Below are 144,179 nucleotides of genomic sequence, written 5' to 3'. Positions count from 1 at the left end.
AGCTAGGTTTGGATTAGGGTTAAGGGTAGAGGTAGGGTTAGTGTTCGTTAGGTCTGGGTGGGGTAGTAGTAGGGGTAGGTGTTCTGTTAGTGTTTGGCCTTTGGGTGGGGAAGCGGGAGGGGTACGGTTAGGGTTGGGGTTAGAGTTTGAGTTAAGGTTAGGGTTAGAGTTATGCCTAGGGCTAAGTTTAGGCTTAGGTCTTGTGTTGGGTTATGGTGAGAGTTAGGTGTAGGTTCAGTGTTAGAGTTAGCGTTAGAGCTAGAGTTCAGGTTAGGGCAAGGGTTAGGGTTAGGGCTAATAATAGGCCTAGATTTATGAATAGGTTTAGGACTCTGGTTAGTGTGGGTTAGTATAAGGATTTGGCTTAGGCGTAGTTTTGGATCTACGGTTAAGGTTATTGCTACGTTAGAGTTATAGTTAAGCTTAGTGTTTGTTATAGGGCTAGGGTTAGGGTTAGGTCTAGGCTTATGTCTAGGCTTAGGGTTAGGGTTAGGACTAGGGTTAGGGTTGGGTTTAGGGCTATGGTTAATGTTAGCCTTAGTGTTAGTACTAAGTTTAGTGATAGTGTTAGTGTTAGAGTTAGCGTTATTGCCAGGGCTATGGAAAGGGCAAGGGTTATCATTAGGGCTAGGCCTAGGTCTATAGTTATGCTTAGGGCTAGTGTTAGGGTTAGAGCTAGGGTTAGTCTTAGGGATATGGTCATGTCTGGGGCTAAGTTTAGGGTCAGGACTGGGGCTTGGATTTGTGTTAGCGTTAGGGCTTGTGTGGCGTGTTATGGTAAGTTGTAAGGTTAGGTCTAGTGCTAGGGTTTAAGTTATGGTTAGTGCTAGCTTTAGAGTTAATGTTATGTGTAGGGCTACCATTTGGTTAAGGCTAGTGTTAGGCTTAGCAATTGGGTTAGGGTTAGGTCTGATATTAAGATGAGGGTTATGTTTAAGATTAAGTTTAGTGTTAAGGTTATCATTATGTTTAGGGTTTGGGTTTGGCTTAGGTTTAGGAAAAGGGTTAGGGTTAGTGCAAGTGTTTGTGTTAGGACTCTGTCTAGGATTAGGGTTAGGCTTAGGGTTAGAGTTACGGTTGGGTTAGAGTAACGGTTAGTGTTAGGGTTAGGTTTAGGTCTATGACTAGGGTCTAGGGTAGTAGTAAGTGTTGGCTTAGGGCTAGGTTTAGGGTTTGGGCTCGGGTAGGGCTAGGGTTAGTGTTAGGTTTAGGGTTAGGGTTAGGGTTAGTGTTAGGTCTATGGCAAGAGCCAGGATTAGGGTTAGGGCTAGCATTAGGTCTAGGGTAAGCATTAATTTAAGGCCATGGGTAAGATTAGGGTTAGGATTAGGGTTAAGGGTAGGCTAAGTGTTTGGGTTAAGGGTAGTGGTAGGGATAAGGCACAGTTAAAGTTAGGTTTAGGGTTAAAGTTAGAGGTAAATTTAGGGGTGGGGGATGTCTAGATTTAGTGTTATGTTTAATATTAGTTTTTGTGCTAGCGTTAGGGTTCTGCATATGATTAGTGTTAGGGGTAGGGGTAGGCTTAGGCTTCAGATTGGATTATGGTTATGGTTAGGGTTTGGGTAGGTGTAGAGGTGTAGAGGTAGGGCTAGGATTAGTGTTAGGGTTAAGGATAGGCTTAGAGTTAGGTTTTGGTTTGGGTTAGAGTTAGTTTATGGAGAGAAGGTGGGTAGGGTTGGGATTAAGTTTGCTTTCGGTTTATGGTTATATTTAGGGTTCGGGTTCGGGTTCGGGTTATTGTTTAGGTTAAGGTTAGGCTTGAGGTTCGGATTAGGGTTTGTGTACTGGTTTGGTTTAAGATTCCAAACAGCAATTTGTGCCAAATATTGTTTAAGTATTATGTGATCCTTACTAGCTGGAAGGAAGGGAGATGGGGTATGATGTCATTTCCAGGCATGGGTGCTAGACGTGATTTGGCTCAGCTCTACTCTGGATTCCCTGTGCTATACAAACCTGTACCCAGGGTTAAGGATAGGGTTAGAGTTAGTTTTTGCTTATGGTTAGAGTTAGTTTTATGGAGAGAAGGAGGGGTAGGGTTGGAGTTAAGGTTGCGTTAGACTTGGATTTAAGATTAGGGATAGAGATAGCGTTAGGGTTAGGTTTAGGGCTAGGGTTGTATTTGTGTTAGGGTTATAGTTAAGGTTAGAGTTCAGGTGTGTGTTAGTCTTAGTGTTTAGAGTTAGTGTATTAGATTTAGCATAGTGTTAGTGTTACGGTTAAGGTGTGGGCAAGGGTTAGGTTTAGACATAGAGTTAAGGTTATGGCTTGTAAGGTCTGGGTTTTAGGGCTAGGGCTAGGATTAGTTTCAGGGGTAGGTTGGGTTAGGGCAAGTGGTAGGGGTAGGTTTACAGTAGGGTTAAGGTTAGAGCTAGAGTTAGTGTTCGGGTTAGGGTTAAATCAAGTACTAGGGTTAGTGTTAGGGATAGGGATAGGCTTAGGCTTAGTGCTAATTCTTAGATTGTTGTTAGGGTTAATGTTAGTGTTTGGGTTGGAGTTGTGTTGTGGTAAGGGTCAGGTATAGGGTTAGTGGTAGGCATAAGTTTAGTGTCTGGGTAAGTGTGGGTTAGCTTTAGGGTTAGGGTAAAGCATAAGGTTATGTCTAGAGCTATGGTTATGGTTATGGTTAGTTTTAGGGCTAAGGTGAGAATTAGGCTTCACGTTCGGATTAATGTTAGCGTTAGTTTTAGGAATAGGGTTGGGGTTTCTATCATGAACCCTAACACAACTTTAGTTGTAACCCTAAACCCACCCCAAATCCTAAAAAGAACCCTAGAACTAACCCTAATCATATGCCTACCCCTAACACTCACTGTAACTGTAACCCTATGCTAACTCTAACCCTAACTTTAAACCTAGTCCTAGCCCTAGCCCTAACAGTAACCCTAACACTAGCATAACCCTAACGCTAACCCTAGTCTTAACCCAAACCAAAACCCTACACCTATTCCTACACTTTCCACTGTCCCAACCCTAAGGCACACCCCACACTAACGTCAGACCTAAACCTAATCACACCCCTAGCCCTAACCTCAAAACCAGCACTGTCCCTAACCATAAAAATAAATCTAGTTATATACCTAAAAGGAAACCTAACCCTAAATATTATAACTAAACTTAGCCCTAACCCCAGCCCTAACCATAACTCTTGCCATAACACTATGCCTAACACTACCCCCACCCCTAACCCTCACCCTAACCCTACACATACTGTAACCCTAACCCTAACACTAGCTCTTGCTGTAGCCTTAAACCAGTCCTAACACAAACCCTAACCCTATTCCTAATCCTACCCCTACCGCTAAACCTAACATTAACCGAAACTCAAACCCCCTCCTCTAACTCTAAGAATAACCATAACACTAATCCGAGCACTACCCCAAACATAACCCAGCCCTAGCCCTAACACTAACTCTAACCATAACCCTAAGCAACACTAACCTTAACCCCAATGGTAACCTTCACCCTAACCCCAACCTTAAGCCTGACCCTAACCCTCACCTAGTCCTAGACCTGATGCTAACACTAGCCCTAGCCCAAACCTTAACACTTAACCAAGCTTTAGACATAACGCTAACCCTAGCATTAACCCTAGCAATGGCCCTAACCCTTACACTAACCCCAACCGTAACCAACAATAACCCTAATCCTAACACCAAGCATTCTCCTTGACCTGGACCTAACGCTAAACCAGTCCTAGATCTGACCCTAACCCTGGCTCTAGAATGAATTGTAAACGTTCACCAAGCCCTAGACCTAATGCGAACCTTAGCATTAACACTAGCAATGGCGCTAAACCTACACATAACACTAAAACTATCACTAACCCTAAACCAAACCCCAACCCTGACACTAATTGCACCCTAATCCTAACCCAAACCCTAACCAGAACTGTATCTCTGACCCGAAGAGGAACCATAACTCTAAACTGAACCTGAACACTTACCCTAACCCGAACCTGAACCACAACACTAACCCACACCATAACCTTAACACTAACCCTAACCTGAACTCCAACCTTAAACTGAACCCGAACCCAAATACTAACCCGAACCCCAACCCTAACCTTAAACTTACCCTAACTCGAACTCTTACCCTAACCCTAAAATTAACCCTAAACCTAAACCAAACTGTAACCCTAACACAACCAACGACTAACCCGAACACTAGCCCTAACCCTAACACGAACTCTAACTCTAAGCCTAACCCTAACCCAAACCCTAACCCGAGTCAAATCGTAACCGTAACCTAAAGCATAACCCCACCCTATCGCTAAACCTCACCTGAACCCGAAACCAAACCGTAAAGCTAAGCCTAACTCTAACCCTAATCCTAAAACGAACCCTAACCCTAAAAGTAACCCAAAGCCTAACCCTACCTTAAACTTAACCTAACTCCCGAAACCGAACTGGAACCATAAACCCAATCTTAACACTAACTCTAATCCTACACTTAACCATAACCCTAATCCGAAATCGAACCCTCACACTTGCCCTAACTCTAACAGTCACCTTAACTCTAACCCTAACCCAAAACCTAACACTAACCATAAAATGAACCCTAACCTGAGCCCTAATATAAAGCCTAATTTGAATCCTAATCAGAACCCTAACAATAACCGCTACTCTAACAATAACCCTAACCCTAACCCGAACCCAAACCCTAAGTCTAATGTGAACCTTAACTCTAATCTGAAACCTAACCCTAACCCTAGCCCTGACATTAAGCCTAAACTGAACCCTAACTCTAACAGTTACCCTAACCCGACCCTTTCCCGAAAACTAGCACTAAGCATAACCTGAACCTTAAATTTAACCCTCACCTTAACCCTAAACATAAGCAGAACACGAACCCAAAACCAAATGTTAATTCTAACCCTAACCCAAACCTTAACCTTAACACTACCCTTAATCCTAACCTGAACCATAAGACTAACCTTAACCCTAACCCAAAACCTAACTTAAATTCGAACCCTAAACCTAGCCCTGACACAAACACTAACCTAAACCTAAAACTTACCTACCCCACAAAACGTAACACTAACGCAAACCATAACACAAACCATAACCCGAAGCTAACCCCAACCCGAACACAAACCCTAACAAAAACCCAATTACGAACCCTATCAGGAATCCTAAACCAAACCCTAAACCTAACAGAACCCTAACTCTAATCCTAACCATAAACCCTAACACTAACCCTAAACCTAAATAAAACCAGTGCCCGTACCCTAACCCTAACATTAACCAGACCCATAACCTTAGCCCTAACACCAATCCGAAGCCTAACACTAACCTGAAAACTAACACTAATCCTAACCATAACCTTAACAGTATCCCTAACCCTAACACTAGCCTTGAACCTCACACTAATCCTAATAATAACCCTAACCAGAAGTCTAACCCTAACCATACCCAACCGAACCATAACCCTAAACTGAGACCTAACCCTAAGCCTAACCATAACCCAAACCCTAGCAGTAACCATTACCCTAAGCCGAACCCGAACCCGAACCCTAACCCTAACCCTAATGTTAACCCTAACCCAACACAATCATAACCCTAACCCTAGACCTAACCCTAATTCTAACCCTAAACTTTACCCTAACATGAAACCTAACGTTAACCATAACACATACCTGAACCCTAACATTAACCCTAACATTAATCCTAACCAGAACACTAACACTAAAACTAAGCTGCACCCTAACCTTAACCCTAAACTGAACCCTAACCCTAAACCTAAACCTAAGCCGAATCCTAAACCTAATCCTAAACATAATTCTTATCCTAAACCTAACCCTAACAATAACCCTAATGCTCAACCGATCCCTAACCCTAATCCTAACCCAAAACCAACCCTAACTTGAAACCTAGCCATAAACCTAACATGAACCCTACCACTAATCCTAACCCTAACCTGAACCTGAAACCTAATCCTAACCCTAATCTCAACACTAATTCTAACCCTAAACCTAACCCAAACCCGAACACTAACCCTAATCTTAACTAGACCCTAACCCTAACTTTAATCTGATCTTGAGCCCGAAACCGTACCCTAACCCTAATCCAAAGCATAATCCCAACCCTAACCCTAACCCTAACCCTAACACTAACCCTAATCTTCACCCGAACCCTAACCCTAACCCTAACTCGAACCCAACCGTAATACGAACCCTAGTCCTAACACTAACCGGAACCCTATCGCTAAACCTAACCCTAGCCCGAACCTGAAACCTAACCCTAACCCTAATCTGAAAACTAACTCTAAGACTAAACATAACCCTAACCCTAACATGAACCCTAACAGTAACGCTAACCCAACCCAACCCTAACCTTAAACCTGGTCCTAAGCATAAGCCGAAACTTAACCCAAATCCTAAGCCGGGCTCCAAACTTAACCCTAACTCAAAGCCTAATCTGACGCTAAACCTAAACCTAATCTTATCCCTACCCGAAACCTGTACCTACCCTAATCCGAAGGCAAACCTGAAAATAAACCTAGCCTAAACCACACAGTAACCCTAATCCTAACCCTAACATGAACACGAATCAGAACCCTAACCCTAAACCGACACTTAGCCCTAAACTGAACCAGAACCCAACCCGATGTCCATCAATGGAGGTGCCGACAGGTCCATGTTGCAGCTATTATAAAAGGGACGTTGCAATCACACGTGGTACAAGCTCTTTGATGGTATATAACTATTCTGTACACCCCACTACTTTGGAGTACTCCATTTCTTCATAAAAGGACTCTCCCAGGTTATATGGTCCTCAAAGCTTGGCTCATAATAAACTCACCTCAGTCTTGATTCATAGATTGGTTATGGATTATTAGTGTCGACCTTTCTTGGCATAGTCGTGGGCCTGATTTCAGAGAAACCCACTGGAGACCACCTGGAATCTACACTGAACCAGCGCTTGATACGACAGGGGCCCTTTGAGCCCCACCCAGATCACTGAATTCTTCAGGTGACCCTGGTGAGTTCTCCTGAAACCCCGACCTACTTATTTTAAATTGACTGTCCAAGAGTTTATTTGAGCTGTTTTAAGGTCTTAAGACTAGAGGCTTTCAAAGGTACTGGTACATTTCCTAGGTAGAGAAACTCCTAGGGGGAATTTCCTAGGCCAGGGGAGCTTGGGGGAAGCTTGGAGTAAAGTGGGTTGGTAGTTTTTTTTTAATTTGGAATTAAATTGGAAAGAATAATGTTTATAAGGTGGAACATAACTGCTTGATAGAGAAATGAGAGTCTGAACTTGTTCAGCTCTGAAGAAAAGGGACATTGTTCTTCCTGACTGAAAAGGCGTTTTTCGGGTGACTGAAAAACCTCAGTGGGAGTGTGAGAGGTGAACCTCATGATGTGTAGTGGTCCTATAGGGCGTTCCACTATCAGTCACGTTAATTATAGCTTCGTGCGGGGACGTGCACCTGAGGTTTGGTCACCCGCACTCCCAACCCCCACGGTGGTCTTAAGACTGCCGGCGGGAGAAACTGAGACACATAAGGGAGTGATTCTGACCTTCTTTTAGGGAATAACACTCAAAGAAGCACACTTGTGACCCACTACACAGTTCCTAGAAGTTGTTCAGACTTTATAAAAAACAAATGAACAAACAGAACTAAAAGAAAATGGGAAACTGTGCTTCAAAAGCCGGCCGGCTCCCAGAAGCATAACCCCCTACTGGGACTGCAGCAGGTTTCATGTATAACGCATACGGAAACAATGTTTACAAGTATTTAACTAAATGGGAAAAAATGACCAAGGATGACTTGGGTCATAAATGGCCAAAATGGGGAACATTTGACTTCTCAAAACTACTGTATTTGCGTGCACAGGTTGAAAAAGCAGGCAATAAAACCAAAACAAAAGAAGGGGAAGCTCATTAAGATGACATTTAGAGGCTTCAAAGTGTAATAATGATAAAATGAATTCTTTACAGGAGGCTAACAGTAAATTGACAGAGACTGTTTCCGAATTAAAGAGAGATGAGAATTCAGAAGTTGTCCACCCCCCTCACCTCCTCTACCGCCTTCACCGCCACTGCTTTCAGCACCTCAGAGCTCATCTTCTCCTCCCTCAGCTCCTCCTCCTTCACCTCCTTGTCCACCCCTAGAGAAAACAAGAGGTAATTCTCAGGGGGCAGATATTGAAAGACCTCAAGTTATACTGGCCCATTTTAAGGAGAAACCTGTGACTGGGAGAGATGAGCCTGCTCTTGTGTATACTCCCTGGACTAGAACTGAACTTAAGAATTTGATGAAGGACTTCCCATACCCTTTGCAAGATCCTTTATTGTTTGCTGGAGAATTTGACTTAATTGTTAGAACATATGCACCAGGATATTCAGATTTATATCAGCTTGTGCATTTGCTGGTGTCTGAGAAAAAAACAAATGAATGCATAAAAGAGGCAGATTGGAGAGATCCCCTTGAGGATTTCCATAGGCATGAGCCTCATGACCTTCAGGAGTGTAGTGATATAGCTCAAAACTTAAACAAAGCCATTCCAGTAGTATTTTCCAGGAAGATGGATGGGGCTAAAGTCCATCAATGTAAGCATAGACCCGAGGAATCTATCTTTGATTATCTTGAAATGCTTGAGAAACCTTCAAACAGCACTCTGGGCTGGCTCCTGAAAGTTTTGAGGATCATCAAAATGATTCAATTTTCAATTCAATTTTCTTAGAAGGATTAGATGAGGAATTAGCAAAGTTAGTTAAGAGAAATGAACTGGATTGGACTTTAATGCACACTAGTGCTCTTGTCACTATTACAGATAAACTATCTAAAACCTTCCAGAAATAAAAAGGTCACTAATGTTATGAGTATACAGCTACAACAGCTTCGTGGCCCAACAAAAGCCATCTTTCTAAAATCTGACCAGAAACGAAATAAGCTTGTATGTTACTATTGCAAAAAGCCTGGTGATTTCAAATGAGACTGCCGTAAACTCAAATGGGACTTAGGGCGTGAACAACAATAAACAGGAATAAGGCTACTCTGAGGATTATGAGAGGACATTTCCCCTCCTCCTCAGGAACGCCTTAGGGGAAATGGAGATAACTATTGGAGGGGAAAATTTAAAGGCCCTAGTAGATACCAGGGCTACCTTATCTGTCCTCAACCCTACCCTTATTCATTGCCCTCTCCCTCGGAGTAAACAGACAGTTCAAATGGTAGGGGTTTCGAATTTTCCAATGCAGGTTTTTAAATCAGAACCAATAATTTTTAAATTAAAAACCATCACAGGAAAAAAATGAGTTTCTCCTTGTTAAATGTGCTCCAATTCATTTGATTGGATGAGATCTTCTAGAAGCATACAACGCCCATATTGCCTTTTCACAAAATGGCAAAATGGTTCTAGATTCAGAAAATCAGGATGCTGACCAGAATGTAATTGCTGAAAGGTTGATGACTGTGAAATCAATCACTCAAATAGAAGAAGAAAAAACTGATGACCTGTTATTACAAATGCCTAGAGAATTATGGTCATCATCCTCTTCAGATATTGGGAAAATTAAATCAGCCACTCCTATTAAGGTGACTGTTGACAACTCTAAGCCTCTACATAATATTCAGCAATATCCACTTAAGCCAGAAGCATTAAATGGGACAAGGCCTATCATTCAGGAATTTCTTGAAAAGAGACTTATAATTCCTTGTACGAGTCCCTGTAATACACCTATCTTGCCTGTAGAAAGCCGAATGGGAAAGTCTGGAGATTTGTTCAAGATCTGAGAGCTATAAATAACATCGTGATGCCCTGACATCCTATGGTTCCTAACCCACACACTTTGCTCTCAGCCATTCCAACTAACAGCTGCTATTGCTCAGTCATTGATTTATGCAGTGCCTTCTTCAGCATTCCAGTGGAAAAGGATAGTCAATATCTTTTTGCCTTCATGTGGGAAGATCGCCTGTATACCTGGACAGTGATGCCACAGGGTAGACTGAAAGCCCCACTTATTTTTCCCGGATACTCAAGGCCGACTTAGTGAATACAGAATTCCCTAATGACTCCACTTTAATATGTGGATTATTTGCTCTCGTGTTCAAACACTAAGTTGGGTTCTCAGAAGGACACAATTTATCTGTTGCAACAGCTAGAATCTAAGGGGCATAAATTGTCCAAGGACAATATATTTTTGTCTGCCTGTTGTAAACTGTCTAAGAAACTTAATATCTAAAGATGGACTGTTGATTGATTCTGAAAGGATTAAAGGAATGCTGGCTTTTAGTCTCCCTACGACAAAGATACAATTAAGATGATTCTTAGGACTAACTGGATATTGCAGGACCTGGGTACCTAGCTTTTCACTTATTGCCCAGTCCTTACATATGTTACTAAACTCTGACCAGCCTGATGTAATTGAATGGACACCAGAAGTAGAGAAGGCAGTGATGGTGCTCAGGGCAAGCTACCCCAGGAGGCACCACTCTGGTATGCAGATTATTTCGAGCTGAAGACAATAAGGATTCAGAGAACTCAGGAAGAATATTTGAGTTTCCCCTCCCAAACTGCCTAAAGAATTTAAAACAAAAGATCTGTTTCAGGAAGGAGTTATTATCATGATGGCTGTAAAGATAATGTAGGATAGAGGTTACAATAGGAAAGGCACCAAGCCCCTTTTATCAAAAACTCTATCTCTCCCTGACCACATTATCTATAGATGACCCTGAGAAGAATTATCAGGCAAAAATTTGCATTTCTATCTCCAAGTGATTTGTCTTCTTGCCCTCTGAGGTCTCAGACCACTACCCACCCCCAACACCTTCCTCACTTTTAGCTAAAATACTTAAGGAGGCAGATTAGACAGAGGGACGAGTTGCTCATTTCTGAGTTTCTCCCATGTATACATGTTATTAAACTTGGTATTATTTTCTCCTGCTAACCTGTCTTGTTTATTATTTGGTCAGCCATAAGAACCTTAAGGAAAAGGTCAGAAGGAGATTCTCCTTCTTCCCCCCAAAAGTTTTGACGTAGTCGGCAGGATCCCCACTGGCTGGCAAGTTGCCTTCTCTGGCTGGAAGAAATGCATTCTCCTTGGGCTACTACAGATGATGAGATATGGGAACGCCTGATGAGAGCCAGCAAATGATAAGACTTCTTACCATATCAGCCTCCGGGAATCTTTATCTGCGGAGTCCAGTGGAAGGAAGTGGTGTGAATATTTTTCTCTTTCTAAATTTAGATTGGCAGGAGAAAATATTTGGCAAACTAGTTTCTTGTGCTTTTAGTGACTCTAGTGAATTTGGTAGAGTACTTTTGGTTTTGATCTTGATCCCTTTTCGTCCCAGAGTAGTGTCTGTCTTGTTCTGTGTCCTGAGAACTTGGCTTTTTAACTACTGAGAATATTCTCCTTGGTCTCCAACATACAGAAGGTGCATTTACTGGAGTGCACCTTGGTGGCCAGTTGAGTAAACTGGGGTTTCGAATTGTCACTTTGTCCGGCTGTGCCAAGCTCTCAGGGGAGTTTGTCATAAAGGGACCAGTCCATAAGGGCTTTTGTCATCTTAACCTTCGTTGCTTGTTTGTTGCTGGAAAAATTCCATTCCAGTAACGCTTCCCTGGTGTCACAGATTAGTGGGTCTGTGACTGGAGGCATCCCACACTATTTTGGGAGACCGGAGACACTGTTTTCACTCCACCATCCTTACTGCCTGTGCAACAAAGGATTTTACTTTCTCTGAATATCTTTGGGAGTGAATTCTGTGGATCATGGGGGCTACATCATCTGCACCCTCACCAGGGACGTCTCTTGCATCCATGGTAAAGATTTATTCTAAGCGTGGAAAGTTACTTCCAGGTCTTTCCTTAAAAAGGCTTATTGGATTGAGTCACTATTGGAATAAATATACAAATTAAGATCCTACTCGTCAATGGCCAGATCACAGATCCTTTGAATTGGGAAAACTTCTAAATTGGGGGAAAAAATGTTTTGAGAGCTCTCAGACAATTGTTTAATTGGTACCTAAAAAGGGGCCAGAAAAAGGAAGGAAAAAGTTGACTAGCCTTAAGACTTTGACTCAGGTTACATTTGAATTGAGAACATGTAAAAGTGTAAGTGTTGATAAAATTATAAAGGTTGGAATGTTTGAGTTAATTTTATATAAAGAAGTTACATCAACTTTGCCTGAGTATGTTTTAAAATGTCTGACTGGAAATGCTTCCCTTGTCCAAAATTAGAAGACCAAGACCTATTGATAAAAATCTTAATGATAACTATGTTTAGAGGTATAAGAGGTGATGAAATTTACATGAAATTTTGTAGGAAAAAAACGATGTTATTTCTATTACAGAACTGGTTAACAAAAATAGTAATTTAAATGATGGCTAATTTTATCTGAAGTCTTATGAAGTCTTGTAGGCAATCTAAATAATTACTGGGAATAAGTAACTAAATAGTTGTGAAAATGATGAGTGTTGGGTGAACTTTAAACAATAATTATGTATTATGGTGGTTACAGCTTCCAAACTCTTTTTGGTGACATAAAACTTTAGAGTTTTGATAAATTTTATGATAAAAATTCATTGAGTATTTAGAAGATTTCCAAATAAGATAAGATATTACAAATTGATTGCTAAATGTACGTTTGTCTACTTTTGGCTTTTAATTTCACAAAAACTAAAAGGTGTTTTGGGTCTATTGGTAAACATATGTTTTATTCAAAGATTGTACTATAAAGTAACATATTTCTAGAAGTTATGATGTGTTTATAAATTTTCCAAGCCACAAGATACTAATGTAAAAGAGTTTATAATTGTTTACTCAGTTTTAACTTACAAATTAAGGTTTATAATGGTTAAAATTTCTAATTAATATATGTGATTGAAGCTACTAAAAATTAAGAAAATATATCTGTGTACAGGGAAAATAAGATATATAAAAAAGATACAAATAATGAAAATATTTTCTTTGGTTTATTAAGAAAGATAAATTTGTCCTCAAGTACTAGGAGGGAAAAGAAAGACATGGGACAAATTCTTAATGTGAAAAGAAAGTTATAGAATGTTTGTAGAAGGAATTCTGGAAAAGGAGTTTTATGCATGGTTAAGTTGGCTAACATTGAAATGAATTTAATTAAGTAAATGTGTTTTAATATCAGAAATGAGCTGGTACAAAATTAAAATTTGGTCTTCTTTCTCTTAAAGGATTATTTTTCTTGAACTTTTCATCTGAGAGGTTATAAACAGTTTCTTTACCTTTGAGATGTCTTTGTTTTGTTAAAATAATTTCCTACGTTCAAAAGACTGATTTCTCTCTATTAAGGCTTTTTGGACTGTTGATGCTCTGTTTGCTTTAACTTTTTATATTTTAGACAAGCTCCCCAAAATTCATATCTTAAATAAAGTCTTTTTTTTTAGTTTTTTTTCTTTAGAATTTTCAAAGGGCCCTGGAACTTCTCAAAGCAATTTGCTTTCTTCCTATAAGGAGAAAGATACTAAACTTATTAGGCCTATTCAGTATGTTAAATTACATGGAAAGCATTGTCAGACAAGTGATGATAAGCCTGCTTAGGTTGTATTATGGGGGTAAATGATATTGACATAGGTGTTTTAAAATTCTATAACATTACTGAAATTCTGATCTGACCTGATTATCAGTCATAATTCTGGTTATTATTATTTTAATGTGTTGTATGTCATAAAAGTAACCAAATTTCTCTGTCAATTGTCATTTTGAGGTCTTGTTGTTTACAGACTTATTTCTTTTCTCTAATGCTGGTGCAAAATAGGTTTCAACTTCAAAAAAATTCATGCAAAGGACTCTGACATTTACACTGGAGTACAGGTTTCTGACAAACTTTCTGATCATAAAACTGAACTTGGTAAGAAATTACAGAAATCTGATGGAGAAACTGATGACTTCATGAAGCTGCTAACAAAAATATTGGGATCAACAATGGATTACACAGGACTAAATGAACTGATAAGGATGATTATAATTTTTATGATTTTTCATTTGAAGTTTTGCTGAATTGTTAATGTTTTTTTTTTTCAGATTTAAGGAAAACTTTTTCTCTTTTCTCCTGAGCTAGCCATGACTTATAGCAATTTGGTAAATGATACTTTTGTAAGTAAAATTGAAAGACTTCTTTTTCTCTCTACCTGATCCCTCCAGAATTTAAAAACTCTTAGTAAGTGAGTATTGTTCTTTTCATGGCAATATAATTATTTGCATAAGTTCAATAAGAGTCTGTTCTCCTTAGAACAGGACACAATTAGAAACACTGGTTATATTACCAAGGTTGTGACTGGAAAATCATATTTGTGATATAACCATACAGCTTTTGAGGAATGAAGATTGGACTGTATGGAATAAAGCCGTGTGGACATATTGGCCTGGTACCTTATGTTCCAAGCAGCACTTACCAGGATAAGTAAAGAATGTCACTTATCTGACAGGTACAAGGAACCTGGAAATATTTGGGGAGAACCTCGCAAGAGAGGAATTCACCCAAATCTGTAGGTATTTCAGGCAAAAGCTGATGACAAAATCTTTGGCTTGACATTCCTGGTCTTGAGAAGCCTGTAAAGTTCAATCTGAGATTACTTATAAAAACTTCCAGCAAAGCAGATTTAAAAGAGCTTATGTGATTAATTGCTATTCTTGTTGTACTTATGTAAATAATTGGGCCAACTCTATTGGAACTAGACTTATTTTGCAAATGAGTTAGTTTTAATTTGGTTATCTTAGATAAAAGTGAGGATGATTTTAGAAAGAAAAATTATATTTCAGTAAAAACTATAGTATACATTTGCAGATATTAGATCCTACCTTTGTTAATTGTCTTTCGAGGATTTTTGTTTTATATCTGTGGACTGGACTGGATCCTGATTTCTTCTAGTCTCCTGAAATATCTCGCTACAGATCTCCAAACTAATATTTTTCATTTATTTCCATCATTTTCATTTGGAATCACTGAAAACTGAACCTGTCCTTTTTCCTGAAGCCTTACAAACTGAAGCTGATGGACTTGATATAAACTTAAGAGATTACCCGATGACATCATCAGAGACATTTTAATGCAAAAGATGTATTGATGCTGATATTTAAAAATTTTCTTAATAGGCTGTCTTCTAAACTTAGAAACTGCTTTACAACTTGCTCCAAGCATCAACCTTGTTTTACTTTTGTTTAATAGAAATGTTTTTATTAAATACTTGATTGCTTGCTTCCACAATATAGGCGTAACCTTGAGAGCCCAGCTGAATCACCACATTCTAAAATGAACTTAACTGAACTGATCTATTAGCAGGCTAATAAATGTGTTCAGTGAGATGAAACAATCTACCAACTCAGCTTCTGGACTATTGAAACTTCTTTAAGTTTGAAAAGGACTGTGAAAGTTCTAGGGAAGTTTCAGAGGACGGAACAGATGGTGCTCAGGGCAAGCTACCCCAGGAGGCACCACTCTGGTATGCAGATTATTTCGAGCTGAAGACAATAAGGATTCAGAGAACTCAGGAAGAATATTTGAGTTTCCCTGCCCAAACTGCCTAAAGAATTTAAAACAAAAGATCTGTTTCAGGAAGGAGTTATTATCATGATGGCTGTAAAGATAATGTAGGATAGAGGTTACAATAGGAAAGGCACCAAGTCCTTTTTATCAAAAACTCTATCTCTCCCTGACCACATTATCTATAGATGACTCTGAGAAGAGTTGTCAGGCAAACATTTGCATTTCCATCTCCAAGTGAGTTGTCTTCTTGCCCTCTGAGGTCCCAGACCACTACCCATCCCCAACACTTTCCTCGTCTTTAGCTACAATACTTAAACGGGCAGCTTAGACAGAGGGACGAGTTACTAATTTCTGAGTTTCTCCCATGTATGTATGTTATTAAAATTGGTATTACATTCTTAGGCTAACCGTGTTGTTAATTATTTGGCCAGCCATAAGAACCTTAAGGAAAAGGGCAGAGGGAGATTCTCCCTATTCCCCCAATAGCAGTAACTACCTTGAAGTCTGTTTTTGCCCAAGCACCAGCCTTAGGACATCCTAATTACAGCTTGCCATTATTCTTCTTCCTACATGAAGATAAAGGAAATGCCTTAGGTATCCTAACTCAAAAACCTGGAGGTAGACATCGACCTATAGGGTATTATAGTCAGCAGTTGGATTCAGTGGCAAAAGGGCTTCCACCTTGTATGAGAGCCATTTCATCAGCAGCGCTCTTATGCAAGACAACTGAAGAAATAGTTATGGGGTTTCCTTTGACTATCTATGTTCTCACTCAGTCAAATCTCTCCTAAAATCTCATCACACTCAGCATTACTCTGTCAGCCGAATAGCCTCCTTTGAAGTTCTGTTGCTCTCTGCTCCTTATATTAATAATCTTAACCCTGCAACTTTACTTCAAGCATCACAAGAAGTTGCCCACGACTGCATTTTATTAACTAATTATCTACTTACTCCTAGGAATGATTTGCAAGAAACTCCCGTGGATAATGCTGATCTAATTTGGTTTACAGATGGATCTCACTCAAAGGATAAACAAGGACATTATCAGGCTGGATATATAGTAACGTCCTCAGTAGACGTAATCGAGAGTTCTTATTTACCAGAGTTAAAGTCAGCACAGCAAGCTGAGTTAATTGCTTTAACTCGAGCTTGTCAATTGGCCAAAGACCAGGTAGCAAGTATCTACACTGACAGCCGTTATGCTTTGAGAGTAACACGTGATTTTGGAATGCTGTGGAAACAATGAGGACTTTTAACCTCTTCAGGTAAGCCTATAAAGAATGGGAAACAGGTTGCAGAATTATTAAATTCCATACAGCTACCAAGAAAAATAACGACTATTAAAATGCCAGGGCATCCAAATCTGATACTTTGGAAGCTACAAGAAACTAGCTTGCTGATGCAGCTGCTAAACAATCAGCCTTGAAGGCTTGCCCTACCCAGCCTCGAGAATGCCTGCTGCTTCCTATTAACTCTGCTAACCCAGTAAAAGACTTCCTTCTACATGCCCAAGAAGTGGCCAGGGAAGAAGAAAAACTGATATGGTAGTCAAAAGTGGGAATTTTTCACACCAGCTCATAGATATGGTTTGGGCCCAATAGGAAACCCACAGTATCTGTTGGAGCACAATTTCCACTGCTCCAGCATATACACCAACTAACCCACTGGGCACTTGAAAAGATGATTTTATGGTGAAAAAAATACTTTAAGAAACGTTTTCCCACAGTGACCGATAAAGCTTATACTCCTTGTGCTATATGCCCAAAGTATAATCCAGGGAAACCACTTCATGGGTCACAAGTCCACTTTCCCCCTCCTAAGGGACCCTTTGAGGTATGGCAATTGGACTTTGTCCAAATGCCATCATCTCAATGATATAAATACATCTTGGTAATGATCTGTATGTTCTCACATTGGGTTGAGGCCTTTCTTTGCAGAAGAGCAATGGCTCTAACAGTAGGAAAATTACTATTAGAATAATTCCTGTTTGAGGAATTCCTACCGAGTTACATAGTGACCGGGGAACTCATTTCACTGGACAAATAATTAAATCTATTTGTAATAGTTGACCAATAATGCAGCATTTCCACTGTGCTTACCATCCCCAATCCTTAGGATTGATGGAAAGAACTAATGGCACCATCAAAATTCAATTGACAAAGCTTTCAGAAGCATTTAATCTCTCATGGCCAAATGCTCTTCTGCTTCTCAATCTTAGATCTACACCCTTTGGTAAACATCGACTGTCTCCTTTGGAAATAATAACTGGACGACCCATGCAATTAGACGAAGAAATGTATGAACCAACTTTACTTAAAGGAGATATTTTACATTATTGTCAAGGTCTCATTGTGGGTCCTAAAAGAAATGAGACATTGGTAGCTACTTCATTTCACACTAAGCTCCCGGGTGAAGAAGACCTTAAGGATCATGGAGTACAACCTGGAGATTTTGTTTATTGGAAAAGACATCTGAGAAATGACTCTTTGCAGCCCCGTTGGAAAGGACCATATCAGGTGCTTTTAACCAAGCCATGTGCTACAAAATTTAAAGGCGTAGACTCATGGACTCACATTTCTCATTTATAAAAGGCTTCTCCACCTGAATGGACTTCAACTGTAGTCTCTGACACCTGACTTCGACTGACCAAGATGAATATTTCCAAACCAGGATGAGAAGAAGACAACATCTGTTGTAGACAGCTGTCCCAAGACTCCAGAGCAGGCCTGTATTCCTAACTATATCTCCTCATGTAAACCCTCGTAATGATTAAGCTTTATGTAATTGCTAAAATAATCAATATCTATATTGACTTATCATTTTCCTACACCAATACTTTATCCTTCAACTTTATAAGATAGATTACAACCTAATTACACAACCTTTTGTTAATCTCCAAAAAGAAAATGCCATGTAAGGTTTTCCTAAAGCTATGTTTGTTTTTCCAATCTACATCTGAATGGACCTCTGATGTCAATGTTTTTCTGCAATGGGCACATTCCTTTGCTATATACAAAAATCAGTCCAATTGTTGGATATGTGGCCAACTTCCACTTTCTAACACCTCTGGGTTGCCTTCGTGGGTCTCTCCTTTTGAAGGTACGGTTTGGAAAGCTCTAAAGGAAATTATTGTGATAGAAAGATCTAGTTCTAATGTGTGCAGTTTATCTGATATTACTAATTATGATCCTGAAACATGGCCAATAGTGCATACCATTAATAATACAGGTTATGGTTATTCTTTTTCTGTTACTCAAAACATCCGGTTATCCCAACAAATTGCAGATAAACAAAAGAAACCAGACATTACAATAAAAACTATGGAAGGTTTCACACAAATTTGGGATGGATATGTTTGGCTTACTCCTAGCCATGGACCTTTAAACATACCAGCACCTTTATGTTGGGAACAGAGAAATAATTCCAAACAAAAATATACCAAATTACACTTGAAAGATATGCTGTATACCCTCCTGAAGTCATGTCAGAATACTATTCTACTTAAAAAAAAGGGATAGGTTTGGAATAGACTGGTCTCGAAGACCAAGCCTGTATTGGATGGCTCCTAATGGATCTCAGTGATTCTGTGGAACAAACCTCTGCCCATGGCTGTCACCAGGATGGCTAGGGTGCTGCACTCTGGGCTTCTTTCGGATACAGGGAAAGTTTGTCCAGAGATAATATCTGTTGCAATCTGCCTCTCCTTAAGGCCAGATGGGCTCGTTCAGTATTTCACTAGTATGACCACCTAGCAGCTATACTTGCTGCTTCTTTGGGGCTAGAAGATGTCATATCACATAGACAGGTTCTGACAAAATTTACTCAACAGCCCTTAACGATAGTCAGGCAACAATAGTTTTATTAAATACTGAAATGTCTTTAATGAGAATAGCTGTCCTTCAAAAGAGAATGGCCTTAGATATTCTTACAGCATCCCAAGGTGGTACGTGTGCGATCATTCAAACAGAAAGCTGTGTTTTTAGACCTGACCAGTCTTCCAATGTGTCATCACTACTAAAGCACGTGAAAAAACAGGTGAATGCCCTAAGCGATCCTCCACCCAGCCTTGATTTGTTTGGTTGTCTCTGTCGAGAGAGAGGGAGAATCTCCCTCTGCCCTTTTCCTTAAGGTTCTTATGGCTGGCCAAATAATTAACAAGACAGGTTAGCCTGAGAAAGTAATACCAAGTTTAATAACACACATACATGGGAGAAACTCAGAAATGAGCAACTCGTCCCTCTGTCTAAGCTGCCCGCATAAGAATTACAGCTAAAGGCGAGGAAGGTGTTGGGGGTGGGTAGTGGTCTGGGACCTCAGAGGGCAAGAAAACAACTCACATGGAGATAGAAATGCAAATGTTTGCCTGACAACTCTTCTCAGAGTCATCTATAGATAATGTGGTCAGGGAGAGATAGAGTTTTTGATAAAAGAGGCTTGGTGCCTTTCCTATTGTAACCTCTATCCTACATTATCTTTACAGCCATCATGATAATAACTCCTTCCTGAAACAGATCTTTTGTTTTAAATTCTTTAGGCAGTTTGGGCAGGGAAACTCAAATATTCTTCCTGAGTTCTCTGAGTCCTTATTGTCTTCAGCTTGAAATAATCTGCATACCAGAGTGGTGCCTACTGGGGTAGCTTGCCCTGAGCACCACCAACTCCCTTCTGGTATTCGTTCCTTTTTTGGATTTGGATTACATGTCCTATTTCTATTATTTCTTGAAATTCTTGTACTAATCATAATATTCAAACTGATTGCTGTTTTCTTTACTCAGTGCTGTAAGACTGTCATGCAAAATAGAGTAATGATCGCTTGGTGACTTGAGATGGCCGATCAATCTTATATCCTTGGACAAATTTCCTTTTCTGTTAAGGACTATGCCTAAAATCTCATTTTAAACTAGTCTTTCAAAAAATGTTAAATTCTTATCATTGTTACCGTACTTGTTCTATAATTGTGCACAATGTACATAAGGGGCTATATATATTAAAAAAAAAGGTGCATATACAATCTTTGTGCAACAACCTAAAATTATCCAAAACCCATGAAATGCTTCCTCTGTTTATATATATATATATATACCTTTTTGCTTATCCACAATATCCCACTAATTCCCCACAATGTGGACAACTGGGCAAATAGACGAGATAAAAAAGCCTGGCACCAAGGGACATGATAATCCCAGGGCAGACGGCAAGCACCCTGGTGCCAAGGGACAATATTTTGAACATCAATGCTTTCTATGGAACGATTATAGATCAAAAGTGGGAAAACAATAAATAAATGGCAAGCAATAGGATATATTGGAGCATATGAGGAAGCCATTTGGTGTAAAACTAATTGGGCTTGATCTTGTTTTTTTTTCCAAAAGGGGCCTGTAGCTTCTGTTCATCCATTGTATATCCACTTTAAACAATTAACGTGTCCCAAAGACAAAAGCAATTCCCTTAAAATGTAAATACAACATCCCCACATTGACATTTCCTTAAGGATAAGCATTTCTCCCTAGGCTAGGATTTGAATGCTGAGCTCATCCTGTGACAACCCAACTTAACACAACAGCCACACCCATGCAGACAGCAGACCTGATACCCACAATGTCCATCAATCCACGTGCCAACAGGTCAATGTCGAGGCTATTGTAAAAGGGACATTGCAATCACATGTGGTACATGCTCTTTGATGTTATATAACCACTCTGTACACCCCACTTCTTTGGAGTGCTCCATTTCTTCATGAAAGGATTCTTCCAGGCTATATGGTCCTCAAAGGTTGGCTCATAATAAACTCACCCCAATTTGGTTTTATAGATTTTTTATGCAATATTTGCGTCGGCATTCTATTTGTCCCTGCAGTATCTAAACACAGTACCTGACACCTTGGGGGCACTCAGAAAAAGTTTGATGAGTGAATAAGTATGTGGGAGACCACACTAGCTGGAGCAGAAGGGGCTTTTTGGGGAGAAGTAGAAAATTCGTTCACGTTCCTACCATAGTGGTTGAGGCTGTGGGCTTTGGACCAATTTATCTGGACACCAACCCCAGTTATTCCACTTTTAACTGGGGAACCTGTGCAAAGTATTTAGTCTCTGAGCCTTAGTTTCCTCATCTATAAAATGGGGCTACTGAGAACTCCTGTCTCACAGGGTTTTAGGGAGATGTAAATGCATTAACTTATGTAAAGTGTTTAGAAGAGCTCCTGGCGCATAGTAGGCATTAACATGTTAGCTGTTGTGTTATCATTATTGCTCTTATATCTTAACGATACTCTGGTTTTGAAAAGATGTTTTCATAATATAGTTGATCCTCATTATTTGTGGATTCCGTGTCTGCACATTTGCCTACTAGCTAAAATGTACTGGCAGCCCCCAAATCAACACTCTCAGGGCTTTCATGTCCATTTGCAGATAAGCGCATAGTGGTGAAAATTTTGATTCACTCGAAGTGCATGTTCCCAGCTGAGGGGAACAAGGTGACGCTCTGCCCTGTTGTTTCAGCCCATGCTGTAAACGTGTCCTTCCTGCAGTCTATTTAGTGCCTCATTTATTATCTTTTTGTGGCTTGTGTTGGTGACTCGTCTGTTTAATATGTCCCCCATGTGTAGTGCTGCAATGCTGCCCCATGTTCCTCAGGGCAAGAGGCTGTGACGTGCCTTCACAGAGAAAGAATTTGTGTTTGACAAGCTTCTTTCAGACACGAGGTACGGTGCTGTTAGTCTTAGTTCAATGTTAATATATCAACAATATATATTAAATAAGGTGACTTTAAAGAGAAACACACAGAGAAAAAGGTTACGTATTGATCAGTTGAAGAAAATTTGGCTAAGGTTTGCAGGAACCTAACCCTGCATTTCCAGTAGGAGCAGTAGGTCATATTCACTGATTCAGTGTCCACAGTGACTTTGTAGAATGTCACACTGTGTATAACGAGAACTGACTGTATCTTATATAATCTTCACATACTCCTTTATAACAGGCAGGGTAGGGAACAGGGTGTCCACATTCTACGGGCTATTACAGACCTTATGAACCAAGTAGAGAATTTAAAACGTCTTGTGTTCAGCATAAGAGCCATGAGATGTGGACAAAGAAGATCTATGATGAACTGATGTTTAAGGAAAAATTACCTGGCAAGAGACTGTAGTTTTGAGAGGAAGAGGGAGAACTGAGCCAGAAAGAAGGACCAGTTGTTAAACTCTCCAAGTATTCCCATTGCTTGGTGAGGAGATTCGGAGCTAAGGTGCTGATGTGATAAAGGAAAAGTAGCAACCAAAGGATGAAATAATGGATTTGGTAACCATATATAGGGTGTAAGTTAAGCTGTGGTTCTCAAAGTGGGGTCCCTGGACCAGCAGCATGAGCATCACCTGGGAACTGGGAAGAAATGCAAATTGTCAGGTGCTGCTGCAGACCTGCTGAACTGCAAATTCTGGGATGGGTCCTGGCAATCTGTGTTTCAACAAGGCTTCCAGGTGCTTCTGGTGCCCATCAAGTTTATGAGCCAATGTAATAGAAAAATGATTACAACACGTCACCATGCCCAGGTAAGCCACAGGGCAGGGAGGTGGTATTTTTTGGAGGATAAGACACATTTTAAATTTTAGGAAAAAGTAATTCAGTGTCTGTTTCATCGTGAGAATTCCAAAGATGCCATTTTACCTCTCTGTATGTGAAGCTCTTTTTTCCACAATATATTTCCCTTTAGAGAGACCTTGGTAAGTTATTTACCACTTACCACATGTTCTGAGAGTCCCTCATTTCTTGAAATCCCCTTTCAGACGTCAAAATGTATTTTATTTTTGTGCACAATCTCCTCTATTTAAAATGTGGAATTCTCTTCCTATAGGATCATGTATAGCACATACAGCCTTACTGTCAATTTGGAATGCCATTGGTTTCCTCCAAAAGCTTAGAATGTTTTAGAATTTAGAACCTGATGAATAGAGAATTTACATGCTTCTGTGTAGGATTCATATTTTTCAGATGTCCAGAGGTATCCCAACTTGCCAGTAATGTGGCCTTAAGATTTAGCAGAACTTGAAAATCTGAATATAGTAGAAAATGAATTCCATCTGTAATATTAACATTTACAAAATAAATGATCGTATTGTTAACGTACCAATAAGCATTTTCTATATTCTAGGCTCTGAAAGTATCTTGCTTACATAGTAAACCTGATAAATTTTCAAAGATGAGCCAATTAACTTTTCAGCAAATGCTTTACTTGAGTGTATCTTGGCTTCCTTTTTGACAGTTGTAGCCTTAATGTCACAGTAATGCTTTCTTTTTCTGGGAATCAGATAATCTTGTATTTGGTGAACACTTTAATTTTTAATGGTCACTTGTATTTTGTGATATGCACGTGTTCAAATAATCTATAAAAGCTAACCATTACCACCCATATATAAGATTATACAGGAATGGAAGAATTTTGGCTGACTTACTGTATATAATTGTTCGACCAAAGCAGATGGTAAACTCTACTACATACAATGATTTAGGGCTTTGAAGCAGTATCTTTAAATACAAATAATCTCAAAAATGTTAATATATAAAGTATATTACTTAGAGTGTTAACTAACCAAAATAGTTAAATTTTTTATCTTTCCTCCCTTTATAAGGATGCATCCATTATATAGATTCTGTACAAAGCTACAAACATCACTTTTTTCCTTTTCAAAATTTATTTATTTTAATTTTTTTAAATTTTATTTATTTTATTTTTTGCCCCCAAAGCCCCAGTAGATAGTTGTATGTCATAGCTGCACACCCTTCTAGTTGCTGTATGTGGGACTCGGCCTCAGGATGGATGGAGAAGTGGTGCCTCGATGCGCACCCGGGATCCGAACCCGGGCCACCAGCATCGCAGCTCGCACACTTAACCACCAAGCCACAGGGCCGGCCTATTTATTTTAATTTTTAATAATGAGAACCTTAGTGTTGGGTAAATTGCTGCACAATTACTGGAAATGCTGAGAGTCTTTTGATAAAGTGTAGAAGTCAAAAGATAATGAAATGTACATTTCTCCAATGTCAAGTCCTTTGAGATTCTGTCTAGTTGTACTCTGAAGAGATGGAAGATTAAGTACCAGCACAAGACACAAGGGAACAGGCTGCCAACTTGAGGGCTTGCCATGGACAACAGAGTGCCTGGCAGACACTTGGAGATTGAATCTGGGCTTTGTCCATGGCTGGGCCCTGAGAGGAGGATTTTGCTTAAATGATCAGAGAATAGACCACCTTTTTTCTCGTTAATAAGTAATATTTACCATGTAAATTTCTTTATATATCTCTGAATAAAATAAAATTATAACCCGTATAGAAATCAACTCTTACTGACAAGCCCCACAGCCTTCTTTAGAGAGCTCAACAGAAAATGTCTGAGCTGACTGTGAATTGGTCTTCTCTGAAAGCCAACCAGCCCTTCATTGATAGCCCTGGATAAGGAAGGACAGATACAATTCTTTGAAGATGTTGAGCTGAATTGAGAACCAAAAATCCAACCTCTAGTTGGCTCCTCTGTGAGAATGGATTGCCGGCCTTATTTCACAGGCTGGGCAGTTGAGGTTTCAGATGAGCTTAATTGCTCTGTTACACAGGGATGGAAAAGGAGGAATGTGACATTGATTCAGTGCTCAGATTCTGCAGGTAAAGATAGGGTCATAGAAGGGAATAAAGATTTTAACAAATTGGTTTTTTGTTCTCTACAGTAGAAGTAATTTAAGAAACAGATTGTCTCTCACTCCAACTTCTCTTCCCTGTTATCTTCTGTAATATGGCTGTAAAAATTCTCTCTTTAAAGATTTCAGTCTTGGGCCAGCACCGTGGCTTAGTGGTTAAGTGCGTGCGGTCCATTACTGACTGCCCGGGTTCGGATCCCAGGTGCACACGGATGCACCGCTTCTCTGGCCATGCTGAGGCTGCGTCCCACATACAGCAATTAGAAGGGTGTGCAGATATGACATAGAACTATCAACTGGGGCTTTGGGGTGAAAAATAAATATAAAAATAAAATTAAAAATAAAAAGGAACAGTAGAAGAAACATGAAGATAGAGCAATAGAAATTATCCAATCTGAACAAAAGAATGTAAAAATTTTGAAGAAAAATGAACAAAACCTTACCTGTGAGATGATTGAGTCCCCAGCAGAGAGGGGAGAGACAGAAAAATTAAATGATGCAGAAAGGCAAATCAATAAGTAATAACATAAAATTTCCAAAATTTGGTGGAAAATCTAAAATTTTAGATCCAAGGAAGTCAGCAAACCCAGAAAATAAAATACAAAATAAAACCATACTTGGGCATATGATAGTCAAGCTGCTAAAATCCAAAGAAAAAAACAAAATCTTAAAAGCAGTCAGGGAAATACATATATACAGAGGAAGACATTACATACAGGGACAAATAATGTCAATGATGGATGATATATTATCAAAAACAAAAGAGACAAATCAACAAAAAAATGACATCTTTCAAGTGCAGAAAGAAAACCCAAAAGTCAACACAGGATTCTATATTTAGCAGATCTCACTTTCAAAAAGGAGGCAGAAGCCACAATAATATTCCGCACACCTATTAGGTGGCGGAAATAAAAAATAAACTTGCAAATATAAAGTCCTGGTGAGGACAAGGAGCAACTAGAACTGGAAATGCAACATGATAGTTGCATTCGGATAACGGTTTAGCAAGTTCTTATAAAGTTAAACATACACTTATTATATGACTCATATATCCCACTCCTAGGGATTTACCTAAGCAAATTGAAAACTAATGTTTAAAAAAAGTCTTTGGGTGAATGTTCATAACCATGTTATTCGTAATTGCCACAAGCTGGAAATAAACTAAATGTCCTTCATCAGGTGAATGGAGAAAGAAACTGTGGTGAATTGGGACATTAGAATACTACTTGGCAATAAAAACGATAAACTCTTGATTCACACAACAACATGGATGAATCTTGGCTGCATTTCTCTAAGTGAAGGAAGCCCGATTCGAAAGGCTGTACAGTATGTGATTTCATTTGTATGACTTTCTAGAAAAGTCAGCATTACAGAGAGGAAAATTGATCAGTGGTTGCCAAGGGATGGAATGGGGGAAGGGGTTGACTACACAGGGACAGTATGAGAGAATTTTGGGGAGTGAAAAAAACTGCTCTGTAAGTTACTGTGGAGGTGGATACATGACCATAAAGTTGTCAAAACCCACAGAACTGTAAACTACAAAGAGTGAATTTTACTCTGCACATTTTAAAAATCAATCAGGGTGCTGGGGAACTCAGATGAAATGCAGTGAAAAATGAATCTCACTGTATGACAAGCATGTGACATAGCCACACATAATGGGTGGGGATGAAAGGTCCTGACCTAAGTTACAGAGGAAGACAGTGTTTTGTTGGGATACTGTAAAACTAAAGTACTGTACACAAACACTGTACTTCAGGTTGTAAGTTTGTTTTTCATAAGGGTTAGGATTATCAATTCTGAAACTAGTTGACACATTAGTAAATATATTGTAGCTAACTGGAGTTAAGTTTCTCACTGTTGGTGAAAGAAGTTAAAAATAAACAAAAGGAGAATGCTAGAATAAACTCTGTGAGGCTGGATAGAAGTTGGAATAATCAGTATGAAACCATGTCACTTCTAATATATCTATCCAGATAGATGGATAGATTGATAGATCAATAGATAGATGTGTACACCCGAGTTTATATTCATACATACATTTCCAGGCTCTGCTGAGAGGGTCCAGAAGCAGTGACACCCTAGTATCAATGAGCACACTTAGCTCTCGTATCTTGGTTTCTAAATATCATTCTCCAATAAAAAGAACCAGGTTTTCTTGGAGAAATGGCTAATTCTAGGGCTGGAAATGGAAAATACAATATGAGCCTGGACCATCTTGTAGGGCCAGAAAGTAGGAAAGTGCTTTAAATAAAACACAGCAGGACCGGTCCCGTGGCTTAGCGGTTAAGTGCGCACACGCCGCTGCTGGCAGCCTTGGTTCCGATCCCGGGCACGCACTGACGCACCGCTTCTCCGGCCATGCTGAGGTCGTGTCCCACATATAGCATCTAGAAGGATGTGCAACGATGACATACAACTATCTACTGGGGCTTTGAGGGGGGAAAAATAAATAAATAAAATCTTAAAAAAAAAAACACAGCAAATGATGAGATGTGTCAAAAGGAAGCAATCTGAAAGACTTTCCAATGGCTCAAGTTGGAAAACTGTGAGCAACAAAATAATGTTAACATTGGATTATTACACAGAGAATAAAACAAATATCCATGAGTCTATACTGACATAAAATAGATTAAACAAGAAAGGAAGAAAGAAAGAGGAATAAAAAAGAATAAGAGAAAGAACGGAAGAAGGAAGGGAGAGGGAGGGAGGGAATCTTCCTCACAGAATTCCAAATAATAAATGTGGCTGGATAGCATGAAATAGAAAATCGCCACTAGAACACCACAGTAATAATTATTGTGGGTAAAGCTGACTGATGAATGCAAAAACTGTGGGTGAAACTTAAAAAAAAATAACATTTGCACAGCCTCAAATCATCTGCCTCAAAATACATAACTTTTTTACGTTACTTATTTTAAAAGACCTATGACTATTGAAAGCAAAAGTTATAACACTGTATTGTGGGATTTATAACATGGGAAGATGTAAAATTTATGACAACAATAGCATAAAGGACAGACAGTGGTAAATGGAACTGTTCTGTGGCAAATCTTCCATATTTTACATTGATTAAACTGGTGCACTATTAAGTCTAGGTAGGCTGTGATATGTTAAAGATGCATATTGTAATATGGACCAACCACTAAAAAATGCAAAGGTGTGTCACTTAAATGCTAATAAAAGAATTAAATAGCATACAAAAAGGGTTTGTACAAGAATGGTCACAGGAGATGACCTACACGTCCCAAGGAGGAAGATGAGCCCACTGCGGGGCAGCCACAGAGCAGAACGCCCTCGGCCGTGCCGATGAGCAAACGCTGACACACACATGTTGGGAGAGACTCATAAACCTCGTGCCGAGGGAAGCAAGCTGGACAGAAAACAATACACGTGGGATGATTTCAGGCAAGATGAACCTATGCTGAAAAAACCAGAACAGTGGTTGCCTCGGGGGAAGGATAAAATTGCCTAGGAAGGAACAGGAAGGGGTTTTCTGGGGGTGATGGAAATATCCTATTCTTAAAGGGGTGAAGGTTATATAGGTATGTTTATTTGCCAAAACTGTACGGTTGAGATTTGTGCCTTTCAGTGTGCGTACTTCTTACCCCCCACACACACAAAGGACTAAAAGAATAATAAAGTGAGGTGGGAATGGGATGGAGTGTGGAAGAAACAAAAATGGCAGATGATTAGTAGTTGTTGAAGCTGGGTGACGAGCCTACTATGCTGTTTTGTTTATTTTGTATATTGTTTAAATTGTTCTGTAATAAAACACTTGTATAAGAAGACAAACTCGATATATAGTGTTCGCTGGTAAGATGTCAGTTACCTTTGGGGAGGAAGGAGAGAGAAAGGGATTGTCGGGGCCTGAGTGAAGCTGGTGCTAGTTCTTGGTCACACAAGTGTGTTCACTTTGTAATAATTCTTTGAGGTTTACATGGATGACTTCTGCGTATATTTCTATATGCATGTTATACATCAATAAACATTTTAAATCCGGCATATTTGCAAAAAGATCCTAACTCAATATCTCAGAATAACAGCAGTGATTTGTTTTAAAGTGGAACACGTTCACTCATGGTATCATCAGATGGATTTTAATACTCCCAAGTATCTAGTAATGCCCTCACCCTTGAGTGGCCCCCCTGGGTCGTTCCATTTTTGCCTCAATTTGGCAAATGGCATGGCTTTGACTTTTTATGATGGGTATGGGCCCTTAAGGTGGGTGGGTTCCAAGGGGAGGATCTCTGCAACAACCCTGATCACGGGGTCCAGAGGGAGGATCACGGCAGGCTGGATGGATGGAGGGGATGGTAGGACAGATGGCCTTGAAAAGGCAAATTCCAGGATCCCATGCACCCGGTATTTCCATTTGAGATATTGAATTTACATTTCAAATACTGGCCAAGGACCTTCCACCAGGCCTGCAAGTATCCTCACCAATAGCCAGGCTTGTGAGCCCCACCCCTACCCGAGTACTGGTCTCAAAGGATGCAGCCCAACCACACTGCACAACTCTGGGGGATGGGCAAGACATGGAGAGATGGCATCTTATAGAGAAGAGGCGGGGTAGAAGGTGGGGTGTAGAAGCAGAGGGGCGTGGGCCAGAGGTGGAGAGCCAGGTGGGAATTGGGTCTCCTAGCTATGCATGCTGGGTGCATTTGTCTGTTAACCATTCCCGGCTGGGAACTTGCAGGACTGTAGGTCTACAACTCCCAAGATGCTCTGGGTACGGGGCGGTGCCTAGCCCTGGGGGGAGGAGCATGGCAGTGAAGGCTTGCCTGAGGGCCAAACCGCCATTGACTCAGGACTCTGGTCCTGCACACGCTGCAACTGGACTGAGTCCTGGAGGGATGTGACGGGACGAGAGGAACCAGGGAGTTAGGAGGGTGTGGCAGCTTCATGGGCAGCCCCGGGCCTGCAGCGTGCAACTGCTTTTGTCCAAAATTGAAGCTGGACTCGCCCATCTTCCCCACCGCCTCCCTCCGTTGCTTGATTCCTCCTTCCCCCTGTGTGCCTCTTGGTCTTTCCACAGCCTCCTACCTAGTCCAGGGCCAGGTGCTTCTCTAAACTCCTTATCGGAACTGGTTTGACATCCCAGAAACTTTCCAGTTTGCCTGATGCCCTCTGCCTTCTCCAGCCAAAGTGCCATCATTTCATCAGCTTTTGGGAGACATTCGCCCTTGTGGCCCCTCTTGCAAGCACAACTTAAGAGTTTGCAGGGTGGTAACATTGGTTGTTGCTTGCCTTTTTCGCAGATGTGGAAGTTGAGGCATCTGTGAGGTTAATCACTGGTTTCCCCAGGATCCACTAAGAGCAGAGGCGAACAAATCAATTCCCAGGCAAGTATCTAGTAGGCCGTTTTCACTAACCCATTCCAGTGCAGAGGCCTCTGAAACAGCATCTTTAAGATGTGAATAGCTTAAGTATTTTGCCCTTTAGCGTGATCACCTAATCTCAGCTCAGGCCTGAGTGGCCAGTCTCTCAGGGACATGGGTGGTGATTCTGATCCCTCAGGAAGAGACCGGTGGTCCAGCTTTGGGAGAGGCATGGTCATGGTAGACAGCACTTGGGGAGCATTTGAAACCCGTCAGCTTTAATATCTCTGCTTTGGATTCTGGCAAGGTTCCCGGATAAACACGCCTTGGGATAGTCAGATGTACCGTAATCTTTAAAAATTGGTTACATCAGTGAAAAGAACAGAACATAAAATATCCTGCTCATTTGCAAAAGATAAAATGCAAGCAAGACTTTCTTGTTAATTTTTTTCTGCTCATTCTCTTGGCTGTACTGTACGCTTGAATGCAGAAACAAAACACTTGAATTGCCATATTCTCTTTTCCTGAGATTGGTAAATTAACTTAAAAGTCATATTGAAACCTGTGGAGGAATGATGAGCAGTTTTTCTGACTTATGTCATCCTTAAAAGTCTGGGCGTTGATCTAAATGAAAACAAGTCCTTGTTTATATTACACACCCCAATAGGTTACATGTCCGATTACTGAATGTGGAATATAATCAAATAAACAGGAAAACCTGGTCATGGAAACTAGACCCTGTCACTATGTCAAGAATTTGCCTCTTCATGAATTAATGACACATGAATTCTTCAACGTTTTTGTAAAGAAAGGATGAGAATCTCTGCAGTGTCTCTGAATGTGGCAAGACGGGGACTTCTCATTAGACCACATCCTCAAGTTCTTTTCTCGTGCTCAATAGGCCCAGGTGATAGGCTGTGTGGTCAGGTGCAGCGCCGCTCCCCAGCCACCAGTGTTCCATCCTACTCTGGCCTGTGACCTCTTCAGGGGATTCTGATGACACTCGTCCACAAGTGTTGGAAGGAGACATTGTAACGTGAGGATAGTGCTCATCTTGAAACAAGGATTAATTGAGACGAAAGTCTCTGGGTCTGTGTGCTCCGAAGCACTGCTGTTGGGGTGTGGCTGCAGTGACCACTGTACTCCCAGCAGTCCCCACAATGGCTGCCTCAGACATTTGATCTCCTGGTGCAACCACAGCAGCTGTTGACAGAGCTGGGCGCTCGTCGTGGTTAAGTGTCTTCCGTCAGATTTTGCGGATCTGACCCTCCTCTGCTCAACCCCTTCCCATTCCTAACTGCTGCATTGATTACTTTGTAGTTGTTTCCTAGGAGCCACTGTGTGTAACTGGATTTCACAGTGTCTTTAGGGACCCACCTTCACTACACGAGTCACTGTACAACAGCCACTTATCCTGGTGTAGCCCATGTTCGTCCTCTAAAGTGGAGCTGTGAAGAACCCTGTTTACTCAGAGCTCCTCTCATTCTCGTGCTGCTGGGGCTGCTTATGAAGCTGGGCATCTCGTCTTTGGTCTCATCATATTATTCTTTTCATCGATTATTCTGAAGTCAGATACGACTTTGTTAATAATGTGGACACTGGCTGTCACAGGCACTTTTATGTATCTTCCCCAACAGCTCTGTGAAGTAGGCCTGTGATCCTCATTTTACAGGGGGGACACTGAGGCTCAGAGAGGTCGACTAGTTTCCTTCACACAGTTTCTTGGTGCATTTTGAGTCTCCACCTGGAACTCCGCCTCTCAGGTGTGTGCACTTAGCTGATTTTCCACTTTGTCCCTCTCTGCTAGCCTCACCAAAGGCACACGGCCCATCCTGAGTCTTGTCTGCTAGTTGACAGTCACCCTGCACAAACAGGCCCTGGGTGGGGAGTGGACTAGCACGGCGTGGTCGTCTGGCATACCCTGGGCAGATTCTAGGTTTATTGCAAGAGCTGGAGTAGTGGAAGATACTCACCGTCACTCACCTGCAAGGTTTCTTATGTAGAAATACTCCACAGACTTTTTGCAGGTGTCATGTCTTTTTGTCTTCATTGCTCCTCTGGGCTTTCTCTTACAGTCCATGCTGTGCAGTAACATACAGTACAGAGACTGGTGAACATAATACTGTTGCCCTACACCAAATGGTCACATCACTCATTTTTCTAATTATGAAAGAATTACATACTTTGTAAAAAAAAGTCAAATTACACAGATCTATGTAGAGTAAAGTGAAACCTTCCACTTCCATCCCCTTCCCTGCAAACTCACTCCCCTACTCAGAAGGAACTATTGTTAACAGGTGGCAGCTTCTTCTTCTGGACATTTCCTATGAATTTATAAATACACATAAAGAATTTTTTAACATAAATAAATTACATAACTACATCGTTTTGCAACTTGCTGTTTCCCAAAACATATATCATAGACGTCTCTCCTTATCAGTGCACGTCACTCTAACTTAGCATTTTAGAAGTTTTAGAGCTACTCCAAAGAACAGAATACCACGATCTGTTTATTTCTTCTTTGATAGAGATGGGGTTATTTCCAGTTTCACTATTATACATAATGCTGCAGTAAGATCCTTGTATGGAATTTATTACACTGTTACTCAACTGCTCAATTTGCTTTGTTCCCTTTTAGTCAGAGACTATGATATATTTTTAACAATTTTATGGGAATTATTTTATAGGGAAATTAATTTTATCTCTGAATCAAGACATTTATGGGGAAACTGGACTTCAAGGTCATCCATCTCAGTATTCTGGAGAAAAATCCTGAAACTCAGAACAAATTATGCTTGCTGCATCACATTCAAATAAGTCATGTTAACAATTTAAAGTTGAACGTTTGGGCTGGCCCAGTGGCGCAAGCAGTTAAGTGCGCGTGCTCCGCTGTGGCGGCCCGTGCTTCACGGCGGCCCAAGGTTCGCGGGTTCGGATCACAGGCACTCACTGACGCACTGCTTGTCAAGCCATGCCGTGGCGGCATCCCATATAAAGTGGAGTAAGATGGGCATGGATGTTAGCCCACGGCTAGTCTTCCTCAGCAAAATAGGAGGATTGGCAGATGTTAGCTCAGGGCCGATCTTCCTCACAAAGCAACAGTAAAAAACAAAATAAATAAAGTTGAATGTTTGTATAGCCTCTACAGTCTTTGTTCAGAAGAAGGATGACTTTTTCTTGTCTTGAAAACTTCTGACTCCAGGGGCTCTCAGTTGGGCTTCAGAGAGGATAAGATGTTGGTGTTGTATCTGTTTCTCTTCAGCTGTAGGCTGCATCTTCTAAAGATCATAGAATTGAACATGGTCCAATCTATATATATGATTTGAGTCAAAAATTCAAAGTAATGAACCCAAGATAGGAATCTATAACTTTGGTTCATTTTAAAAATTATTTATTTATTTATTTATTGTTTCCCCAAAAGCCCCAGTAGATAGTTGTATCTTATAGCTGCACATCCTTCTAGTTGCTTATGTGGGATGCGGCCTCAGCATGGCCAGAGAAGTGGTGCGTTGGTGCGCACCCGGGATCCGAACCTGGGCCACCAGCAGCAGAGCTCGCGCACTTAACCGCTAAGCCATGGGGCCGGCCCTATAACTTTGGTTCTTGATGAAGAGTTTCCTTTGATATCCTCATGTCTCTGTGATTACTAGTAAAAACTCACTTATGGATGAAGAGATGTGGTTCTGCTGGCAATGTCTGGCTTGAACATCCATAGTTAAGGCTGCCACATCCATAGGTAGATTAGACTTGACCTCTCTATGACCGCTGCCCTTGTTCTTTGACCCGGGGGAATATAAGAATTTAAAAAAACTGTTGTTACTAGCACTGAATGTTAGAAATGCTCATTAAAGAGTGAGTTTGATTTGATAAACTAAAGGGAGTATAAGCAGAATAAAATCTTTAATATCTATGAAATTTCAAAAAAGTTCTAATTTTTTTAACTGTAACTCTATTTTTACAACAATGCCAAATGTATATATATGAATGAAATATCCCTCTGTCCATTTCTTAAGTTGTTTCCATTGGTTTGATGGATTTATCCTCTAATCAGGATCCCAAGTGTGAAAGAACATCTTGGTATTTCAAAGAAAAGAAGCCGTTGATATTTGATTTTCTTTTAGCTCGGCATCCTACAGCTTTGAGGAATAAATTATCATGTAATGATACAATGATTCTGAAATCATTGTATGTAAGGGATGATTGAATGGTGGCTCATCCCCATGGTCAGGGGTATTGTACACATGGACATGTAAACACGATTCAGGAAGCTGCTTCAGCCCCGTGACATCCCTGAGAACCACAGTGCAGGAGGATCTAGGGGCACAGCCCTTTGCCTCGATCTCCTGGGTTACATGTAGATCCAGAGGTCTTGACAGTGGCTTCAGAGCAGCTAACTTTTGTCTATTTCTCCCCTTCCTTCTCTCCAGCTTATCTCAAACAGTCCTGACTATCATGTTTTAAAGTAAGACCAATTATAGTTATTTACATGAGCTTCTTGTTCATTATTGAAGAGAAATAATCAGGCATAACATTAAATATCATTTAATGTACCTAAATATATTGGTTGTACCTTTTAATTGATTAGAACACTAAAGTTGGTTCAGAGTTTGATATTCACCATGTGTTAATCTGCTTACAACTGCCATGTTCCTCACTCCTCTTATTAGTGTGTCTTTGGCCCATCACAAGATTTTAATGACTCAAATCATCATAACTTAAGCTAATGCACTGTCTTTTTGATGACCGGGAAGCACATGGGTCCATTTTGGAAATATGCCCATCTGTCTTTGTTCCCCATGGGAAGTCTCTTGTCACTAGGTCTCTAGGCGGCTTGCACAAGCCCTAGGTCTGTAATAGCTTGGTGTCTCTCCTTCTATTTGGGGTAGAAATAAAAGAGGTCAGAGAGACTTATTAAATATTTGGTTGCATGAAGTCTTCTATGAAGACCATCCATGCATATTTATCTGGATAGCTCTCTGTTCCTAAGACTACTCGTTATTTTAAGGGCTTGTCAGAAACTGTGAAAGGTCTGATGTTTTACCTTACCTGCATACCAATAAGTTAGCCTACAATGGTTTTACAGATGCTGGCAAAAGTCACGAGACCCATGCATCAGTGACAAAGGACTTAATGACACAAAAATAGCAGTGGTCAGAGTATCAGCATTTGCACCGGTTCACTAAATCTCACTTCCTACAGGGTGATACACAGTGAGCCAGGGGACATGCAGAGCGATGCAAGATCTCAAAGCCTAAGGAACTCAAATCTTTGATCACGGGCAGGATGTCTGCTTACCTTTGCTCTGGGCGGTGTTACTTTTATTATACTGGGCAGTAAGCAAGGCTGCCCTTTGCTCCAGAGGAGGCCACTATTTCTATCTTCCAAGGCTGACAGCTCTACACACATCCTTGAAAAGACAGCTTGGTTTTACTGATTTCAAAGATAAGCTTGAATGAGAATTGATCATCATTTATTTCTTCTGTTTCCATTATTGAGATTGTGCAAACATGCTCTTTCTTCTGTAAAGTTCACTAAATTTATTCATACATAAGAGATGCTTTTGATTTTATTTATTAAGTTGAAATTTTCTTATCAGAGAAAATGACGAAATTATTATGGGTTGGATGTGAAATTATGTTTTTTCAGGAAAAATGTGAAAGTAGATCGGTGCTCGTAGATCTTTTCCAAAAGGAGCTGATAGCAACTTAAATGATTTTAATTTGAATACTGTTTGTACAATTTTCTTCCATCTTACATCATCCTCTCTGCTTCCTGTCATTCCCATATTGGAATGGGGCAGTTTCAGGGATTCACTGAACTCATATACAGTATTCAAATGGTTTTGTCTGTTGTGTTTTTTTAATTGAGGTAAAGTTGACATACAACATTAAATTAGTTTCAGCGGTACAACATAATGATTCAATGTTTGTATATATGTTGAAAGGATCACCATAATAAGTCCAGTTAACATCCATCCCCATAGAGAGCTACAAAGTTTTTCTCTTGTGATGAGGACATGGCATATTTCAAGGTATGGAAGAATCAACGATGATGCCATACTTTTCCATATACAGCTTGATGAATTTGGACATAAGCATACACCCTTGAGAACTTCACCACCATCAAGGCCACAAATATATCCATCATCTCCCAAAGTTTTCTCTCACCTCCTTTATTACTATTATTCTGTGGTAATAACTCTTAATATCTACTCTATTAGCAAATGTAACGTATGCAATACAGTCTTGTTAGCTCTAAGCACTATGCCGTATTCTAGATTTCCAGAAGTTATTTATCTTGATAACTGAAACTTTGTATCTTTGAACATCAGCTCCCCATTTCTCCATCTCCCCAGCCTATGGCAATCACCATTCTAAACTCTGCTTGTATGAGTTTGACTATTTTAGATTCCACAAATAAGGGAATATTTATCTTTCTCTGTCTGCCTTATTTCACTTAGCACAATGTCTTTTAGGTGCATTCATGTTGTCAAAAATAGCAGCAATTCCTTCTTTTATCAATATTGACGAATATGCCATTTCTTTATCCATTCATCCATCAGTGACGTTTAGGTTACTTCCATATCTTGGCTATTGTGAATTTCCTGCAATGAACATTAGAGGGCAGATATCTCTTTGAGACACTGATTTCAAATCCTGTGGGTGTATACCAGAAGTGGGATTGCTGGATCATAGGCTAGTTTTCATTTTTGGAGGAAATTCCATACTGTTTTCCATAATTGCTTTACTAGTTTACATACCCACGAGGGTTCCTTTTCCCCACATCCTCACCAACATTTGTCATCTTTAGTTTTTTTGATAAGCGACATCATAACAGGTGTGAAATGATAGCTCATTGTGATTTTGATTTGCATTCCCTGATTTGTGATGCTGAACAACTTTTCATACTCCTGCTGACCACCTGTATGTCTTCACTGGAAAAATTTTACTCTGGTCCCTTGCCCATTTTTTAAATTGATTTTTCTTTTTGTTTTTGAGCCAAACAAAAAAAGAGAACAAAATTTCCAGGCATTATGGGTGCTTCCCAGTTGATACAGATGGCTCTGTATTTACAGTGGTACAAAAAGATCATGTTTCATGCTTTTTCTTCAGCTCGTCATAAGACAAGCAGTAGCTGAGACAAGGCAGGTAATCGGGATCTTCTGGGTTTGGAGGTTTACAAAATAAATGAGTGGTAAGGAATTATTTATTTTTCCAAGGAAATTATTGTGATCATAGTCCATGGAATCAAGGATAGATAGGTGTAGGAGGAAATTAAGGTTAGAATCGTTGATCTGGCATTACTACTGATCTTGAAGGACAGGTATCTACTGTATGAGTGTTTGAATAAAAATATTAGAGATCAGGAATTTGTGGTGGGTGAATATGTTTTCTGAATTATTTACTTTTGAACATAACTATTTGGGTTATGTGAAAATCTGGGATATGGGAGTAAGTTGCTAACAGGGGGTGGTTGATAATGTCACTATTGATTTAACCTCTATGAACACCAAGTGGTCAACGGATTAAGCAAATGAGTAGACAGAAAATACAGAAATGGTAAGATTTGGGATTTAGTAAAGGACTCGGTGTCGACTGTCCTGAGAGGGAGTGCCAGGACTTGTGCGGTTGAGAGTGACATGGAAAAGAAGAGAATAGACTAACACTCAAACAAGGAGGGTGTTTTAACAGGATGGAGGGGGGAAATGATCTGGAGGGGCCTTGAGTTTTGACCTTGAGCTTTCTGTTCTTGATGCACAACTGCCTGATGACATCCCAGGACACAGGTCAGATATGTCCCCAGAGGATATGGGGAGGTGGAAGTACAAAACAGCCAGGATAATTGTCCTAAAAAGGCAGGCCTCCTTTATCATTTGACCTAGTTTCATGATTTGTTTTTATAGGGTAATAGGAAAAGAAGGATGATAAGTCACGTCTTCACAGAAGAAGCAGCGTAACTGTGGGAACCAGTCCAAACCAAAGCCTGGTTTAAGCATTTCCATTCTTTTGAGGATGTCCAGTGACATATTCAAGAGGCCAGTTACTAGAATCCCATCCTATCCTGGCAATGACGGGTCTCTGAGAGGACAATTTGGACCAGCCCCACCAGATCTGTTGACCCGAGAGACCGCAAGGACTCCAGGCCTGCAGCAGTGCAGGACAACTCGTAAGTCCTTTCAATCTTGCCAAAACGTTGTAAAAACTTGCACCTAGTCACACAGGTGAATCCCTGCCAGGTGTCCTCGCAGGTGGTCTGCATTCCAGGTCCCATTTCCACTCCTGCTGGTCTTCAGATTTGGCAGAGATGATTCCAGGAACTGATCTGTGCATTCCACAGCTCCACTGTGGAGGCATCAGGAAGGAGTAAAGGGCAGTGAAGAGCACAGTAGCGAGACTCGTGATAGCACTGATGGCGGACACACTTGCTAGCGAGACAGAGAAAGTGAGGGTCTAAGAAGGCCGTCCTGACAGCAGATGAAATGGAGCAGTCACCTCAGTGAGGTCTCTTGGCAGCGTCCCTAATGTTTCCTTGCTTTCAGCTCTTGAAACTTTAAAATATATTGATACTTTTCTTTTATTAAACTCTGCTTCGAGACATATAAAATATAGACAACAGTTTCTTTCTGAGGTGAGAGGTTGAGTTTCAGGTGAGGAGAGAAAGATCTTAATTTTTCATGCTGTTCTCTCATTTTCCTTTACTATGTATATTATTTATTTGTACTTTAAAGTCAACAGCGAGTTATCAATGTCACGAGATGATTCAGTTTTTCCCCTCATAGTCGCAGTAAAACGTACTAAAAATGGATTATTCTTTTTGTATAATATTCCAATAGAGTCCAAAATATTATTTCAAACGCACTTTTGTGTCTATGTTCTCAAATTAGATATTTACTTCTAGGTCTCCATTTTTCTGTTCTCTGTTGCATGCTACTTCAGAGTTGCATGTAAGGAAATACCAGATTTCCCTCAGTTTTTTAGATCCATATGTGTTGGAAATTTGATTCATGGAGATGAACATGGCAGTTGGGGGATCGTGCTATTATCAAAGGAGATCTTTTCAGGATCAATAATGCTGACAGAACCCACTGCTTGTTGGGATTTAATTGTCTATTTGAGGGATCAAACTTTCACTGTTGGCACTTCTCTTTCTCTTTGGAGGGAAAGTACAGCCTTCCCAGTCTTTCCGTTACCAAATCACTTTCCTGGGTGGCTGGGCCGTGTCAGGAAGGGTTTGGGATGCCGGGGACCAAGATTCATTTTCAGCTTCTGGTTGTCCTGAGAAGACTTCCCTGGCAGAGTGCAGCCTGTGTGTCTGGGTGACACTTGCAGCCATCAGAAATGAGGGCATATCTCACAAGTGCCAAGCAATTCATCTGGTCCTTGCCTTAAAGGGTGTTCCCAAGGGATAAGGTTCAAAATGCCACTTGGTATCCCTTTGAAAGCTGCTAGTCATTGGGTGGGTTCTCGGTGCGAGCTCAGAGCAGTGTCTGTTCACCACCAGATAGGAAACATTTCAGTATTTTAATTGGTAAGGCTGTGTTCATGCACATCCATGGACCATCAGTTCAGTGGCATTCCCTGCTGTAGCCCCCCACACCGCTGTCATGCCTCATCTTTGAAGGCCCCAAACACTGTTCACACCCCAGCAGGTAGTGGTAATGTAACTAGAGCATAGGACTGGGGACAAAAACACAAAAACCCAGGGGCGACACAGTTTATGGGCTCGGGCCCAATTGCCCCATTTGGATGACTTGGTAACACCAACACTTAGTGTGTAAACTGGAGGACTGTCCAAGACCATGGACCTCAGAATGACCCGGGCTCAGAAGTCACCTTGGACAGCAAGGGACAGTGTGAGGTCACTCACTGGCCAGGATTATGATCCTTTATATTGGCAAAGTAGAGCTCACCGGGGATCCATCAGGACAAGCGAGGGAGGAGGCTTGGGGCCTTCTGGGGAATTTCTGCCCTAAAGGGAATTGCATAAGGAATACAGGGGTGCTGAAAATCCTAGTTCACAGGAAGCAGTCATGTTTATGGAACAAAGCCCAGCAGTAGCCTTAACAGCTGCGTCACAAATCTTTCCTCCTGGATACAGAACAAGCAGGAAAAAGAATTCAGAGTCCTGGACAAGGATCCCAGCAGGATTCAAATCCAGGTCAGGGGTGAACACGGAGCCCCTAGAGGGGCCTCAGGTGCTAGGTCCTGCCTGCCTTTAGTCCATTTGCAAATGAGCTTCCTTGGGCCTTGTCCTCTCAACGTGCACGTTTTGATCTTTTTACATTATTTTCCCCTCATAGAGCTGTTGCAATTCTAGGGATTGAACTAGAAAACTACAAGTTCCTAAAATTTAGTCAAAAGAAATCTCAAAAAGAGAAGCAGAAAACTTTCCCTGTTCCTCAAGAATGGAGAAAGGCAGCCCCTGCCTGTGGCACGACTTTTTCCTGGGTAGTTCTGTTTTAAAGACACCCACATTTCAGTGGTTGTTGCTCTGCCTGTGAAAGTACCTTCAACCTTAAAATCCCAAGAGAATGGGCGGGGGCCATGTCTGCTCCTGGAGGAGCTGAATGATATTGAAATGAACTGGTCTTCGGAATTAGGGGGACTTGGGAGTGTCCCCACTAACCAGGGAAGGGGCTGGCCCTTCTCCCAGTGCCAGCTGTCCGACTCCTCAAGGGCATGTTTAGCCCGAAGCTTTAGTGAACCTCTAGGATTCGGTCACCACGACCCAGACACTCACTCACCCCTAACCTTGATGATGGCGGGTTCTTCTTATCCTTGAGTATTCTGCTGGCCAACTAGGTCCGGGGGTCCAGCTGGCAGGACAGGCTGTAACTCCAGGACAGACAGATACCTGTGAGCCTACCAGGAGCCACACCTCAGGTGTCCCCCCACTGACTGCTCAGCAGCTGGAGTCTAGGTGTCCCAGAGGTCGCCATGCAATAAGACCTGGGTGTGAGTGGGGGGCCACGGAGACAGGCTCTGTGGACTGGCCAACAGGGAGATTCCACCCCTGCTCTCACCCAACTCCTGCCCCACCTCATTTATCATTCTCGTTGAGCAGCTGCATGTCCTGGAACCAGGCCCCAAATTGCTCCTCGGGCTCTAGGTTATAATTCTTTGTGGCCACCTGGAGCAGCAGGATCTCCCTCATGACTGGGTATTCCTGGGACCAGAGGGAAGGAGAGGATGCAGATAGGGCCTGAGTGGGGGATGCCTCATGGACCTTGTGGGTGGTGAGGAGTGGGGCAGGGGACCAGTCCTGGGAACTGTCCTTCCCTCCAGTTCCATCCAGGCTGTACCTGTTCGCAGAATGGGAATAATCAGCCCCTTCTCCAGGAAGTTTTCCTTGATGCCATCCTCCCCTCAACCCACCCGCCAATTGGTTGAATCTCCCACTTCTCTGTTATCAAACTCTTCCACTCAATGTAAGATACAGGGGGTGGAGCCAGGGACTGTTCTGCCCAGAGGGTCTCTGATTTCCTCCTTCTTCCCCTCTCCTGCAGGGAGTGTGGAAGCTCTTCACTTCAGTCCTCTTCTCAGGTTGATCTCATTCCCCTGGAAGGCAGAGAGCCAGAGTCCATCAGACAGAGCCCCCTAGTCTGACTAGCCCCCTATGCCCACACCTTCTCAAGTTGCACTACTGTCAGGTCACCAGAGGGAGCCGGACATGCACAGAAAGCAGGACTTGGACCTAGGCCAGGCTCTGGTCTCCAGAGAAGCAGGACATGGGGGAGAGGTTGAGGGACCTGACAACACAACCCTCTCTGATGACAGACTTGGAGGCTGAGGCCTCAGGCAGACGAGACTGCTCAGCCACTTATGTGCTGCCTGACTTGGAGGGGTCTGAATTCTCTCTCCCTCCATGGGAACCATGGGAGGGAGAGGCTGAGTCCAGCTCAGATAAACCCTCATACAGCTGTGCTGTCAGGCAGCTCTGAGCTTCCCCAGCCTGAGGAACCGGAATGGATGTCTCAGGTGGAGCCTCTGTTCACTCATCCCTAAGATGGGCCTGATGCCTCAGCTCCCAGGGGTGGCTGAGAGGCTCTTATGACAGGAGACGTGCCAAGTGCTGAGAGCTCAGAGCTCAGTTCAGGGGCTCCCCATGCTAAGGCTCAGGATCCTGGTCCTCCCTCCTGGTCCTCAGGTGCACCCACCACAAGATTATCACCCATCAGCAGGTGCAGCATCAACAGGTGACAAAGGAAAGTGCGAAGATATGAGATGACACTCTGTGACATTGTGGTGTGAGTGGAATGAGTCCTTGCTCTCAAGTCGACCCTGTGCAGACACTCCCCTGAAAAGTCCTCACCCTCAGCCTCCTGGCCGACCACAGGTTTCCCACGGGGAGCAGCCTAGGACCCTTAGTAGCCCAAAAACACCACACTCCTCCACACCTCCCAGGGCCGGCTTCTGGCAAATCACAGGGTGTGCGTTCCCTGGCCCTCCCCACAACAAACTCATCCTGCACCAACTCTTCCAGGTCCTCCTCCTGGGGCATTCAGGCACACTCACCTGCTGCTGCTGATTCTCCTGCACTCTCTGGAGGCTGATCTGCCGAGGGGGGGCATACGTGAATGGCCCCTGCTACCAGGGTTGAGGAGAGTGTCAGTAAGGCCATAGTCCCCTCACTCCATTTCTCTCCAGCACCACTGGCCTCTGACCCAGAGGAGCAATGAAGACAAAGAAGACATGACACCTGCAAAAAGTCAGTGGAGCGTTTCTACATAACAAACCTTCCAGGTGAGTGAAAGTCAGTATCTTCCACTGCTCCAGCTCTCGCCATGAACCTAGTACCTGCCCAGAGTAAGCCGGAGGACCACGCACTGCTAGTTCTAGCCCAGCCCGGAGCCTGTTTGTGCAGGGTGACTGCCATCAAGCAGACAATGGACTCAGGATGGGGCGTGTGCCTTTGGGGAGACTGGAAGAGAGGCCTAAGGTGGAACACCAGCTAAGTGTGCACACCTGAGAGGCGGAGCTCCAGTTGGAGACACAAAATGTACCAAGAAACTGTGTGACGTGAAGGAAGCTACTCCATCTCTCTGAGCTTCAGTGTCCCCCCCTGTAAAATGGGGATCACAGGACTACTTCACAGAGCTGTTGGGGAAGATACATAAAAGTTCCTGTGACAGCCAGTGTCCATATTATTAACAAAGTCATATCCGAATTCAAAATAATCGATGAAAAGAATAATGGCAATGAGATCAAAGACGGGATGCTCATCTTCATAAGCAGCCCCAGCAGCATGAGAATGAGAGAGGCTCCTAGTAAGCAGGGTTCTTCACAGCTCCACTGGAGACGATGAACACGGGCTACACCAGGATAAGTCGCTGTTGTACAGTGACTCGTGTAGCGAGGGTGGGTCCCTAAAGACACTGTGAAATCGAGTTACACACAGTGGCTCCAAGGAAACAACTACAAAGCAATGAACTCAGCAGATAGGAATGGGAAGGGGGCGAGCATAGGAGGGTCAGAGCCACAAAATCTGATGGAAGACACTGAACCACTAGCGCTCAGCTCTGTCAACAGCTGCTGTCGTTGCGCCAGGAGATCAAATGTCTGAGACAGCCATTGTGGGGACTGCTGAGAGTACAGTGGTCACTGAAGCCACACCCCAACAGCAGTTGCATCAGAGCACACAGAACCCGAAACTTTCCTCTTCATTAATCGTTGTTTTAAGATGATTAATATCCTCATGTTACAATATCTCTTTCCAACCCTTGTGGATGAGTGTCATCAGAAACCCCTGAAGATGTCACAGGCCAGAGCAGGATGGAACAATAGGGGCTGGGGGAGTGGCGCTGCACCTGACCACCCCGACTATCACCTGGGCCTATTGAACACGAGAGAATTACCTGAGGATGTGGTCTAAGGAGAATTCCCCGTCTTGCCACATTCAGAGACAGTGTAGAGTTTCTCGTCAGTTCTTTACAAAAATGTTAAAGAATTTGAGTCATTAATTCATAAAGAGGCAAATTCTTCACATAGTGACAGGGTCCAGTTTCCAGGACCAGCTTTTTCAGTTGTTTTGATAATATCCCACATTCAGGAATCGGAAATGTAACCTATTGGGACGTGTAATATAAACAAGGACTTTTTTTCATGTAGATCAACACCCAGGTTTTTAGGGAGGACATGAATCATGAAAGCTGCTAACCATTCCTCCACAGGTTTCAATAAGACTTTTAAGTTAATTTACCAATCTCAGGAAAAGATAACTTGGCAATTCAAATTTTTTGTTTCTGCATTCAAGTGTACAATACAGCCAAGAGAATGAGGAGAAAAAAATTAACAAGAAGGTCTTGCTTGCATTTTATTTTTACAAATAATCAGGAAATTTTATGCTCTGTTCCTTTCACTACTCTAATCAATTTTTAAAGAATACGGTACATTTGACTATCCCTGGACATGTTTATCCTGTAACCTTGCCAGAATCCAAAGCAGAGATGTTAAAGCTGACGGGTTTCAAATGCTGCCAGGGTGCTGTCTACCATGAACATGCCTCTCCCAAAGCTGGACCACCGGTCTCTTCCTAAAGGATCAGAGTCATCACTCATGTCCCTGAGAGACCGGCCATTCAGGCCTGAGCTGAGATTAGGTGATCAATCTAAAGGGCAAAATACTTAAGCTATTCTCATCTTAAGGATGTTGTTTCAGAGGCCTCTGCAGTGGAATGGGTTAGTGAAAACGGCCTACTAGATACTTGCCTGGGAATTGATTTGTTCTCCTCTGCTCTTAGCAGATCCTGGGGAAACTAATGATTAACCCCAAGGATGCCTCAACTTCCACATCTGTGAAAAAGGCAAGCAACAACCAATGTTGCCACCCTGCAAACTCTTAATTTGTGCTTGAAATAGGGGCCAAAAGGGCAAATGTCTCCCAAAAGCTGATGAAATGATGGCACTTTGGCTGGAGAAGGCAGAGGGCATCAGGCAAACTGGAAAGTTTCTGGGATGTCAAACCAGTTCCCATAAGCACTTTAGAGAAGCACCTGGCACTGGACTAGGTAGGAGGCTGTGGAAAGACCCACAGGCATGCAGGTGGGAGGAGGAATCAAGCAACGGAGGGAGGTGGTGGGGAAAAGGCGCGATTCCAGCTTCAGTTTTGGACAAAAGCAGTTGCACGCTGCAGGCCCACAGCTGCCCATGCAGCCGCCACACCCTCATAACTCCCTGGTCCCTCTCATCCCGTCACATCCCTCCGGGACTCAGTCCAGTTGGAGCGGGGGCAGGGCCAGAGTCCTGATTCAATGGGGGTTTGGTCCTCGGCCAAGCTCACATTGCCCTGTTCCTCCCCCCAGGACTAGGCACAGCCCCGTGTGCAGAGCATCCTCGGAGTTCTAGTCCTACTGCCCCACGGGCTGCCTGCTGGGAGCAGTTAAGAGAGAAAAGCTCCCAGCATGCACAGCTCGTGGCCCCAACTCGTGCCTTGTCCCTCAGGCCCTGGGCTCCACGCCTCTCAGTCTCCATCCCACCCTCTTCTCTATACCACGTCTATTCTCCATGCCCTGCCCTCCTCCCAGAGTATGTGCAGTGTGGTTGGGCTGCATCCCTTGAGGCCAGTACTCAGGTAGGGGTGGGGTTCACCAGCATGGCTATTGCTGAGGTTGCTTGCAGCCCTGGTGGAAGCTCCCTGGCCAGTATTTGAAATGTAAATTCAATATCTCAAATGGAACTACCAGGTACCTGGGATCCTGGAATTTTCCTTTTCAAGGCCACCTGTTCTACCATACCGCCTCTCTCTCTCCAGGCTGCCATGATCCTCCCTCTGGACCCATGGTCAGGGTCGCTGCAGAAATCCTCCCTTTGGACCCAATCTGCCTGAAGGGCCCATAGCTTGGTCAAGAGTCTTTGAAGGACTTCCCTGAGCCATGTCATAAAAAGGAGAAAACATCATATTGGACAGCCTCAATTCCTGCATTATACAGACAGGAAACTCAGATGCACTGGTAAGTGTCCGCTAACCCACTTCAGGGGACCACACACATGTCCCTTCTCCCACGCTGCACACAGGCTGGTTCACTGGACTTCCTTATCCCAGTGTGGACCTCTTGGCCTTGTTAACATAGGCAACAACACCCTAACTTCCCTTTGGTCCTTCCCACAATGTTAGGCAAGTTTGTGCAGGAAGCTAATATGCAATTTCTGCTCTACTATAGGGCTGGCTCCTTGGGAAGTCGTTTTAATATCCCTGTTTAAATATACCCTAAGAATCACAAAATAATTTGTTACTGTGGGGGGTTATGGTGATAATTCTCTGAAGTAGTTTTTCCATTTAGCTTTTCTGATTGACTCTAAATACTACAGCACCACATGCTTCTCAGACTGGTGGATGCACAGCTCCACTTCTTTGCAGGGAGGACGCACAACAGCAGAATATCTGTGACCTTACTTTCTGGAGCATCGGTATTACTACAAGATTTGGAATAAGTAAAGTTAGGTCATTTCCAAGATAAGGAATTAAAAACTTAACACTAAGATGAGGTGGGAAAGTCATATGCCATTAATAATTGTCTGTAGTCTGTGCCTGAAATGTCAGACTTTCTCGGAGAAAGAACTGTGAGACCCTATTTCCCATTGTTTAAAATAGGAAAAATTAGAAGGCATAGCAAATGCATTGAGAAACTCTACCAATTTCTTAAGTCACAATATGGCACCTAGACAAAAGTTAAAAACATCATGTGCTCCTCATTTTGTTCCTATTCAACCCAGACCCACAGGTCTTGAGTGCATGCTGTGAACACGGCACTGTGTTAGGTGTCGAGGCCTTGGTGAGCTTCGTGGTGGGGGTGGACCTTGCTGGAGAAAGATGACATCATAGAAACTCAAATCCATGCCATTTACAAAACTGAGGCAAAAATGGAAAGAACCAGGAGCCACGCAAGGATGAGGGCATTACTAGATACTTGGGAGTATTAAAATCCATCTAATGGTGTCATGAGTGAATGTGTTCCACTTTAAAACAAAACACTGCTGTTATTACCAGATATTGAGTTAGAATCTTTGTGCAAATATGCAGGATTTAAAATGTTTATTGATGAATAACATGCGTACAGAAATATATGGAGAAGTCATCCACGTAAATCTCAAAGAATTATTACAAAGTGAACACACTTGTGTGACCAAGAACTAGCACCAGCTTTACTCAGGCCCCGACAATCCCTTTCTCCCTATTTCCTCCCCAAAGGTAACTGATATCTTACCAGAGAACACTGTACATCGAGTTTGTCTTCTTATACAAGTGTTTTATTACGGAACAGTTTAAACAATATACAAAATAATCAAAATAGCATAGTAGGCCCGTCACCCAGCTTCAACAACTACTAATCATCTGCCATTTTTGTTTCATCCACACTCCATCCCATTCCCACCTCACTCTATTATTCTTTTAAGCCTTTGTGCGTGTGTGGTGAGTAAGATGTATGCACACTGAAAGGCACAAATCTCAACCATAGAGTTTTGGCAAATAAACAGGCCCATATAACTTTCATCCCTTTAAGAATAGGATATTTCCATCACCCCCAGAAAACTCCTTCCTGTTCCTTCCCAGGCAATTTTTTCCTTCCCTCGATGCAACCCCTGTCTGTTTTTTTCAGCATAGGTTCATCTTGGCTGAAATCATCCCATGTGTGTTGTTTTCTTCCAGCCTGCCTCCCTCAGCACGAGGTTGATGAGGCTCTCTCAGCATGTGTGTTTCAGCGTTTGCTCCTTGGCACTGCTGAGGACGTTCTGCTCTGTGGATGCCCCGCAGTGGGCTCATCTTCCTCCTGGGGCCGTGCAGGGTCATCTCCTGTGAACAATCTTGTACAAAGTTTTCTTAGTATGCTGTTTAATTCCTTTATTAGCATTTAAGTGACACACCTTTGCGTTTTTACAGGTTGGTCCAGATAAAAATATGCATCTTTAACATATTACAGCCTACCTAGACTTAATAGCTCACCAGTTTAATCAATGTAAATCATGGAAGACTTGCTACAGATCAGTTCCATCTACCTCTGTCTGTCCTTTGTGCTATTGTTTTCGTAAATTTTACATCTACCCATGTTATAAATCCCACAATACATTGTTATAATTTTTGCTTTAAATAGTCATAGGTATTTTAAAGAAATAAGAGAAGTAATTTAAGTGTTTGGAAGGAAATGCTTTGAGAATCTGCAATTGGACTGTTTCTTCTTTAAGTTTCCTACACAGTTTTTGCATTCATCAGTCAATCTTTCCAACAGTAATGATTACAGTAGCGTTCTAGTGGCGATTTTCAATTTCATGTTGTCTAGTGCATTTATTATTTGGAATTCTGTGAGGAAGATTCCCCACCCTCCCTCTCCCTTCCTTCTCCCTTTCTTTCTCTCTTTCTCTCATTCTTTTTTTTCCTCTTTTTTCTCTCTTCTTTCCCCTCCTTTCTTATTTAATCTTTTTTTATATCAGTATAGCGTCGTGGATATTTATTTTATTCTCTAGGTAATAATCCAATGCTACCATTATTTATTTTGTTGCTCACAGTTTTCCAGCTTGAGTCATTGGGAAGTCTTTCAGATTGATTCATTTTGACACGTCCCATCATTTTCTGTGTTTTCTTTTTTTTTAAATCACTCTCCTACTTTCTGGCACTACAAGATGATCCAGGCTTATCTTGTATTTTCCATCTCCAGCCCTAGAATTAGCCATTTCTCCAAGAAAACCTGGTTCCTTTTATTGGAGAATAATATTTAGAAAACAAGATCTGGGAGCTAGGTGTGCTCATTAATATTAGAGTGTCACTACTTCTAGTCCCCCTCAGCAGAGCTTGGAAATGTATGTATGAATATAAACTCAAGTATACGCATCTCTCTATCGATCTAGCAATCTATCTATTTTGATAGATATATTAAAAGAGACATGGATTCCTACTGATACTTCCACCTCCAATCCAGCACCACAGGATTTATTCTAGCATTCTCCTTTTGTGTATTTGTAACTTCTTACACCAACAGTGAGAAACTTAACTCCAGTTAACTACATTATGTTTACTGTGTCAACTAGTTTCAGAATTGTTAATCCATACCCTTATGAAAAACAAATTTACCACCTAGAGCAGAGTGTTGGTGTCCAGTACTTTAGTTTTACAGTATCCCGTCAAAACACTGTCTTCCAAAGTAACTTAGGTCAGGACCTTTCATCCCCACTCCTTCTGTATGGTTATGTCACATGCTTGTAATACAGTGAGATTCATTTGTCACTGCATTCCATCTGGGTTCCTCAGCATCCTTATTGATTTTTAAAATTTGCAGAGTAAAATTCACTCTTTGCTGTGTACAGTTCTATGGGTTTTGACTTTATGGTCATGCATCCATGTCCACAGTACCATACAGAGCTGTGTTTTTCACCTCCAAAGTTCTCTCATGCTATCCCTTTGTATTTAACCCCTTCCCCTACTCCATCCCTTGGCAACTACTGATCATTTTCCATCCCTGTAATTCTGCTTTTTCTAGAAAGTCATATAAATGGAATCATATTCTATACAGCCTTTTGAATCTGGCTTCCTTCACTTAGAGAAATGCAGCCAAGATTCATCCATGTTGTTGTGTGAATCAAGAGTTTATCCTGGGGCCGGCCCCGTGGCTTAGGGGTTGAGTGCCTGTGCTCCCCTACTGGCGGCCCAGGTTTGGATCCATGGCGCGCACTGACACATCACTTCTCAGACCATGCTGAGGTCGTGTTCCACATACATCAACTAGAAGGTTGTGCAAATATGACATACAACTATCCACTGGGGATTTGGGGGGAAAAAGAAAGATTGTCAATGGATGTTAGCTCAGGGCTTATCTTCCTCACAAAAAAAAAAGGAGTTTATCCTTTTTATTGTCAAGTAGTATTATAATGTACAAATGCAACATAATATCTTTCTCCATTCACCTGATGAAGGACATTTAGTTTATTTCCAGCTTTCGGCAGTTATGAATAAAATGGCTATAAAGATTCCCACAAAGATTTTTGTTTAAATATTAGTTTTCAATTTTCTTCAGTAAATACCTAGGAGCGGGATATCTGAGTCATGTAATAAGTGTATGTTTAGCTTTATTAGAACCTGCTCAACTGTTTTCTGAATGCAACTATCACGTTGCATTCCCAGTTCTAATTTCTCCTAGTCCTCACCAGCACGTGGTATTTGCAATTTTATTTTTTATTTCAGCCACCTAATAAACGTGCAGTATCTTATTGTGGTTTCTACATCCTTTTTGAAAGTGAGTTCTGCTAAATATAGAATTTTGTGTTGACTTTTGGGTTTGCTTTCTGCACTTGAATGATGTCATTTTGTTGTTGAGTTGCCTCTTTTGTTTTTGATAGTATATCATCCATCATACACATTATTTCTCCCTGTATGTAATGTCTTCCACTACATGTGTGTATTTCCCTGACTGCTTTCAAGATTTTCTTTTTATCTTTGGATTTTTGTAGCTTGACTATCATGTACCTAAGTATGCTTTTCTTTTATATTTTATTTTGTGGGTTTGCTGACTTTCTAGAATCTAAAATTTTAGATTTTCCACCAGATTTTGGAAGTTTTATGCTAATACTTATTGACTTGTCTTTCTGCCTCATTTAACTTTTCTGTCTCTCTCCTCTCTGCTTGGGACTCAATCATCTCACAGGTCATAAGGCTCTCTTCATTTTTCTTCAAAATTTTTACATTCTTTTCTTCAGACTGGGTAATTTCTGTTGCTGTATCTACATGTTTTTTCCACTATTTCTAATCTACCGGTAAACTCAAAATTAATTTTTTAATTTCATCTTCCTATTTGGTTCTTTTGTGTAATTTCCAATTTTCTGCTGAGTTCCCACATCTGTTCATTCATTATGGGAATATTTTTCTTTACCACCATGATCATCTTTATAATAGCTGCTTTCGTATTCTTGACTGCTAATTGTAACACATTGGGGAGAGTTTCTACTGCCTGCTTTTGGTCACATATGGATTACATTTTCCTATTTCTTCAAATCTCATGCTTCTTTTAAATTGTGTACTGGAAATCACGAAAGATAGGTAAAGAGGCTCCTGATTCTATTGTATTGCTTGGAAGAGTTTTGTTATTTTTCTAGCAGGGAATCAACTTGGCTAGACTGAACTTCCAATCTTATCTCATTTACAGTGGTCATAGCTGAAATCCTAGTTCAGTTCTTTCATCGTCCAACTGTTGTTTTACACTAGGCCTTCTGGGGTCTACCCTGCATGTGTGTTGTTCAACGATCTGCCAATTTGGAGTGTGTGGAGGAGATACTTACATATATATTTTGCGATTTTCCTCTTTGTGGCTCCCTCCCTTCCGGAATTTCTCCCCTAACTTTCCAGCTACTCTGCCAGCCCAAAATTACATCCTCTAACATTACAAGTAAGACTGTAGTTTTTCCCCTGTCTAGGCCATGGACAGATTTTTGGAATGCTTTGAGGCAAAAGACTCAAGCTTGCAAATATCTCCTGGTGTAATTCCCATCATTAAGGGAAGATTCCCTCTCAGTTCTGCTTGCTTTTGGAAGTGATTTATACATACACACAAATAGACATTTATTATATGTGTATTACATATAACCACACGAGTCTGTATAAACATATATAATAATTTGTGCAGATTTTATCATCGTTATCTGTGAGAGTGTTAGTTCAACAGGCTACTCCACCATTACTAGAAGCCAGACCTCGGTTTTGTTTCTTTCTTGGATTTTATATAAATGGAATTATAAAATATATAGCCTTTTGAATATAATTTCTTTCATGCAGCATTATGGTTGTGATATTCATCCATGCTATTGCATGTAGCTAGTGTTTGTTCATTTTCTGAAAATAATCAATTTTTACTGGTCATAAAATATGCATAACATAAAATTTTAACCATTTTTAAGTGTACAGTTCAGTGACATTCAATACATTCACATAATTGTGTAGCCATATCCTCCAACCATCCGCAGAACTATTTTCACCTTGCACTGAAACTTTGTACCCATTAAGCAACAACTCCCTGTTCTTCCTCTCTCTTGCCCCTGGGAACCACCATTCTCCTTTCTATTCCTATAAATTTGACTACTCTAAGTACCTTATATGAGTGGAATCATACAGTATTTTTCCTTTTGTGACTGGCTTTATTTCACTTAGCATAAATTCCTCAAGGTTCATCCATGTCATAGTATGTGTCAGAATTTCTTCCTTTTATGGGTGAAGAGTATTCCACTATGTGTATACACCACATTTTTTTGTCAGTTCATCCATTGATGGACACCTGGCTTGATTCCAGCTTCTGGCTATTTTGAATAATGCTGTTAAGAACACGGGTGTACATATATGTCTTTATACCTCTGTGTTCAGTTCTTTTGCGTGTATATCCATAAAGGGTGTTCTCAGATTCACTTTTTCACATGTAGGAGGGTTCCCCACACCTCTAACAAGCAATTCTTGGAATGCCATCTGGTCGCCAGAGAATTCAACTCAATTTGATGCTGACAACCCAGAGATACATCAGATTCCACAGGTTGATGGCTCCGTCCTATAAGTCTGCACACCCACCCAACCTCACCTCAACTTCAGATGTCAGTTACAAGCCCAGGCTGTTACCTATACTTCTGACTTTCTGACTAAAAACCAGAGGTTCCCACAACCTTCTCCTTGGGTTTGATTAATTTGCTAGAGTGGCTCACAAAACTCAGAGAAACATTTACTAGATCACCAGTTTATTATAAAAGGATATAATTCAAGAACAGCCTGTTGGAAGCGGTGCATAGGGAAAGGTATGGAGATGGTACACAGAGCTTTCATGCCATCTCCAGGTGGACCACTCTCCAAGCTGTCCTTCTCATTGCCAACCTGAAGCTCTCTGAACCGCCTTCTCTTGGGATTTTTATGGAGGCTCTCTCACATAGGCATGATCAATTATTAACTTAGTTTCTAACCTCTCTCCTCTCTCTGGAGGAAAATGGGTAGGGCTAAATATTCCAAGCTTCTAATCAGGGCTTGGTCTTTCTGGTGACCAGCCCCCATTCAGGAGGCATCCAGGAGCCCACCCAGAGTTGCCTCAATAGAACAAAAGATTCTGTTAGTGTTCATATCACTGAGAAAATTATAAAGTTTTTAGGAGCTCTGTGCCAAGAACTGGATGCAGAGGCTGATAAATATGGTTTTTATTATTTCCGAACCCATAAGTAGAATTTCTAGATCATATAGTAATTCTAGTTTCAATTTTTGAAGGAACTGCCATACTGTTTTCCACAGTTTTATATTCTCATCATCAGAGCACAAGGGTTCCAATTCCTCAACATCCTTGCCAACACTTGTTATGTTCTGTTTTTGTGATTTTGTGATAGTAACTATCCTAATGGATGTGAAAAGGTATCTCATTGTGGTTTTATTTCACATTTTCCTGATACTTAGTGATGTTGAGCATCTTTTCATGTGTTTCTTGTTCATTTTATATCTTCTTTGGAAAAATGTCTATTAAAGTATTTTGTGCATTTTTAAATTGAGGTTGTTTTTACTGTTGAGTTGTAGAAGTTCTTTATTTATTCTAGATATTAATTCCTTATCAGATTTGTGATTTGCAAATATTTTCAACCGTTCCATGGTTTCCCTTTTTACTCTGTTGATAGTATCTTGTGATACAGAAAACTTTTTCATTTTGATGAAGTCCAATTTGTTATTTTTTTTGTTACTTATGTCTTTGGTGTCATATTAAAGAAATCATTATTACAATGGCATTTGGACCCAATGACACACAGCTTTTACCATGTGTTTTCTTCTAAGGATTTTATAGCTTCAACTCTAACATTTATATCTTTGATCCATTTTGAGTTAATTTTTGTATATGGTGTAAAGTAAGGGTCCAACCTCATTCTTTTGAATGTCGATATCCAGTTTTCCCAACAACGTTTGTTGAAAAATTGATCTGTTCTCCAATGTATGGTCTTTGTACCTCTATCAAAAATCATTGGACCATATACGCAAAGTTTTATTTCTGGGGTCTCTATGCTATTTCATTAGTATAGTGTTAGTATTTATGCCAATATCACACTGTTTTGATTACTTTATAGTAAGTTTTTAAATCAGGAAGTGTGATTTCTCTAAATTTGTTCCTCTTTTTCTAGATTGTTTTGGCTATTCACTGTCCATTGAGAGTCCATATGAATTTTAGGATAGATTTTTCTAATTTTGCAAAACCATCACTGGAATTTTTACCTCTTTGAGTAAGTAGATTCTTAAGTATTTTACTCTTTTTGATGCTATTGTAAATAAAAATGTCAAGTTTTTAAATTTTTTTTTCAGATTACTTATTATTAATATATAGAAGAACAACTAGTTTTTGCATGTTGATTTTGTGTCCCACTACTCTGCAGAATTTTCTAGTTCTATCAAATTTTTGGTGGAATTTTTAGGGGTTTTAACATATAAGATACTATTTGTAAACAAATATAATATTACTTCTTCCTTTCCAATTTGGATGCTATTTCTTTCTTTTTCTTGCCTACTTGCCTTGGGTAGAACGTCTAATACCATGTGGAATAGAAGTGGTGAAAATGGGTCTTCTTGCCTTGTTCCTGTTCTTAGAGAAAAAGCTTTCATTCCTTCACCCTTGAATATTATGTTCTCTGTGGATTTCTACATATGGCTTTTATTATGTTGAAGTAGTTTCCTTTTACTCTGAGGGGTTTTCTAGTGTTTTAAGCATGAAAGCATGTTTAGTTTTGTCAAACGCCTTTTCTGCATCCATTGAGATGATCATGTTTTTTTTTTCCTTCATTCTGTTAATGTGGTTTATTACATTGATTCATTTTCATATATTGAAACATCCTTTATTCCAGGAATAAATCCCACTGAAAAATGCTGTATAATCCTTTTAATATGCTGATTAATTAAGTTTATTACTATTTTATGGAGGATTTTTATACCAATATTCATCAAAGATATTGACCTATAGTTTTCTTTTCTCTTAGTGTCTTTGGCTTTGATATCAGGGTAGTGTTAATCCCATAAGATGACTTTAGAGGTATTCTCTCCTCTTCAACTTTTTGAAAGAGTTTGAAAAGAATTGGTGTTAGTTAAGTAAAAAAAAGTCTTTTGCCCAGGAATAAATTCAGCATAAAATAACTACAACTAAATATTTTTTAAAAATATGAAAAAGTTTTTTACTAAAAAAAATTAAAAATTTAGCAAGTACATCACTTATCACTTTATTTCTAAAAAGTTTTTTAACCTACTAGTAAGCATGAACAAATTGTTAGAATTAAAATGACTGAAGTTTTAATTTTCTTCATTGCAAATTTTCTGACAGAACTATATGAAGCTGTCATGTATCACATCTTTTATGAAAAAATGATCATTTTTTGTAGTATTTGAAAATATTATGATTTTTCCCAGTGGTCTCTGACAATACTCTGATATGCAAAGTTATCTTTTCAACATGCATGTCTCATCATCATCCTTACCAAATTAACAAACTCAGGTGCTAATTAATCAACTACTTTTCATATGATTCAGGTTCTCCACCACCAACTTCCCTAAGCATCAGGAAATTCTACAACTTCTTCAAGATTAATAATTTTACCTTGTATTGTATTCATCTCATGTGGTTTAAAACATCCAAGAATCATTGATAAACTGACCCTGCCAAAACTAAAGCATTGTGAATTATAAAAGGTGGTCTCTGTTAAGTGAGGAGGGATTTCAGGCTGAACTTAATTTTATAAGTCGTCAATTTAGTACAGTGTATTGTTCTGTTATGTATTTCACTTCTTTTCTAAAAAACAGTGATAGTTGAGGGCACTTAGATGAAAATTTGAGAAAATAAGGAACTGTTACACACTGTAAGCTTCAAATGTTTTCAAGCATAAGATACAATAAGAACTAAAACTACGAAATGACTGAGGAAATAGAGATAAGGGGATGAAATTGCAAAACTTAATCTATAATAATATCTCAACGGCTAATGTTGTGGTGCCAAGAAGGTGGTGAAATCAAAGAATTCGTGAAGATGATAATAAACACAATACAAAGAAAAAAGATTGAAATTTTCATAGAGAGAATTTTTACAGTGATATGACAGATAGAAAACAGGGAAGAGAAGTTGGAGTGAGAGACTATCTGCTTCTTAAATTATTTCCATTGTTGAGAACAAAAATCCAATTTGCTGAAATCTTTATTCCCCTCTATGACCCTACCTTTACCTGCAAAATCTCAGCATTGAATCGATGTCACAGTCCAGCTTTTTCATCCCTGGGAAACAGAGCAATTTATCTCATCTGAAACCTCAATTGCTCAGGCTTTGAAACAAGGCCGGCAATCCATTCTGACAGCGGAGCCAACTGGAGGTAGAATTTTTGGTTCTGAATTAAGCTAAACATCTTCAAAGAATTCTATCTGGCCTTCTTTATCCAGGGCTATCAGTGAAGTGCTGGTTGGCTTTCAGAGAAGAGCCATTCACAGTCAACGGAGACATTTTCTGTTGAGCTCTCTAGAGAAGGCTGTGGGGTTTGTCAGTAAGAGTTGATTTATATGCTGGTTATAATTTTTTATTTTATTCAAAGATTTATAAAGAAATTTACATGGTAAGTATTATTATCAACAAAAAGGTTGTCTATTCTCTGGTCATTTAAGCAAAATTTTCCTCTCAGGGTCCACCCATGGACAAAGCCCATTTTTAATCTCCAAGAGTCAGCCAGGCACTCTGTGGTCCATGGGAAGACCTCAAGTTTGCAGCCAGTTTCCTTGTGTGCTGTGCTGGTGTTTAATCTTCCATCTCTTTTGGGTACAACTAGACAGATGTCTATCAAACCATCAAGGGACTTGACATTCGAGAAATGAACTTTTCATTATCTTTTGACTTCTACACTTTTCAAAAAGACTCTCAGCATTTCCAGGAATTGTGCAGCAGTTTACCCAACACTAAGGTTCTCACTATTAAAAGTTAAAACAAATAAATTTTGAAAAGGAAAAAGTAATCTTTACAATTTTGTACAAAATCTATATAATGGGTGCATCCTTATAAATGGAGGTGATGGTGCTCAGGGCAAGCTACCCCAGGAGGCACCACTATTGTATGCAGATTATTTCGAGCTGAAGACAATAAGGACTCAGAGAACTCAGGAAGAATATTTGAGTTTCCCCTCCCAAACTGCCTAGAGAATTTAAAACAAAAGATCTGTTTCAGGAAGGAGTTATTATCATGATGGCTGTAAAGATAATGTAGGATAGAGGTTACAACAGGAAAGGCACCAAGCCCCTTTTATCAAAAACTCTATCTCTCCCTGACCACATTATGTATAGATGACCCTGAAAAGATTTGTCAGGCAAACATTTGCATTTCTATCTCCATGTGAGTTGTCTTCTTGCCCTCTGAGGTCCCAGACCACTACCCATCCCCAACACCTTCCTCATCTTTAGGTACAATACTTAAGCGGGCAACTTAGACAGAGGGATGAGTTGCTCATTTCTGAGTTTCTCCCATGTATACATGTTATTAAACTTGGTTTTATTTTCTCCTGCTAACCTGTCTTGTTAACTATTTGGCCAGCCATAAGAACCTTAAGAAAAGGGCAGAGGCAGATTCTCTCTCTCTCCCAACAGTTTTTGTGCGCAACGTGGGGCTACACTGGCTGGCAAGTTGTGTTCTCTAGCTGGAAGAACTGCCTTTTCCCTGGATTACTGCAGATGATGATATATGGGAATGCCTGATGAAAGTCGGCAAAATATAAGACTTCTTACCAGGTCAGCCTCCCAGAATCTCTACCTGTGGAGTCCGTTGGAAGGAAGTGGTGAGAATTTTTTTCTCTTTCTAAATTTAGATTGGCAGGAGAAAATATTTGGGAAACGAGTTTCTTGTGCTTTTAGTGACGCTGGTACATTTGTTAGAGTACTCTTGGTTTTGATCTTGATCCCTTTTCCTCCCAGAGATAGTCTCTGTTTTTCTCTTTTGTCTTTGTCTTTTGTATCCTGTGTCATAAGAAGGAAATACCATAGGGTAGGATACAGGCATAGGCCCTATAAGCCTAATATCCGGGCCGGCCCCACAAACTGGTGAGTTTGCGGGTCTCACCAGACTGGCGTCTATTTAGACAAACTTTGCTGTGGGCTAATATGCACATGAAGTGAAGGCCATTGTCAAGGGCATCTTGGAAGCCAAAAAGGCCAGAAATTTGGTGGGCACGGGTCGAGCAGTTAAGAACCATTAGGGCAATCGCCTCTTTCAGGAAACTCCCGTGACAAGATATGTTGGGTCACGGAACGGGGTAGATGACACAGGTCCCCCGCCAACTGCAAGAAAATGTCCATGCAATGACGAGGTACTCTGTAAAGCACACAGTCCCCAACCCGGTGACACCTCCCCCCGTAGGTATTATTCTGGCTCCAACAGACCTAAGGCGTGCCTAAAGCTGTCATTGTGAACATAAGAAAAAAACCGGATGAGGTTTTTCCTTCTGTCTTGTTCTGTGTCCTGAGACAACTTGGCTTTGTGCCAAGTGAGAATATTCTCCTTGGTCTTCACCATACGGAAGGTGCATTTACCGGGGTGCCCCTTGGTGGCCAGTAGAGTAGACTGGGGTTCTGAGCTGTCACTTTGTCGGGCTGTGCCGTGCTCTCAGGGGAGTTTGTCATAAAGGGCCCAGTCCATAAGGGCTTTTGTCGTCTTAACCTTCGTTGCTTGTTAGTGCTGGAAAAATCCCATTCCAGTATCACCTGCCCGGTGTCACAGATTAGCGAGTCTGTGACTGGAGGCATCCCACACTATTGTGGGAGACCGGAGACACCGTTTTCACTACACCATCCTTACCGCCTGTGCAACGAAAGTCTTTACTATCTCTGAATATCTTTGGGAGTGAATTCTGTGGATCATGGGGGCTACATCATCTGCGCCCTCACCAGGGACGCCTCTTGCGTCCACGGTAATGATTTATTCTAAGCGTGGAAAGTTACCTCTGGGTTTTTCCTTAAAAAGTCTTATTGGATCGAGTCACTATTGGAATAAATATACAAATGAAGATCCTACTCCTCAATGGCCAGATGACGTATTCTTTGAATTGGGAAAACTTCTAAATTGGGGGAAAAAATATGATTTGAGAGCTCTCACACAGTTGTTTATTTGGTACCTAAAATAGGGCCAGAAAAAGGAAGGGGAAAATTTAAATAGCCTTAAGACCTTGGCTCAGGTTACAATTGAATTGAGAACATGTCAAAGTGTAAGTGTTGATAAGATTATAAATGTTGGAATGTTTGAGCTAATTTTATATAAAGAGATTACATCAACTTTGCCTGAGTATATTTTGAAATATTTGACTGGGAATTCTTCCCTTTTCCAAAATCAGAGGACCAAGACCTATTAATAAAAATCTTAATGATAACTATGGTTAAAGGTATAAGAGCTAATGAAATTTACATGAAGTTTTGTGCAAGAAAATGATGTTATTTCTATTACAGAACTGGTTAACAAAAATAGTAATTTAAATGATGGCTAATTTTATCTAATGTCTTATGAAGTCTTATAGACAATCTAAATAATTATTGGGAACAAGTAACTAAATAGTTGTGAAAAAGATGAATGTTGGGTGAATTTTAAACAATAATTATGTGTTATGGTGGTTACAGCCTCCAAACTCTTTTGGTGACATAAACTTTAGAGAGTTTTGCTAAATTTTGTGATAAAAATTCACTGAGTATTATAATTTCCAAATAAGATAAGATATTAGACATTGATTGCTAAACTTATGTTTGTCTACATTTGGCTTTTCATTACAGGAAAACTAAAAGGTGTTTTGGCTCTATTGGTAAACGTGTGTTTTATTAAAAGATTGTACTATAAAGTAAGATATTTCTAGAAGTTATGAAGTCTTTATAAATTTTCCAAGCCACAAGATCTTAATGTAAAAGAAAGTTTATAATTGTTTACTTAGATTTTAGTTACAAATTGGGGTTTCTAAGAGTTAAAATTTCTAATTAGTATATGTGATTGAAGCTACTAAATATTAAGAAAATTATGTCTGTGTACAAGGAAAGTAAGATGTATAAAGAAGGAACAAAGAATGGAGATATTTTATTTGATTGATTAAGAAAGATAAATTTGTCTTCAAGTACTAGGAGGGAAAAGAAAGACATGGGACAAATTCTGAATGTAAAAAGAAAGTTAAGGGTTTGTGGAAGAGGAATTCTGGAAAAGCAGTTTTTGTATGGTCAATTTGGCTAAGATTGAAATGAATTTAATTAAGTAAATGAAATTTAATATCAGAAGGAAGCTGGTACAAAATTATAATTTGGTCTTATTTCTCTTAAAACGATAATTTTCTTGAACTTGATAAAGAGGTTATAAAAATTTTTCTTTACCTTTGGGTAAGTCTACCTAAAAGACAGAAAAAAAAAATCTGCTAAAATGATTTCCTGCGTAAAAAATGCTGAGGTCTCTCTATTAAGGTTTTTGGACTGTCAATGCTCTCTTTGTTTTAACGTTTTATATTTCTGACAAGCTCCCCAAAATTCATATAAATAAAGTCATTTTTTTTTTACTTTTTTTCTTTGAGAATTTTCAAAGGGCCCTGGAACTTCTCAAAGAAATTTGCTCTCTTCCTACAAAGGGAAAGATACTAAATTTATTAGGCTTATTCAGTATGTTAAATTACATGGAAAGCATTGTCAGACAAGTGATGATAAGTCTGCTTAGGTGCTGATATGTGGGAAAATGTTATTGACATAGGTGTTTTAAAATTGTATAACATTACTGAAATTCTGATCTGTCCTGATTATCAGTCATAATTCTGGTTATTATTATTTTAAAGTGTTGTATGTCACAAAATTAACCAAATTTCTCTGTCAATTGCCATTTTGAGGTCTTGTTGTTTACAGACTTATTTCTTTGCTCTAATGCTTTTGCAAAATGTTTCAACTTCAGAAAAATTCATGGAACGTACTCTGACATTTACGCTGGAGTACAGGTTTCTGACAAACTTTCTGATCATAAAACTGAACTGGGTAAGAAATTACAGAAAGCTGATGGAAAGACTGATAATTTCATGAAGCTGCTAACAAAAAGATTGGGATCAAGAATGGATTACACAGGACTGAATGAACTGATAAGGATAATTATAATTTTTATTATTTTTCATTTGAAGTATTGCTGAATTTTTAATGTTTTGTTTTTTTAGATTTAAGGAAAACTTTTTCTCTTTTCTCCTGAGCTAGCTATGACTTATAACAATTTGGTAAATGATATTTTTGTAAGTAAAATTGAAATATTTATCTTTCTCTCTCTGATCCCTCGAATTTGGAAACTCTTAGTGACTATAGTTGTTTTCATGGCAATATAGTTATCTGCATAAGTTCAATAAGAATCTGTTCTCCTTATAACAGGACACAATTGTAAACACTGGTTATATTACCAAGCTGTGACTGGAACATCATATTTGTGATATAACCATACAGCTTTTGAGGAATGAAGATTGGACTTTATGGAATAAAGCCACGTGGAAATATTGTTCTGGTACCTTATGTTCCAAGCAGCATTTACCAGGATAAGTAAAGAATGTCACTTGTCTGACAAGCACAAGGAACCTCGAAGTATTTTGGGGGAATATCGGAAGAGAGGAATTCACCCAAATCTGTAGGTATTACAGACAAAGTCTTATAACAAAATCCTTGGCTTGGCTTTCCTGGCCTGGAGAGGCCTTTAAAGTTCAATCTGAGATTCCTTATAAAAAGTTCCAGCAAAACAGATTTAAAAGAGCCTATGTGATCAATTGCTAGTCTTGCTGTACTTATGTAAATAATTGGGCCAACTCTATTGGAACTAGACTTATGTTGCAAACTACTTAGTTTTAATTTGTCTATCTTTGATAAAAATGATGATGATTTTAGAAAGAAAAATTATATTTCAGTAAAAACTATAGTGTACATTTGCGGATATTAGATCCTGGTTTCATTAATTGCCTTTTAAGGTTTTTGTTTTATATTGTTGACTTGACTGGATCCTGATTTCTTCTAGTCTCCTAAAATATCTGGCTACAGATGTCCAAAATAACGTTTTTGATTTTTTCCATCATTTTCATTTCTAATCACTGAAAACTGAACCTGCCCTTTTTCCTGAAGCCTTACAAACTGAAGCTGATGGACTTGATATAAACTTAAGAGATTACCTGATGACATCATCAGAGATATTTTAAACTGCAAAAGCTGCTTTGACACTGACATCTAAAAATCTTATCTGGCTTTCCTCTAAACTCAGAAACTGCTTTACAACTTGCTCCAACCATTAACCTTGTTTTTCTTTCATTTACATTGAAGTGTTTCCATTAAATACTTTATTGCTTGCTTCCCCAATATAGGAGTAACCTTGAGAGCCCACCTGCATCACCACCTTCTAAAATGTACTTAATTGAACTATCTATTATCAGGACTAAGTAATGTGCTCAGTGAGATGAAACAACCTACCAACTCAGCTTCTGGAGTATGAAACGACTTTAATTTTCAAAAGGACTGTGAAACTTCTAGGGAAGTTTCAGAGGAGGGAGCTGATGGTGCTCAGGGTAAGTTACCCCAGGAGGCACAACTCTGGTATGCAGATTATTTCTAGCTGAAGACAATAAGGACTCAGAGAACTCAGGAAGAATATTTGAGTTTCCCCTCCCAGACTACCTAAAGAATTTAAAACAAAAGATCTGTTTCAGGAAGGAGTTATTATCATGATGGCTGTAAAGATAATGTAGGATAGAGGTTACAACAGGAAAGACACCAAGCCCCTTATATCAAAAACTCTATCTCTCCCTGACCACATTATCTATAGATGACCCTGAGAGGAGTGTCAGGCAAACATTTGCATTTCTATCTCGATGTGAGTTGCCTCTTGCCCTCTTAGGTCCCAGACCACTACCCACCCCCAACAGGTTCCTTGTCTTTAACTGCAATACTTAAGCAGGCAGCTTAGACAGAGGGATGAGTTGCTCGTTTCTGAGTTTCTCCCATGTATACATGTTATTAAACTTATTATTTTCTCCTGCCAACATGGCTTGTTAATTATTTGGCCAGCCATAAGAACCTTAAGTAAAAGGGCAGAGGGAGAGTCTCTCTCTTCCCCCAACAAAAGGATTATCTGATTCCCAGAAAAAAAAAAAACATTACCATAATATTAAGGCTACAACTGTCAAAATGAAGCCAAGATACACTCCAGTCAAGCTTTTGCTCAAAAGGTAATTGGCTCCTCTTTGAAACTTTATCATGTTTATTATGTAAGCATTATATAGAGCCTAGAATATAGAAAGTGTTTATTGGTCAGTTAACATTGTGATCATTTATTTTGTAAATTTTAGTATGAGAGATGTAATTCATTTTCTAGTATATTCAGATTTTCAAGTTCTGCTAAACCTAAAGCCACATTACTGGCAAGTTGGGATACCTCTAGACATCTGAAAAATATGAATCCTAAACAGAAGCATATAAATTCTCTATTCATCATGTTCTAAGTTCTAAAACATTCTAAGGTTTTAGAACAAATCAATGGCATTCCAAATTTACAGTAAGGCTACATGTGCCACACAGGATCCTACAGGAAGAGAAATCCAGAATTTAAAAAGAGGAGATTATGCACAAAAATAAAGTACGTTTTCAAGTCTGAAAGGGGATTTCACGGGGGTTCTCATGGGCAGGAAGTTTGATTCACCCTCAGCCTCTACTCGCCTTGGGAGCTGTGTTTGAGAAGCACAGCCCTGTGAGGGGACAGCTAGAGGCTGTGACTGAAGGGACTGACTTCCAACTCGGAGACGTTAGAGCTGCCAGGGGTCTGAGGGTCACCTCTTCAGATTCCACTTGCTGTGGGAACCTCAGCTTCTGCTTACATGCCCCCGAGGTGGCCTCCACCTCAGATGGGCCTCCTGAGGTCCTTCTATCCAGCCCTGGGCCTCTCTGAGCAGATGAAAAGCTCACTAAAACCTTCTGCAGCCTGTGCAGATGCCTTTGGCCCCTGCTGCCCTTGGCAAGGGTATTGTTGACTTGGAGTTCTGTCCTGAAGCCCTTTGTGTGGCCCCTTGTGCCCTTTCTCTAGGCTGACCCTGTGACCTGTGGAGCCCAGGGCCAGCCTCCCTGTGTCCTGGCTCCCCCTGAGCTGCATTGGGCCCAAGCTGGAAGTGGATCAATGAATGACCTCTCCTTGGGTGGGGAGTCTCACCACGGTCCAGGAGTCTGCTCCACTGCCTGAGCCTAAGCATTTCCTCCCCCACTGAGTGGCTAGGCTGGAGGTGGAGACCAGACAAGGGCCCAGCAAGGTTCCCGGCAGTGATGGACGTGGGCAGGAAGCAGAGTGGTGACCAGAGCATACCTGGGAAGATGGAGCATCAGGGAGATCTTCCCGAGGAGGCATCACTACAGTCGGGTCTTGAAGGGTAAGTAGGAGTGCACAGGGTGGATGGGGTGAAGGAAGGGCCTTCCAGGACAAGGAGCAGCACTCAGGAGACACAAGTAACTTGTCCTGGAACAAGATTGGGAGCAGAGAGGGGAGACGATGATAAGGAGGGAGAAGTGCTGGAGCAGCCTGCTGGCATGCCTTGAAGGGCTGTGTTCCGAGGACAGTGAGGAGCTGCTGAAGTAAGTGGGGAGAGGAGGCCTGCAGCACGTCTTAGGGGAGCAGGGACTGCAAATGAGTTCATCACAGTCCTCTGCTCTGCTCGGGAGTGGCTTCGGAGTGCACCTTGTTGAGGACTGAGGGTTCTCTTAGCTCTGCAGCCAAGCATGTCGTGACTGATGAGTGATGTCTGCTGCGGCTGTGTGTGGCAGCAGGTGCCCTGAGTCTCTTGCTCATCCCTCTGAGCCAGAGCCAGCTCCACACTTGTCCAGCCTCCTGCCTCCTCCAGACCCAGCCCTAAAGAGGTACAGCCTTTTAGATACAGGCTACAACCTTCCTTAGAGAGGGAGTACAAACAATACCCTAGTTGGCCTAAATTCAGCCACCAATTAAGAAAGCCTTCAGGTTAGACAATATACTTAATTCCAATCACAGAATCTAACTCCTAATCTAATACTGCATTAATCTATTAATTCATAGAAGTAGTACTGTTACTATGAGGAATAAGAATTGTTTCTCCTTGCATAATCTTATATCAGAACACATAATCACCAAAAGTTAACAATAAAATAAATTCAGCCCAATAATTATTTACTATATTAATTGTTAACCCAACACAGGTAGGCGTTCAAGGAAAGCTTTAAAAAGTAAAAGAAAATCGGCAAACACAGCCTACACTTGTTTAGAAAAAGCATCTCCTCTGGCATCTCTGGTGTTACAGGCACTGCTTCCTCAGTGACACGGTGTAAAAGCCGCGGTGACCAGACCTTGCAAAGGCAACATCACCATTTGTTATCTAAATGAGTACTTGTATGAAGGGCCACTCGAGGGTTTTACGCCCTCTTACATTTAAACAGTGAAATTGACCTTTCCCTGAAGAGGCGGGAATGACAAAATAAGACAAGAAGACTCTATGGAGCTTCAATTAATTAAAAAAAAAACAAAGGTAAGCCAAATCAAGGGATAACAAAACTTAAATGGACTAAGAATTTTGGTTGGGGTGACCTCAGGGAAGAAAATAACCACCGAGTGATTAAAATCTAGACCAGATAGTCAAAATATTTTATCACTTATTGATCCAAAATATTGATCAACAGAACAAGTTACCCTCAGGATAACAGCACAATCCTATTCTAGAGCCCATATCCACAATAGGGTGTATAACCGATGTTAGATCAGGAAATCCCAGTGGTCTAGCCGCCATTAATGGCTCATTTGTTCAACGAGTCTAGCCTTACGTGATCTAAGTTAAGACCAGAGTAAGCCAGTCATTTTCTATCTATTCCGTATTTCTCCCAGTATGAAAGGGCAAGAGAAACAAGGCATACTTTACAAAAGCACATTCAAACTAATGGATGATATAATCTTAATCTAATATATATATGTATATAGCCCTGCCTATGAACGGGGTTTGTTTAGGTGGCTGATTAATTGCATAAACATAAACCTTTATAGCCAGAGGTTCAATTTTTCTCCCTAACAGCATCTTCATAATCAATCTTCTTTTATTAATTGTCCCCAATCTACTTTCCATAGCATTGTTTACACTGATTGAATGAAAAGTATTAGTTTATATATGACTCCTTAAAGGATCACACACCACTGGCCCCATGATATGTGGAGACACCAGTATTTACGTCAGTGTCATAAGGCCATCAGCTGGAGTTCACATTGGAAAACGTACCTGGAAAGACATCCTACAAAGGACCCACTAACACACAACTGGATAAGTCATGTCGACTTTTGTCAATGACCTAGTATTTACAATCGTAGGATAAGGATGCAGGATTCTAAAATGTTCATGGAAATGCTGAAGGGACAATTCAGAAACAAGGAATAATCGACAAGGTAAACCAACTCCAATAGATTTATAATTGCTTACATGTACACAGTAAGAGATTTGCTGAATAATTAAGTATTCGTGTATTTGTCTTGACGAAAACATGAAACTTTATGATGAATAAAAATGGGCCATTTTCCTGTATTAGTACATTACCACTCAGCATTTAGTCAATTTCTATAGTTAATGGAGTTATAAACATAATTAAAAAGGCATGCATCCATCAGAAAATAGCTATGACTTAATCTGGAAATTGTAGGGCCAAAAATAATGTTTTCAATATTCTGTGTTAGAAAGTGTATATACATAAAAAGGATGAGAGAAAACTCTGATTCAAGGAGATTAAAATGTGATCTAATCTTAAAAGAGTAAAAACAGAGTTTGTCCTGGGAGACTGGGGATAGGCAGTAAAATTTCACAGAATTCTGAGACTGGAAATGGACCATTCCCTATTTGCATTTTCATATTGTCGTTGCCAAGGGAATTTTGCCACCAAAAACAGAGAGATAGTGGGGAAAGAGGACATAGAGGGATATTGCAGACATGGGAAGGGTTCCAGTTTCAGGACTCCTTAGAGCAGCCGGGTGTCCATATTCTAGATCATGTAACCACAAAGAAATTCCCCTGGCAGATGCCTTCTGTAGCTCTTCCCTTCCAATGTCCACTCATTGCTCTTGGTGAGATCATCCTATATGAGAACAGGCTGGGAGAAAGACAGAGCTGCCTGGAGGAAAGCCCAACTTATAAATCGACCCTGCGCGGGAGATGGCTGGGCAGAAGACAGGAGCTGCACAATGGACACAAGCCCCTCTTCCGTCCAGGGACTTTCCTCTATTTCCCAAAGCACTGGCTGTAACACTGAGGTTCATTGAAAGCTAATGGGATGAGGTGTGAGACTAAGGCGTCGATAAAGCACTTGATGCACTGTTTTCATGCGTATCAATATGTACACAACTACGGAGAATGTCCCTAACTTCTTTATGATCCTTAAGGGACATTTGACTCACACCAAATTAGGAATCATTGGCAATACTGTGTCGTGTGGAAGAAGGATCATCGATCTAGATGAACATATTCACACACTCAGTGTCCTAGTCAGTATGGGATGCTGTAACAAAAATACCATAGACTGGGATATTTATTTATATTTTTGCTGAAGAAGTGTCACCATGAGCTAACATCCATGCCAGTCTTCCTCTATTTTGTATGTTGGTCACCCCCACAGCATGGCTGCTGATGAGTGGTGTAGGTCTGTGTCCAGGAACCGAACCCAGGCTACCGGAGAGGAGCTCACTAAACTTAACCACCAGGTGGTGGGGCAGACCCCTAGACTGGGCACTTTTGGGTTTGTGTGTGTGTGTGTGTGTGTGTGTGAGGAAGATCAGCCCTGAGCTAAGATCTGATACCTATCCTCCTCATTTTTGCTGAGGAAGATTGGCCCTGGGTTAACATCTGTGCCCATCTTCCTCTACTTTTTATATGAGATGCTGCCACAGCATGGCTTGACAAGCAGTGCGTCAATGTGCACCCGGGATCCGACCCTGCAAATCCTCAGGCCGCCAAAGTGGAGCACACACACTTAGCCACTGCACCACTGGGCTGTCCTTAGACTGGGCACTTTTAACAACAGAAATGCATTCCTTATAGTTCTCAAGACTGGGATGTTCAAGATCTAGGTTCCAGCTGATTTGTTTTTGGTGAGGCCTGTCTTCCTGTTTTGCAAAAGGACAGCTTGTTGCTCTACCCTCATCTGGCAGAGAGAGTTCTGGCCCTCCATCTCATTATAAGGGCATTAATCCCATCATGGGGGCTTCACACTCATGACCTCACCTAACCTAATTAACTCCCAAAGGCCCCACTTTCAAATATCATTGCGTCAGGAATTAGGATTTTAACGTATGAAATTGGGTTACATAGACATTCAGTCCATAGCATTCATGAAACCAACAATTAACAAATATTTATAGTAGTCATACAGCCCCAACTGAAGAATGTTCTGGAGATCACGTGGCAAATGATACAATGTCCTTCCCTTCACAGAGTCTTCTAGTGGAGGCAATGAAGTTTAACAGGGAAACAAAGCTTGTGATATTAAAAAGCTAACATAGATCAATTATGACAGATTATACTTACTATTGTCTTCTGCTAACACAAGTCTGATTACCACAGTCCAGATTACGCAAATTCCCCCGGGTGAGGGCATGTCTGGCAATCTCACCTAAAAAGACTCTTCCCTTTTTGAAATTTTATTTCATCTAGTCCTGTTTCTTCCACATCCCTTTGGTGTTTTCAAACACACTATATTTATTAAATCAATGTTTAATTGTTGTTCTGCCTTTACCAGATCTGACTGGAAGCAGAAGTTACTGGACTTTGCTGGAACCAAATTTCATTTCATTTTTCCTCCTCTTTCTACTCAGACTCTCTTCTCTCACTGTTGAAATAGCAAATGCCTTAGGGGAGAAGCTGCATGGAGCTGGTGCTCACAATCTTGTGCTTCCCTCATCTCAGAGATTATAGACCCCCAAGTCCTGTCTGCACAGGATGTTCTCTGACCCTTCAAGCAGCTGTTCTGTGTGCTTTATCCAGCTTTTATAGCTGCCCAAGGAAAGCTACTCAAGAAAAGTGGAACTGGCAGTAATTTTATCCTGAAATGTTTTAAATGATTTAAACCAATGAATATTTTGTCATTTTTCAATGAGTATAATTTTATAAGAAACATTTAAATAGGAATTTTAACAGCAATAATGGCTGATCTTTGGCCACAATACCATGTCACTCATCGTCTGGAATTATATCTAAGCTTTGATGAACTCTCCTCAGTGCCTTTTAAAATATCACTGTCCCTTACATTTCAATATCTTGTGATGGGTTAGTATCAGTCACCTCCTTTGTACCATTTCAGACCCTCTTGGCTCCTCATACCCTTGAGTCATATGTCATTTAGGAACCAGCTTTGCAGGTACCATATTTGCTTTATGCAAGTGCCTCCTGTCTGCTCCCCCCATGTTCTCCCTGTTCCCTCTGCCTCTCCCTCTCGCCCCGGGGTGTCCATGTTGATGCTGAGGTGTGAAAAAAACCCTGATCAAGCCCACACGTGCACAGCCACGTTCCTGGTTGTGTGGATGTGTGTGTGTTCAGCAATTCTGTATGGTCACAGGTTTCATGGCTATTATAGCATCTATGTGAAGGTATGTTTTGTTGATGTATGTGTGTGTCTAGAGTGTTCGAGTCACTGTGGGCTCTGAGACAGTGAGTGGTCTGTATGTGTGTGAGTTTGTGTGTATGTTCTGATTATCAGTGTGCATTATCAGGTGCAGTTTACAGTTTGAACGTTGCTGGTCATTTGCAAATAGTGTGTGTGTGTGTGTGTGTGTGTGTGTGTGTTGTCAGCATTTCCAAGTGTTCAGAGGATGTTTGTCATTGATGGAATGTGTGGAATAAGTATGTTGTTAGAGATCAGCGTGGGTACCAACATTGCTTGTTTATGTCAACACTCTACACCCCTGAAGAAACACTGAGTCCAGACAGACACAGGCCCCATCAGGCCCACAGAGATCATAATCAGCTGTTTCCTCCTCATTACAGAAATACGAATGGGTAGCCAAGGACCACTAGATATTTGAGGAATTCCTCTAGCATGAAAGATGGAGCAAGAAACACATACACTGAAGTGAGGGACTAAGGAGCAGCAAGGAAATCCAGAGATCATAGTGAAATTTCAATTACATCTCTAGTAACATCTTCAAAACAATTAGAGATGGGCCAGACCCATGGCCTAGTGGTTAAATTCAGAAAACTCCACTTTAGCGGCCCAGGTTCAGTTCCTGGGCATGGACCTACACCACTCATCAGTTGGCCAGGCTGTGGTGGCAACCCACATACAAAATAGAAGCAGGTTGGCACAGAGGTTAACTCAGGGTGAATCTTCCTTTGAAAAAGAAGAAGATTGGCAACAGATATTAGCTCAGGGTGAATCCTCCTCAGCAAAGAAAAAGAAAAAGAAGATAAAACATCCACTAAGTATATATATATATGTATTGATGTTACCACACAATATTGAGGTTCTCTTGCTCAATCTACATTAAAAAAGGTAATTATTCTGGCATTAGCTTTTGGGGAAAGAATTGTAGCTTTATTTTGTGAGATTGATCTGCAAGGAGACAGGGGACATGTCTCTGTCTCAGATCTGTCTCCCTGATCCAGGGCTTGGGTCACAATTTATGGGATGAAGGGCAGGGTGGTCTGATGTGTGGAGGTAGATGATTGGAAGTAAGGAGAAGTGAGGTAATTGATGATCTGTGCAAGCAAAGTCAAGCTTCATGGCTCTTCCTCAGATGTGTGTTCACAAATTGGCAGTGTTATCATGATCTGAAGATGGAAATTTTAGCTCGATGTCAAAAGGTCACTTATCAAGCATTTGTGCAGGCCTGGTTGATGGGTTGGTGGTCTCAACTGGCCTGAACTGGACGAGGGGTGTCAGTTCCTGAAAGAAAATGTGGAACTACTCTGTTGGTAAGATGGGGTCAGCTGAACTGGTCCTGGAGGGCCAATGGCTGTGTTGGTATATGCATATATATGCATATGCATGAGATTATCAGGATATGTGTTAAATGTAGAGTATACACAAAGCCAGAATCTAGTTAAAATGATCAAAACAGATTTTAATCAGTAATATACCACTGCAGTAGGGAAGAGGGAACAGGGCTGAACTCAATTTGATTTGTAGAGAGGTGACTGGGCATTTGAAAGGGAGAATGAGGGAGCAGGCAGAGGGGTGAGCAGGGGTTCAATAGAGTCAGGGAGGGAAAAGCTACAGAGTGTTGGTCAGTGCAGTGTGATCTGGCCAGTTGTGTCTGCTAGTTGGAAATGATCAAAGTTTAACTTCTCTCCTCTCACAGAGTCTGAGAGACAGACACCCTGTCCTCATCTCAAGGAATGGCTCTCAGGACCTTGAGAAATGCAGTTATAGGAGACACATATACAACTCAAAAAGACAGAGGAAAGATTCATAGTTGTAAGCACTTTTGGGTAAATGCTCTAAGAAAGGCATGTCAAGGGCCCATGATTGAGTGTTGGCCAGAACAAACAGTCAATTCCTTTGGCTGCCTTGAGCTTTCTCAGGCAGGCACTATAAGGGGGCAGGAGTCATCGTAGGGATGTGGATTTGAGCTGTTAGAAACTATGTCAGTGTTTAAGTCTTTAATGTGTGTGTATGGGGAGAAACCATTTGTGCTGAGAGGCTGTAGTTTTTATAGGCAAGGATCAAGGCCTAGTGAAGAAGAGGGCTCAAAGGAGCTTGGCTTGAGTTTAGTCAAGTAAAGGAAACTATATATATGAATAATATATGTATTTTTGAATAACATAAATCATTATATTGAATAATATAATACATCGAGTTAAATAATATAAATATATATTTAATGAATATATATTGAATGTGTATAAATATGTGTATATATATTTGAATTAAAAAATATAAATATATATATGATTTAAAGGAATATTCAGACATAATAACAGAAATTTCCAGAATTGATAAAATTCTTCTACTCTAGCTTCAGGCAGCTGAATACATCTCAAGCAGAATTAAAAAAATAAATCTAGAGTCAGATCCATCCAGGGAAACCAAAGAACATCAAATACAAAATAAGATATTCAAAGCCCCACAGAGAGACAGAACACTTATGGAGACTTACATTTAGACCCATGATACGTGTCTTAACAATGTAAGGCAAGAGAGAGTTGGAATAATTTTTCAGAGTACAGAGAGACGATCACTTTCATTGTATAACCAATCAAACCATATCTCAAGAACTGGGGTGAAATAAGATATTTTTATGCAAACATTTACAAAGAGTATTACCACCAACAAATGCTCATTAAGGATCATTGAAGGAATGTACTTTAAGGGGGCCAGCCACCTGGTGTAGTGGTTTAAGTTCAACACGCACCACTTTGGTTGCCTGGGTTCATGGGTTTGGATCTCAGGTGTGGACCTACAGCACTCATCAGCCATGCCGTGGTGGTGACCCACATGAAAAATAGAGGAAAATAGGAAAAGATGTTAGCGCAGGGTTAATCTTCCTCAAGGAAAAAATTTAAAATGTGAAAAAGAATGTACTTTAAGAAGAAATTGATAGAAGAAGAAATGCTAAGATGTAAAAATGGATCGTGAGGATAAAAAAGGGTAAACGTCTGAATAAATCATTGAAAGCATGACTTTACCAAACAATAATAATATTGACAGGGTATAACTGATGGAGTTAAAAACTAATGACAAGGGAACTTCTGGTTTAGAGGAGACTAAGACAGGAAAACACTCTTGCTGCAAAACTGGACAAAGCCAGATAAATTATAAATATATTTTTAGAGCATCAGAGAACTTCAGAACCAACAAACTAAAATTCCAGAAAGAAGAAAACTCTTTTATGTGAGCAGGGAATTTTATCTTTCTTTCCCCTGCAGGCATATTCTGATTCTGGGTGCTTGCCGAAGATCTGGCTTGCTCAGGCAGAGCCTTGGCTAGGGAAAAGAGAAACTAGCCAAACTTCTAGTTTGGTGTGGCAGAGGAAACCTGAAGGCTCTCAGCCACACAACTGCTCTTCCTCACAGCACCTGTGTTAAGGGTTGGTGTCACACAGGAATCTGGGGAAATAGGCCAAAAGCTTCCACAAAGCAAAGCGAAGCCTCCAGAAGTGGTGGAAGTGGCCTAAGTCAAAGATACTGCTAGTGTGACCTATTGGGAATTTGCCATATTGTGAACAATGTAAGGTAGGAAGCTGGAGAGCTACGCTGAGATGTCTGACGGGCGTAGCTAGGTTTTCTGTGAGCTCCCAAACCTGAGGAGACAGAGATCTACCAGACTTAGGACCAGACCCCTGTGCGGGGGAGGGGAGCACAGCAAACAGGAACAGGGGGAAAGTGGAAGCCTGGGTTTACTAAAACTGAGACCCAGACCCAACTCTGATCAAGGTCTGATTGGACTCAGGTGCTCCAACTTTACTCTGTTTCCCAATGAAGGAAGATAAGGTCATGTGAAACCTCTCGAGTTATGTTACATAGACGATACAAAGACACGTGTGAGAGGCTGGAGAAGGCAAGCCACAGACTGGGAGAAGAGCTTTGCAAATCACATATCGGACAGGACTATAAAGAACTCTCAAAACTCGGCAATAAGAAAATCCAAGTTTAAAATGGTCACAGATTTGGACACTTCACCAAAGAAGATACACAGATGGCAAATAAGCACATGAAAAGATGATCAAGGTCGTTAATCATGAGAAAAAGCCACATAAAAACCACAGTGAGATCCTGCTATGTACATATTGGAATGACTAGAATTAAAGAGGTTGACCATACCAAGTGTTAATGAGGATGGAAAGTAACTGGAACACCCCTACATTGCTGGTGGGAACACAAAGTGGTTCAGCCTCTTTGGAAAACAGTTTTAAAGTGGAGTTTATTATGCTGCTGTAACAAATTAGCACAAATTTCATGGCTTAAATCAACTCAGATTTATTGTTTTACAGTTCTGTAGGTTAGCAGTCTGACACGGGTCTCTTTGGGCTATAATCAAGGTGTTGGCAGAGCTAGGTTCTTTTGGGGGGACTTTAAATCTTAATCCATTTCCTAGCCTTTTCAAGCTTCTAGAGACCACCACATTCCTTACCCTATGGCCCCCCTCCTCCACCCTCAAAACAAAGAACTCGGCATCTCTCTGACCCTGCTTCCCTTGTTCTATCTTTTTCTCTACTCTACTGGTTCCCTTTCCCTTTTAAGGGCCTTTGTGATGCACTGGGCCCACCTGGATAATCCAGGATAATCTCCCTATTTTAAAGTCAGTTGATCAGCAACCTTAATTCCGTCTGCAAATTTAATTCACCTTTGCCAAGTAAACTAATGTATTCCCAGGTTCAGGGATTAGGACATCTTTGTGGGCCATGACTTTGCTACCACAAAGAGTTTTTAAAATAAAGTTAAACATGCACATACCATATGACCCAGCAATTCCACTTCTATGTGCTTACCCAGGAGAGGGAGACATATCCATACGAAAACTTGTTTGTCTTCTCAAATCATAAAGATTTATAGCAGCTTTATTCATAGTCAAAAAAGACAAAACTGAAAATAACTCACATGTCCTTCAACTGGTGGATGGATAAACTGTGGTAAATTCATACAATGGATACTACATTCAGCAATAAAACAGAAGGAACTGCTGATACAGTCAACATTATGGATGAACACTCAAATAAACGTATCATGCTAAATGAAAGAAACCAGACTCAAAAGGCCAAATACTGTAGGATTCCATTTATATGATATTCCAGAAAAGACAAACCATAGAGGAAGACAACAGATCATTAGCCACCAGGGGTTAAGGTTAGGGGAAGAGTTGACTACAAAAGAGCAGCTCAAGGGAGTTCTGGGTGCTGTAACTGTTCTGTATCTCAATTTTGGTAGTTGAACAGCTCTATGCAATTGTCAAAACAGTTGTACAAAGAGGAAAACAAATACTTCATTATTCACCCATCAGATTGGCAAAAATTTAAAAATCTGACAATGCCAATCTGACAATTCCCAGGGCAAAGATGACTCAAACACTGTTGGAAGGAATGCAAATTGTTAAAACTTCAGAGGATGATTTGGATGCAGCTCGTCAAGATGCAGATGCACATCAGCCTCTGGCCCAACAATCCACTCACAGGCAGGTGTCCATTCTAGGGAGTCCACATGTGTGCTCGTGGAGACACACAGAAGGATAGTCATTAAACATGGCAGGGGAATAAATTAATTGTGGTTAATAGTTATTTAAAAAAAGGAAAGAAATGCATATGGGAAATAATCGACCCTGCTGGCTATGTATACGATATGAGAAGGTAACTCATTGATTTGTTTACTTAATATTATGTAGCACGGAGAGCACTGTACTAGGAATCTGGAGACAAGTATCTGAGCATTTAGTTCCAACTCTGCCACTAAAGTAGCAGTCTTACTTTGGACGACTTAATTCAAGAAACCTCACTTTCCATTTCCTGGAAATTGAAGAGGTTAGGCTCTAAAACACTAAAATTATTTCTAACTCAACAATTCTATGATTCAATAAGTCAATAATCAAAAATTATATTCCAAAGTACCTATGTTGAGAAGCTGTTTTTCCCAGACACCCTGAAATCAGAAAGTATCAGAGAAATAAAACATCTTAATATATTGATACATAAAATGGTCCAAATGTCTTGGAATGTCTATGACCAGGTTTTTAATCAAGATCATAACTCAGAAAGAGTGTAAAAGCAACTAAACCTGCCATATCGACTTTGGTCACCCTCAGGTAAAATTTATATATCCTCTCTCATTTTAACATTCCAAAAGAAGTTCCCCATACCAATGAGTCCATCTTGTCAAGTTCAGGTCTATCTAGCCAAAAGTCATTCATGTATATGGTAAGATTTACTTGATATCTTAACAAAGATAAATTGATGAATGGCTTTTTGTATTTTCGCCTGTTTCATCTATAAAGAGCTTACATTATATTTTAATAGCTTCAGCCTGCTACAATAATTTAAAGAGCCTTTTGAAACTTGTAACATGCCAAGTCCAACAGGATCTAGTAAAAAAATCAGTAGTTCAGAATCCAAAAAAGCTCATTTAAAAGTTTCATTACCGCCAATACTTACACTTCAAAGACATCAATAACCAACATGTCATTTCATCCTACTGCAGAATTTAATAGGTTATTAACTTCTGGTATCATCCAAAAGCATAATTAGGATGCTATCATTAAAATGTATTTTTGGTGACGTCAGCATCATGGCGGAGTGAGGTTTCCCGTGAATTCTTCCCCCACAAGATACAACAAAAGCAACAGCCACAGACCAACAACGGAATCCCAGACAGTGAAAACCTAGAGCGGAGGGATCCACACTGTCGCACATCTGAGAGCGGAACGTGCTGGGCCCCCAGAGGAAGTGGGGAAAGGCAAGGAGAAATCCGCTCCCTGCCCATCAGATCAGCGATCCCGGTCCGTGCGGCTCCCAGAGAGGGGGGAGGGGCGGCCCTTGGCGGGAAAACTGTAGCTCTTCGGGCTCTCTCAGCCAGTGGGAAACTCCTGCACAAAGGACTCAGAGGAGCCACAGGGCTACCATCAACATCTGAGTACCCCAGAGAGCGGATAAAGAGGTGCAAATGAGAAGCCTTCCACGTCAGGGACCCAGAGGGCAAAAGAGAGAGCTCCCCCCTCCCCGCAACCCGGAGTCTGCAGCTCAACCGGACCTAGCGATCCAAGGCAGACCTGAACAAACTGGACTGGACCCGTGGATCGCAGCGGGGAAAAAAAAAAACAAAAAACTGCGGATCGCAGCAGAAAAACTGGGGCAGCATGCAGGGGGCTTAGACTACACAGCCCTTTACCACCAGACAGTGGCCGCAGGTGGAAATTGCAACCAGAGACTTCCAGGATGAGGAAAATCAAAACCAACAAAAGAACCACAATGCAAAAATATATGAAATCACCAGACCAGAAACAAAATGACAAGCACCCAGAAATCAACCCCAAAGACACAGAAATCCATAAACTAAATGACAAAGATTTCAAAATAGCTATCATAAAAACACTCAACGAAATACGAGACAACACAGACAAACAATTCAATGAGATTAGGAGGTTCTTCACAAAAGAGATTGAAATCATAAAGAAAAAACAATCAGTGCTGATGGAGATGAAGAACACGATGGAGGAGATAAAGGAGAATCTGGAATCTTTAAAGAACAGAGCTGACAATATGGAGGAAAGAATTAGTACTTTAGAGGATAGGAATACAGATATACTCCAGATGGAAGAAGAGAGAGAACTAAGACTAAAAAGAAATGAAGAAAGACTCCGAGAAATATCTGACTCTATTAGAAAATGTAACATAAGAATTATAGGTATTCCTGAGGGAGAGGAGAGGGAAAGAGGAACAGAGAGCCTATTCAAGGAAATAATAGCTGAAAATTTCCCAAATCTGGGGAAGGAGCAGGAAATACCAGTAAGCGAAGCCAACAGGACGCCTATATATATTAACAGACAAAGGCCTTCACCACGACACCTAGTGGTAAGGCTAGCCAGGATCAACGACAAAGAAACAATATTAAGGGCAGCTAGACAAAAACAAAAAATAACGTACAAAGGAACTCCCATCAGGCTCTCAGCGGATTTCTCAACAGAAAATTTTCAGGCTAGAAGAGACTGGAATGATATATTCAAAATCCTAAAAGACAAAAACTTTCAGCCAAGAATACTTTATTCAGCAAAAATATCCTTCAAATATGATGGAGAAATAGTAACTCTCCCAGATAAACAAAAGCTAAGGGAGTTCATGGCCACGAGACCCCCATTACAAGAAATACTCAAGAAGGCCCTCAGGCCTGAAAAAAAGAAGAGAAAGGGAACACAAAGCTTGGAGGAAGGAGAAAAGTAGGTAGACAAAATCAGAGAAATAGTAGATCTTTACCGGAATAGGTTAGCAACCACTTAAATACTAAACTCAAAGATCAAGGGAAGAAATTCACCAAAAATAAATTTAACCTCATCACTGTAAACACACAGCCACAACACAAGATAGAATAAGGTATAACAAGAGCAACTTAGAAGGGGAAGAGGAAAGTGACTGAATTGACTTAGTATAAGGAAATAGGAGGCTATCAGATAATGGACTATCTCATACACAAGATTTTTTGCCCAAACCTCAAGGTAACCACTAAACAAATAATCAAAGCAAAACCACATATGATAAACAAAGAGAAAACAAGAAGAATCATAAGACAGAACAACCAAACTGAATTGGCAGTCCAAAACAAATGGGACAAGAAACAAAGGAAATACAAAAGAACTAGAAAATAAGTGACAAAACAGCAAAATTCAGCACTCATATTTCAATAATTACCCTAAATGTAAATGGATTGAACTCTCCAATCAAAAGATACAGAGTGGCAGGATGGATTAAAAAGTAAGACCCAACAATATGCTGCCTTCAAGAAACACATCTTAGCACTAAAGACAAGCACAGGCTCAGAGTGAAAGGATGGAAGACAATACTCCAAGCTAATGGCAAACAAAAGAAAGCAGGTGTTGCCATACTCATATCAGAAAAAGTAGACTTACAGATAAAACAGGTTAAGAAAGACAAAGAAGGGAAATATATAATGATAAAAGGGACACTCCATCAAGAAGACATATCACTTATAAATATATATGCACCCAACATAAGAGCACCAATGTACATAAAACAACTATTAACAAACCTAAAAGGAGAAATCAACAACAACACAATAATAGTAGGGGATCTTAACACCCCGCTTACAGCAATGGATAGATCATCCAGACAAAAAGTTAATAAAGAAATATTAGACTTAAATGAAAAACTGGACGAGATGGACCTAGTAGACATATACAGACCACTCTACCCAAAAACAACTGACTACATATTCTTCTCAAGCACGCATGGAACATTCTCTAGGATAAACCATATGTTGGGAAACAAAGCAAGCCTCAATAAATTTAAGAAGATTGAAATCATAACAAGCATCTTTTCAGACCATAAGGCTATGAAACTGGAAATGAACCAGGAAAAAAAAAATGGGAAAGTGAAAAAAAGGTAGAGATTAAACAACATGCTACTGAACAACCAATGGATCATTGATGAAATTAAAAGAGAAATCAAAAACTATCTGGAAACAAATGAAAATGATAACATGCCATATCAAACCATATGGGATGCAGCAAAAGTGGTCCTGAGAGGGAAACTCATAGCGATACAAGCCCACCTTAACAAACAAGAAAAAGCCCTGATAGGCAACCTTAAATTACACCTAACAGAACTAGAAAAAGAAGAACAAACAAAGCCCAAAGCCAGCAGAAGGAGAGAAATTATAAAAATCAGAACAGAAATAAATGAAATTGAGACCAAAAAAACAGTAGAAAGGATTAATGAAACAGAGTTGGCTCTTCAAGAAGATAAACAAAATCGACAAACCCTTAGCCAGGCTTACTAAGAAAAAAAGAGAAAAGGCTCAAGTAAATAAAATTAGAAATGAAAGAGGAGAAATTACAACGGATACCATGGAAATACAGAGGATTATAAGAGAATACTATGAGAAATTATATGCCAACAAATTGGACAATCTAGAAGAAATGGATAAATTCTTAGATTTATACAACCTCCCAAAATTGAACCAAGAAGAAATGGAGAATCTGAATAGACCAATCACAAGTAAAGAGATTGAAAGAGTAATCAAAAACCTCCCAAAAAATAAAAATCCAGGACCAGATGGCTTCTCCAGTGAATTTTACCAAACATTCAAAGAAGATTTAATACCCATCCTCCTCAAACTATTCCACTTCCCACATGTTCTCAGAGTCTCTTCTTTCTTGAAATCCCCTTTCAGACGTGAAAACATACTTTATTTTTGTTCATAATCTCCTCTATTTAAAATCTGGATATCTCTTCCTATAGGATCCTGTGTGGCACATGTAGCCTTGCTGTAAATTTGGAATGCCATTGATTTGTTCCAAAACCTTAGAATGTTTTAGAACTTAGAACCTGATGAATAGAGAATTTATATGCTTCTGTTTAGGATTCATATTTTTCAGATGTCTAGAGGTATCCCAACTTGCCAGTAATGTGGCTTTAGGTTTAGCAGAAATTGAAAATTTGAATATACTAGAAAATGAATTACATCTCTCATACTAACATTTACAAAATAAATGATCACAATGTTAACTTACCAATAGGCACTTTCTATATTCTAGGCTCTATATAATGCTTACATAATAAACATGATAAATTTTCAAAGAGGAACCAATTAACTTTTGAGCAAAAACTTGACTAGAGTGTATCTTGGCTTCATTTTGACAGTTGTAGCCTTAATATTATAGTAATGATATTTTTTTTTCTGGGAATCAGATAATCTTGTTGTTGGAGCAAGAGGGAGACTCTCCCTCTGCCCTTTCCCTTAAGGTTCTTATGGCTGGCCAAATAATTAATAAGCCAGGTTAGCAGGAGAAAATAATAACAAGTTCAATAACATGTATACATGGGAGAAACTCAGAAATAAGCAACTCATCCCTCCGTCTAAGCTGCCTGCTTAAGTATTGCAGTTAAAGACAAGGAACCTGTTGGGGGTGGGTAGTGGTCTGGGACCTCAGCGGGCAAGAGGCAACTCACATCGAGATAGAAATGCAAATGTTTGCCTGACAACTCCTCTCAGGCTCATCTATAGATAATGTGGTCAGGGAGAGATAGAGTTTTTGATATAAGGGGCTTGGTGTCTTTCCTGTTATAACCTCTATCCTACATTATCTTTACAGCCATCATGATAATAACTCCTTCCTGAAACAGATCTTTTGTTTTAAATTCTTTAGGCAGTTTGGGAGGGGAAACTCAAATATTCTTCCTGAGTTCTCTGAGTCCTTATTGTCTTCAGCTCAAAATAATCTGCATACCAGTGTTGTGCCTCCTGGGGTAACTTTCCCTGAGCACCATATGTTCCCTCCTCTGAAACTTCCCTAGAAGATTCACAGTCCTTTTGAAAATTAAAGAAGTTTTGTAGTCCAGAACCCGAGTTGGTAGATGGTTTCATCTCACTGAGCACATTTCTTTGACCTGATAATAGATAGTTCAATTAAGTACATTTTAGAAGGTGGTGATGCAGGTGGGCTCTCAAGGTTACTCCTATATTGTGGAAGCAAGCAATCAAGTATTTAATGGAAACATTTCTATGTAAATGAAAGAAAAACAAGGTTAATGGTTGGAGCAAGTTGTAAAGCAGTTTCTGAGTTTAGAGGATGGCCTTGGCAATGGCCTTCACTTCATGTGCATATTAACCCACAGCAAAGCTTGTCTAAATAGACGCCAGTCTGGTGAGACCCGCAAACTCACCAGTCTGTGGGGCTGGCCTGGACAGTAGGCTTATAGGGCCTATGCCTGCGTCCTACCCTATGGTATTTCCTTCTTATGACACAGGATACAAAAGACAAAGACAAAAGAGAAAATCAGAGACTATCTCTGGGAAGAAAAGTGATCAAGATCAAAACCAAGAGTACTCTACCAAATGTACCAGCGTCACTAAAAGCACAAGAAACTATTTTCCCAAATATTTTCTCCTGTCAATCTAAATTTAGAAAGAGAAAAAAATTCTCACCACATCCTTCCACCGGACTCCACAGGTAGAGATTCTGGGAGGCTGACGTGGTAAGATGTCTTACATTTTGCCAGCTTTCATCAGGTGTTCCCGTATCTCATCATCTGCAGTAATCCAGGGAGAAGACAGTTCTTCCAGTCAGAGAACTCAACTTGCCAGCCAGTGTAGCCACACGGTGGGCACAAAAACTGTTGGGGGAGAGAGAGAATCTGCTTCTGCCCTTTTATTAAGGTTCTTATGGCTGGCCAAATAATTAACAAGACAGGTTAGCAAGAGAAAAAAATACCAAGTTTAATAACATGTATACATGGGAGAAACTCAGAAATGAGCAACTCGCCCCTCTGTCTAAGCTGCCCGCTTAAGTATTGTAGCTAAAGATGAGGAAGGTGTTGGGCATGGGTAGTGGTCTGGGACCTGAGAGGGCAAGAAGACAACTCACATGGAGATAGAAATACAAATGTTTGCCTGACAACTCTTCTCAAAGTCATCTATAGATAATGTGGTCATGGAGAGATAGAGTTTTTGATAAAAGGGGCTTGGTGCCTTTCCTGTTGTAACCTCTACCCTACATTATCTTTATAGCCATCATGATAATAACTCCTTCCTGAAACAGATCTTTTGTTTTAAATTCTTTAGGCAGTTTGGAAGGGGAAACTCATATATTCTTCCTGAGTTCTCTGAGTCCTTATTGTCTTCAGCTCAAAATAATCTGCATACAAGAGTGGTGCCTCCTGTGGTAGTTTGCCCTGAACACCATCACCTCCATTTATAAGGATGCACCCATTATATAGATTCTGTACAAAATTGCAAAGATCACTTTTCCTTTTCAAAATTTGTTTTAACTTTTAATAGTGAGAACATTAGTGTTGGGTAAACTGCTGCAAAATTACTGGAAATGCTGAGAGTCTTTTTGAAAAGTGTAGAAGTCTAAAAATATTGACAAGTACATTTCTCGAATGTCAAGTCCCTTGATAATTTGATAGGCATCTGTCTAGTTGTACCCGGAAGAGATGGAAGATTAAACACCAGCACAGCACACAAGGAAACATGCTGCAAAATTGAGGGTTTCCCCTGGACCACAGAGTGCCTGGCTGACTCTTGGAGATGAAATCTGGGTTTTGTCCATGGGTGGACCCTGAGAGGAAAATTTTGCTTAAATGACCAGAGAATAGACAACGTTTTATGTTGATAATAATACTTACCATGTAAATTTCTTTATAAATCTCTGAATAAAATAAAAAAATAAAAGCCGCATATAAATCAACTCTTACTGACAAGCCCCACAACCGTCTCTAGAGAGCCCCACAGAAAATATCTCCGCTGACTGTGAATTGCTCTTCTCTGAAAGCCAGCCAACACTTCACTGATAGCCCTGGATGAGGAAGGCCAGATACAATTGTTGACGATGTTTAGCTGAATTCAGAACCAAAAATCCTACCTCCAGTAGGCTCCTCTGTGAGAATGGATGGCCGGCCTTGTTTCACAGCCTGAGCAGTTGAGGTTTCAGATGAGATAAATTGCTCTGTTCCCCAGGGATGGAAAAGCTGGACTGTGACATCGATTAAATACTGATATTTTACAGGTAAAGATAGGGTCATAGAAGGGAATAACGATTTCAGCAAATTGGATTATTTTCTCAACAGTGGAAATAATTTAAGAAGCAGATATTCTCTCACTCCAACTTCTCATCCCTGTTCTCTATCTGTCATATCATTGTAAAAATTCTCTCTATGAAAATTTCAATCTTTTTTATTTGTAGTGTGTTTATTAAAATCTTTATGAATTCTTTGACTTCACCACCTTTCTGGTACCACAACATTAGCCATTGAGATATTATTATAGATTCAGTTTTTCAATTTCATCCCCTTATCTCTATTTCCTCTGCCATTTCGTAGTTTTAGTTCTTATTGTATCTTATGCTTGAAAACATTTGAAGCTTACAGTGTGTAACGGTTCCTTATTTTCTCAAATTTTTATCTAAGTACCCTCAACTATCACTTTTTTTTTTTTTTTTTGGTGAGGAGATCAGCCCTGAGCTAACATCCGCCAATCCTCCTCTTTTTTTGCTGAGGAAGACGGCCGTGGGCTAACATCGGTGCCCATCCTCCTCCACCTTATATGGGACGCCGCCACAGCATGGCTTACCAAGCAGTACTTCGGTGCGTGCCCGGGATCCGAACCAGCGGACCCCGGGCCGCCACAGCGGAGCGCGCGCACCCAACCGCTTGCGCCACCGGGCCGGCCCCAACTATCACTTTTTTTTAAAAAAAGAAGTGAAATACATAACATAACAATACACTGTACTAAATTGACCACTTATAAAATTTAGTTCAACCTAAAATCCCTCCTCATTTGACAGAGACCATCTTTTATAATTCACCATGATTTAATCTGGGCAGGATCAGTTTATCAATGATTTTTGGCTGTTTTAAACCACATGAGATGAATAAAATATAAGCTAAAATTGTTAATCTTGCAGAAGTTGCAGAATTTCCTGATGCTTAGGGAAGTTTTTGGTGGAGAACCTGAATCATATGAAAAGTAGTTGATTAATTAGCACCTGAGTTTCTTAATTTCGTAAGGATGGTGATGAGACATACATGTTGAAAAGATAACTTTGCATACCAGAGTTTTGTCAAAGGCCACTGGGAAAATTCATAATAGTCTCAAATACTACAAAAAATGATCATTTTTTCATAAAAGTTGTCATACATGATGGCATCATATACTCCTGTCAGAAAATTTGCAATGAAGAAAATTAACACTTCAGTCATTTTAATTCTAACAATTTGTTCATGCTTACTAGTAGGTTAAAAAACTTTTTAGAAATAAAGTGATAAGTGATGTACTTGCTTAATTTTTAATTTTTTTTTAGTAAGAAAACTTTTTCATATTTTTAAAAAATATTTACTTGTAGTTATTTTATGCTGAATTTATTCCTGTGCCAAAGCCTTTTTCTTAATTAACTAACACCAATTCTTTTCGAACTCATTCAAAAAGTTGAATAGGAGAGAATACCTCTAAAGTCATCCTATGGGATTAGCACTCCCCTGATATCAAAGTCAAAGATACTAAGAGAAAAGAAAACTATAAGTCAATATCTTAGATCAATATTGATGTAAAAATCCTCCATAAAATAGTAATAAACTTTATTAATCAGCATATTAAAAGGATTATACAGCATTTTTCAGTGTGATTTATTCCTGGAATAGGAGGATGTTTCAATATATGAAAATGAATCAATGTAATAAACCACATTAACAGAATGAAGGAAAAAAAACACATGATCATCTCAATGGATGCAGAAAAGGCATTTGACAAAACTAAACATGCTTTCATGCTAAAAACACAAAAAAAACACCTCAGTGTAAAAGTAAACTACTTCAATATAATAAAAGCCATATATAGAAATCCACAGAGAACATCATATTCAAGGGTGAAGGAATGAAAGCTTTTTCTCTAAGATCAGGAAAAGACAAGAAGGCCCATTTTCACCACTTCTTTTCAACATGGTATTAGAAGTTCTAGCCAAAGCAAGTAGGCAAGAAAATAAAGAAATAGTATCCAAATTAGAAAGGAAGAAGTAATATTATATTTGTTTACAAATAGTACCTTATATGTTGAAACCCCTAAAAATTCCACCAAAAATTTGTTAGAACTAGAAAATTCTGCAGAGTAGTGGGACACAAAATCAGTATGCAAAAATTAGTTGTTCTTCTATACATTAATAATAAGTAATATAAAAAACAAATTTAAAAACTTTACATTTTATTTACAATAGCATCAAAAAGAGTAAATTACTTAAGAATCAACTTACTCAAAGAGGTAAAAATTCCAATGATGGTTTTGCAAAGTTAGAAAAATCTATCCTAAAATTCATAAGGACTATCAAGGGACACTGAATAGCTAAAACAATCTAGAAAAAGAGGAACAAAGTTAGAGAACTCACACTACCTGATTTCAAAACTTACTATAAAGTAATCAAAACAGTGTGGTATTGGCATAAATACACACACTATTCCAATAGGATAGCACAAAGACTTCAGAAATAAAACTTTGCGTATATGGTCCAATGATTTTTGACAAAGGTACAAAGACTACTCATTGGAGAAAAGATCAGTTTTTCAACAAATGTTGTTGGGAAAACTGGATATCCATATGCAAAAGAATGCGGTTGCACTCTTACTTTACACCATATACAAAAATTAACTCAAAATGGATCAAAGATATAAATATTAAAGTTGAAGCTATAAAATCCTTAGAAGAAAACACATGGTAAAAGCTGTGTGTCATTGGGTCCAAATGCCATTGTAACAATGATTTCTTTAATATGATACCAATGACATAAGTAACAAAAAAAATAACAAATTAGACTTCATCAAAATGAAAAAGTTTTCTGTATCACAAGATACTATCAACAGAGCAAAAATGCAAATCATGGAATGGTTGAAAATATTTGCAAATCACAAATCTGATAAGGAATTAATATCTAGAATAAATAAAGAACTTCTACAACTCAACAATAAAAAAAAACTCAATTTAAAAATGCACAAAATACTTGCATAGACATTTCTCCAAAGAAGATATAAAATGAACAGGAAACACATGAAAAGATGCTCAACATAACTAAGTATCAGGAAAATGTGAAATAAAACCACAATTAGCTAACTTTTCACACCCATTAAGATAGTTACTATCACAAAATCAGAACATAACAAGTGTTGGCAAGGATGTTGAGAAATTGGAACCCTTGTGCTCTGATGGTGAGAAAAAAAAACTGTGGAAAACAGTATGGCAGTTCCTTCAAAAATTCAAAATAGAATTACTATATGATCTAGAAATTCCACTTATGGGTTCGGAAATAATAAAAAACATATTTATCAGCCTCTACGTCCAGATCTTGGCACAGAGCTCCCAAAACCTTTGTAATTTCCCCAGTGATACGAACACTAAGAGAATCTTTTGTTCTATTGAGGCAACACTGGGTGGGCTCCTGGATGCCTCTTGAATGGGGGCTGGTCACCAGAAAGACCAAGCCCTGATTAGAAGCTTGGAATTATTAGCCCTACCCCTTATCCTACAGAGCGAGGAGAGGGGCTGGAAACTAATTTAATAATTGATCATGCCTATGTGAGAGAGCCTCCATAAAAATCCCAAGAGAAGGCGGTTCAGCGAGCTTCCAGGTTGGCAATGACAAGGACTGCTTGGAGAGTGGTCCGCCTGGAGATGGCATGAAATCTCTGTGTACCATCTCCATACCTTTCCCTATGCACCGCTTCCAACAGGCTGTTCTTGAATTATATCCTTTTATAATAAACTGGTGATCTAGTAAATGTTTCTCTGAGTTTTGTGAGCCACTCTAGCTAATTAATCAAACCCAAGGAGAAGGTTGTGGGAACCTCTGGTTTATCGCCAGTAAGTCAGAAGTATAGGTAACAGCCTGGGCTTGTAACTGGCATCTGAAGTTGAGGTAAGGTTGGGTGGGTGTGCAGACTTATAGGACGGAGCCATCAACCTGTGGAATCTGATGTATCTCAGGGTTGTCAGCATCAAATTGAGTTGAATTCTCTGGCGACCAGCTGGCATTCCAAGAATTGCTTGTTGGAGGTGTGGGGAACCCTCCTACGTGTGAAAAAGTGAATCTGAAAACACAATTTATGGTTATATACCCAAAAAAACTGAACGCAGTGGTATAAAGACATATATGTACACCCGTGTTCTTAACAGTATTATTCAAAATAACCAGAAGCTGGAATCAAACCAGATGTCCATCAATGGATGAACTGACAAAAAAATGTGGTTTATACACATAGTGGAATACTCTTCACCTTTAAAAAGTAAGGAATTCTGACACATGCTATGACATGGATGAACCTTGAGGAATTTATGCTAAGTGAAATAAAGCCAGTCACAAAAGGAGAAATACTGTATGATTCAACTCATATAAGCTACATAGAGTAGTCAAATTTATAGGAATAGAAAGGAGACTGGTGGTTCCCAGGGGCAAGAGGGAGAGATAACAGGGAGTTGTTGCTTAATGGGCACAAAGTTTCAGTGCAAGGTGAAAATAGTTCTGTGGATGGTCAGAGGTTATGGTTACACAATTATGTGAATGTATTGAATGTCACTGAACTGTACACTTAAAAATGGTTAAAATTTTATGTTATGCATATTTTATGACCATTAAAAAATTAATTATTTTCAGCAAATGACAAACACTAGCTACATACAATAGCATGGATGAATATCACAACCATAATGCTGCATAAAAGAAATTATATTCAAAAGGCTATGTATTTTATAATTCCATTTATATAAAATCCAAGAAAGAAACAAAACCGAGGTCTGACTTTTAGTAATGGTGGAGTAGCCTGTTGAACTAACACTCTCACAGATAACAGTGATAAAATCTGCACAAAATATTATATATATTTATACAGACTCGTGTGGTTATATGTAATACACATATAATAAATGTGTATTTGTGTGTATGTATAAATCTCTTCCAAAAGCAAGCAGAACTGAGAAGGAATTTTCCCTTAAATGATGGGAATTTCACCAGGAGATATTTGCAAGCTTGAGTCTTTTGCCTCAAAACATTCCAAAATCTGTCCATGGCCTAGACAGGGGAAAAACTACAGTCTTACTTGTAATGTTAGAGGATGTATTTTTGGGCTGGCAGAGTAGCTGGAAAGTTAGGGGAGAAATTCTGGAAGGGAGGGAGCCACAAAGAAGAAAATCGCAAAATATATATGTAACTCTCTTCCCCACACACTCCAAATTGGCAGATCTTTGAACAACACACATGCAGGGTAGGCCCCAGAAGGCCTAGTGTAAAAACAGCAGTAGGAAGATGAAAGAACTAAACCAGGATTTCAGCTATGCCCACTGTAAATGAGATAGGATTGGAATTTCAGTCTAGCCAAGTTGATTCCCTGCTAGAAAAATAACAAAACTCTTCCAAGGAATACAATAGAATCCGGAGCATTTATACCTATCTTTCATGCTTTCCAGTACTCAATTAAAAAGAAGCATGAGATTTGAAGAACTAGGAAAATGTATTCCATATGTGACCAAAAGCAGGCAGTAGAAACTCTCCCCAATGTGTTGTAATTAGCAGTCAAGAATACAAAAGCGGTTATTATAAAGATGATCATGGTGGTAAAGAAAAATATTCCCATAATGAATGAACAGATGTGGGAACTCAGCAGAGAAGTGGAAATTACATAAAAGAGCCAAATAGGAAGATGAAATAAAAAAAAAAGACTTTTGAGTTTACCGGTTGATTAGAAATAGTAGAAAAAACATGAAGATACAGCAATAGATATTATCCAGTCTGAAGAAAAGAATGTAAAATTTTGAAGAAAAATGAAGAGAGCCTTATGACCTGTGAGATGATTTATTCCCAAGCAGAGAGGAGAGAGACAGAAAAATTAAATGAGACAGAAAGGCAAATCAATAAGTAATAGCATAAAACTTCCAAAATTTGGTGGAAAATCTAAAATTTTAGATCCCAGAAATTCAGCAAACCCACAAAATAAAATATAAAAGAAAAGCATACTTAGGTACATGATAGTCAAGCTACTAAAACCCAAAGATAAAAAGAAAATCTTGAATGCAGTCAGGGAAATACACACATACAGTGGAAGACATTACATACAGGGAGAAATAATGTGAATGATGGATGATGTACTATCAAAAACAAAAGAGACAACTCAACAACAAAATGACATCATTCAAGTGCAGAAAGAAAACCCAAAAGTCAACACAAAATTCTATATTTAGCAGAACTCACTTTCAAAAAGGAAGTAGAAACCATATTAAGATACTGCACTCCCTTTAGATGGTTGAAATAAAAAATAAAATTGCAAATACCACGTGCTGGTAAGGACTAGGAGCAATTAGCAATTATAACTGGGAATGCAACATGATAGTTGCATTCAGAAAACAATTGAGCAGGTTCTTATAAAGCTGAACATACACTTATTAAATGACTCAGATATCCCACTCCTAGATATTTACTGAAGAAAATTGAAAACTAATGTTTAAACAAAAATCTTTGTGGAAATCTTTATAACCATTTTATTCATAATTGCCAAAAGCTGGAAATAAACTAAATGTCCTTCATCAGGTGAATGGAGAAAGAAACTGTGTTGCATTGGTACATTATAATACTACTCGGCAATAAAAAGGATAAACTCTTTTTTTTGTGTGTGAGGAAGATAAGCCCTGAGCTATCAACCATTGCCAATCCTCCTCCTTTATCCCCCTATAGCCCCAGTAAATAGTTGTATGTCATATTTGCACACCCTTCTAGTTGATGTATGTGGAACACGACCTCAGCATGCCCTGAGAAGCGATGTGTCAGTGTGCACCATGGATCCGAACCTGGGCCGCGAGTAGGGGAGCACACGCACTCAACTGCTAAGCCACGGGCCTGCCCCAGGATAAACTCTTGATTCACACAACAACATGGATGAATCTTGGCTGCATTTCTCTAAGTGAAGGAAGCCAGATTCAAAAGGCTGTATAGACTATGATTCCATTTGTATGACTTTCTAGAAAAGGCAGAATTACAGGGATGGAAAATGATCAGTGGTTGCCAAGGGATGGAGTTGGGGAAGGGGTTGAATACAAAGGGATAGCATGAGAGAACTTTGGGGGTGAAAAACACAGCTCTGTATGGTACTGTGGACATGGATGCATGACCATAAAGTCAAAACCCATAGAACTGTACACAGCAAAGAGTGAATTTTACTCTGCAAATTTTAAAAATCAATCAGGATGCTGGGGAACCCAGATGGAATGCAGTGACAAATGAATCTCACTGTATTACAAGCATGTGACATAACCATACAGAAGGAGTGGGGATGAAAGGTCCTGACCTAAGTTACTTTGGAAGACAGTGTTTTGACGGGATACTGTAACTCTAAAGTACTGGATAAAAACACTGTACTCTAGGTGGTAAGTTTGTTTTTCATAAGGGTATGGATTAGCAATTCTGAAACTAGTTGACACAGTAAACATATTGTAGCTAACTGGAGTTAAGTTTCTCACTGTAGGTCAAAGAAGTTACAAATAAACAAAAGGAGAATGCTAGAAAAAACCCTGTAGTGCTGGCTTGGAGTTGCAAGTACCAGTATGAATCCATGTCTCTTTTAATATATCTATCAAAAAAGATACATAGATTGATAGATCGATAGACAGATGCATATACTTGAGTTTATATTCATACGTACATTTCAATGCTCTGCTGAGAAGGACTAGAAGCAGTGACACTCTAATATTAATGAGCACATCTAGCTCCCAGATCTCGTTTTTTAAATATCATTCTCCAATGAAAGGAATCAGGTTTTCTTGGAGAAATGGTTAATTCTAGGGCTGGAGATAGAAAATACAAAATGAGCCTGGATCATCTTGTAGTGCCAGAAAGTAGGAAAGTGCTTTAAGAAAAAACACACACACAGAAAATGATGGGACGTGTCAAAAAAATCAGTCTAAAAGACTTCCCAATGACTCAAGCTGGAAAATTGTGAGCAACAAAATAAATAATGGTAGTATTGGATTATTACCCAGCGAATAAAATAAATATCCACGAGGCTATACTGATAAAAAAAAAGATTAAATAAGAAAGAAAGGGAATGAAGAAAGATAAAAGGGGGAAAAAAAGAATGAGAGAAAGAGAGAAAGAAAGGAAGAAGGAAGGGAGAACGAGGGTGGGGAATCTTGCTCACAAAATTCCAAATAATATATGCACTAGATAGCATGAAATTGAAAATCGCCACTAGAACGCTACAGTAATAATTACTGTTGGAAAGATTGACTGATGAATACAAAAACTGTGGAGGAAACTTAAAGAAGAAACAGTACAATTGCAGAGTCTCAAAGCATTTTCTTCCAAACATTTAACTTATTTATCTTATCTCTTTAAAATACCTATGACTATTTAAAGCAAAAATTATAACACTGTATTGTGGGATTTATAACATGGGTAGATGTAAAATTTATGACAACAATAGCACAAAGGACAGACAGAGGCAGATGGAACTGTTCTGTAGCAAGTCTTCCATATTTTACATTGATTAAACTGGTGAACTATTAAGTCTAGGTAGACTGTGATATCTTAAAGATGCATATTGTAATCTGGACCAACCAGTAAGAATGCAAAGGTGTGTCAGTTAAATGCTAATAAAGGAATTAAACAGCATACCAAAAAACGTTTGTACAAGACTGTTCACAAGAGATGACCTGCACGTCCCCAGGAGGAAGATGAGCACACTTTGAGGCATCCACAGAGCACAACGCCCTCAGCCATGCCAAGGAGCAAACGCTGACACACACATGCTGAGAGAGACTCATCAACCTCGTGCTGAGGGAGGCAAGCTGGACAGAAAACAACACACATGGGATGATTTCAGCCAAGATGAACCTATGCTGAAAAAACCAGAACAGGGGTTGCATCGTGGGAAGGAAAAATTGCCTAGGAAGGAACAGGCAGGAGTTTTCTGGGGGTGATGGAAATATCCTTTTCTTAAAGGGATGAAAGTTATATGGGCATGTTTAATTGCCAAAACTGTACGGTTGAGATTTGTGCCTTTCAGTGTGCATACCTCTTAATCACCACACATGCACAAAGGCTTAAAAGAATAATAAAGTGAGTTGGGAATGGGATGGAGTGTGGATGAAACCAAAATGGCAGATGATTAGTAGGTGTTGAAGCTGGGTGACGGGCCTACTATGTTATTTTGCTTATTTTGTATATTGTTTAAATTGTTCTGTAATAAAACACTTGTATAAGAAGACAAACTCGATATACAGAGTTCGCTGGTAAGATATCAGTTACCTTTGGGGAGGAAATAGGGAGAAAGGGATTGTCAGGGCCTGAGTAAAGCTGGTGCTAGTTCTTGGTCACACAAGTGTGTTCACTTTGTAATAATTCTTTGAGATTTACGTGGATGACTTCTCCATATATTTCTGTACACATGTTATACATCAATAAACATTTTAAATCCTGCATATTTTCACAAAATACTAACTCAATATCTCAGAATAACAGCAGTGTTTTGTTTTAAAGTGGAACACATTCACTCATGACACCATTAGATGGATTTTAATACTCCCAAGTATCTATTAATGCCCTCATCCCTGCGTGGCTCCTGGGTCTTTCCATTTTTGCCTCAGTTTTGTAAGTGGCATGGATTTTGAGATTTTTATGATGCCATCTTTCTCCAGCAAGGTCCACCCCAACCACGATGCTCACCAAGGCCTCGACACATAACACAGTGCCGTGTTCACAGCATGCACTCAAAACCTGTGGGACTGGGTTGAATGAGGAAGAAAATGAGGAGCTCATGATGTTCGTAACTTATGTCTAGGTGCCATATTGTGACTTAGGAAATTGGTAGAGTTTTTCAATAGATTTGCTATGTCTTCTAATTTTTCCTATTTAAAACAATGGGAAATAAGGTCTCAGAGTTCTTTCTCAGAGAAAGTCTGACATTTCTTGAACAGATTACTGACAATTATTAATGGCAGACGACTTTCCCACCTCATCTTAGTGTTAAGTTTTTAATTCCTTACTTTGGAAATGACCTAAATTCTCTTCTTCCAAATCTTGTAGTAATACCGATGCTCCAGAAAGTCAGGTCACGGATATTCTGCTGTTTTGTGTCCTCACTGCAAAGAAGTGGAGCTGTGCATCCACCAGTCTCAGAAGCGTGTGGTGCTGTAGTATTTGGAGTCAATCAGAAAAGCTAAATGGAAAAATGACTTCAGAGAATTATCACCATAGCCCCCCACAGCAACAAATTATTTTGTGATTCTGAGGGTATATTTAAACAGAGATATTAAAACTAGTTCCCAAGGAGCCAGCCCTATAGTAGAGCAGAAATTGCATATTAGCTTCCTGCACAAACTTGCCTAACATTGTGGGAAGGACCAAAGGGAAGTTTTGGTGTTGTTGCCTATGTTAATAAGGCCAAGAGGTCCACACTGGGAAAAGGAAGTCCAGTGAACCAGCCTGTGTGCAGCGTGGGAGAAGGGACATGTGTGTGGTCCCCTGAAGTGGCTTAGTGGTCACTTACCATTGCACCAGAGTTACCTGTCTGTATAATGCAGGAATCGGGGCTGTCCAATATGATGTTTTCTCCTTTTTATGACATGGCTCAGGGAAGTCCTTCTAAGACTCCTGACCAAGGTATGGGTCCTTCAAGCAGATTGGGTCCAAAGGGAGGATTTCTGCAGCGACCCTGACCATGGGTCCAGAGGGAGGATCATTGCAGCCTGGAGGGATGGGGGTATCGTAGGACAGGTGGCCTTGAAAAGGCAAATTCCAGGATCCCAGGCACCTGGTATTTCCATTTTAGATATTGAATTTACATTTCAAATACTGGCCAGGAAGCTTCCATCAGGGCTGCAAGCAACCTCAACAATAGCCATGCTGGTGAGCCCCACTCCTACCTGAGTACCTGCCTCAAGGGATGCAGCCCAACTACACTGCACATACTCTGGGAAGTGGGCAGGGCATGGAGAATGGGCGTGGTATAAAGAAGAGTGTTGGATGGAGAATCAGAGGCGTGGGGCCCAGGGCCCAAGGGACAAGGCACAAGTTGGGACCACGAGCTGTGCATGCTGGGAGCTTTTCTCTCTTAACCGCTCCCAGTTGGCAGCCTGTAGGGCTGCAGGACTAGAACTACCAGGATGCTCTGGGCACGGGGTGGTGCCTAGCCCTGGGGGGAGGAACAAGGCAATGTGAGCTTGGTCGAGGGCAGAACCCCCATTGAATCAGGACTCTGGCCCTGCACCCACTCCAACTGGACTGAGTCCTGGAGGTATGTGACGGGATGAGAGGGACCAGGGAGTTAGGAGGGCGTGGCGGCTGCATGGGCAGCCGCAGGCCTGCAGCGTGCAACTGCTTTTGTCCAAAATTGAAGCTGGACTCGCGCCTCTTTCCCACCACCTCCCTCCGTTGCTTGATTCCTCCTCCCACCTGCATGCCTGTGGCTCTTTCCACAGCTTGCTACCTAGTCCAAGGCCAGGTGCTTCTCTAAAGTGCTTATGGGAACTGGTTTGACATTCCAGAAGCTTTCCAGTTTGCCTGCTGCCCTCTGCCTTCTCCAGCCAAAGTGCCATCATTTCATCAGCTTTTGGGAGACATTCGCCCTTGTGGCCCTTCTTGCAACCACAACTTAAGAGTTTGCAGGGTGGTAACATTAGCTGTTGCTTGCCTTTTTCACAGATGTGGAAGTTGAGGAATCCTTGAGGTTAATCATTGGTTTCCCCAGGATCTGCTAAGAGCAGAGGGGAACAACACAATTCCCAGGCAAGTATCTAGTAGGCCGTTTTCACTAACCCATTCCAGTGCAGATGCCTCCAAAACAGCATCCTTAAGATGAGAATAGCTTAAACATTTTTCCTTTTACATTGATCACCTAATCTCAGCTCAGGCCTGAGTGGCCAGTCTCTCAGGGACATGAGTGATGACTCTGATCCTTCAGGAATAGACCCGTGGCCCAGCTTTGGAAGAGGCATGTTCATGGTAGACAGCACCCGGGCAGCATTTGAAACCCGTCAGCTTTAACATCTCTGCTTTGGATTCTGGCAAGTTTCCAGGATAAACATGCCCAGCAATAGTCAAATGTACCGTATTCTTTAAAAGTTGATTAGAGTAGTGAAAGGAAGAGAGCATAAAATATCCTGATTATTTGCAAAAGATGAAATTCAAGCAAGACCTTCTTGTTAATTTTTTTCTACTCATTCTCTTGGCTGTACTATACGCTTGAATGCAGAAACAAAAAATTTGAATTGCCAAGTTATCTTTTCCTGAGATTGGTAAATTAACTTAAAAGTCTTATTGAAACCTGTGGAGGAATGGTTAGCAGCCTTCAGGATTCATGTCCTCCCTAAAAACCTGGGTGTTGATCTACATGAAAAAAAGTCCTTGTTTATATTACGCATCCCAATAGGTTACATTTCCGATTCCTGAATGTGGAATATAATCAAAACAACTGGAAAATCTAGTCATGGAAACTAGACCCTGTCACTATGTCAAGAATTTGCCTCTTTATGAATTAATGACACATGAATTTTTCAACGTTTTTGTAAAGAAAGGATGAGAATCTCTGCAGTGTCTCTGAATGTGGCAAGACGGGGAATTCTCGTTAGACCACATCCTAGGGTTCCTCTCTCGTGTTCAACTGGCTCGGGTGATAGTCCATGTGGTCAAGTGCAGAGCCAATCCCCAGTCCCCAGTGTTCCATCCTACTCTGGCCTGTGACCTCTTCAGGGAGTTCTGATGACACTCGTCCACAAGTGTTGGAAGGAGACATTATAACGTGAGGATAGTCCTCATCTTGAAACAAGGATTAATTGAGAGGAAAGTCTCTGTGTCTGTGTGCTCCGAAGCACTGCTGTTGGGGTGTGGCTGCAGTGACCACTGTACTCCCAGCAGTCCCCACAATGGCTGCCTCAGACATTTGATCTCCTGGTGCAACCACAGCAGCTGTTGACAGAGCTGGGCGCTCGTCGTTGTTAAGTGTCTTCCGTCAGATTTTGTGGCTCTGACCCTCCTCTGCTCACCACCTTCCCATTCCTAACTGCTGCATTGATTACTTTGTAGTTGTTTCCTAGGAGCCACTGTGTGTAACTGGATTTCACAGTGTCTTTAGGGACCCACCTTCACTACATGAGTCACTGTACAACAGCCACTTATCCTTGTGTAGCCCATGTTCGTCCTCTAAAGTGGAGCTGTGAAGAACCCTGTTTACTCAGAGCTCCTCTCATTCTCGTGCTGCTGGGGCTGCTTATGAAGCTGGGCATCTCATCTTTGGTCTCATCACATTATTCTTTTCATCAATTATTCTGAAGTCAGATACGACTTTGTTAATAATGTGGACACTGGCTGTCACAGGCAATTATATGTATCTTCCCCAACAGCTCTGTGAAGTAGGCCTGTGATCCTCATTTTACAGGGGGGAGACTGAGGCTCAGAGAGGCCGACTAGCTTCCTTCACACAGTTTCTTGGTGCATTTTGAGTCTCCACCTGGAACTCCACCTCTCAGGTGTGTGCACTTAGCTGGTTTTGCAATTTGTCCCTCTCTGCCAGCCTCACCAAAGGCACACGGCCCATCCTGAGTCCATTGTCTGCTAGTTGGCAGTCACCCTGCACAAACAGGCCCTGGGTGGGGAGTGGACTAACAGGGCGTGGTCGTCCGGCCTACCCTGGTCTGATTCTAGGTTTATTGCAAGAGCTGGAGCAGTGGAAGATACTGACCATCACTCACCTGCAAGGTTTGTTATGTAGAAATACTCCACTGACTCTTTGCAGGTGTCCTGTCTTTTTGTCTTCATTGCTCCTCTGGGCTTTCTCCTACAGTCCGTGCTGTGCAGTAACATACTGTACAGAGACTGGTGAACATAATACTGTTGCCCTACACCAAACGGCCACATCACTCATTTTTCTAATTATGAAAGAATTACATACTTTGTAAAAAAAGTCAAATTACACAGATCTATGTAGAGTAAAGAGAAACCTTCTACTTCCATCACCTTCCCTGCCAACTCACTCCCTTACTCAGAAGGAATTATTGTTAAGAGGTGGCAGCTTATTCTTCTGGACATTTCCTATGAATTTATAAATACACATAAAGAATTTTTTAACATAAATAAATTACATAACTACATCGTTTTGCAACTTGCTGTTACCCAAAACATATATCATAGACGTCTCTCCTTATCAGTGCACGTCACTCTAACTTAGCTTTTTAGAAGTTTTAGAGCTACTCCAAAGAACAGGAATACCATGATCCGTTTATTTCTTCTTTGATAGAGACTGGGTTATTTCCAGTTTCACTATTATACATAATGCTGCAGTAAGATCCTTGTATGGAATTTATTACACTGCTATTCAACTGCTCAATTTGCTTTGCTCCCTTTTAGTCAGAGACTATGATATATTTTTAACAATTTTATGGGAATTATTTTATAGGGAAATTAATTTTATCTCTGAATCAAGACATTTATGGGGAAACTGGACTTCAAGGTCATCCATCTCAGTATTCTGGAGAAAAATCCTGAAACTCAGAAGATATTATGCTTGCTGCATCACATTCTAACAAGTCACGTTAATAATTTAAAGTTGAATGTTTGGGCTGGCCCGGTGGCACAAGCGGTTAAGTGCGCGTGCTCCGCTGTGGCGGCCCGGGGTTCACGGCTGACCAAGGTTCACGTGTTCGGATCCCGGGCACTCACCGATACACTGCTTTTCAAGCCATGTTGTGGTGGCGTCCCATATAAAGTGAAGGAAGATGGGCATGGATGTTAGTCCACAGCCAGTCTTCGTCAGCAAAAAGAGGAGGATTGGCAGATGTTAGCTCTGGGCCGATCTTCCTCACAAAGCAAAAATAAAAAACAAAATAAATAAAGTTGTATGTTAGTATAGCCTCTACAGTCTTTGTTCAGAAGAAGGATGACTTTTTCTTGTCTTGAAAACTTCTGACTCCAGGGGCTCTCAGTTGGGCTTCAGCGAGGATAAGATGTTGGTGTTGTATCTGTTTCTCTTCAGCTGTAGGTTGCATCTTCTAAAGATCATAGAATTGAACATGGTCCAATGTATATATATGATTTGGGTGAAAATTCAAAGTAATGAACCCAAGACAGGAATCTATAACTTTGGTTCATTTTTAAAGTGTTTTATTTATTTATTTTTTTTTCCCCAAAAGCCTCAGTAGATAATTGTATGTTATAGATGCACATCCTTCTAGTTGCTGTATGTGGGACGTGGCCTCAGCACGGCAAGAGAAGCAGTGCGTGGTGCGCATCCGGTATCTGAACCCGGGCCGCCAACAGTGGAGCTCGAGGACTTAACCGCTAAGCCACGGGGCCGGCCCTATAACTTTGGTTCTTAATGAAGAGTTTCCTTTGATATCCTCATGTCTCTGTGATTACTAGTAAAAACTCACTTATGGATGAAGAGATGTGGTTCTGCTGGCAATATCTGTCTTGAACATCCATAGTTAAGGCTGCCACATCCCTAGGTAGATTAGACTTGACCTCTCTATGACTGCTGCCCTTGTTCTTTGACCTGGGAAAAATAAGAATTTAAAAAAACTGTTGTTACTAGCACTGAATGCTAGAAATGCCCATTAAAGAGTGAGTTTGATTTGGTAAACCAAAGGGAGTATAAGCAGAAAAAAATATTTAATATCTATGAAATTTCAAAAAGTTCTAATTTTTTTAAATGTAACTCTATTTTTGCAACAATGCAAAATGTATATATATGAATGAAATATCCCTCTGTCCATTTCTTAAGTTGTTTCCATTGGTTTGATGGATTTATCCTCTAATCAGGATCCCAAGTGTGAAAGAACATCTTGGTATTTCAAAGAAAAGAAGCCGTTGATATTTGATTTTCTTTTAGCTTGGCATCATACAGGTTTGAGAAATAAATTATCATGTAATGATACAATGATTCTGAAATCTAATTGTTAATTAGAGGGATGTAAGGGATGATTGAATGGTGGTTCATCCCCATGGTCAGGAGTATTGTACACATGGACATGTAAACACGATTCAGGAAGCTGTTTCAGCCCCGTGACATCCCTGAGAACCACAGTGCAGGAGGATCTAGGGGCACAGCCCTTTGCCTCGATCTCCTGGGTTACATGTAGATCCAGAGGTCTTGACAGTGGCTTCAGAGCAGCTAACTTTTGTCTATTTCTCCCCTTCCTTCTCTCCAGCTTATCTCAAACAGTCCTGACTATCATGTTTTAAAGTAAGACCAATTATAGTTATTTACATGAACTTCTTGTTCATTATGGAAGAGTAATAATCAGGCATAACATTAAATATCATTTAATCTACCTAAATATATTGGTTGTACCTTTTAATTGATTAGAACACTAAAGTTGGTTCAGAGTTTGATATTCACCAAGTGTGTTAATCTGCTTACAACTGTCATGTGCCTCACTCCTCTTATTAGTGTATCTTTGGCCCATCACAAGATTTTAATGACTCAAATCATCATAACTTAAGCTAATGCACTGTCTTTTTGATGACCGGGAAGGACATGGGTCCATTTTGGAAATATGCCCATCTGTCTTTGCTCCCCATGGGAAGTCTCTTGTCACTAGGTCTCCAGGTGGCTTGCACAAGCCCAGGTCTGTAATAGCTTGGTGCCTCTCCTTCTATTTGGGGTAGAAATAAAAGAGGTCAGAGAGACTTATTAAAGATTTGATTGTATGAAGTCTTCTATGAAGACCATCCATGCATATTGTTCTGGATTGCTCTCTGTTCCTAAGACTACTAGTTATTTTAAGGGCTTGTCAGAAACTGTGAAAGGTCTGATATTTTACCTTACCTGCAAACCAATAAGTTAGCCTACCATGGTCTTACAGACGCTGGCAAAATCACGAGACCCGTGCGTCAGAGACAAAGGACTTAATGACACAACAATAGCAGTGGCCAGAGTATCAGCATTTGCACCAGTTCACTAAATCTCACTTCCTACAGGGTGATACACAGTGGGCCAGGGGACATGCAGAGAGATGCAAGATCTCAGAGCCTAAGGAACTCAAATCTTTGATAACGGGCAGTATGTCTGCTAACCTTTGCCCCGGGGGGGGTGTTATTTTTATTATACTGGGCAGTAAAAAAGCCTGCCCTTTGCTCCAGAGGAGGCAACTATTTCTATCTTCCAAGGCTGACAGCTCTACACACATCCTTGAAAAGATAGCTTGGTCTTACTGGCTTTCAAATATAAGCTTGAATGAGACTTGATCATCATTCAGTTATTCTATTTCCTTTATTGAGATTGGACAAATATGCTCTTTTCGCTGTAAAGTTCACTAACTTTATTCATACATAAGAGATGCTTTTGGTTTTATTTATTAAGTTGAAATTTTCTTATTAGAGAAAATGATGAAACTATTATGGGTTGGATGTGAAACTATGTTTTTTCAGGAAAAATATGAAAGTATATCCGTGCTCGTAGAACTTTTCCAAAAGGAGCTGATAACAACTTAAATGATTTTAATTTGAATACTGTTTTGTACAACTTTCTTCCATCTTACATCATCCTCTCTGCTTCCTGTAATTCCCATATTGGAATGGGGCAGTTTCAGGGATGCACTGAACTCATATACAGTATTCAAATGGTTTTACCTTTTGTGTTTCTTTTAATTGAGATAAAGTTGACATACAAAATTAAATTAGTTTCAGCGGTATGACATAATGATGCAATGTTTCTATACATGTTGAAAGGATCACCACAATAAGTCCAGTTAACATTTGTCCCCATATAGAGTTACAAATTTTTTCTCATGTGATGAGGACATGGCATATTTCAAGGTGCAGAAGAATCAACGATGATGTCATACTTTTCCATATACAACTTGATGAATTTGGACATAAGCATACACCCTTGACACTGTCACCACCATCAAGGCCACAAACATATCCATCATCTCCCAAAGTTTTCTCTCACCTCCTTTATTACTATTATTCTGTTGTAAGAACTCTTAATATCTACTCTATTGGCAAATGTAACGTATGCAATACAGTCTTGTTAGCTTAGGCATTATGCCGTATCCTAGATTTCCAGAACTTATTTATCTTGATAACTGAACCTTTGTATCTTTGAACATCAGCTCCCCATTTCTCCATCTCCCCAGCCAATGGCAACCACCATTCTAACCTCTGCTTGTGTGAGTTTAACTATTTTAGATTCCATAAATAAGGGAATATTTGTCTTTCTCTGTCTGTCTTATTTCACTTAGCACAATGTCTTTTAGGTGCATTCATGTTGTCAAAAATAGCAGCAATTCCTTCTTTTTTCAATGATGAAGAATATTCCATTTCTTTATCCATTCATCCATCAGTGACATTTATGTTACTTCCATATCTTGGCTATTGTGAATTTGCTGCAATGAATATTAGAGGGCAGATATCTCTTTGAGACCCTGATTTCAATTCCTGTGGGTGTATACCAGAAGTGGGATTTCTGGATCATAGGCTAGTTTTCATTTTTGGAGGAAATTCCATACTGTTTTCCATAATGGCTGTACTAGTGTACATTCCCACGAGGGTTCCTTTTTTCCACATCCTCACCAACATTTGTCATCTTTAGTCTTTTTGATAATCGACATCATAACAGGTGTGAAATGATAGCTCATTGTGGTTTTGATTTGCATTCCCTGATTTGTGATGCTGAACAACTTTTCATACACCTGCTGGCCACCTCTATGCCTTCACTGGAAAAATTTTACTCTGGTCCCTTGCCCATTTTTTAAATTGATTTGTCTTTTTGTTTTTAAGCCAAACAAAAAAGGAGAACAAAATTTCCGGGCATTAGGGGTGCTTCCCAGTTGATGCAGATGGCTCTGTATTTACAGTGGTACCAAAAGATCATGTTTCGTGCTTTTTCGTCAGCTTGTCATAAGACTAGCAGTAGCTGAGACACGGCAGATAATCAGGATCTTCTGGGTTTGGAGGTTTACAAAATAAATGAGTGGTAAGGAATTATTTATTTTTCCAAGGAAATTATTGTGATCATAGTCCATAGAATCCAGGATTGATAAGTGTAGGAGGAAATTAAGGTGAGAATCGTTGATATGGCATTATTACTGATATTGAGGGGCAGGTATCTACTGTATGAGTGTTTGAATAAAAATATTAGAGATCAGGAATTTGTGGTGGGTGAATATGTTTTCTGATTTATTCACTTTTGAACATAACCATTTGGATTATGTGAACATCTGGGATATGGGAGTAGGTTGCTAACAGGTGGTGGTTGATAAGGTCACTATTGATTTAACCTCTATGAAAAACAAGAGCTCAACGGATAAAGCAAATGAGTAGACAGAAAATACAGAAATGGTAAGATTTGGGATTTAGTAAAGGACTTGTGGTCGACTGTCCTGAGAGGGAGTGCCAAGACTTGTGTGGTTTAGAATGACAAGGAAAAGAAGAGAATAGACTAACACTCAAACAAGGAGGGTGTGTTAACAGGATGGAAGGGGGAAATGATCTGGAGGGGCCTTGAGTTTTGACCTTGAGCTTTCTGTTCTTGATGCAAATCTGCCTGATGACATCCCAGGACACTGGTCAGAAAAATCCCGAGAGAGTAGAGGGAGGGTGGAAGTACAAAATAGCCAGGATAATTGTCCTAAAAAGGCAGGCCTCCTTTATCATTTGACCCAGTTTCATGATTTGTTTTCATAGGGTAATAGGAAAAGAAGGATGATAAGTCACGTCTTCACAGAAGAAGCAGCGTAACTGTGGGAACCAGTCCAAACCAAAGCCTGGTTTAAGTATTCCCATTCTTTTGAAGATGTCCAGTGACATATTCAAGAGGCCAGTTACTAGAATCCCATCCTATCCTGGCAATGACGGGTCTCTGAGAGGACAACTTGGACCAGCCCCACCAGATCTGCTGGCCCGAGAGACCGCAAAGACTCCAAGCCTGCAGCAGCAGAGGACAACTCGTAAGTCCTTTCAAACTTGCCAAAACGTTGTAAAAATTGCACCTAGTCACACAGGTGAATCCCTGCCAGGTGTGTTCGCAGGTGGTCTTCATTCCAGGTCCCATTTCCACTCCTGCTGGTCTTCAGATTTGGCAGAGATGATTCCAGGAACTGATCTGTGCATTTCACAGCTCCACTGTGGAGGTATCAGGAAGGAGGAAAGGGCAGTGAAGAGCACAGGAGCGAGACTGGTAATAGCACTGATGGCTTGCTAGCAAGGCAGAGAAATTGAGGGTCTAAGAAGGCCGTCCTGACAGCAGATGAAATGGAGGAGGCACCTCAGTGAGGTCTCTTGGCAGCATCCCTAATGTTTCCTTGCTTTCAGCTCTTGAAACTTTAAAATATATTGATACTTTTCTTTTATTAAACTCTGCTTCGAGACATAGAAAATATAGACAACAGTTTCTTTCTGAGGTGAGAGGTTGAGTTTCAGGTGAGGAGAGAAATATCTTCCTTTTTCATGCTGTTCTCTCATTTTCCTTTACTATGTATAATATTTATTTGTACTTTAAAGTCAGCAGCGAGTTATCAATGTCACGGAATGATTCAATTTTTCCCCTCACAGTCACAGTAAAACCTACTAAAAATGGATTATTCTTTTTGTATAATATTCCAATAGATTCCAAAATATTATTTCAAACACACTTTTGTGTCTATGTTCTCAAATTAGATATTTACTTCTAGGTCTCCATTTTTATGTTCCTTTCTGCATGCTAATTCATAGTTGCATCTAAGGAAATACCAGATTTCCCTCAGTTTTTTAGATCCATATGTGTTGGAAATTTGATTCATGGAGATGAACATGGCAGTTGGGGGATCATGCTATTATCAAAGGAGATCTTTTCAGCATCAGTAATGCTGAAAGAACCCACTGATTGTTGGGATTTAATTGTCTATTTGAGGGATCAAGCTTTCGCTGTTGGCACTTCTCTTTCTCTTTGGAGGGAAAGTACAGCCTTCCCAGTCTTTCCGTTACCAAATCACATTCCTGGGTGGCTGGGCCGTGTCAGGAAGGGTTTGGGATGCCGGGAACCAGGATTCATTTTCAGCTTCTGGTTGTCCTGAGAAGACTTCCCTGGCAGAGTGCAGCCTGTGTGTCTGGGTGACACTTGCAGCCATCAGAAATGAGGGGATAACTCACAAGTGCCAAGCGATTCATCTGGTCCTTGTCTTACAAGGTATTTCCAAGGGTTGAGGTTCAAAATGCCACTTGGTAACCATTTGAAAGCTCCTAGTCATGGGGTGGGTTCTCGGTGAGAGCTCAGAGCAGTGTCTGTTGACGACCAGATAGGAAACATTTCAGTATTATAATTGGTAAGGCTGTGTTCATGCACGTCCATGGACCATCAGTTCCGTGGCATTCCCTGCTGTAGCCCCCCACACCCCTGTCATGCCTCATATTTGAAAGCTCCAAACAGTGTTCACACCCCAGCAGGTGGTGGTAATGTAACAACAGCACAGGACTGGGGACAAAAACACAAAAACCCAGGGGCGACACAGTTTATGGGCTTGGGCCCAATTGCCCCATTTGGACGAGTTATTAACACCCACACTTAGTGTGTAAACTGGAGGATTGTCCAAAACCATGGACCTCAGAATGATACGGGCTCAGAAGTCACCTTGGACAGCAAGGGACAGTGTGAGGTCACTCACTGGCCAGGATTATGGTCCCTTATACTGGCAAAGTAGAGCTCACCCAGGATCCATCAGGCCAAGCGAGGGAGGAGGCTTGGGGCCTTCTGGGGAATTTCTGCCCTAAAGGGAATTGCATAAGGAAGGCAGGGGTGCTGAAAATCCTAATTGACAGGGAGCAGTCATGTTTATGGAACAAAGCCCAGCAGTAGCCTTAAAAGATTGGTCACAAATCTTTCCTCCTTGATACAGAACAAGCAGGAAAAGGAATTCAGAGTCCTGGACAAAGATCCCAGCAGGATTCAAATCCAGGTCAGGGGTGAACACAGAGCCCCTAGAGGGGCCTCAGGAGCTAGGTCTTGCCTGCCTTTAGTCCATTTGCAAATGAGCTTCCTTGGGCCTTGTCCTCTCAACGTGCACGTTTTGATCTTTTTACATTGTTTTCCCCACATAGAGCTGTTGCAATTCCCGATATTGAACTAGAAAACTACAAGTTCCTAAAATTTAGTCAAAAGAAATCTCAAAAAGAGAAGCAGAAATCTTTCCCTGTTCCTCAAGAATGTAGAAAGGCAGCCCCTGCCTGTGGCACAACATGGTCCTGGGTAGTGCCGTTTTAAAGACACCCACATTTCAGTGGTTGTTGCTCTGCCTGTGAAAGTACCTTCAACCTTAAAATCCCAAGAGAACGGGCGGGGGCCATGTCTGCTCCTGGAGGAACAGAATGATATTGAAATGAAATGGTCTTCGGAATTATGGGGACTTGGGGGTGTCCCCACTAACCAGGGAAGGGGCTGGTCCTTCTCCCAGTGCCAGCTGTCAGACTTCCCAAGGGCACGTTTAGCCCAAAGCTTTACTGAACCCCTAGGAGTCAGTCATCACGGCCCAGACACTCACTCACCCCTGACCTTGATGATGGCGGGTTCTTCTTGGCCTTGAGTATTCTGCTGGCCAACTAGGTCTGGGGGTCCAGCTGGCAGGACAGGCTGTAGCTCCAGGACAGACAGATACCTGTGAGCCTACCAGGAGCCACACCTCAGGTGTCCCCCCACTGACTGCCCAACAGCTGGAGTCTAGGTGTCCCAGAGGTCGCCATGCAATAAGGCCTGGGTCTGAGTGGGGGGCCACGGTGACAGGCTCTCTGGACTGGCCAACAGGGAGAGTCCACCCCTGCCCTCACCCAACTCCTGCCCCACCTCACCTATCATTCTCGTTGAGCAAGCACATTACCTGGAACCAGGCCCCAAATCGCTCCTTGGGCTCTAGGTTGTAATTCTTTGCGGCCACCTGGAGCAGCAGGATCTCCCTCATGACTGGGTATTCCTGGGACCAGAGGCAAGGAGACGATGCAGATAGGGCCTGGGTGGGGGATGCTTCATGGACTTTGTGGGTGGTGAGGAGTGGGGCAGGGGACCAGTCCTGGGAACCCACCTTCCCTCCAGTTCCATCTAGGCTCTACCTGTTCGCAGAATGGGAATAATCAGCCTCTCCTCCAGGATGTTTTCCTTTATGCCGTCCTCCCCTCAACCCTCCCGCCATTTGGTCGGGTCTCCCACTTCTCTGTTATCAAACTCTTCCACTCAATGTAAGATACAGGGGGTGGAGCCAGGGACTGTTCTGCCCAGAGGGTCTCTGATTTCCTCCATCTTCCCCTCCCATGCAGGGGTGTGGCAGCTGTTCACTTCAGTCATCTTCTCAGGTTGATCTCATTCCCCTGGAAGGCAGAGAACCAGAGTCCATCAGACAGAACCCCCTAGCCTGACTAGCCCGCTATGCCCACACCTTCTCAAGTTGCACTACTACCAGGTCCCCAGAGGGAGCCGGGCATGCACAGAAAGCAGGACTTGGACCTAGGCCGGGCTCTGGGTTCCAGAGAAGCAGGACATGGGGGAGAGGCTGAGGGACCTGGCAGCACAACCCTCTCTGATGACAGACTTGTAGGCTGAGGCCTCAGGCAGACAGGACTGCTCAGCCACTTATGTGCTGCCTGACTTGGAGGGGTCCGAATTCTCTCTCCCTCCGTGGCCAGCGTGGGAGGGAGAGGCTGAGTCCAGCTCAGATAAAACCTCATGCAGCTGTGCTATCAGGCAGCTCTGAGCTTCTGCAGCCTGAGTAACTGGAATGGGTGTCTCAGGTGGAGCCTCTGTCCACTCATCCCTAAGATGGGCCTGATGCCCCAGCTCCCAGGGGTGGCTGAGAGGCTCTTATGACAGGAGATGTGCCAAGTGCTGATAGCTCAGAGCTCAGTTTGGGGGCTCCCCATCCCAAGGTTGAGGATCCTGGTCCTCCCTGCCTGGTCCTCAGGTGCACCCACCTCGAGATTATCACCCATCAGCAGGTGCAGCATCAGCAGGTGACCAAGGAAAGTGCCAACATATGGGCTGACACTCTGTGACAACGGGGTGTGGGTGGGATGAGTCCTTCCTCTCAAGTCAGCCCCCTGCAGACCCTCCCCTGAAAAGTCCTCACCCTCAGCCTCCTGGCCCACCCCAGGGTTCAAACCTATGGGAGCAGCCTAGGACCCTTAGCAGTCTCCCCTCAACTCCTCCTTCCTTCACAGCCCAAGAACACCACACGCCTCCTCCTCACCTCCCAGGGCCGGCTTCTGGCAAATCACAGGGTGTGCGGTTCCTGACCCTCCCCACAACAAACCCATCCTGCACCAGCTCTTCCAGGCCTTCCTCCTGGGGCATTCAGGCACTGTGGCACCAAGAGGAAGGGGCCTCCTCTCTTGATTTGAGGGCCTCCAGCTGGGAGGGCAGAGCCCCTCCCCCACAGGAACACTCACCTGCTGCTGCTGCTGTTTCTCCTGCACTCTCTGGAGGCTGATCTGCAGGGGAACAAACGTGGATGGCCCCTGCTGCCAGGGTCGAGGAGAGTGTCAGTAAGGCCATAGTCCCCTCACCCCATTTCTCTCCAGCACCACTGGCCTCTGACCCTGGACATCTGACTCCAGGCAACTGGTACCAATAACACTCCATCCTCCAAGGTGTTGAGATTCTAGAACAAGCCAAACTCCAACTCTCACTCTGGGTGTGAGCTTGACCTTTGGTCCAGGCATCTCCGAGCCTGTTTCCTCATCTGGAATGTGTGAGAACTCCAGCTATCTCACAGGTTCTCCTGAGAACGCAGTGTCACATGACACTGTTCTCGCCCTCACCCTTCCAGTTGGAGCAGGCAGAAAGCTCCCATAGTCCTTTCTTCCCTCTTACCTCATCACCACCCTGTGAGGCCTGCAACTGAGGCTCAACTGGGGGAGTATTGGTCCCCAAGTTCACTCTCAGCTTTCAGGGTTCAGTTTGGACTGAGAGACTGAGTTTCTTTCTGTCTGTTGGCCTGGGCAATCTCGTGCTTCTCTCCTCTCTAGCGTCCACATTGGGCAGCCCTAAAACACTGGTATTTGATTCCTCAGTTACAGGGATTCGACAGAGTGAGAGAGAGAGAGAGATGGAACATGAAAGAGGGAGTAAGAGGAAGTGAGAGACTTTTTTAGTTAAAATTTAGACAAGACATCCCATCACTTTGGCTGTTATTATATTAAGAAGCCAGTTACTAACTACTTAGTGGTTCCACTGGGATGGCTATACCATGGGTGGGGCTTACTGGGTACCACTGTGGATATTGCCCACTTCATAGGCCAAGATGAGGCTCTTGGGTCGCATTCTCCATTAAACAGGAAACAATTGAATGGTTTTATGCCACAGGATGGCAGTATCTAAATTTCCATTAGTTTCAACCCCCTCATGATGCTGACCTGAAAATGAGGCCAAGTTGGAAGCGACTGTTCCAATATCACATTACTAGAACCCAGACCTGTTTTGAGTGATGTTCTGTGCTGTCGCCCCTTCTTGTTATTCCTCCATTTCTAAGTTTGTGCCATAGGTACATGTGACACCAGCCCACAGGGGTAATAGATATTATGTCATATACACCAGGTGACATCCCTAGGAAGTAGATTCTAGCCTGATCCCCATGGTGCAGGTTTAGAGACTGGGGAGGATCTGAGAGGTACAGGGACTTTCTCAGGATGAAGAACTGGTAAGAAAAAGGAGGTCTGCATTCATCTCTGTCTCCTCAAAGCTAAGACTCGACTTAGGTTTCCAGGGAGCTGTGGCTAGGGCTGGGTAGGCTCCTTGTGTACAGTTCAGGAGATGACATGGGGGAGGATTGTTAGTAGCCAGGGCACAGGGGGCAGCTCTGGACAAGTCTGATTGAGGTAAGGGGGCCAGGTAAAGGAATCTTGAAAAATGACCTCACTTCCTTGGTCATAGTCCTCAACAGATCTTAGAACTCTGGTAACCAGGCACCCACAGCCCTCCATTCAGCTAACTTGACTGGAGACAGTCAACAGGCAAAAATATTTTGTTGTTGTATCCCAACTTTTGGAGGATCCAGGCTCAAAAAAACCCCAAAAGAGAAAGTTTTGGTCGTTGCCGATGTTGGCTCAGCCCTCATCCCCGACGCCTCTGGGCGTCTGGCAGGAGGCAGTGAAGGGTAACACGGGGCAGCCCAGGAAAGGCTAGTGCAGGCAAGGACACAACTGTGATCCCACCTGATCAGCCCCACGCCCCTTACCCTTCACCGTGTATGTGTGTGTCTGTGTGTATTTGTGTGGAGGGGAGAAGGCAGGTTATGGGGGGCAGGTCATTCAGAGGCAGAAGCTGGTTGTTAGGTGTCAGAAGCATGGGGGGCCTGTCATGTTCATAGCCCAGGTCATGGCTGGCAGCATGAGAAGGTGAGCTCCTCTACTCTTATGTTATTGAGCCATAGAGGTTTCATCTCTTTTCCTGCCTGACCACAGTTTTTTGCAGGGATGTCCCTCTGTGCCTGAACTGAGGAACAGACTTTCTCTTGGGGGTTAACCCCAGTGGCAGTGTGCAGGCAGCCCCTGATTGCTTCTGGCCCAGCTCCAGAACAGTCTTTGTAGAACTCCAGTCAGAATGTCATTGAGGATCTGCCCAATGGTTTCAATTTCACCAACTCATTAGGCAAGGGGAAGGTGCCTGAGGCCACAGACACCATCCAGTGCTACTCTACGATGAGAGCAGGAGAAGAGGGTCTCCACACTCAGGACCTTGAGATGACCAGGTTGGACTAGAACTAGTCCAGACTGGGTCCATGACCAGACTGGGGCTGTCCCTTTTTCAAGCTAAAGGGGATGTACAAGCAGGTAACCTTGCCTGGTTCGGAGCTAAGCTGCCATGACCCTCTTACCATGGCCCGGTGTGAGCTTCTGGAGGCCACTGAGGCAGAGGCAGAGGGTAAGGGGGACTGCAGGCTGGATATTCCTGGAAGGGAAGTGGGATCTTTCCTGTGTTTAGAAGGACACATGGAAAGTCAGCTATGTGGGTGAATCTTTCTCTTTATCCCACTGTAGCGCCAGATGCAGAGCTCCAGCCAGTGGCAGAAGCAGAGCAGTGGTTAGTGGTGGAGGTAGAGTTGGCTACAGCTCAGTTGACACCACGCCTTCTAGCGGTGGAGCCAGCGTCCCCTCCATCAGCAGTGTTGGAGCTGGAGTATGGACCAACATCGGCTCCAGCAGGAGTGGGAGCTGCTGAGCTGGAGTCACCTGGACCATCATTTCTAGTGGGATGTCCGTCTCCACCTGTGGCTGTTAAGGAGCATGAGAAGAAGCTCAACCTCACGGCCTTCCCTCCTATGCAGGTGGTAGAGCGGTTGGCCGTGATGGATGCTGTGAGCAGCTGGGCTCTCAGGGCGGGGTGGAACAGGCCTTCCCTCTGCTATCATTGCCCAAGACCTGATCCAGAATCCCATGATCTGGGCCCAAATCCCAGCTCCACCCCTTACCAACCATACGATCTGGGCAAATTCCGTAACCCCCAAGCCTTTGCTGTCCACCTGCAGACTGTAGAGGTGCACAATAACAGGACCTGCTCCTCAGAGTGGCTGTGCTGGCTCCATGAGGTAGAAGAGATGGAAAGCTGGGCAGGGCCTGGCCCATCAGTGGTGGAGGGGAAATCATTGTGTGCAGCAAGGTCCATGGTGGCCCAGCCGTCTCCTCAGGAGGCTCAACAGCCTCAGGACTTGACACCTGATGTGTGCTTCACTACAAGGGAGACAGACAAGGCCAGTGGTTGTAGCTGCCACGGGGGAATGTGCATCAGAATGGGGAGTGGGACCAGAGTGGAGATCAGGGTTGTGGAAGATGCGCCCTTGGCATGAGCAGAGTTGAGCCACCATCTGGAGCTTGGAGTTAGCCAGGACGGGCTGGGTGCAAATGCCCCTCTCCCGTCTCAGCCAAGATTGGGTCCTGGGTCATCCTGTGCTGGGTACCCTCGGTGGACAGAGAAGAAAACCCAGGGACTCTCACAAGGCTCAGGCCACATCCTGTGCTTCCTGAGCTCCAGCTCAAACTGTGACACCTGTGTCGGACTTTAGGGGCTTTGGACACAGAGCTGGCCTGGCACAGGCTGGATGACACTCCCCCTGTTCCCCAGGAGCTCTTCTGGAAGGTGGTGCCCTCTCAGTGCCTGGGATCTACCTGGCAGAAGAGGAACAAACCTGGCAGTGAGCACTAGACACCCACCATCCAGGCCACCATCGACAAGTTCAGAAGGGAGGCCAGCCTTGTCATCACCACCTGCCTCGGGGACCCGAGCATGACAGTGCAAGACAGGGTGAGGGTGGTAGAGCACTAGGTCCAGGTGGCCCAGGTGTGCCGTGGGAGGCCCAGTGGAGCCCTTCTCTGGAGACTTGGAAACTGCCTCTCCACCTTTCTCAGCTCCCAGGATTGCAGTGTGTGGTCTAAGCTCCTGCAAGTCCCTAGGCCCTTCCTGCCAGGGGCCTACTGACCTTGACTCCAGGTCCCAGTGGGAGGATGCTCACTTCATACCTGGCTAATTCCCTGGGTTGAGCTAAACTCCTCCTCCTTGTGAGTGTTACTCTCTGGGTCCTAAATGTCCTTCTGGGGCTCCCTGAGCATCTGTCTCATCTAGGAGGGGAGATTTAAATAGAAGGGGACTGAAGCTAGAGCAAGCGTGGCTCCAGTGCCCAACCTCACACCTCATTCTCTTCCTTTCCCCAAGAGTGAGAGATCTGGAAGAACTTCTCCTCGCCCCGCCCTGTCGTCTCTGTTCTGCAGAAAACCTCCACAAGCCACCTGAAGAACACATGGGGGGAAGTTTCCCTGTGGGTAGGCCTTTCTCCATAGGAGGACCAGGATGAATGAGGGATCTCCTGTATGACTGTCATTGGCGGCTCAGTCAGCCGGAAAATCCTGGGGTGCAGCAAATGCTGGGGACAGGGCCTGGGCGTCGGCAGTTGGTCTCTAAGTCTCCTGGAGTCCTTAGTGAACCAGTTCTGCTTCAGGACTCGGTTTCCCTAAATGTCAGCTACTGGGTTGAGCCACATTGGAGATTTTCAAGTGTTTATAGCAACAGAACTCTATGGCCAGTTGAAACTCATAGTGGTCAAAACAGAGCTGCTCTGTAGAGCTGGGGAGTGGAGACCCCAGTGACCAACAGGAGAGTCCCCTCCCAGTCCCACGAGACCTTAGCGCTCAGAGGAGCCCAGTGAGAACACTCCTCCAGGCAGGTTGAATCTCTTGGGTTGTCAAAGAAAAGGGATTTGCACTCAGACCTCTCACATTATCCCTAAATTTATCCTTCCCTCTTTCCCCTCCCCTCGGGTAAATCTCTGAAAATCTTAAGGAGCTCTATAGCCAAGACAAGTCCAGGAGCAGAGAACTGATGACCAAGATAGAGTGGAGACTGTGGGTCTGGAAAGAGAGGAAGGGGGAGAGGGTCAGGGGGCCTGGGCAGGCTGTGGGTTTGATAGTTTCTCACTTGAACTTTCTCTGAAACATTCCAGTCTATCTTGTCCAGGTTAACAAGCAGAGGGATCTGTTCAGCCCATGGGCAGCAGGGTGCCATTTTTGGGCAGGAGGCCCTGGTCATGGCACACAGTGGTGTTGGCTGGGCTGTTCCAGGAGGAGTTGCCGAGCTGGTGCCATCAGCAGGTCTCTGGCTTCCGTGCAAGTCCATCCTGCTGGATGTAGCTTCTTCCAGCCTGTTGCGGTGGGTTTAGCCCTCAGCCTAATCTTGTCCTCAGGAAGCCAGGCCCCTGCTGCTCCTTCTCTGTTCACCACGTCTGCGAAGGCGTGACTATCATCCTTCTTATCATCCTTCTTTTCCTCTTACCCTACCCAAACCAATCATGAAATTGGGTCAAATGGTAAAGGAAGCCTGCCTTTTTAGGAGAATTATCCTGGGGATAGATCTGACCTGTGTCCCGGGATGTCATCAGGCAGATTTGCATCAAGAACAGAAAGCTCAAGGTCAAAACTCAAGGCTACTCCAGATCATTTCTCCCCCTCCATCCTGTTAACACCCCCTCTTTGTTTGAGTGTGATTCTATTCTCTTCTTGTCCTTGTCACTCTCAACCGCACAAGTCCTGGCACTCCCACTCAGAACAGTAAGTCCCCAGTCCTTTACTAAATCCCAATTCTTACCATTTCTGTATTTTTTGTGTACTCATTTACTTAATCCATTGACCACTTGGTGTTCATAGAGGTTAAATCAATAGTGATATTATCAACCACCACCAGCTAACTACTTACTCCCATATGCCAGATGTTCACATAATCCAAGTGGATATGTTCAAAAGTAAATAATTCAGAAAACATATTCACCCACCACAAATTCCTGATCTCTAATATTTTTATTCAAACAATCATACAGTAAATACCTGTCCCTCAAGATCAGAAGTAATGCCAGATCAGTAATCCTCACCTTAATTTTCTCCTACACGTATCTAATCCTGGATTCCATGGACTATGATCACAATAATTTCCTTGGAAAAATAAAAAAATCCTTACCACTCATTTATTTTGTAAAGCTCCAAACCCAGAAGATCCCGATTATCTGCCATGCTGCAGCTACTGCTGGTCTTATAACAAGCTGAAGAAAAAGCATGAAACATGATCTTTTGGTACCACTGTAAACACAAAACCATCTGCATCAACTGAGAAGCATCCATAATGCCTGGAAATTTTGTTCTCCTTTTTTTGTGTTGGCTCAATAACAAAAAAACAAATCAATTTAAAAAATAGGCAAGGGACCAGAATAGACTTTTTCCAATGAAGACATACAAGTGGCCAATAGGTGTATGAAAAGGTGTTTGGCCTCGCTAATCATCAGGGAATACAAATCAAAACCACAATGAGCTATCACTTCACACCTGTTAAGATGACGATTATCAGAAAAACAAAAGATGACGGATATTGGTGAATATGTGAATAAAACGAACCCTTGTGGGAATATAAACTAGTACAGCCATTCTGAAAAACAGTAGGGAGGTTCCTACAAAACAGAAAACTAACATATGATCCAGCAATCCCACTTCTGGTATATACCCACAGGAATTGAAATCAAGGTCTCAAAAAGATACCTGTACTCTAATGTTCATTGCAGCTAATTCACAATAGCCAAGATATGGAAGTAACCTAAATGTCACTGATGGATGAATGGATAAAGAAATGGAATATTCTTTAACCTTGAAAAAAGAAGGAATTCCTGCCATTTTTGACAACATGAGGGACCTAGAAGATGTTATGCTAAGTGAAATAAGGCAGACAGAGAAAGACAAATATTATATGTGGAATCTAAAATTGTGAAATTCATACAAGCAGAGGTTAGAATGGTGGTTGGCAGGGGCTGGAGGGATGGGGAAATGGGGAGCTGATTGTCAAAGGATACAAAGTTTCAGTTATCAAGATAAAAAAGTTCTGGAGATGTAGGATATGGCGTAGTGCCTTCAGCTAACAAAACTCTATTGCATACGTCACATTTGCTACTAGAGTAGATACTAAGAGCTCTTACCACAGAATGATAGTAATAAAGGAGGTAAGAGAAATCTTTGGAAGGTGACGGACATGTTTGTGGCCTTGATGGTGGTGACAGTCTCAAGGGTGTATACTTATGTCCAAATTCATCAAGCTGTATATAGAAAAGTATGACAACATCGTTGATTCTTCTGCACCTTGAAATATGCCATGTCCTCATCACAAGACAAAAACATTTGTAACTATGTATGGGGACGGATGTTAACGAGACTTATTGTGGTGATCATTTCAATATATATTCAAACATTGAATCATTACGTTGTACCCCTGAAACTGATATAATGTTGTATGTCAACTTTACCTCAATAAAAAAACACAACAACAAAACCATTTGAATATTGTAAATGAGTTCAGTGAATACCTGAAATTGCCCCATTCCCATATGAGAGTTACAGGAAGCAGAGAGGATGAAGCAAATGGAAGAAAGGTGTATAAAACACTATTCAAATTAAAATCACTTAAGTTGCTATCAACTCCTTGTGGCAAAGTTCTGTGAGCACTGATCTTCTTTCACATTTTTCCTGGAAAAGCATACTTTCAGATCCAACCCATAACAGTTTCATCATTTCCTCTAATAAGACAATTTCAACTTAATAAATAAAACCAAAAGCATCCCTTATGTATGAAAAAGTTAGTGAACTTTACAGAGGAAAGAGCATATTTGCACAATCTCAATAAAGGAAACAGAAGAACTGAATGATGATCAAGTCTCATTCAAGCTTATCTTTGAAAGCCAGTAAGACCAGGTTATCTTTTCAAGGATGTGTGTAGAGCTGTGAGCCTTGGAAGATAGAAATAGTGGCCTCCTCTGGAGCAAAGGGTAGGCTTGATTATTGCCCAGTATAATAAAAATAACACCCCCTCAGGACAAAGGTTAGCAGACGTCCTGACTGTTATCCAAGATTTGAGTTCCTTAGGCTCTGAGATGTTGCATCTCTCTGCATGTCCCCTGGCCCACTGTGTATCACCATGTAGGAAGTGGGTTTTAGTGAACCACTGCAAATGCTGATACTCTGGCCACTGCTATTGTTGTGTCATTAAGTCCTTTGTCTCTGACCCATGGGTCTCGTGTCTTTTGCCAGCATCTGTAAAACCATTGTAGGCTAACTTATTAGCTTGCAGGAAAGGTAAAATATCAGACCTTTCATAGTTCCCGACAAGCCCTTAAAGTAACTAGTAGTCTTAGGAACAGATAGCTATCCAGAACAATATGCATGGATGGTCTTCATAGATGACTTCATGCAACCAAAACTTTAATAAGTCTCTCTGATCTCTTTTATTTCTACCCCAATTAGAAGGAGAGGCACCAAGCTATTACAGACCTAGGGCTTGTGCAGGCCACCTGGAGAGCTAGTAACCAGCAACGTCCCATGGGCAGCAAAGACAGATGTGCATATTTCCAAAATGGACCCATATGCATCCCTATCATCCAAAAGACCGTACATTATCTTAATTTATGATGATTTGAGTCATTAAAATCTTGTGATGGGCCAAAGATACACTTCTACGAGGAGTCAGGCACATAGCACTTATAAGCAGATTAACACACTTGGTGAATATCAAACGCTCAACTAAACGTAGTGTTCTAATCAATTATAAGGTACAACAAATTTAATTAGGTCTATTAAATGATATTTGATGGTATCCTTGACTATCACTCTCTAATAATGAACACGAAACTCACGTAGATAACTATAATTGGCCTTACTTTAAAATATGGTAGTCAGGACTGTTTGAGATAAACTGGAGATAAGGCAGGGGAGATATAGATAAAAGTTAGCTGCTCTGAAGCCACTGTCAAGACACCTGGATCTACATGTAACCCAGGAGATCGAGGCAGACGACTTTGTGCCTAGATCCCACTGCACTGTGGTTCTCAGTGATGTCACGGGGCTGAAGCAGCTTCCTGAATCATTTTTACATGTCCATGTGTACAATACCCTTGACCATGGTGATGAACCACCATTCAATCATCTCTTACACCCCTCTAATTAACAATTAGATTTCAAAATCATTGTATCATTACATGATCATTTATTCCTCAAACCTTTGGGATGCCGAGCTAAAAGAAAATTAAATATCAATGGTCTCCTTTTTTTGAAGGACCAAGATGTTCTTTTACACTTGGAATCCGGGTTAGAAGATAAATCCATCAAATCAATGGAAACAACTTAAGAAATGGACAGAGGGATACTTCATTCATATATACACAGTTTGCACTGTGGCAAAAATAGAGTTATATTTTTAAAATTAGAATTTTTTGAAATTTTAGAGATATTAATGACTTTGTTCTGCTTATACTCCCTTTAGTTTACCAAACCCAACTCACTCTTTAATGGGCATTTCTAGCATTGAGTGCTAATAACAGCAGCATTTTTAAATTCTTATTTTTCCCAGGTCAAAGACCAAGGGCAGAGGTCATCAAGAGGTCAAGTCTAATCTACATTCAGAGGTTGCAGGCTTACCTATGGATGTTCAAGCCAGACATTGCCAGCAGAACCACATCTCTTCACCCATAGGTGAGTTTTTACTAGTAATCACAGAGACTTAAGGATATCAAAGGAAATTCTTTATTAAGAACAAAAGATATAGATTCCAATGTTGAGTTCATTACTTTGAATTTTTGAACCAAATCACATATATCGATTGGACCATGTTCAATTCTATGATGTTTAGAAGACTCATCCTACAGCTGAAGACAAATAGATACAACACCAATATCTTACCCTCTCTGTAGCCTAACTGAGAGCCCCTGGAGTCAGAAGTTTTCAAGACAAGAAAAAGTCATCCTTCATCTAAACAGAGAGAGTAGAGGCTATTTAAAGTTTCAACTCACATTGTTAACATGACTTGTTAGAATGTGATGGAGCAAGCATAATACCTTCTAAGCCTCATGATTTGTCTCCAGAATACTGAGATGGATGACCTTGAAGTCCAGCTTCCGCATAAATGTCGTTATTCAGTGATAAAAGTAATTTCCCTATAAAATAATTCCCATAAAATTGTTAAAAATATATCATAGTCTCTGATTAAAAGGAAACAAAGCATATTGAGCAGTTGAAAGCAGTGTAATAAATTCCATACAAGGATCTTATAGCAGCATTATGTATAATAGTGAAACCTGATGTAATCCCTTTGCTATTAAAGAAGATATAAACAGATCATGGTATGCTTATTCTTTGGAATACCTCTAAAACTTCTATAAAGGTAAGCTAGAGTGATGTGCACTGATAAGGAGAGAAGTCTATGATCTATGGTTTGGGAAACAGCAAATTGCAAAACGATGTAGTTATGTAATTTATGTTTAATAAAACTTTGTGTATTTATAAATTCATAAGAAATTTCCAGAAGAATAAGCCTCAACCTCTTAACAATATTTCCTTCTGAGTAGGAGAGTGAGTTTTCAGGGAAGGGGATGAAAGGGGAATGTTTCAATTTACTCTACATAGATCAGTGCAATTTGACTTTTTTTACAGTGTGTATTTGTTTCATAATTAGAAAAATGAGTGATGTGACCATTTGGTGCAGGGCAACAGTATTATGTTCACCAGTCTCGTCTCTGTACTCTATGATACTGCACAGCACGGACTGTAGGAGACAGCCCAGAGGAGCAATGAAGACAAAGAAGACATGACACCTGCAAAAAGTCAGTGGAGTATTTCTACATAACAAACCTTCCAGTTGAGTGACAGTCAGTATCTTCCACTGCTCCAGCTCTCGCCATGAACCTAGTACCTGCCCAGAGTAAGCCGGAGGACCACGCCCTGCTAGTTCTAGCCCAGCCCGGAGCCTGTGTTGTGCAGGGTGACTGCCATCAAGCAGACAATGGACTCAGGATGGGGCGTGTGCCTTTGGAGAGACTGGCAGAGAGGCATAAAGTGGAACACCAGCTAAGTGCGCACACCTGAGAGGCGGAGCTCCAGGTGGAGACACAAAATGTACCAAGAAACTGTGTGACGTGAAGGAAGCTACTCAATCTCTCTGAGCTTCAGTGTCCCACCCTGTAAAATGGGGATCACAAGACTACTTCACAGAGCTGTTGGGGAAGATACGTAAAATTTCCTGTGACAGCCAGTGTCCACGTTATTAACAAAGTCATATCCGACTTCAAAATAATCGATGAAAAGAATAATGGCATTGAGACCAAAGATGGGATGCTCAACTTCATAAGCAGCCCGAGCAACATGCGAATGAGAGAGGCTCCTAGTAAGCAGAGTTCTTCACAGCTCCACTGGAGATGATGAACATGGGTTACACCAGGATAAGTCACTGTTGTACAGTGACTCGTGTAGTGAGGGTGGGTCGCTAAAGACACTGTGAAATCGAGTTACACACAGTGGCTCCTAGGAAACAACTACAAAGCAATCAACTCAGCAGATAGGAATGGGAAGGTGGCGAGCATAGGAGGGTCAGAGCCACAAAATCTGACGGAAGACACTGAACCACGAGCGCTCAGCTCTGTCAACAGCTGCTGCGGTTGCACCAGGAGATCAAATATCTGAGACAGCCATTCTTGGGACTGCTGGGAGCACAGTGGTCACTGAAGCCACAGCCCAACAGCAGTTGCATCGGAGCACACAGAACCCGAGACTTTCCTCTCCATTAATCGTAGTTTTAAGATGATGAATATCCTCATGTTACAATGTCTCCTTCCAACCCTTGTGGATGAGTGTCATCAGAACCCCCTGAAGAGGTCACAGGCCAGGGTAGGATGGAACAATGGGGGCTGGGAAGTGGCGCTGCACCTGACCACCCCGACTATCACCTGGGCCTATTGAACACGAGAGAATAACTCGAGGATGTCATCTAAGGAGAATTCCCCGTCTTGCCACATCCAGAGACAGTGCAGAGTTTCTCGTCCGTTATTTACAAAAATGTTAATGAATTTGAGTCATTAATTCATAAAGAGGCAAATTCTTCACATAGTGACAGGGTCCAGTTTCCAAGACCAGCTATTTCAGTTGTTTTGATAGTATCACACATTCAGGAATCGGAAATGTAACCTATTGGGATGCGTAATATAAACAAGGACTTTTTTTCATGTAGATCAACACCCAGGTTTTTAGGGAGGACATGAATCATGAAAGCTGCTAACCATTCCTCCACAGGTTTCAATAAGACTTTTAAGTTAATTTACCAATCTCAGGAAAAGATAACTTGGCAATTCAAATTTTTTGTTTCTGCATTCAAGCATACACTACAGCCAAGAGAATGAGGAGAAAAAAATTAACAAGAAGGTCTTGCTTGCATTTTATCTTTTGTAAATAATCAGTATATTTTATGCTCTGTTCCTTTCACTACTCTAATCAATTTTTAAAGAATACGGTACATTTGACTATCACTGGGCATGTTTATCCTGTAACCTTGCCAGAATCCAAAGCAGAGATGTTAAAGCTGACGGGTTTCAAATGCTGCCCAGGTGCTGTCTACCATGAACATCCCTCTCCTAAAGCTGGACCACCGGTCTATTCCTGAAGGATCAGAGTCATCACTCATGTCCCTGAGAGACTGGCCACTCAGGCCTGAGCTGAGATTAGGTGATCAATCTAAAGGGCAAAATGCTTAAGCTATTCTCATTTTAAGGATGTTGTTTCAGAGGCCTCTGCAGTGGAATGGGTTAGTGGAAACGGCCTACTAGATACTTGCCTGGGAATTGATTTGTTCTCCTCTGCTCTTAGCAGATCCTGGGGAAACCAATGATTAACCCCAAGGATGCCTCAACTTCCACATCTATGAAAAAGACAAGCAACAACCAATGTTACCACCCTGCAAACTCTTAAGTTGTGCTTGCAATAGGGGCCACAAGGGCGAATGTCTCCCAAAAGCTGATGAAATGATGGCACTTTGGCTGGAGAAGGCAGAGGGCATCAGGCAAACTGGAAAGTTTCTGGGATGTCAAACCAGTTCCCATAAGCACTTTAGAGAAGCACCTGGCACTGGACTAAGTAGGACGCTGTCGAAAGACCCACAGACATGCAAGTGAGAGGAGGAATCAAGCAACGGAGGGAGGTGGTGGGGAAGAGGTGCGAGTCCAGCTTCGATTTTGGACAAAAGCAGTTGCACGCTGCAGGCCCGCGGCTGCCCATGCAGCCGCCACACCCTCCTACCTCCCTGGTCCCTCTCATCCCGTCACATCCCTCCGGGACTCAGTCCAGTTGGAGCGGGGGCAGGGCCAGAGTCCTGATTCAATGGGGGTTTGGTCATCAGCCAAGCTCACATTGCCCTGTTCCTCCCCACAGACTAGGCACAGCCCCGTGCACAGAGCCTCCTGGGAGTTCTAGTCCTACATTCCTACGGGCTGCCTGCTGGGAGCAGTTATGAGAGAAAAGCTCCCAGCATGCACAGCTCATGGCCCCAACTCGTGCCTTGTCCCTCAGGCCCTGGGATCCACGCCTCTCAGTCTCCATCCCACCCTCTTCTCTATACCACGCCCATTCTCCATGCCCTGCCCACCTCCCAGAGTATGTGCAGTGTGGTTGGGCTGCATCCCTTGAGGCCGGTACTCAGGTAGAGATGGGGTTCAGCAGTATGGCTATTGCTGAGGTTGCTTGCAGCCCTGGTGGAAGCTCCCTGGTCAGTATTTGAAATGTAAATTCAATATCTAAAATGGAAATACCAGGTGCCTGGGATCCTGGAATTTTCCTTTTCAAGGCCACCTGTCCTACCATCCCCCCATCCCTCCAGGCTGCAATGATCCTTCATCGGGTCCTGTGGTCAAGGTCGCTGCAGCGATCCTCCCTTTGGACCCAATCTGCCTGAAGGGCCCATACCTTTGTCAGGAGTCTTTGAAAGACTGCCCTGAGCCATGTCATAAAAAGAATAAACATCACATTGGACAGCCCCAATTCCTGCATTATACAGACAGAAAACTCAGGTGCACTGGTAATTTACCGCTAAGCCACTTCAGGGGACCACAAACATGTCCCTTCTCCCACGCTGCACACAGGCTGGTTCACTGGACTTCCTTATCCCAGTGTGGACCTCTTGGTATCGGTAACATACGCAACAACACCGAAACTTCCCTTTGGTCCTTCCCACAATGTTAGGCAAGTTTGTGCAGGAAGGTAATATGCAATTTCTGCTCTACTATAGGGCTGGCTCCTTGGGAACTAGTTTTAATATCCCTGTTTAAATATACCCTAGGAATCACAAAATAATTTGTTGCTGTGGGGTGTTATGGTGATAATTCTCTGAAGTCGTTTTACCATTTAGCTTTTCTGATTGACTCCAAATACTACAGCACCACACGCTTCTGAGACTGGTGGATGCACAGCTCCACTTCTTTGCAGGGAGGACGCACAAAAGCAGAATATCCGTGACCTGACTTTCTGGAGCATCAGTATTACTACAAGATTTGGAAGAAGCAAAGTTAGGTCATTTCCAAGGGAAGGAATTAAAAACTTAACACTAAGATGAGGTGGGAAAGTCATATGCCATTAATAATTGTCAGTAGTCTGTTCCTGAAATGTCAGACTTTCTCGGAGAAAGAACTCTGAGACCTTATTTCCCATTGTTTTAAATAGGAAAAATTAGAAGGCATAGCAAATCTATTGAAAAACTCTACCGATTTCCTAAGTCACAATATGGCACCTAGCCAAAAGTTAAGAACATCATGTGCTCCTCATTTTGTTCCTATTCAACCCAGTCCCACAAGTCTTGAGTGCATGCTGTGAACACGGCACTGTGTTAGGTGTCGAGGCCTTGGTGAGCATCGTGGTTGGGGTGGACCTTGCTGGAGAAAGATGGCATCATAAAAACTCAAATCCATGCCACTTACAAAACTGAGGCAAAAATAGAAAGACCCAGGAGCCACGCAAGGATGAGGACATTACTAGATACTTGGGAGTATTAAAATCCATCTAATGGTGTCATGAGTGAATGTGTTCCACTTTAAAACAAAACACTGCTGTTATTCTGAGATATTGAGTTAGTATCTTTGTGAAAATATGAGGGATTTAAAATGTTTATTGATGTATAACACTCGTACAGAAATATATGGAGAAGTCATCCACGTAAATCTCAAAGAATTATTACAAAAAGTGAACACACTTGTGTGACCAAGATCTAGCACCAGCTTTACTCAGGCCCCGACAATCCCTTTCTCCCTATTTAATCCCAACAGGTAACTGATATCTTACCAGCGAACTCTGTATATCGAGTTTGTCTTCTTATACAAGTGTTTTATTACAGAACAGTTTAAACAACATACAAAATAAGCAAAATAGCATAGTAGGCCCGTCACCCAGCTTCAACAACTACTAATCATCTGCCATTTTTGTTTCATCCACACTCCATCCCGTTCCCACCTCACTTTATTATTCTTTTAAGCCTTTGTGCATGTGTGGTGAGTAAGATGTATGCACATTGAAAGGCACAAATCTCAACCGTACAGTTTTGGCAAATAAACATGCCCATATAATTTTCATCCCTTTAAGAATAGGATATTTCCATCATCCCCAGAAAACTCCTTCTTGTTCCTTCCCAGGCAATTTTTTCCTTCCCTCGATGCAACCCCTGTTCTGGTTTTTTCAGCATAGGTTCATCTTGGCTGAAATCATCCCATGTGTGTTGTTTTCTTCCAGCTTGCCTCCCTCAACACGAGGTTGATGAGTCTCTCTCAGCATGTGTGTTTCAGCGTTTGCTCCTTGACACTGCTGAGGACGTTCTTCTCTGTGGATGCCCCGCAGTGGGCTCATCTTCCTCCTGGGGACGTGCAGGTCATCTCCTCTGAACAGTCTTGTACAAAGTTTTCTTGGTATGCTGTTTAATTCCTTTATTAACATTTAAGTGACACACCTTTTCGTTTTTACTTGTTGATCCAGGTTACAATATGCATCTTTAAGATATCACAGCCTACCTAGACTTAATAGTTCACCAGTTTAATCAATGTAAAATATGGAAGACTTGCTACAGATCAGTTCCATCTACCTCTGTCTGTCCTTTGTGCTATTGTTGTCGTAAAATTTACATCTACCCATGTTATAAATCCCACAATACAGTGTTATAATTTTTGCTTTAAATAGTCATAGGTATTTTAAAGAAATAAGAGAAATAGGTTAAGTGTTTGGAAGGAAATGCTTTGAGACTCTGCAACTGTATTGTTTCTTCTTTAAGTTTCCTCCACAGTTTTTGCATTCATCAGTCAATCTTTCCAACAGTAATTATTACTGTAGCGTTCTAGTGGCGATTTTCAACTTCATGCTATCTAGCGCATATATTATTTGGAATTCTGTGAGGAAGATTCCCCACCCTCCCTCTCCCTTCCTTCTTCCTTTCTTTCTCTCTTTCTCTCATTCTTTTTTTTCCCCTTTTTTCTCTCTTCCTTCCCCTACTTTCTTATTTAATCTTTTTTATATCAGTATAGCCTCGTGGATATTTATTTTATTCTCTGGGTAATAATCCAATGCTACCGTTATTTATTTTGTTGCTCACAGTTTTCCAGCTTGAATCATTGGGAAGTCTTTCAGATTGATTCATTTTGAGACGTCCCATCATTTTCTGTGTTATTTTTTTTTTAAAGCACTCTCCTACTTTCTGGCACTACAAGATGATCCAGGCTCATCTTGTATTTTCCATCTCCAGCCCTAGAATTAGCCATTTCTCCAAGAAAACCTGGTTCCTTTTATTGGAGAATAATATTTAGAAAACAAGGTCTGGGAGCTAGGTGTGCTCATTAATATTAGAGTGTCACTGCTTCTAGTCCCTCTCAGCAGAGCTTGGAAATATATGTATGAATATAAACTCAAATATACACATCTCTCTATCGGTCTATCAATCTATCTATCTATTTTGATAGATATATTAAAAGAGACATGGATTCATACTGGTACTTCCAACTCTTATCCAGCACCACAGGGTTTATTCTAGCATTCTACTTTTGTTTATTTTTAACTCCTTTCACCAACAGTGAGAAACTTAACTCCAGTTAGCTACAATATTTTTACTGTGTCAACTAGTTTCAGAATTGCTAATCCATACCCTTATGAAAAACAAATTTACCACCTAGAGCACAGTGTTTGTGTCTAGTACTTTAGTTTTACAGTATCCCGTCAAAACACTGTCTTCCAAAGTGACTTAGGTCAGGATCTTTCATCCCCACTCCTTCTGTATGGTTATGTCACATACTTGTATTACAGTGAGATTCATTTGTCACTGCACTCCATCTGGGTTCCCCAGCATCCTGATTGATTTTTAAAATTTGCAGAGTAAAATTCACTCTTTGCGGTGCACAGTTCTATGGGTTTTGACTTTATGGTCATGCATCCATGTCCACAGTACCATACAGAGCTGTTTTTCACCACCAAAGTTCTCTCATGCTATCCCTTTGTATTCAACCTCTTCCCCTACTACATCCCTTGGCAACTACTGATCATATTCCATCCCTGTAATTCTGCCTTTTCTAGAATGTCATACAAATGGAATCATAGTCTATACAGCCTTTTGAATCTGGCTTCCTTCACTTAGAGAAATGCAGCCAAGATTCATCCATGTTGTTGTGTGAATCAAGAGTTTATCCTGGGGCCAGCCCCATGGCTTAGCGGTTGACTGCGTGTGCTGCCCTACTGGTGACCCAGCTTTGGATCCATGGTGCACACTGACAGATCGCTTCTCAGGCCATGCTGAGGTCGTGTTCCACATACATCAACTAGAAGGGTGTACAAATATGACAGACAACTATCTACTGGGGCTTTGGGGGGAAAAAGGAGGAGGATTGGCAATGGATGTTAGCTCAGGGCTTATCTTCCTCACACACAAAAAAAGAGTTTATCCTTTTTATTGCCAAGTAGTATTATAATGTACCAATGCAACAAATATCTTTCTCCATTCACCTAATGAAGGACATTTAGTTCATTTTCAGCTTTTGGCAATTATGAATAAAATGGCTATAAAGATTCCCACAAAGATTTTTGTTTAAACATTAGTTTTCAATTTTCTTCAGTAAATACCTAGGAGCGGGATATCTGAGTCTTGTAATAAGTGTATGTTTAGCTTTATAAGAACCTGCTCAACTGTTTTCTGAATGCAACTATCATGTTGCATTCCCAGTTCTAATTGGTCCTAGTCCTCACCAGCACGTGGTATTTGCAATATTATTTTTTATTTCAGCCACCTAATAAGCGTGCAGTATCTTATTGTGGCTTCTACATACTTTTTGAAAGTGAGTTCTGCTAAATATAGAATTTTGTGTTGACTTTTGGGTTTTCTTTCTGCACTTGAATGATGTCATTTTGTTGTTGAGTTGTCTCTTTTGTTTTTGATAGTATATCATCCATCATTCACATTATTTCTCCCTGTATGTAATGTCTTCCACTGTATGTGTGTATTTCCCTGACTGCTTTCAAGATTTTCTTTTTATCTTTGGATTTTAGTAGCTTGACTATCATGTACCTAAGTATGCTTTTCTTTTATATTTTATTTTGTGGGTTTGCTGAATTTCTGGGATCTAAAATTTTAGATTTTCCACCAAATTTTGGAAGTTTTATGCTATTACTTATTGATTTGACTTTCTGCCTCATTTAATTTTTCTGTCTCTCTCCTCTCTGCTTAGGACACAATCATCTCACAGGTCATAAGGCTCTCTTCATTTTTCTTCAAAATTTTTACATTCTTTTCTTCAGACTGGATAATTTCTATTGCTGTATCTTCAGGTATTTCCCACTATTTCTAATCTACCAGTAAACTCAAAGTATTTTTTTTTTATTTCATCTTCCTATTTGGTTCTTTTGTGTAATTTCCACTTCTCTGCTGAGTTCCCACATCTGTTCATTCATTATGGGAATATTTTTCTTTACCACCATGATCATCTTTATAATAGCTGCTTTCGTATTCTTGACAGCTAATTGTAACACATTGGGGAGAGTTTCTACTGCCTGCTTTTGGTCACATATAGATTACATTTTCCTATTTCTTCAAATCTCATGCTTCTTTTAAATTGTGTACTGGAAAGCATGAAAGATAGGTATAGAGGCTCCGGATTCTATTGTATTCCTTGGAAGAGTTTTGTTATTTTTCTAGCAGGGAATCAACTTGGCTAGACTGAAATTCCAATCCTATCTCATTTACAGTGGGCATAGCTGAAATCCTAGTTCAGTTCTTTCATCGTCCAACTGCTGTTTTTACACTAGGCCTTCTGGGGCCTACCCTGCACGTGTGTTGTTCAAAGATATGCCAATTTGGAATGTGTGGGGGAGATACTTACATATATATTTTGCGATTTTCCTCTTTGTGGCTCCCTCCCTTCCAGAATTTCTCCCCTAACTTTCCAGCTACTCTGCCAGCCCAAAATTACATCCTCTAACTTTACAGGTAAGACTGTAGTTTTTCCCCTGTCTAGGCAATGGACAGATGTTGTAATGCTTTGAGGCAAAAGACTCAAGCTTGCAAATATCTCCTGGTGCAATTCTCATCATTAAGGGAAGATTCCCTCTCAGTTCTGCTTGCTTTTGGAAGTGATTTATACATACACACAAATACACATTTATTATATGTGTATTACATATAACCACAGGAGTCTGTATAAATCTATATAATATTTTGTGCAGATTTTATAATTTTTATCTGTGAGAGTGTTAGTTCAACAGGCTACTCCACCATTACTAGAAGCCAGAGCTCGGTTTTGTTTCTTTCTTGGATTTTATAGAAATGGAATTATAAAATATATAGCCTTTTGAATATAATTTCTTTCATGCAGCATTTTGGTTGTGATATTCATCCATGCTATTGCATGTAGCTAGTATTTGTTCGTTTGTTGAAAATAATTAATTTTTTACTGGTCATAAAATATGCATAACATAAAATTTTAACCATTTTTAAGTGTACAGTTCAGTGACATTCAATACATTCACATAATTGTGAAGCCATAACCTCCAACCATCCACAGAAGTATTTTCACTCTGCACTGAAACATTGTGCCCATTAAGCAACCACTCCCTGTTATCCCTCCCTCTTGCCCCTGGGAACCACCATTCTCCTTTCTATTCCTATAAATTTGACTAGTCTAAGTATCTTATATGAGTGGAATCATGCAATATTTTTCCTTTTGTGACTGGCTTTATTTCACTTAGCATAAATTCCTCAAGGTTCATCCATGTCATAGTATGTGTCAGAATTCCTTCCTTTTTAACGGTGAAGTGTATTCCACTATGTGTATACACCACATTTTTTTGTCAGTTCGTCCATTGATGGACACCTGGCTTGATTCCAGCTTCTGGCTATTTTGAATAATGCTGTTAAGAACACGGGTGTACATATATGTCTTTATACCTCTGTGTTCAGTTCTTTTGCGTGTATACCCATAAATGGTGTTCTCAGATTCACTTTTTCACATGTAGGAGGGTTCCCCACACCTCTAACAAGCAATTCTTGGAATGCCATCTGGTCGCCAGATAATTCAACTCAATTTGATGCTGACAACCCAGAGATACATCAGATTCCACAGGTTGATGGCTCCGTCCTATAAGTCTGCACACCCACCCAACTTTACCTCAACTTCAGATGCCAGTTACAAGCTCAGGCTGTTACCTCTACTTCTGACTTACTGGCTAAAAACCAGAGTTTCCCACAACCATTTCCTTGGGTTTGATTAATTAGCTAGAGTGGCTCACAAAACTCAGAGAAACATTTACTAGATCACCAGTTTATTATAAAAGGATATAATTCAAGAACAGTCTGTTGGAAGTGGTGCATAGGGAAAGGTATGGAGATGGTACACAGAGCTTTCATGCCATCTCCAGGTGGCCCACTCTCAAAGCAGTCCTTGTCATTGCCAACCTGGAAGCTCTCTGAACCGCCTTCTCTTGGGATTTTTATGGAGGCTCTCTCACATAGGCATGATCAATTATTAACTCAGTTTCCAGCCCCTCTCTTCTCTCTGGAGGATAAGGGGTAGGGCTAAATATTCCAGCTTCTAATCAGGGCTTGGTCTTTCTTGTGACCAGCCCCCATTCATGAGGCATCCCGGAGCCCAGCCAGAGTTGCCTGAATAGAACAAAAGATTCTCCTAGTGTTCTTATCACTGGAGAAATTACAAAGGTTTTAGGAGCTCTATGCCAAGAACTGGACGCAGAGTCTGATAAATATGTTTTTTATTATTTCCGAACCCATAAGTGGTATTTCTAGATCATATAGTAATTCTATTTTTAATTTTTGAAGGAACTGCCATACTGTTTTCCACAGTTTTATATTCTCACCATTAGAGCACAAGGGTTCCAATTTGTCAACATCCTTGCCAACACTTGTTATGTTCTGATTTTCTGATAGTAACTATCCTAATGGGTGTGAAAAGATATCTCATGGTGGTTTTATTTCACATTTTCCTGATTCTTAGTGATGTTGAGCATCTTTTCATGTGATTCCTGTTCATTTTATATCTTCTTTGGAGAAATGTCTATTCAAGTATTTTGTGCATTTTTAAATTGAGTTGTTATTCTTTTTTAATTTTTTTTATTGATGTTTAATGGTTTCTAATATTGTGAAACTTTGGGGTGTACATTTTTGTTTGTCCATCACCATATATATGACTCCCTTCATCCCTTGTGCCCACCCCCCACCCTCACTGCCCCTGGTAATCACAGTTCAGTTTTCTCTGTCCATGTGTTGGTTTATATTCCACATATGAGTGAGATCATACAGTGTTTGTCTTTCTCTTTCTGGCTTATTTCACTTAACATAATACGCTCCAGGCCTATCCATGTTGTTGTAAATGGGACAATTTTGTCTTTTTTGATGGCTGAGTAGTATTCCATCGTATATATATGCCACATTTTCTTAATCCAATCGTCAGTCGAGGGACACTTATGTTGCTTCCACTTCTTGGCTATGGTGAATAATGCTCCAATGAACATAGGGGTGCATAAGCCTCTTTGGATTGTTGATTTCAGGTGTGTTGGATAGATTCCCAGTAGCAGGGTGGCTGGATCATAGGGCATCTCTATTTTTAATTCTTTGAGGAATCTCCATACTGTTTTCCATAGAGACTGCACCAATTTGCATTCCCACCAGCTGTGTATGAGGGTTCCTGCTTCTCCACATCCTCTCCAACATTTGTTGTTTTTTGTCTTGGTGATTATAGCCATTCTAACGGGCTTGAGGTGGTATCTTAGTGTTGTTTTGATTTGCATTTCCCTGATGATTAGTGACGTTGAGCATCTTTTCATGTGCCTATTGGCCATCTGTATATCTTCCTTGGAGAAATGTCTGTTCGTTTCTTCTGCCCACTTTTTGATCGGGTTGTTTGTTTTTTTGTTTTTCAGTTGTGTGTGTTCTTTATATATTATGGAGATCAACTCCTTGTCCAGATGGCCTCTCCAGTGAATTTTACCAAACATTCAAAGAAGATTTAATACCCATCCTTCTCAAACTATTCCAAAAAATAGAGGAAGATGGAACACTTCTTAAATCATTCTACGAGGCCAACATCACCCTGATACCAAAACCAGACAAAGACAATACAAAGAAAGAAAATTACAGGCCAATATCGCTGATGAACATTGATGCAAAAATCCTCAACAAAATATTGGCAAACCGAATACAACAATACATTAAAAATATCCTACACCATGATCAAGTGGGATTTATACCAGGGACGCAGGGATGGTTCAACATCCGCAAATCAATCAACGTGATACATCACATCAACAAAACAAAGAATAAAAACCACATGATCGTATCAATAGACGCAGAGAAGGCATTTGACAAGATACAATATCCATTTATGATAAAAACTCTCAATAAAATGGGAATAGAAGGAAAGTACCTCAACATAATAAAGGCCATATATGACAAACCCACAGCCAACATCATACTCAACGGTGAAAGACTGATAGCCATTCCTCTGAGAACAGGAACGAGGTAGGGCTGCCCACTCTCACCACTCTTGTTCAACATATTACTGGAGGATTTGGCCAGAGCAATTAGGCAAGAAAAAGGAATAAAAGGAATCCAAATAGGTAATGAAGAAGTGAAACTCTCACTATTTGCAGATGACATGATTGTATATATAGAAAACCCTAAAGAATCTGTTGGAAAACTACTAGAAACAATCCACAACTACAGCAACGTTGCAGGGTACAAAATCAATTGACAAAAATCAGTTGCATTTCTGTATGCTAATAATGAACTAACAGAAAGAGACCTCAAAAAGATAATACCATTTACAATTGCATCAAAAAGAATAAAATACCTAGGAATAAATCTTACCAAGGACGTGAAGGACCTATACAATGAGAACTACAAGACATTATTGAAATTGAGTTTTTTTTTATTGTTGAGTTGTAGAAGTTCTGTATTTATTCTAGATATTAATCCCTTATCAGATTTGTGATTTGCAAATATTTTCAAGAATTCCATGGTTTGCCTTTTTACTCTGCTGATAGCATCTTGTGATACAGAAAACTTTCATTTTGATGAAGTCCACTTTGTTTTTTTTTTTTGTTACTTATGTCTTTGGTGTCATATTAAAGAAATCATTGTTACAATGGCATTTGGACCCAATGACACACAGCTTTTACCATGTGTTTTCTTCTAAGGATTTTAAAGCTTCAACTCTAACATTTATATCTTTGATCCATTTTGAGTTAATTTTTGTATATGGTGTAAGGTAAGGGGCCCACCTCATTCTTTTGCATGTGGGTATCCAGTTTTCCCAACAACATTTGTTAAAAAACTGATCTTTTCTCCTTTGAATGGTCATTGTACCTTTGTCAAAAATCATTGGACCATATACGCAAAGTTACATTTGTGGGGTCTCTGTGCTATTTCAATAGTATAGTGTGTGTATTTATGCCAATACCACACTGTTTTGATTACTTTATAGTAAGTTTTGAAATCAGGAAGTGTGAGTTCTCTAACTTTGTTCTTCTTTTTCTAGATTGTTTTGGCTAATCAGTGTCCCTTGAGAGGCCATATGAATTTTAGGATAGATTTTTCTAATTTTGCAAAACCATCCCTGGAATGTTTACCTCTTTGAGTAAGTTGATTCTTAAGTATTTTACTCTTTTTGATGCTATTGTAAATAAAAATGTGAAGTTTTTAAATTTCTTTTTCAGATTACTTTTTATTAATGTATAGAAGAACTAGTTTTTGCATGTTGATTTTGTGTCCCACTACTCTGCAGAATTTTCTAGTTCTAACAAATTTTTGGTGGAATTTTTAGGGGTTTTAACATATAAGATACTATTTGTAAACAAATATAATATTACTTCTTCCTTTCCAATTTGGATGCTATTTCTTTCTTTTTCTTGCCTACTTGTCTTGGCTAGAACTTCTAATACCATGTTGAATAGAAGTGGTGAAAATGGGCCTTCTTTCCTTGTTCCTGATCTTAGAGAAAAAGCTTTCATTCCTTCACCCTTGAATATGATGTTCTCTGTGGATTTCTATATATGGCTTTTATTATGTTGAAGTAGTTTCCTTTTACTCTGAGGGATTTTTTCGTGTTTTTAGCAGGAAAGCATGTTTAGTTTTGTCAAACGCCTTTTCTGCATCCATTGAGATGATCATGTGTTTTTTTCCTTCATTCTGTTAATGTGGTTTATTACATTGATTCATTTTCATATATTGAAATATCCTTGTATTCCGGGAATAAATCCCACTTAAAAATGCTGTATAATCCTTTTAATATGCTGATTAATTTAGTTTATTAGTATTTTATGGAGGATTTTTATATCAATATTAATCAAAGATATTGACCTATAGTTTTCTTTTCTCTTAGTGTCTTTGGCTTTGATATCAGGGAAGTGCTAATCCCATAGGATGACTTTAGAGGTATTCTCTCCTCTTCAACTTTTTGAAAGAGTTTGAAAAGAATTGATGTTAGTTAATTAAAAACACTGTCTTTGGCCCAGGAATAAATTCAGCATAAAATAAATACAAATAAATATTTTTTAAAAATATGAAAAAGTTTTTTACTAAAAAAATTAAAAATTAAGCAGGTACATCACTTATCACTTTATTTCTAAAAAGTTTTTTAACCTACTAGTAAGCATGAACAAATTGTTAGAATTAAATTGACTGAAGTGTTAATTTTCTTCATTGCAAATTTTCTGACAGAAGTATATGATGCCCTCATGTATGACATCTTTTATGAAATTGATCATTTTTTATAGTATTTGAGAATATTATGAATTTTCCCAGTGGCCTCTGACAATATTCTGATATGCAAACTTACCTTTTCAACATGTATGTTTCATCATCATCCTTACCAAATTAACAAACTCAGGTGCTAATTAATCAACTACTTTTCATATGATTCAGGTTCTCTACCACCAACTCCCCTAAGCATCAGGAAATTCTACAACTTCTGCAAGATTAACAATTTTACCTTAGATTGTATTCATCTCATGTGGTTTAAAACATCCAAAAATCATTGATAAACTGACCCTGACCAGACTAAAGCATTGTGAATTATAAAAGATGGTCTCTGTTAAGTGAGGAGGGATTTCAGGTTGAATGTGGTCAATTTATTACAGTGTATTGTTCTGTTATGTATTTCACTTCTTTTCTAAAAAAAGAGATAGTTGAGGGCAGTTAGATAAAAATTTGAGAAAATAAGGAACTGTTACACACTGTAAGTGTCAAATGTTTTCAAGTATAAGCGACAATAAGAACTAAAACTACGAAATGGCAGAGGAAATAGAGATAAGAAGATGAAATTGCAAAACTGAATCTATAATAATATCTCAATGGCTAACGTTGTTGTGCCAGGAAGGTGGTGAGGTCAAAGAATTCGTGAAGATGATAATAAACACACTACAAAGAAAAAAAATTGAAATTTTCATAGAGAGAATTTTTACAATGATATGATAGGTAGAGAACAGGTAAGAGAAGTGGAGTGAGAGACTATCTGCTTCTTAAATTATTTCCACTGTTGATAACAAAAATCCAATTTGCTGAAATATTTATTCCCCTGTATGACCTTATCTTTACCTGCAAATCGCAGCATTGAATCGATGTCACAGTCCAGCTTTTCCATCCCTGGGGAGCAGAGCAATTTATCTCATCTGAAACCTCAACTGCTCAGGCTGTGAAACAAGGCCGGCCATCCATTCTCACAGAGAAGCCAACTGGAGGTAGGATTTTTGGTTCTGAATTCAGCTAAACATTTCAAAGAATTGTATCTGACCTTCCTTATCCAGGGGTATCAATGAAGGGCTGGCTGGCTTTCAGAGAAGAACAATTCACAGTCAGCGGAGATATTTTCTGTTGAGCTCTCTAGAGAAGGCTGTGGGGTTTGTCAGTAAGAGTTGATTTCTATGCGGGTTATATTTTTTTATTTTATTCAGAAATTTATAAAGAAATTTACATGGTAAGTATTATTATCAACATAAAACGTTGTCTATTCTCTGGTCATTTAAGCAAAATTTTCCTCTCAGGGTCCATCCATGGACAAAGCCCAGATTTAATCTCAAAAGAGTCAGACAGACACTTTGTGGTCCGTGGGAAACCCTCAATTTTGCAGCATGTTTCCTTGTGTGCTGTGCTTGTGTTTAATCTTCCATCTCTTCCGGGTACAACTAGACAGATGCCTATCAAACCATCAAGGGACTTGCCATTCGAGAAGTGTACTTTTCATTATCTTTAGACTTCTACACTTTTCAAAAAGACTCTCAGCATTTCCAGTAATTTTGCAGCAGTTTACCCAACACTAAGGTTCTCACTCTTAAAAGTTAAAACAATTAATTTTGAAAAGGAAAAAGTGATCTTTGCAATTTTGTACAGAATCTATATAATGGCTGCATCCTTATAAATGGATGTGATGGTGCTCAGGGCAAGCTATGCCAGGAGGCACCACTCTGGTATGCAGATTATTTCGAGATGAAGACAATAAAGACTCAGAGAACTCAGGAAGAATATTTGATTTTCCCCTCCCAAACTGCCTAGAGAATTTAAAACAAAAGATCTGTTTCAGGAAGGAGTTATTATCATGATGGCTGTAAAGATAATGTAGGATAGAGGTTACAACAGGAAAGGCACCAAGCCCCTTTTATCAAAAACTCTATCTCTCCCTGACCACATTATCTATAGATGACCCTGAGAAGAATTATCAGGCAAACATTTGCATTTCTATCTCCATGTGAGTTGTCTTCTTGCCCTCTGAGGTCCCAGACCACTACCCATCCCCAACACCTTCCTCATCTTTAGCTACAATACTTAAGTGGGCAGCTTAGACAGAGGGACGAGTTGCTCATTTGTGAGTTTCTCCCATGTATACATGTTATTAAACTTGGTTTTATTTTCTCCTGCTAACCTGTCTTGTTAATTATTTGGCCAGCCATAAAAACCTTAAGAAAAGAGCAGAAGCAGATTTTCTCTCTCCCTGAACAATTTTTGTGCCCAACGTGTGGCTACACTGGCTGGCAAGTTGCATTCTCTGGCTGGAAGAACTGCCTTCTCCCTGGATTACTGCAGATGATGAGATACGGGAACACCTGACGAAAGCTGGCAAAATGTAAGACTTTTTACCACGTCAGCCTTCCAGAATCTCTACCTGTGGAGTCCCGTGGAAGGAAGTAGTTAGAATAGTTTTCTCTTTCTACATTTAGATTGGCAGGAGAAAATATTTTGGAAGCTAGTTTCTTGTGCTTTTAGTGACGCTGGTAAAATTGATAGAGTATTCTTGGGTTTGATCTTGATCCATTTTCCTCTCAGAGATAGTCTCTGTTTTTCTCTTTGGTCTTTGTCTTTTGTATCATGTGTCATAAGAAGGAAATACCATAAAGTAGGAAGCAGGCATAGGCCCTATAAGCCTACTGTCCGGGCTGGCCCCCCAGACTGGTAAGTTTGCTTGTCTCACCAGACTGGTATCTATTTAGACAAACTTTGCTGTGGATTAATATGCACATGAAGTGAAGGTCATTGCGAAGGGCATCTTGGAAGCCAAAAAGGCTGCAAATTTGGTTGGCACGGGTCGAGCAGTTAAGAGCCATTAGGGCGCTCGCCACTTTCAGGAGACACCCGTGACAGGATAATTTGGGTCACGGAACCGGGTAGATGACACAGGTCCCCTGCCAACTGCAAGAAAATGTCCATGCAGTGACGAGGTACTCTGTAAAGCACACAGTCCCCAATCCCGTGTCACCTCCCCCGCCAGGTATTATTCTGCCTCCAACAGACCTAAGGCGTGGCTAAAGCTGTCATTGTGCACATAAGAAAAAAACCAGATGAGGTTTTTCCTTCTGTCTTGTTCTGTGTCCTGAGACAACTTGGCTTTGTGCCAAGTGAGAATATTCTCCTTGGTCTCCACCTTACGGAAGGTGCATTTACCGGGGTGCCCCTTGGTGGTCAGTCGAGTAGACTGGGTTTCTGAACTGTCTCTTTGTCTGGCTGTGCCAAGATCTCAGGGGAGTTTGTCATAAAGGGCCCAGTCCATAAGGGCTTTTGTTGTCTTAACCTTCGCTTCTTGTTAGTGCTGGAAAAATCCCATTCCAGTATCGCCTGCCCAGTGTCACAGATTAGCGGGTCTGTGACTGGAGGCGTCCCACACTATTGTGGGAGACCGGAGACACGTTTTCACTACACCATCCTTACCGCCTGTGCAACAAAGGTCTTTACTTTCTCTGAATATATTTGATATTTAATTCTGTGGAACATGGGGGCTACATCATTTGCGCCCTCACCAGGGACGCCTCTTGCATCCATGGTGAAGATTTATTCTAAGCATGGAAAGTTACCTCTGGGTCTTTCCTTAAAAGGTCTTATTGGATCGAGTCACTATTGGAATAAATATACAAATGAAGATCCTACTCGTCAATGGCCAGATGACAGATCCTTAGAATTGGGAAAACTTCTAAATTGGGGGAAAAAACATGTTTTGAGAGCTCTCACACAATTGTTTAATTGGTATCTAAAAAACAGCCAGAAAAAGGAAGAGAAAAATTGAAATAGCCTTAAGACCTTGACTCAAGTTACAATTGAATTGAGAACATGCAAAATTGTAAGTGTTGATAAGATTATAAAGGTTGGAATGTTTGAGCTAATTTTATATAAAGAGGTTACATCAAGTTTGCCTGAATATGTTTTAAAATGTCTGACTGGGAATGCTTCCCTTGTCCAAATTTAGAAGACCGAGACCTATTGATAAAAATCTTAATGAAAACTGTGTCTAATGGTATAAGAAGTGATGAAATTTACATGAAATTTTGTAGGAGAAAACTGATGTTATTTCTATTACAGAACTGGTTAACAAAAATAGTAATTTAAATGATGGCTAATTTTATCTGAAGTCTTATGAGGTCTTGTAGGCAATCTAAATAATTACTGGGAATAAGTAACTAAATAGTTGTGAAAAAGATGAATGTTGGGTGAACTTTAAACAATAATTATGTGTTATGGTGGTTACAGTTTCCAAACTCTTTTTGGTGACATAAAACTTTAGAGTTTTGCTAAATTTTGTGATAAAAATTCACTGAATATAATCATTTCCAAATAAGATAAGATATTAGACATTGATTGCTAAACTTACATTTGTCTACTTTTGGCTTTTCATTACAGGAAAACTAAAAGGTGTTTTGGGTCTATTGGTAAACATGTGTTTTATTAAAAGATTGTACTATAAAGTAACATATTTCTAGAAGTTAAGAAGTGTTTATAAATTTTCCAAGCCACGATATAATAATGTAAAAGAAAGTTTATAATGGTTTACTTAGGTTTTACTTACAAATTGAGGTTTCTAAGAGTTAAAATTTCTAATTAGTATATGTGATTGAAGCTACTAAATATTAAGAAAATTATGTCTGTGTAGAAGGAAAGCAAGATGTATAAAGAAGGAACAAAGAATGGAGATATTTTATTTGATTGATTTAGAAAGATAAATTTGTCTTCAAGAGCTAGGAGAGAAAAGAAAGACATGGGACAAATTCTGATTGTAAAAAGAAAGTTATAGTTTTGTGGAAGAGGAATTCTGGAAAAGGAGTTTTTGTATGGTCAAGTTGGCTAAGATTGAAATGAATTTAATTAAGTAAATGAGTTTTAATATCAGAAGGAAGCTGGTACAAAATTATAATTTGGTCTTCTTTCTCTTGAAAGGATAATTTTCTTGAACTTGATAAAGAGGTTATAAAAGATTTTTCGTTACCTTTGGGTAAGTCTACTTAAAAGACAGAAAAAAAAAAACTGTTAAAATAATTTCCTTTGTTCAAAAGACTGAGGTCTCTCTATTAAGGTTTTCGGACTGTCAATGCTCTTTTTGCTTTAACGTTTTCTATTTTTGACAAGCTCCCCAAAATTCATATCCTAAATAAAGTCTTTTTTTTACTTTTTTTCTTTGAGAATTTTCAAAGGACCCTGGAACTTCTCAAAGAAATTTGCTCTCTTCCTACAAGGGGAAAGATACTAAATTTATTAGTCATATTCAGTATGTTAAATTGCATGGAAAGCATTGTCAGACAAGTGATGATAAGTCTGCTTAGGTGCTATTATGTGGGCAAATGTTATTGACATAGGTGTTTTAAAATTGTATAACATTACTGAAAATCTGATCTGTCCTGATTATCAGTCATAATTCTGGTTATTATTATTTTAAAGTGTTGTATGTCACAAAATTAACCAAATTTCTTTGTCAATTGCCATTTTGAGGTCTTGTTGTTTACAGATTTATTTCTTTGCTCTAATGCTTTTGCAAAATGTTTCAACTTCAGAAAAATTCATGGAAAGTACTCTGACATTTACATAGGAGTACAGGTTTCTGACAAACTTTCTGATCATAAAACTGAACTGGGTAAGAAATTACAGAAATCTGATGGGAAGATAAATAACTCCATGACGCTGCTAACAAAACGATTGGGATCAAGCATGGATTACACAGGACTGAATGAACTGATAAGGATGATTATAATTTTTATGATTTTTCATTTGAAGTATTGCTGAATTTTTAAAGTTTTTTTTTTTGGATTTAAGGAAAACTATTTCTCTTTTCTCCTGAGCTAGCTATGACTTATAACAATTTGGTAAATGATATTTTTGTAAGTAAAATTGGAATATTTATCTTTCTCTCTCTATTTGATCCCTCAAATTTGGAAACTCTTAGTAAGTGAGTATTGTTGTTTTCATGGTGTCGGGGGGAAGAGGAAGAATCACCCTCTGCCCTTTTCCTTAAGGTTCTTATGGCTGGCCAAATAATTAACTAGACAGGTTAGGAGGATAAAATAATACCAAGTTTAATAACATGTATACATGGGAGAAACTCAGAAATGAGCAACTCGTCCCACTGTCTAAGCTGCTTGCTTAAGTATTGTAGCTAAAGGCAAGGAGCGTGTTGGTGGTGGGTAGTGGCCTGGGACTTCAGAGGGCAGGAGGACAATTCTTTTCAGGGTCATCTATAGATAATGTGGTCAGGGAGAGATAAAGTTTTTTGATTAAATGTGCTTGGTGCCCCTCCCATTGTAACATCTATTTTACATTATCATTACAGCCATCATGATAGAAGATCCGTTTTAGGAAGGAGCCACCATGTCAAATTCTTTAGGCAGTTAGTGGAGGAGGTCAAATGTCCTTCAGAGAAAACAATCAAGGTAAAGAGATATATTTGAGGGTGGCCAAATCTTGATCTCCCACAGTCCCGCCTTTGAAAGTAAAAGTTTCACAGTCCTTTTGAAACTTAAAGAAGTTTCATAGTCCAGATGCTGAGTTGGTAGATTGTTTCATCTCACTGAACACATTTCTTAGTCCTGATAATAGATCAGTTCAAATAAGTTCCTTTTGGAAGGTGGTGATGCAGGTGGGCTCTCAAGGTTACGCCTATATTGTGGAAGCAAACAATCAAGTATTTAATAGAAGCATTTCCATGTAAACAAAAGCAAAACAAGGTTAATGGTTGGAGCAAATTGTAAACCAGTTTCTGAGGTCAGAGGATACCAGTTAAGGTGATTTTTAGATGTCAGCGTCAAAGTATCTTTTGCAGTTTAAAATGTCTCTCATGGTGTCATCATGTCATCTCTTAAGTTTATATCAAGTCCATCAGCTTCAGTCTCTAAGGCTTCAGGGAAAAGGGCAGGTTTAGTTTTCAGTGATTTCAAATGAAAGTGATGGAAAAAATCAAAAACGTTATTTTGGATATCTGTAGCCAGACATTTCAGGAGACTAGAAGAAATCAGGATCCAGTCCAGTCAACAGATATAAAACAAAAACCTCAAAAGACAATTAGCAAAACTAGGATCTAATATCTGCAAATGTATACTATAGTTTTTACTGAAATATAATATTTCTCTCTAAAATCACCCTCATTTTTATTGAGATAGCCAAATAAAAACTCACTAGTTTGCAGAATAACTCTAGTTCCAATAGAGTTGGCCCAATTATTTACATAAGTACAGCAAGAATAGCAATTAATCATACAAGCTCTTTTAAATCTGCTTTGCTGAAACTTTTTATAAGGAATCTCAGATTGAACTTCAAGGGCCTCTTGAGGCCAGGAAAACCAAGCCAACGATTTTGTCATCAGACATTGCCTGCAATACCTACAGATTTGGGTGAATTCCTCTCTTCCGAGGTTCCCCCAAAATATTTTGAGGTTCCTTGTACCTGCCAGATAAGTGACATTCTTTACTTATCCTGGTAAGTGTTGCTTGGAATATAAGGTACCAGGCCAATATTTCCACGTGGCTTTAGTCCATAAAGTCCAATCTTCGTTCCTCAAAAGCTGTATGGTTATAGCTCAAATATGGTGTTCCAGTCACAACCTTGGTAATATAACCAGTGTTTCCAATTGTGTCCTGTTATAAGGAGAACAGATTATTATTGAACTTATGCAAATAACTATATTGCCATGAAAACAACAATACTCACTTACTGAGATTTTCAAAATTCGAGGGATCAGGTAGAGAGAAAAAGATAAATATTTCAATTTTACTTACAAAAGTATCATTTACCAAATTGCTATAAGTCATAGCTAGCTCAGGAGAAAAGAGAAAAATTTTCCTTAAATCTGAAAAAACAAAACATTAAAAATTCAGCAATACTTCAAAGGAAAATCATAAAAATTATAATCATCCTTATCAGTTCATTCAGTCCTGCGTAATCCATTCTTGATCCCAATCTTTTTGTTAGCAGCTTCATGAAGTTATCAGTCTTTCCATCACATTTCTGTAATTTCTTACCAAGTTCAGTTTTATCATCAGAAATTTTGTTAGAAACCTGTGTTCCAGTGTAAATGTTAGAGTCCTTTCCATGAATTTTTTCTCAAGTTGAAACATTTTGCAAAAGCATTAGAGCACAGAAATAAGTCTGTAAACAACAAGACCTCAAAATGGCAATTGACAGAGAAATTTGGTTAATTTTGTGACATACAACATTGTAAAACAATAGCAACCAGAATTATGACTGATAACCAGGACAGATCAGAATTTCAGTAATGTTATACAATTTTAAAATGCCTATATCAATAACATTAACCCACAAAATATCACCTAAGCAGGCTTATCATCACTTGTCTGACAATGCTTTCCATGTAATTTAACATACTGAATAAGCCTAATAAGTTTAGTATCTTTCCCCTTATAGGAAGGGAGCAAATTTTTTTGAGAAGTTCCAGGGCCCTTTGAAAATTCTCAAAGAAAAAAAGACTCATATTAAGATATGAATTTTGGTGTAGCTTGTCAAAATATAAACAATCAAAGCAAACAGAGCATTAACAATCTAAAAAGCCTTAATAGCGAGACCTCAGTCTTTTGATCGTAGGAAATTATTTTAACATTTTTTTTTCTGTCTTTTAGGTAGACTTACTCAAAGGTAAAGAAAAATCTTTTGTAACCTCTTTATCAAGTTTAAGAAAATCATCCTTTTAAGAGAAAGAAGACCAAATTTTAATTTTGCACCAGCTTACTTCTGTTATTAAAACTCATTTACTTAATTAAATTCATTTCAATCTTAGCCAACTTGACTATGCATAAAACTCCTTTTCCAGAATTCCCTCCACAAAACTTCTATAGCTTTCTTTTTACATTCAGAATTTGTCCCATGTCTTTCTTTTCCCTCCTAGTACTTGAGGACAAATTTATCTTTCTTAATCAACCAAACAAAACATTTCTATTCTTTGTACCTTTATATATCTTACTTTCCTTGTACACAGACATATTTTCTTAATTTTTAGTAGCTTCAATCACATATATTAATTAGAAATTTTAACCTCTAGAAACCTTAATTTCTAAGTAAAAACTAAGTAAACAATTATAAACTTTCTTTTACATTAGTATCTTGTGGCTTGGAAAATTTATAAACACTTCTTAACTTCTAGAAATATGTTACTTTATAGTACAATCTTTTAATAAAACACATTTACTAATAGACCCAAAACACCTTTTAGTTTTCCTGTAATGAACAGCCAAATATAGACAAACGTACATTTAGCAATCAATGTCTAATATCTTATCTTATTTGGAAATGATGATACTCAGAGAATTTTTATCATAAAATTTAGCAAAACACAAGTTTTAAGTCACCAAAAAGAGTTTGGAAGCTGTAACCACCATAACACATAATTATTGTTTAAAGTTCATGCAACATTCATCTTTTTCACAACTATTTAGTTACTTATTCCCAATTATTATTTAGATTGCCTACAAGACTTCATAAGACTTCAGATAAAATTAGCCATCATTTAAATTACTATTTTTGTTAACCAGTTCTGTAATAGAAATAACATCAGTTTTCTCCTACAAAATTTCATGTAAATTTCATCACTTCTTATACCTTTAGACATAGTTATCATTAAGATTTTTATCAATAGGTCTCGGTCTTCTAAATTTGGACAAGGGAAGCATTCCCAGTCAGACGTTTTAAAACATACTCAGGCAAAGTTGATGTAACCTCTTTATATAAAATTAGCTCAAACATTCCAATATTTATAATCTTACCAACACTTACACTTTTACATGTTCTCAATTAAATTGTAACCTGAGTCAAGGTCTTAAGGCTATTTCAATTTTTCCCTTCCTTTTTCTGGCCTTAATTCTTAGGTACCAATTAAGAAATTATGTGAGAGCTCTCAAAACATTTTTTTCCCCAATTTAGAAGTTTTTCCAATTCAAAGGATCTGTCGTCTGGCGATTGACGAGTAGGATCTTCATTTGTATATTTATTCCAATAGTGACTCGAACGAATAAGCCTTTTTAAGAAAAGACCCGGAGATAACTTTCCACGCTTAGAATAAAACTACCATGGATGCAAGAGGCATCCCTGGTGAGGGTGCAGATGATGTAGCCCTCATGATCCACAGAATTCACTCCCAAAGATATTCAGAGATAGTAAAGACCTTCATTGCACAGGCGGTAAGGATGGTGTCTCCGGTCTCCCACAATAGTGTGGGATGCCTCCAGTCAGAGACCTGCTAATCTGTGACACCAGGCAGGCGATACTGGAATGGGATTTTTCCAGCACTAACAAGCAACCAAGGTTAAGATGACAAAAGCCCTTATGGACTGGGCCCTGTATGACAAACTCCCCTGAGAGCTTGGCATAGCCGGACAAAGAGACAGTTCGGAACCCCAGTCTACTCGACTGGCCACCAAGGGGCACCCCAGTAAATGCACCTTCCGTATGGTGGATACCAAGGAGAATATTCTCACTTGTCACAAAGCCAAGTTTTCAGGACACAGAACAAGACAGAGATTAGTCTGGGAGGAAAAGGGATCAAGATCAAAACCAAGAGTACTCTACCAAATTTAAACCAAGAGTCACTAAAAGCACAAGAAACTAGTTTCCCAAATATTTTCTCCTTCCAATCTAAATTTAGAAAGAGAAAAAATTCTCACCATTTCCTTCCGCCGTACTCCACAGATAGAGATTCCGGGAGGCTGACATGGTAAGAAGTCTTACCTTTTGCCGGCTTTCGTCAGGCGTTCCCGTATCTCATCCTCTGTAGTAGTCCAGGGAGAAGGCAGGTCTTCCAGCCAGAGAAGGCAACTTGCCAACCAGTGTGGCTCCTTTCGCCTACGCCAAAACTGTCGGGGGAAGAGGGAGAATCTCCCTCTGCCCTTTTTCTTAAGGTTCTTATGGCTGGCCAAATAATTAACAAGACATGTTACCAGGATAAAATAATACCAAGTTTAATAACATGTATACATGGGAGAAACTCAGAAATGACCAACTCGTCCCTCTGTCTAAGCTGCTTGCTTAAGTATTGCAGCTAAAGGCGAGGAGCGTGT

This window comes from Diceros bicornis, unplaced genomic scaffold, assembly GCF_020826845.1.
Source record: "Diceros bicornis minor isolate mBicDic1 unplaced genomic scaffold, mDicBic1.mat.cur scaffold_54_ctg1, whole genome shotgun sequence".
Classification (NCBI taxonomy): domain Eukaryota; kingdom Metazoa; phylum Chordata; class Mammalia; order Perissodactyla; family Rhinocerotidae; genus Diceros; species Diceros bicornis.
Note: the sequence above shows the minus strand (reverse complement) of the source record.